The sequence below is a fragment of the Lissotriton vulgaris genome, chromosome 4_1 (genome assembly GCF_964263255.1).
Source record: "Lissotriton vulgaris chromosome 4_1, aLisVul1.2, whole genome shotgun sequence".
NCBI lineage: Eukaryota > Metazoa > Chordata > Amphibia > Caudata > Salamandridae > Lissotriton > Lissotriton vulgaris.
Window position 1 is genome coordinate 2016508636 of NC_141691.1, and position 144179 is coordinate 2016652814.

General features: G+C 47.2%; 1 protein-coding gene across 1 annotated transcript; it reads left to right on the forward strand.

Annotated features, from left to right (window-relative positions):
- Positions 1-25575: 25575 nt before the first annotated feature.
- LOC147724885 (forkhead box protein H1-like) lies at positions 25576-94886 on the forward strand. Its single transcript, XM_086967081.1, has 3 exons — positions 25576-25908; positions 69643-69747; positions 93525-94886. The coding sequence occupies exons 1-3, from the start codon at positions 25576-25578 to the stop codon at positions 94596-94598; spliced, it is 1512 nt and encodes a 503-aa protein (XP_086823207.1). The 3' UTR covers positions 94599-94886.
- The last annotated feature ends 49293 nt before the right edge of the window (positions 94887-144179 follow it).

A 144179-nucleotide genomic window follows, 5' to 3' on the forward strand; every position in this document is an offset into this window, starting at 1 on the left:
CAAAAGATGTTATATGCATGCAGTCATCCGCAGAAGATGTGATATACATGCAATCAGCATCAGTAGAGAGAATGTATCTCAGCTCAGGAAAAAAGACGATAACCCTACAATCACCTAAGCAGAGTTTATATACATGCAGTCAGCCCCAGAAGATGTTATATACATGCAGTCAGCCCCAGAAGATGTTATATATGCAGTGTGCACCAGTAGAGGCCTTGTACATTACGGTCATCTAAGGTAAAAATGTTACTGCTGCAATCACCCCCCAATCAGAGGTTAAATACAAGCAATCAGCCCTCAATGATGTTAAATACATGCAGTCTGCTTCAGCAGAGGTAGTGTGACCATCTCATTACAAATACTGTCTCCAATCTAGACCTTTACACCCACAAATCATTGTTTTTTGGTGTGCTGGTTTAATTTGTTCAATGAAAGCAAAACTACAACACCCAGAATGTAGTTCATGATAACAAAATAGGTTCAAGACTGGAGTTCATGTCCATTGTACCCTGGAAGGAGGGAGGTGTGCATCCCAGGCAAAGGCTGTGTGCCTTTGCTGTCCGCTCTGCACCAGAGTCCATGTGCCTGCATTCAACCTCCTAAAGACATTGCTGCAATCTGGCCCCTCGTTATTAATATGCCTGCGCTTCAACTGGAACTGAGTCAATATGGTTCCATGAGTGCTCAGCACTGGAGCTCACATGTCTGACCTCAGCCCCTGTGGAGCCTGGCCCTATTAATGTGAAATGTCCTCCGCTGAAATCCTATATCTACAGTCCGCGATAGACCACTTTATGTGCATCAGTCACCCCTCTCACGGGTAAGAAGGAAAAAGTCACCAAACATACCAGGCCACTATAGACTCTTTCACAAACCTTTTTTAAGGAAAATTGAGCAAAAGGGTGTTGTAGCCAGTTGAGCTGCGGCCATGTATAGCTGGAAAACCGGCACTGCAGCTTAGAGCACACGAATCGTCCAATATCCCATAACACCCTATGAATGGCAATTGCTCTGGATTTTTTTAAACAGAGTCAAGACTCTGCTATAAGTGTCCTCAAAATCCTCATTCAATGCAGATTCACCTGGAGGAGAACTAGGATTACAGGTAATTAAGAATTATTTTCCTACAGGAGATCTCCATTGATAATCATAAGCCCAGAACAGCAAGCCGATCTCCGCTAAGGGTGGTGAAGAGAAAAGGAAAGAAGTGATGATCCAGACAAAGAGGTTTCTCGGAGAGACCTTCTCTGCTTGAGCATCTTCCCTAGAATCCGGGTAAAGACAGGAATGACGTGTGAAACAAATTTTCATTAGCGTAATTGTAACCTTTTTTCAGACATCTTTTCTGTTCCTTCTAACAAATGATCAAAGGTAGCACCTGTCTCATAATATGAGCCTCTCTTTCTCATCTTGTGGCTCCTGAAACAAACAGCTAGATTCAACATAGTGCCGTTTTGCGAGTCCTTAATAGCGATTATTAAGGAATCGCTATTAAGGACTTGCAAAACGGGATTCATGTTGGAATCGCTAAATAAATTGCGATTCCTACACATTCCTTATTTGCGATTAGCAAATTGCTAATCGCAACTAAGGAATAACTCCCCATTCATTCGTATGGACCTAAAGACCCATAGGAATGAATGGGGAGTTATTCCTTATTTGCGATTAGCAGTTTGCTAATCGCAAATAAGGATGCGATTTCAAGGGTGCCAGGGGTGTCCAAAGGACACCCTGTAGCACCCTTGAAATGTAATCTACATTGGTGTTGCGCACATACACATCCAAAAGGACATGTGTGTGTGTAACATGCAACTTAGAAAAATGCATTTAAATGCATTTTTCTAAATTTTCGCAATTTACCATGAGGTTTGACCTCGCGGTAAATAGCGGCCCAAAATAGCGATTTCGCAATTTTTAAATGCTTCTTGAATTGCATTTAAGGAATCTCTAATTGAGATTCCTTAAATGCAATTATTCGCAAATATGCGATTTCTAAAAATGCGATTTTTGCATTTGGGATGATGAATCCCAAATGCAAAAATAGCGCTCGCAAAGGGCCTGATTCTCAGAATCTGGCCCTTTGCGAGCCGTTTTCGGCTTGATGAATCTGGCCGAAAGGGTTTATTAGGTTGGTTAGACAAAATGATTACATTCTTGTTAGTTTGAAATGTGTCTTCTTATTTTCTCATGATCTTTGCCTACGGACACCTATACGCTTGCTTTGCTTGAATCTATTTATTTCATTTGGGTTCTTGTATAGCGCAGGAATCGACCCAGAGGGTATCTCCGCGCTTATGGTCTTCCAAGATGCCAGATCAGAAACATAATCATAGGGAGGCCAGGATCTTATATGGCTACAAACAGATGAGTTTTTAAGGCTTTCTTAAAGGTCTGTATATTAGTAATTGTTCTTAAGGCAAGGGGCAAGTTGTTCCACAGAATGGGGCCCTTATAGGATAGGGCACTGCCCCCTTGTCTTGCCTTCTTGATCCGGGGGACTTGTAACAATGATAGGTTACTAGAACGTAATGAACGGATGGTGGTATATAGCTGAAATAGTTCAGCTAGATATTTTGGGCCGAGTCCCTGAAGGCATCTATGAATTATGCAGCACACTTTAAACTCGATTCGCTGGCGGATGGGCAACCAGTGGAGTTTATACAGGAGAGGGCGTGAAGAGGACCTAAGGGGGGCGTCCAGGATTAATCTGGCCGCAGTATTCTGGACTTAATATGCACACAAAGAATTGAGGGAGCGGCAATTCACCATGAAATCAAAAGGTTCACTGATGTGATTTCCAAAAATCGTCCTTTTATTAGATGATTTTCAACAGAGATGATGAAATTCAGATTGATAGAAAATCTTCATACGCATCAAAGTGCAACATAAACAGCCGACCCGTTTCGTCCACAGACGGACATCATCAGGGCTGTAATTGATAAATAATACATGTCAGATTTGAACAGTCAAAAAAACATAATACATCAAAAAAAGGGACAATGGGACACCTGCCTATATAACAATCTATTACACACAATTACATATTAAAACAAATTAATGACACAAAATATCTCTACATTCCCCGAACTCCTCAAAAATGATAACCACTAAATATAAGTAATCCTTATGCCTACCTCCTGTGAGAGCGAGTTTTTCAAAGAAGAAATCTTGACTTTCTATTCACAATATTCCAGTATAGTGCAACCTAGTTAAGAAATGTTTTCAAAAATGAACTTAATATACACATAATATTATTTATAACAGAGCATCAACGCCAAACATTTGAAGAATATATATAAAGTAATAGATATCTAATGAAACCTATTGAGATACAGGATAATGTACAGCGATAATCTTCAACCTGAATATAGTTCATAGGCCCCCTCCAAAATAGAAATGAACATATATGATCTTCACTGAATAACAACTCTTAAGAAATTTGACAACTAGTTCAATATGGCATCTCACCTGTATTTCATACTAAATTAGTATATTGCCTGAGCTCCCCTTGAAATGTATTTCCCTTCTTGTAGAAACAGTCCTTATTCTTATATCACTGTATAGGTACAAAAGAAAAAAAGGGGGGTATCTATTATTAGAACATAGCAAAACAATATTAGCTGAAGGAGGCATAATTTCAAATTCACTGCAGACACCGACCCCAGTATGATTATATGGGGGGGTGACTTCAACATCGTGTTGGACCCCACACTGGACCACTCTAGCACATTGCGATGACCCCAACCCAAATCGGACGCATACCTACACAGCATTATATCCAATAATGCCCTGGTGGATGCTTAGCGACACCAGCACAGACAGGGTCGGGGGCACCTGTTTTACCTGACACTTTCTCCCATCTGGATTACTGGCTGCTCTTTAGGTATGCGCTCACATGGACCGCTGAAGTGAACCACCTATCTAGGACCCTATGAGATCATATTCCTGTCATATTTGTATTAACATTCCCACTGGCGTAAAGGTTCCAGCTGACCATGCAGACCCCCTCCATGTATCCACCCACCTATGACACACCTATGACTCCTCAAGTGAACGCCCACGTGTATGCCTTCTTACACGCCCTTTTGCACGCCCATGTGCTCTTATCTCTCTCCTTCGCTTGCTCCGCCTTCTCTATGCAATGTAATGTATGTTTAAAGTATAAATATTGTACTCTGTGAATAAAGTTCAGATGACGATCCTTCCTGAACCTTAGTGGTGACGGAACCCGATTCTCCCTTAACTCGAGTTACTGAAATAAAGCCCTTTTGAATCGGACACCACGGACTCTGCCTCTCATTATATGCATGACCTTTCTGTTTAAGTATAGAAATTCCAACAGGGTAATATTTTATTTACCACATAATCTGGCGCCCGATTAGGGACCAGTCCCCTTCCCCACGCGCCGGTGATGTAGGTCCAGCCCTTGCCCCCTTCTACAGCCGTGACGGGTTTCAAAGTGTACACGACAGCGGGACTTCCTGCTTACTCCCTCAGGCCCACGGAGGAGACGGACTGCGACCAGGCATCCACACGAGGCGGTGAGGATTGCGGATCATCCCAACCAGAGCCCAAGCCGTGAGAGAGCAAGGTCCGAGGTATCCAGAGGCCCACCTGTTCGGAGGCGCATGCGCAGCACCGCAGTCACGCAGTATCGAGTTTCCGAGGCCTTCAAGTTCTGCTTCCCGGTGAGTACCGTTATTGGGAACGCATATAGTTCAAGACGGGTTCATTTATTTGAGCTCGGTAAAGACGTGTCTGGTCACACAGGCACGGTAAAGACGGGTCCATTTCGGTGGGCACGGTAAAGACGTGTCTCTTTATGAGACCGGTATGGTTGTACTGTATTTCAGTGCATAAAGGTTAACAGTTTTCAAGTTCGTGTTTTTCCTCATGTATCAGTTAGAATGTATCTGTTTTTGATGTTTTAGTGTTGTAGTGTGAATGGTTGTTTTCAGTCTATTTTTGTGTATATTGCATTTTTCGTTAAGTTCGTTCCAACATGCCACTGTTTTCGAAATTACGTCAGATAGGGACCAGGAAAGGGATACTTGAAGAGTCAGTTCCCGTCCCGCCTAGAGACACACCTGGTCATTTTATGTACCAGAAACACGGGCTAGATGCCATATTGTTTTTAGACTTGTGGGTAGATTACACGAAGGATTTAGAGGAGAAGTACAGATGGCCTGCTTCAGGAACATGGGATTCTGAATGCATTATGAAAGTAGAGGAAGCGCTATGGAAAAGGAAAGTAAGACCGTCCCAGAAAGATGCCATTGAGTTATGGCGTAAAGAAGCGCATAGGAGAACAGAGAAAGAATTCCACCAAGCAGAGAGAAGTAAACAAGCAGCGGAAAAAGCCAAAGAAAAAGAACTGCGGGAGGAGGGGGAACGGGTCAAGGCAGAACAGGCCGATAGAGAAAGAAATGCCCTCGTTGCAGGTATTTATCCTGTCCTCACAGAAGAACTAGCTAGAGTGGCCCCCTCAGATAAATCCCGAAGGTCGCATACGCCACCACCAGTACCCTTTAGAGTACGTAGACAGAAGCCGACAGCTTCTGAAGCTTTTATTTCCTCCTATCTGGAAGAGCCCGCACCGGACTATGTAAATGCAGAATTCCCTCCGCCCCCATCACAGGATCAGCTTCTACCGCTTCAACTTCCGCAGGCTTCCCTTCCACAGGCCATGAAAGACGACGTAGGGCAAGGGGCAGTGGGGGGGGGGGGGGGGGGCCACCGACGACGCCACAAACACCGCCAATGACACGAACACCATTAGGGCTAGGGCCACCACGAACGCCACAAATGACATCAACACCATTTAAGTATGTAGGTGTAACGATTCCACGTTGTATATATGACCCAGTACCAGGAGAGGGTGCAATGCTCGTGTTTTCACTGAGATTAAGACATGCCGTCGACTATTTGATCACATTACCAGGCATGAAGGACCACCTAGATAAAATATACGATTTCATTAGAACTGGTAAGGGACCCAAGAGTATAGAAGATGCCATGGAACAAAGAAAGGTGAATGTTAAGAACATGATTTTACGTTTTTTGATTAACTGATCAGGGAACAAGATCAACCAGACAGGGAGGTAAAGAAAGTTTTGACGGATTGGAGTGACAACATATCTGCCGGTCGGCATGATAGACAGGGACAGACAGAAAGTATGTACAAGAAAATACGAAAGGCGATTATAGAAATACACAAGGAAGAGTCTGACGGGCAGTATGAGTCATCAACGGAAGAGGTTGAGCCAGAAACGGAGGAAAAGGACAAAATAAATTACGTTGGCAAAGCGCGACAGTTTGACAGGCCCAAGTGTCTCGACTACCGTAAACAAGGACATTCTATAAAAGAAAGATATTCCCTTGAAAATCTATTCCAAGCTACTGAAAAAGCACTGAAATGACGGGTAGAGAGCGAGATACCACCCACCCCACACGAACAGGAATTAGTCCGGTCAGCCGTCCAATGGGTGTCTAATTCTAACATATATAACAGTGATGTAGTGGCCTAGACTTTCTTGAGCCTTCCACCGAACGAACAGCATTTGGCTGGTATTTACATGGTTCAACATTTGATAACGTTGTACGAGAATCAATATTCTGATCCCGGTCCATTGTATAAATTACTGGACGATATACTTCTAGAAAGATGGACAGACCTAGGTACTGAATTAATTAATGTCATTCTGGACCAACGACATAAGTACTTGACTTCTCTGACCACATGCATGATTCCCGCCCCACACCACGACAGAAAGAACTTACACAGACAGACAGAACCCCCTACGAGAGGTACATCCCGTCAAAAATACAGCGGGTGAGCTTCAATGTGTATATGTTTACACACCCTTGACGAAACTAGAAATACTGGAAATGAAAAAGATGTTGCCCTGCCATGATAAAGACCCGGGGGGGGTTTCACCGAGAATTAAAAGACATTCTCCGCATAGGGGATTACACGTACACTGACATTATAAAGTTATTGAAAGTACTGTTGCCTGCTGGTATTTATGAAAAACTTAAGGAAAAGGACTGGGAGGTGGGAGAGAAAAAGTTAAGTTGGGCAGAATTGGAAGCAGAGGATAAAGGACGACACCCTGGTGTAGGTCTTGGGGACAAAGCTAAAGCACTGCCTGAACTCCTAATACAGGTTCTGCCGAGACTATTGATTACTAAAAAGGAAGATTGGGATGCTATTTCAGCCTGTAAACAGAAACAAGACGAGGACACAAGTGATTTTTATTCTAGATTCGAGAAATGTTTTTCTATTAATAGTGGTCTTAAGCCAAGTAGTGAATCATATCCACATCTTTTTGTGAGCAAATTAGTAGAGAATTCCTTACCCCCGATCAAGAATAGAGTACTGAAGGTTGAGAGTACCTGGCAAGCAAATAGCCCTTCCCAAATGTTGCAAATGTTACAATATCACCAGAACAGAATTAGAGAGGAACAGGATCATGAAAAGAGACACATGAAAGATACGAAAATGAAAGTGCTGGTTGCACAATCGGTACCAGCTAATGCGAATAAAAAGGGCACGACACTTGTTAATGGGAACTGTAATTATTGCAAACAGCCAGGTCACTTTGTAAAAGATTGTGCCATCCTGAAACACAATATAGCTACAGGCAAGACAAAAGAGCGACCACATCCTCCTAGACAGAATAGCACCCCACAGAACACGCAACAGACAGTAGCGAATCTTCCACCCCCACCACCACCTGCCACACAACATGCCACACAACAGATGTACCAGTACACACAGTCGGACTATCCAGAATACCAACAGTTCTCATGAAACAGCCTAGAGAGGGAAGTTGGCTTGCCCCTTATTGAGGTTTCTGTAGATCAAAAGGGTCCCTATGTACATAGTCGTGTATTGGGAAAAGACAGAAAATTTCTGATTGACACAGGGGCGAGCAGAACTACCATCAGCCATGACGAGGTTCCAGGGGCACCCCTCTCAGGCTCACAGAATGTTTCCCTGGGATTTTCAGGAAAGCCTATTGTTAACGAAGTGTCGAAACCAGTTTCCCTAGGGGTCGGTCCATTGTCACGTACCCCAGACTTGTTACTTACTAAGTCATGTCCAGAAAATTTGCTTGGTATAAAGACATTGAAAGAACTAGGAGCAGTTATATGTTGTTCTCCGGAAGGAGTACGATTGTTTTTACGTGATTTTAAAGGACATTATGTGTTGAAAGATTTTGACCACAGACTCCAGAATGTACCACAGCACTTATGGGCACAAGGTCCGACTGACGTAGGTTACATGCACATTACACCACACCGTGTCACTCTCAAAACAGGAGTAGTACTGCCACGTATCCGACAATACAAGTTACCACCTGATGCTGTAGTAGCCTTACAGAAAATTGTTGACGAACTCATTGCACATGGGGTGGTAGTAGAGACTGACTCGAATGTATGTAATTCACCTGTCATCCCTATTCTTAAACGAACAGACCCTAATGCACCACCAGTCTACAGACTAGTGGTTGACCTTCGAGAACTGAACAAGTGTGTAGTTCCTCAATACCCAGTGGTCCCAGACATTTCTTCATTACTGACTGCAATTGATTCTGAGGCGACGTTCTTTACTGTAATTGACCTGAAGAACGCCTTTTTCAGTGTCCCAATTCATCCAGATAGCCAATACCTCTCCAGATTCAGTTTAAATGGACGCAGCTTTAAATTTACGAGAGCTCCCCAAGGTTTTACAGAGAGTCCTAGCATTTACAGCCAAGCATTAAAAAGGCAACTGGACAGTATTCACATGCCTGCTAACACTGCACTGCTCCAGTATGTAGACGACATCCTAATCACAGCACGATCAGAACCAGACTGCGAACATGCATCACTGACAGTTTTACACTTCTTGGCAGATAAGGGGCACAAAGTGTCCCCTTCGAAGTTGCAATTCTGTGCACAGCAAGTGGTGTACCTTGGACACTTGCTGTCCAAGAGGGGTAGACAGCTGACACAAGAACGTATTCAGTTAATTGCTAACCTTTCACAGCCCAAGACACAAAAGGAAGTACGGGCCTTCATTGGCCTCACTTCTTACTGCAGACAATGGATTCCCCAGTATGCCTATCTAGCCAAGCCACTCATACAGTTGACAACACAGGAGGCAGCGTCATTGACTGTCCTCCCTTGGACACAAGAACATACCCTGGCATTTGAAGAATTGAAAAGAGCCTTATGTCAAGCACCAGTTTTAGCGACTCCTTGTTACAGCAAACCTTTTACGCTTTTTGTCACTGAACGAGATGGAACAGCATTATCTGTTCTTACACAAGATCAAGCAGGAAAACACAAGCCTTGTGCTTACTTTTCTAGTACACTGGATCCAGTGGCCCAGGCTTTGCCTGCATGCCTGAAATCAGTTGCAGCAACAGCCCTAGCTATAAGACAGAGTGACTCTATAGTGTTAGGACACCCCCTGACAGTCCAGGTACCACATGCAGTGGAGGTTCTCTTGAATAGGACACAGACACAGCACTTGACTGTAGCGAGACTGACAGGATATGAACTGACGTTATTTCAGCCACACATAGAGATTAGACGATGCAATATTCTCAACCCTGCTACACTCTTGCCCTCAAGCACAGTAGACACTGCACCACATGACTGTGTAGAAGTAATAAATACAGTGACGAAACCAAGACAAGACCTGACAGACATTGCACTGCCAGACCCTGACCTGACACTCTATGTAGATGGTTCATGCATGAGAACAAGCATAGGAGAGCTAGTGGCCGCATATGCCGTGACCACTGATACTGAAGTCATAGAGACACAAAGAATAGACACACTGTCAGCACAAGCAGCAGAGCTCATCGCTCTGACACAAGCCTGCATATGAGCCAAGAACTTGAAAGTGAACATATATACAGACTCACAGTATGCTTTCGGGGTTGTTCATGACTTCGGAGTGTTATGGAGGGAGAGAGGTTTCCTGACCTCTCATGGGGCCAAAATTCAGCATGGTCCCCTTATTCAGGCTCTGTTAGAAGCAATACATTTGCCTACAGCCATAGCCATAGCCATTCTGAAATGCAAAGCACACACGAAAGTTACAGACACCATTTCCCAGGGTAACGACCTGGCAGATCGAACAGCTAAACTTACAGCCCAGACACCAACAGACACGACAAAGACAGAGGTACCATTACTGACAAACAGCATGACAGTCAGGGATCCTTCACAAGATGTACTCGACATACAGACACATGCCACTCCAGACGAAATAAAGAAGTGGACTGAACAAGGAGGGGTCCAGACTGACCAGGGTTGGATGACTAAGGGCAAAGCTACATGGTTTCTCCCAGACTCTATGGTACAAGTTATCATAAACACAGCACACAGTCCAGCACACTTAGGAGAAAAAGCAATGCTAGACAGTCTACAGAACATCTGGTTTAACAAGCACCTACGTGCAGCAGCGAAACAGAAAGTATGTACCTGTATGATCTGTTGCCAGTTCAATCCAGGCAAAGGCATTCCGGTGGAACAAGGTGGATTTCATTCTCCTGACCATCCTTTTGAAGTCCTCCAGATGGATTATATCCAGATGGACAGATGTAGAGGTTACAAGTACGTCCTAGTAGTTGTATGTGCACTATCTAGATGGACAGAAGCGTACCCAGTCCCAGATTATACTGCTGTGACCACCGCCAGGCAATTGGTACGAGAGTTTTTCCCACGGTACGGATTGCCCCGTGTCGTGTACTCAGACAACGGTCAGCCATTTTCCTCTGAGTTAATGAAACAAGTGTCCCTTCTGTTAGGATGCCAGTGGAAGTTTCATTGTGTACGACACCCAGAAGCAGCTGGACTTGTCGAGCTCCATAATCAGACACTTAAGACGAAATTAGCGAAAGTCTGTGCAGAAAAAGGCGTGGATTGGATGGTAGCCCTGCCGGTTGCCCTCTTTTACATGCGTATGGTAGCTCATTCCAGAACAGGCCTATCTCCTTACGAAGTGGTTTTTGGTAGACCACCGAATATGTGGGGTACGCCTATGCCTAAGAAAATAACTGATGTTGACAGTAATATGCTGACAGATTAACTGGCTTCCTTGATGTCTGCACTACTCTCTTGTCGTTCACAGGTTGCCGCCGCTTTCCCTGACAACACTCAAGTCAAGGAGCACACCATCGTCCCGGGGGATCATGTCTATATTCGGAACTTTGATCGATCAAGCCCCCTTGAGCCGCGCTGGAAAAAACGGTAACTAGTTCTGCTTACCACGAGGACTGCCGTCAAGGTCGAGGGACGCAAAGGCTGGCTTCACGCCCAGCACTGTAAGAAATTCTTTGGAGATTCCGGAACTTTGATCAAAACTAAAGACTGCCCCGATAGTACGGACTGTAAGCCCCCTTTGCTAGAAAAGACTCCGCAACAGGACTATAAGTCCAAATTACGAACTAGTAAGTCAGACAGCGTTTAATTGTTTAAGTCCACTAGGTGGTGAATCGGTTAGACAGGTTCCTGACATGTATAAGATCGTAGACCAGAATAGCAAAAAGAGCAAGATGAGAGAGAAATACTGCAAGATTTTACGCAGTAGATGTATAGTAACTCTGATTATTATGTTTCTTCTAAGTATAACGATTATATGTATCAGCTTGGCACTACATGTTTTCTTTCCTCCTATTGCCTCACATATACACTCTTCCTTTAATGACACCACAGAGCACACATTCAGTGATCTGCCACCCCATGAACTGTCATATCGACTAGCCCTGCGCAACAATACCTTTATTCGAATGCTGCACCATTCTCATCAGACCAGCAATGTAACAGATTGCTGGGTATGTGGCCGACTCCCACCCTATCAGAAAACGAAGGGAGTTCTGCCCTTTTTTCCTTTTCCGTTCTCGCACAATGGTTCGTGCGGAGCATGGTTTGCTTTAATGTCATCACTAGACAGAAAGTCCACAGTTTCCCAGGGCGATTGGATATGGGGAGATTTGAATAAAGTAATGAATGAGGCATGTTTTCCAGATGAAGACGGTCTTCCCCAAAGGAAAGGGACCAATCTAGAAAATGAAGTGTACGCACAAGGAAATGCTTCCCTTAACTTTATGATTCTGAATGTCCAGTCCGAGAAAAATACAGGTCCACCGTTCATATCAGTCCTACCAGTAAAAGGTGAATTGTGCGTTAGAAAGAAAGGATCAGTGCATTTAGGACACAGTGATTGTAATACTGTAGTCGAGTTCAATGATAAAGGAAAGTCTACTTTCAAAGCTTCCCGCCATTCCTATTTCATTTGCGGTCAGACAGCCTATGTACGTCTGCCCTTAGACTGGGGTGGGACATGTTATATAGCGTTCCTGCTGCCACCTGTCTTTCTAGCCCCATCCCATTATCATCGAGATTCACGACTAGTGCATGTTAGAAACAGGAGGGAGACCGATTCCCCAGTGATTGATCAGACTGAGACAGCTTGGGAGCAATATACAGATTTCAATAAAGGATTCTTTTTCTTCATAGGTCCCGTCCAAAACAGTAAACTAATACGCAGGTTAACAAGAACTCTAGAAACAGTTGTAAATGAGACTGCATCTGCCCTGGCGAACTTGACCGAGGAGCAGTCTGCCATGCGACTTGTTGTTCTTCAGAATCGTCTTGTTCTTGACGTCATCCTGGCAGATAGGGGCTGGGCTTGTAGGGTGATCGGTTCCAGTTGTTGCGTGTTTATTCCAAATAACGCGCCTTCCGTGTATGCAGCAATAACAAGACTCCACAAGATAGCTCACGAGATACATCAAAAAACAGGCACATGGACTTGGTCCGGTTGGCTCTGGAGTGTAATATCAGCATGGGGATGGAAAGTTTTGTCGTTCCTAGGAATGATACTGCTTATGATATTCGGTTGCTGTCTCTGTCTGCAATGTGGCCCGGCGATTTGCGGCTTGTGTGCCACTGCCTGTATTCCCCATCCACGTATACAAAAGAAAAAAGACGAACAAATGATGCTGTATGATCAGATATACGGTCTCATGAATATAGATGTGTCCTGAAGGGCACAGTAGGGGACAAGGAGGGAATGAGGAAATAGAAATTTTACGTGGCCAATGTGTCCCCTGCATGTACCCACGTTCACTCATGCACTTCCCCTCTTATGCCTGTAATAATAATGCCTCTGCATTTCCGTCCAACATTAGAATGTCAGTTACCAAACCTTCCATGAAAGAAACGTTAATTCTGCACTGAGGCCTATGTTGCCAATGTATTTGCATGGTGCACGTTTAAAAGTCGAGATGAACCCGTTTTGTGGCTCAGCCGAGCCAGGACCCGAATTCAGGCTCCATGCCTCCCAGACACTCTGAAAGCTGCAGCTTAGCTTAGCTATGTATCCCTGACCTCTCGCATACTTCCTGCTCAGCCGAGAGGTGCCCAGCCCGGCCTGCCAAGACAGTATTTTGCTTACAGTTATCTGCTTTGCTCCACAGAAACACATTCCTGCTTAGTGAAGAAGGTAAACATAACCCGCCTGCAGAAGATAGGGCCCAGCCTTTCTGTCTCCATTTAAGTGATTTACAGAGCTCACATCCATAGAAGGCCCATGGTCCCCACGCAATGCACGAAGAAATATATGCACACACTGGCTCTTAGTGATGAGCAACCTTTGCTCGAGCGACCTTTACTTCAGATAATACATCCTCCAAACTCAAGATATCAGATAATACCAGTCGTGCAGGTCGCCCTGACACTCAAGGCTTCTCTACTAGTACGAAAGTCAGTTTCCCCCCCCAGCTTCCCCCAGTTACACGTCAATTGCACGTCATGACCAAGTTACGCACACAAGTAGGGTAAAGCTACACACCATGACATCGTACTACACTGACCTATATAGCACCAAACTAACCACCTGCACTTCCAAGATACAACAATACATGGATGCAGTGCAACTTCTCTGGCTCAACGCTCACACCAGGAATTTCTAGACCTTCCCTTCACTAAGGAGGACATGTTGCGTGCTATACAGAACCTAGTTAGTGACAAGGCATCGGACCTAGATGGCCTGACTGCCTCCTTTTACAAAGAATGTCCCCCCTTGCTCATACTGCACTTAGAAAACATGTTTGAAGCATCTCTCTTAGTTGGTGGGCACCCCCATCAATGCGCAAGGCTGTTATTGTCACAATACTCAAATCTGACAAGCCAGCAAATTGACACTTACCGACCGCTCTGCATGATTTTTTTTGTAACTTGTTTTTACTGGATTTTTCCATAAAGTCATGCAAAAAGTACATGTTACACACAATGTGGATTACATGAACCAATCATTGACAGATAAAGATGAAAAATTAGCCACTCATATCAGCAATAGTTCCACAATCATTAACTAAGAAACAACAATACAGGCTCATGTAACAGAGATATATTGGTAATCCCGATCCACAGGACCTGGCGGCTGCCCGAACAATCACATGATTATTTGATACATTTCAGTCTGCTCTGCTTGATTAACGTCGATAACAAGATCCTCGCTAAATTATTGGCCAGGTGTCTGCTCATGATCCTACCTGACATCGCACGGCCCGATCAATCGGGGTTTGTGCCGGGCCGGTCCAGTGCACATAATTTATATACCCTTTTTTCTGTCATCCATAGTATAGACCAGGACCTCCCTGCACTCGCTGCCCTACTTGACGCCACTAAGGCATTTGACCCGCTGGAATGGCCATACCTTTTCTTTCTCGTAACCCGTTTAGGCTTAAGCCCCAAATATATTTGCCTTATCCAATTACTTTTTACATGTCTAACGGCCAGACTTCGCCTTAATGGCATGCTATCTGACCAGTTTCCTGTAACCAGAGGCACTTGCTAGGGCTGTACCCTATGGCAGATCCTATTTGCGATCGCAATAAGCCTATGGCGGCGCAATTACACCAACATCATGAGCATCGGGACTTGCATTTTACACTACGCACGGTTATCTTGAGATATGCAGACGATATTGCTTTATATATCCGTAATCCCCACACGAATCTAAATCCCATTATCCGGGAGATCATTTGGTGTAGTGGCCTCTCCGGCATTTGCATCAACTTGGCTAAATCCATATTATTTCCATTAACAGAATCCACCTCCGTAGTACCATCAGGGTTTCCACTTCGCTGGGCAAGGGAACCTGTGTGCTAGGAATTTGGCTCAGCAGAGACATTGAGGAATTGTGGTGGGAAAACTTTGGGAGGGCCACAACGTGGCTCGGAGAGAAAATCCCAACATGGAACAGACTCCCCTTCACCATAACAGGATGCTTGGCGATAGCCAAGATTGTAGCACTGCCCAAATTCCTATATCTTTAATAATGTGCCGGTGCCCCTCACTGCCTCCTTTTTCAAGCGTCTGCAATCCAATCTCATATTCCGCACGTGGGCTGGTAAGCCACCCCGCAGAGCATGGGAGATGCTGACCCTCCCATTTCACCAGGGAGGTCTGGGGTTGACCGACTTACACCTCTGTGCACTTTGCGCCCAAGCCCAGTACTTACACTATTGGCTATACCCAGTACAGGTTCAAGGTCACATAGCAGCAAAGGTGGAGACTACCTCTTCCTGGCCCTTACACACAGCCGCCTACCAGCGCTATAAGCATCCGGTGGGGATCGTTTACACGGTGGCGTGTGTGCCGGGTGTGGGAAGGCATGCGCAGACACGACATACGCTCTATGCCCCATCAGTGCTCTTAGCACTGTACCTGTTGCTCGCCACACCACAACACACATGCACTAGAGGGCGAGTACGACAGAGGCACCTGCTTACTTTCTCCGACCTATACCCCGGGGGACATTTTATCCCCCCTTTTGTCCCCATGGCTGAACTCAACACTACAGCGGCAGAAAGGGTGCCCTCTTATGCTGTGTTTGGCGCTGTTTGTGTTGATTTTACATCGCTGGACAAACACCTGGTGCTAAAAATCATCGCGATGTGAAGCACTCCACTGCTTGCAAAACTCCACGTAGCGCTGCAGAGTTTTTGGATCACTTCGCGCAGTTCCGCAAAGCGTAACTCCGCGAACTGCACCCAAGCCTAAATGCCACCTTTATCTCCTAGCTCCTTTATTCCCCCGTTTCCTGTCCAACCATTTTCTTCCAATATTCTCTAACCAAAATTATTTGCATGTAACATTTTAGGTAACAAAAAAGGACCTTGTGACTAATAATCAAAAACAAACAGACTGATATTTCCAAATTGAGCTGAATGAGACCATCTGACCTGACTCAAGCCGAGCACTGGGCCATCCTCTAACCAAGTCCACCTCACGGAAAACCCTCTGCCTTACCTCGGCGCCTAGTGTGGCCGTGGGGAGGCCTGGTCCCCACTGCCAGTCATCGCCGCAGGTCACCGCTCCTGGTCAAGTGTCAGTGACTCCCAGCCTTTGCACCAAGATCAAGCAAAGAAAACACTGCCTTACATTTCAGCTGAGTCTGTTGCTTGCAAACAATAATGATTTGTGAATCACATAAATCACCGAGACGAGGATCCCCAGACACTGGCAATGGAGGGAGGACAGGAACCATATACACTGCTACGCATATGGTATCTAGCATCGCTCACATTACTAACTTCTCCTCAAGAATATATGCAAGTGCCTGGCGGAGCCCCAAAGAATGAATAAAATGCCTTCAGGAGTAAGCGTGTCAGCTCAGCAAGCTGGCTTGAAAAGTTCACATCTTGGGTGTCAAGGTTCAGTGGGTCTAGTTTTGGATTCAGGCACATCCAATGAAAAAAAGCATTGCACTTTAAATGCCAGCGCTTCCCTACGAGCCTTTGTGTCTACTTCAGGGTGTCCGTGGATCCATGGGGAGGCTTTGAGGTGCCAGATGGGCTCGTCTCTCATCTTCTCCCGTACTTTGGCCTCTCTGCACCTAGAGGGCAGCTGAGGGTCCCTCGTTTCTCTCGAGGGGCCTTCAAGTCTCACCCTTTGAAAATGGTGAACTGGAAAAACTTCACCCCTAAGGTTGCATTCCTGGTGGCCATCTCCTCCTTCTCCAGCGAAGAAAGAAATATAGAGGTCAACATGAAGAGAAAGTGTGAGACAGAGAAAGGGAAGGAATAGAGAAAGGGTAATATGAATGGAAGAGATGGAGTGAGATGCAAAAAGAGAAGGGAGAAAGATGCAAAGATAAAGAAGAAGAAAGAAAAAAGGAAGTTGCGAAAATGAGACGGCGATTTAAAGTTAAAGAGAGAGAGAATGAGAGGAAAGCGAGAGTGTGTGTTGGGTGGGAGACAATCAAAGTCAAAGATTTGGTCATAGCGCCTACAACACACCGATAGGGGAAAATACACACCTTTCCACGTGCCGCCATCTTCTGCGCACACTGGATGTTTTCGAGAGTCCTCACCGGTTGCCCCCACGGCCTGCCCTGCCCCCGCCACCATGGACCCCAGGGCCTGCCCTGCCCCCGCCCCCCCCCCCCCCCCCCCCGCGGTCAGAGTCGTTGTCAGCCGATGGGCCTCTTCTGGCCCCTGAAGCCGTTTCCACTGCCCCATTATCAGCTCTTCTCGCCGCACCCTCTGGCTGTGCGGGGACAAAAGGGGCTGGGAGAGCCCCCTGCCCGCCCCCAGGGGTCAGCCACTTACCCTGATAGCGGGCACTTACTTGGCAATAGTATCTGCGTCCCCGCGAAGGGGAGGGGGCTCACCCGGATTTACAGAAACCAGGATTTAATGGCAGATAAGCGCGTGCAGCCTGCCCATTTCCGGTCCAATAGGACATAATGGCCCATACAGGACCCACGCTTTGGCGCATTTATTTTTATATAACGCGAACTAAAAACCATCCTTTTCACGTAAATCACACTACCCTCACTTGCCCCCCAGTCACACTCAGCGCTACGAGGCCTCCAGGTAGTCTGCGCTTAATAAAACCCATTTAATAATAATAACTCGACCCGAAGGCATTGGACAGCTTTCCATCAGCACCGGGTTCAACATGGACACATTTTTTTTATTTTTTTAACTTTTATTTTATTCATTTTAGGAGATTGAGTGATGTGCCCAGAATCACAAGATGTTGAGCCAACGAGACTCGAAATTAGGGGGAGATTTACAAGCCCCTTGGCCCCTTTTGCGGCATTTTTAACATGGGGAGGGGGGGGGGGGGAAATGACGCAAAAGTGGCGCATGGGACTTGTAAATACGAGTGTTAGTTTCCCAGCTCCAAAGGCTGCTGCTCTGGCCCTTACGCCACACCCACGTCTCACTAGGACCTACCGCACATGCCATCTCGATATGGGAGGAGACACATTTTTTTACGTTCGCATCCTGCCCTACTTGCTACGAAAACGTAGCCTCCCTGCCCATGAGAATGTGTAAACATGGTGGGGTTCTCCTGTAAAGCGCCCTAATGTCCTCGAGCGAAGTTGGCGCTGCATAACGCTGCAATATATTAAAAATAAAAGGCTAAACCACAATTACCAGTTTGTGAAGAGGCACATAGGCTGGAAAGCCAGAATTGGAGCACCTCACATCTACAATTGGGACAGTCGCAGAATTCCACTATATGGCTCTGTGACTTGTTTATTTATTTATCACTTGTAGTTTCACTAAAATATTAAAGGTCTGACTGAAAGTGCCATAAACAGCTTTTCGGCTAACAACGGGCAAACGCGTTCCTGAATTAAAGGGCGCGCTCCTTTAATTCTAGACACATCTTCAGCGCCTAGATATCCTCACGGGTAATTATCCGCTATCCAAGACCCGAGTGATTGATTGTAAATAGCCTCCCTTGAAGCTATGATTATGACTTGATGGCTAGAGTAGACATTAACTTTTCACTAAGTTCGCTCAGTCCCAGAGTCTTTCTTTTTTTTTTTCTTTTTATTTATCAAACCGCTTACTGCCAACCCCTGACGAGGCGATACATTTGGGAAGTGGGAACGGAATGCCGCATCCCATAGAGGTGAATTTCGTTTCCATTTTTTCCACAGCATAAGCCGTGGGCACACCTATCCTAACAGTGGGTGAAGCATGCATGGCTTAGAACTGCATTACAAATGCGAATACTCCCAAACTAGAAAGATAGCTCAGTGGGAGAATGTGCCAGTGGCGGAGAGGCGCGTACCATCTCCAGCCACGCTTACAACCAGGCGAGACATTCAGCAGATCCAGAACTGATGGACCAGCCAGGTTGCAGAAGCTCTCCACCTTTACCGACTGGACGACTTCCTGCCCCGGGCTCTCACGTGACCGACCAGATCACTATTATAATTAAGCCATAAAAAATACCATATTTGGGTGACCAGAAGGCTACTTCACAGGAGACACTTTTCCATTCCTGATCTTTGTTTTTCCATGCAACCATGACCCTGTTGGTCCTATTGGCTCAATGAAAATGAACAAATGCAAAGATGTGTCACGCTCGCAGGGAGTTATCTGGTCGCCCTACCCAGGCGTATTGTGCATAAGGGGGTGAAGCACTAGTGCGCGGATATTACCCGAATATGCCAGAAGATGATCATAAAAACAATAAATATATATATATTCATAGCAACAAACCTTCTGACCAGAATAATTTCAACGAAAGATTTCCCTTTATTGTCATTTTTAGGTCTCGCCTGTCGATGCGCATGCGCATCGAGCAAGCGAGACTATAGGGGCTCATCGACTCTTTATCTAACTTGCAAGGAATCGTGGCGATTCCTTGCAGTGCCCGTGACTTTTAAGGTCAATGCGCATGCGCATTGAGCTTATGCGCATGCGCATTGACCTTAAAAGCGCGTGCGCGTGCACGTCCGTCTCCTAACAACACACACACACCCTCTCCCCCGCTCCGCCCCCTCCCGCCGTGTCGCATTTCTCTTTCTCCTCCCCCTCCCCTCTCTCCCCTCCGTCTCGTTTCACACACACCCTCTCCCCCGCTCCGCCCCCTCCCCGCCAACACCGCCTCGCGAGCTCGTCATTCCAAACCCGCCCTCCCCCACCTCCCCCCTCCTCCTCTCCTCCCCTGCCTGCCGCTAGCCTTGCCTACTCTCTCGCACCCTCCCCCAGCTCCGCCCCCTCACTACTTGTTTTCTTTGCCCTTCCTTCCTCTTTCTCTTGCTACTTTCAGTGTTTAATACTCTGCCCCTTTCTTTTTCCCGCTAATCTTCTCCCTCTCCTCTTCCGTGTGCCCCATCTCGTTCCATTCCTCTTGTCCACCCTGGCGCTTTCCTCCGTCACCACCTGCCTTCTCTCTGTGTCCTTCTCCGCTTCCGTGTCTATTTGGAGAAGGACAGACGGAGATCCCACTAGCTCGCGGTACTCCATCCGAGGACGGCGGCCGAAACGGGCTCCAACATTTCCACCAATCATGTGTACCTTCTGGCTTCTGGTAACTCTCTGTTATTCCGTCTATGACAAGAAGTTGATACCGTTTGCTGCAGTTGTGTGATAAATGCTGAGACGGGCCAAGCTCCGGTTCTGCGTGTGTTTCTCTGCCTGTTTGTGAGCGCGAAAGAATTGAGATGGTTCTATGTTCCCTGGCTGCTCTTTTCCTAAGCACCTTGAATGTCGAAACCCGACCAGTTTCCCCATGGCCCGTTGCAAATGAGCAACCGGTATTGCATTTGTTACAGACTTATTTATTTTTTTTTTTTCCAATCATATTCCGGTTTTTGGTCGTGCCTGCCAGACATCGTAGCTTTCTGGTTGCAAAAGACTTATTGTTGGTTTGCTATGAAAATACATATCGGATTGAAGCCTGCCCGTTGGTTACCACTTGTTGGCATTCCTGTCACCCTCGTTTTTCAGCGTCTTTGTGTCCCAGCTTGTCATTTGTGTCTTTGTCCCTCTCATGAAGCCAAGTCTCTTTACCATCTCTTTTGATTGGATTTTTTGCCCCCACCCCAATTGCTTTTCAAGCACTATTTTTTTCTTTTTGGTTGAGCACTCCATGAGAGTGTACGTGTTTTCCACCTGTCTCCGTCATGTACCTCTATCCCTCTGCAGTCTTTGTAGTTATCTGTTACCTGTGTGCTTCTCCCTGCCCCGCCTCCATGTTTTTGCACACACTCTTGTGTCCTCCCCGTTGAGCTTTTGCTCGTGTGCTTCTCCCCCATCTACTCCACATTGCTTACTTGCCCCCTGCTTCTCTTTCCCACCACGGCTTTCTGTGTTTGTCACCCGGCCCTTCATGTTGCTTCCCCACCTTGCCCTCCTTTGTTGTCACTTGTTGCTTCTCTTGCCCACCCCCCATTGCTTCCCCTCACCTGCACTCTGTGTTGCCACACCAGCTCCCGCCACCTGCACTTCAAAAAATCACAAAACACTTGCATACGTATTTTCTTTTAACTTGTTGATCCAGCTCGGATCAGTAATAAAAAGAACAACGGAAAAAAAAACCTGAAACTATCTGCGTCATTTTGTAGGCATGCAAGTGTGCGGGCACAGCAACTAAATGATGCAACTGGTCACATCAAGGTATTTTTTTTTATTTAGCCATGCTGCACATTTCATGGTGCCGTTCAGCCTGGCTAAAATCCATTGACAAAGCCAATTGGTCTCCAAGGTTAGACCTATTAGCTTAGCGAATGCTTTGTATCTTGTGCTCTTAAAGGTAGAGTTGCCAGTGTATTATAGGCCATAGCTGCTGCCGATTACCAGGGCAGCCTTTCGTTCAAGTGGAGCATTATGTGATCACTACTTCTGGCCATAAATGCTAATCCATGCACTTTGTTCACAAAACACGTTTTCCCAACTCCTCTCGAGATTTCAGGCTTAGCCTCTGACAGTCATTGTCCCATGTTCCACCCTCTCCCCCACCCCAGCTCAAGAGTCCTCCTCTGGTTCATCCCACCTGTCATTCATCTACTGCCTTACATGCTTCTGCGTCGGAGGGCAACTATTTGGAATCATTTGAACAGGAATGCTTGGTTTTATCTACGTATCGTTTACATCAAAATGAGGTAAATTTGGTACCAGTTAGCCTCTCTGTTAAAAGTCTACCCTTTTTTGATGCGGTGTCTGTTAAAGTGCTGAAAACAACTGCACACCTCACCCTCACTCACCCTCAACCCCTCACCCTCACCCACCCCCAACCCCTCACCCCCTCACCCTCACTCACTCACCCTCACTCACCCTCACTCACCCTCACTCACCCTCACTCACCCTCACTCACCCTCACTCACTCACCCTCACTCACTCACCCTCACTCACTCACCCTCACTCACTCACCCTCACTCACTCACCCTCACTCACCCTCAACCCCAACCCCTCACTCACCCTCAACCCCAACCCCTCAATCACCCTCACTCACCCTCAACCCCTCAGCCTCACCCTCACCCACCCTCAAAAACTCACCCTCACTCACCCTCAACACCTCACCCTCACTCACCCTCAACCCCTCACCCCCTCACCCTCAACCTCGAACACTCCCCCTCAAACCTCACCCTCACTCACCCTCACTCACCCCCTCACCCTCACTCACCCTCACTCACCCTCACTCACCCTCACTCACCCTCACTCACCCTCAACCCCTCACCCTCAACCCCTCACTCACCCTCACTCACCCTCACCCTCAACACCTCAGCCTCACCCTCACTCACCCTCAACCCCTCACCCTCACTCACCCTCACTCACCCTCAACCTCATGCTAAAGATTTACAAAAAAACCCATAAACAATTCTAAAAGCACTAACTCTAATGCTGCGAGACCTATTGCATTTCTAATGCTTGTTTTGCTAGTCATGCTATTGAGTTTGTCTAACAATGCAGACAATGTTGCTGGACACGAACATCCAGTTAAACCTAAAAGGTCAAAGGTCAGTCCTTGGATCGCAGCACCTGCTTAGAGCCAGCCTGGCATGTGCTAAGCTCTCAAAATTATGTTTTGAGGAATGAGGGCAGGACATGCCCCCCCCCCCCCCCCAGGGTCTTAATCACATCGGTCACAACTGAGGTCTTCAGCAGTCTGCTCTAACACCGCCCGCCATTATTGGCTGTTAGCAAACAGCATTCTGGGACTCGTAGTTTTCTCTTCACAACTAGAAGTATGACATAAGAATCACAGCATGCTGCTGGGTAAGAAACGGGGCTTGTATAAGGTGCGACACCTGGCTTTGGGGCACCTCAGTTGACCAACCAAGACGACCTACGGGAATTTAAACATATACATGTCACCGCTATGTGACTATCTTGTGCCAGTAAGTAAGATATTACACACAGCAGTTACTTGAAGAAAGGTAACCACACACAATATAAAAAAGTGGTTTATACACCGATTTGGACCTGAATTTGTTTTTTTCTAAGCGCTTTATTTAATGGCTTTTACGTTATTGAATTACTTCGTGCTAGTGTGTCGACTTTGGAATCAGCCATCCATTTTAAATGCCGACATGAGGTTATTGTAAATGAGCATTGCAAAATGTGGTTCTGGAAGATGGTAATTTCAGGAAGGACAGTAAACTGCGGGAGGGGGGTATAATTACCGCCCCGCCCCCCTTCACTCCATCAGTCATCCCCGTCAGCCCCCCACTCGCCAGCCTCCCTCCACGCTGCAGTGTGACATTGCTCGAGAGCTATCGCCTTTTCCAGATAACACAGCGCCCATTTGTTCAGGATTCAGGGGTGACAGCTGCTGCCTCTGGGGGCCCAATCGCTGCATTTTCCTCCTGTGACTTGCCCGCCTTTACTGTATTTTACAAGCCACGGATCTGATCAGTCAATAAACACAGCATTTTTGTTTACTTCTGTTTGTTTTTTGTATGGCGTTTGCAGGGTTATTTGGTCCTCCGTGCCGCATAATTCGAGAAGCACAGGTAACGGAAAACCCCTGTAAAGTGGTTTGAGGCCTGTCATTATGACGTTGAAAGCAGTGTTGCACAGTGAACCGTGAAATATTGCCATGTTTCACGGTTCGCTGTGCTATACGGGATTTTATACAACTGCATTTTGAAAATGGAACATGCAACGTATGACATTTTGTATGTGGTGTGTAAGGGGTATAATTTTAATATTGCATCACTGCTGATAAACATGTCCAGCCAGCAGCATACTTACTCATTTTGTTTAGATAATACCTACGTGTTGGCAGGGGTTTCAGAGCACTGTAGGCTAATTCCATGTCAAGAGGTCGCTGCTGCCTGGTCCCCGACTTTCCTTTCACATCTCATTACACGCATATGTGAAGCTCTAATGGCTTTGAATAAAATACAAGTCCCAGAATGCACCGATGTGGCAAATAAAAGTAAGTTAGAAAACAAAAGTTTTCCCGCATTGGAACCCCTAATGATCCTGATTATTGTAGATCTATTCACAGGTTTCTTGGCCGCCCTCTCCATTTCTGCCAGGTTTCTATGCCTCCTCGCTGCCCCCACCCAGGGGTTCTTTCTTCCAGGGAGGGTTTCCAGGCGCCCCCACGCCGAGACTGACTCCTGATAAGAGGCAGAGTCCTTTCTACACAGAGAAGGTCGAGCTAATGCCAGCACAAACAAGATGGCGACCCCCTGCAGGGCACCCCTTCATGTCTTTGCACCCCCTTCCCAAATCCCTGGGTAAATCCCCCCCAGATCCCGGATTTGTGGTGTAATCTGCTGCCTGCACCCTTTGTTTGCCTTTATTTTCGTGTTGTTCCACCTCGACACAAACAGTGTGTGTTGTTTCCCTTGGTGTTTGCCCTGTCCACAGAGAGGCCTAGAGAGCATCTGTCTCCATCCCTGGCTGGGCTGCCCCACCCCCTGCCCCGACGCCCCCTCCTCCAATCAAGGCGCTTGATGCCCAGCGCTTAACCTGGCCATCACGGGGCGCTTTCCAGATCCAAAGGCGTTGTTTATCCAACAAGCCCCCACCCCTGCGTGCCACCAATCTATGATTCCAGTTGTGGGGTCATCAGCATAACAAAGCCCCGGGGAAGCTGCAGCATGAGGGGGCTTCCTTCAACATATCCCAACATCCTTAGCAAGCACGACCCAACCTTCGGAGAGGCCGGACCTGGAACAGGTCTGGAGCAGCCGGGACGACTGAGAGGCCAAGCATAGTAAGGGCCAGGCAACCCGGACTAGCAGCGGCTGAAGCCTAGCTTAAAACGCCAGCAGCAAAGGCGTAGAACTGGACTCAGCCGCAGCGCTATGAAGCGCCCCAGCAACATGGAGCAGCAGAGGCCTGGCTTCAGCAGCAAGGGCTCAGTCCGGGACTGAGCAGCAGCGTTTACCAGCATCCCTTCGACCCAGCAGGGGATTAGCACCCCGCACCACGTTGTGACCGCATACATTCAACCAAACAGTAGTGGCTAGCGCCATGAAGCCAGCAGCACCGGGACCTGCAGAGGCGCCGCACCCTGGATAAAGCAGTAGCAGAAGGTTAGCGCCATGAAGCCAGCAGCGCGGGGACCCGCAAAGACGTAACACCCTGGACCAATCAGTAATCCAGCGCCCTGCGGCAAATCGTGGCAGATGTATAGCGCCATGAAGCCATGAGAGGCCTAACGCCTTGGACCGAACAGTGACCTTGCACCCTGGAGCAAGCAGCGGCACCGGTCCCTGGCACCCTGGACGAATCGGGACTTTAGTTCCCTGGGCCCAGAACTCCACCCGGGGCACAGACCTGGCCCCCGGGCATCATGGGACCAGTAGCAGCCCAGGGCAGGGACTCCGGCGTGCCCAATGGGCCCTACCCCGGACACACTCTGCCCCCAGAGGCCGGGGGCTCCCCCCACACCGTGTGCAATGGAGTGGACCAGGCCCCAACAGAGGTCCTGGAGTCCGAGAAGGAGACTCCGGGGAGAGGGGGCTCCGGGGCGGAAGGGGACCCCGCCCGGGGGGAGCAGGCCCAGAAGGAGAAGGTCAAACGGAAGAAGAACTACCGGCGCCACGCCAAGCCCCCCTACTCCTACCTGGCCCTGATCGCGCTGGTGATCCGGAACTCCCCGGAGAAGAGGCTGACGCTGTCCCAGGTAAGATGCCCCCTCCACTGGGCTCACTGCATGCTAACACCACCAACCCCGCTTCCGGGGTCACACAGGCTGCCATGGCCAACTCTCACCCCTTCCAGGGCACTGTCATCAGGACACCGCTTTTCTTTACGAAACCCTTGTTTTCAGGCCAGCCTACACGGACTACAACTCCCAGAATCCTGTTGTGAAGCGAACGCCAAGTACTGGTAACAGTACCCTGGTGATAGTAGCGATGCGCCCCTCTCTTCCCAAGACACAGAGGGGCAGATTTACAAGCCCCTTGCGCCACTTTTGTATCACTTTCCCCACGTTAACAGTGACGCAAAAGTGGCGCAAGGGGCTTGCAAATCGGCCCCAGAGTTAATTGTGCAACAGGAATCAGTGTCCATACAGTCCACCCTCCTCCCTTGGGTCTCAGGGATCACAACGCAGTGCCTGCACCCAATCACAGCGCTCCGCTACCCAACACACCCCACTTTTTAACACGGCCATATCTTTTCCAAGACACCCTTTAATGGCACTTCTTTGGAAACAAGTCCGTGCCTCTAAGTACGGGGGAGTTGGTTCACACAGAGCCTCTGCCCCGCTCCCGCCAGGCCTCGGGGTTACCTCCTATCCCTTGAACGTGAACCCTATCTGACGAAGAATGCGCTCCTCTTTTCAGCGTCGCTCTTCACGTTAAGAGGCGGAGCTGGCAACGAACATTCTCGTACTGAACACGAGCGCGTTCTGCGTTTTGGGCCACTTGGGGTAACGCGATGTCAGTTCAAACTCTTACCTATAACTACTTTCCGCAATGCGAATGAAAAAACCCGGTTCCCAGTAGCACGGAAAGTAGAAGGTTGCGGGGCTGCAACACCCCCAGATATTGGGGAAGACTCCAAAAAAGATGTGACATAAAACCACATTTTCAGGCGTGTGTTTGTTCAAAGGGCTGCAGTAAAAGTGAAACAACTTTCTCAGAGTCAGCAGGCGGGGTGTTGTTTGGCTACCAGATCTGATTGAATGTGGACATTTTGTAACTTTGGCGGAGTGAGCCTTTGGCACAACAGATTGAAATGTGGAATAAGGCATTACATGTATTAAAACAGACAGAAGCCTTGCGAAGCATGCTGGGACCTGTAGTTTTCCTTTACTTGCGCCGAGTATAGATCCATCCATAGTGGCTCGCATGCGTGTTGCCTGTGACCGAACGTCACTCTCGTGACGTAGGACCAGCTCACACCTGTGCTGCCCGGCAACTGCTTGACAATGATAAAGCTAGTCCTTGCAACCCCTACAGAGTTCTAGATAACAAGCAAACCTAGAAGTGGGGGCTACATAACTGCCACCTTCGATGTGACACATTAAAACTGCCGACTTTGGTGCTGGAGACCAGGGTTCGAGCCTCGGCGTCGCGTCCACATCCTGTGATTCTTGGCAAATCACGTAACCTCCCCGTGCCTGCCTGAATGTGTAATTTAAATACGGTGCTCATGTAAAGCGCTCCAATACCTTCGGGTCGAGGTCGCACTATATAAATATGCTAAACAAGTTTTAAAACAATCAGTCGGGCTTTCAGTCAACGCTACTTTGCATTCTGGGACTAGTAGTTTCACTGTCACTCATAAGCTAAGTTTACTTTCCTGGGCGGCCCGTTTGTATTGAATGGTCGAGCTGGGCTTTCAAGTCCGAGAATCCTGTTGGGTAAAAGCCAAAAGGGGCAGGGGGTGTCGCGTGAGATCATGACAACGCATGACATGGCAGCTCTGGCGAACGGCGATCCGCCTGCACATGTGTGATCCTCTGCTCATTTGCTCGCTTGAATTTCCAGGGACCCCAGCTTTCCCCTTCCTCTTCAGTCTTAATTGAATACATTCGCCCCCCCCCCCCCCGCCTTTTCACTAGGAAGCAGTGTCTGTCCCAACTACTTGTACGCGAGAGGAGGTTTAATGGATTGTAGCTCAAAATATGAAAGCGCGTTTGAAGCACATCCTGGAAAGGTTCTTGACCCACCCTCGATTGTCACAAACCTGTCTTCAGTGCCCATAGGACGGTGTCTGGAGCCCGCCCCAGCCCCTCCATCACATGCCACATACATGTCTTCGGTGCCCATAGGACGGTGTCTGGAGCCAGCCCCCTCCATCACATGCCACAGACATGTCCTCAGTGCCCTTAGGACGGTGTCTGGAGCCAGCCCCTCCATCACATGCCACAGACATGTCTTTAGTGCCCATAGGACGGTGTCTGGAGCCGGCCCCAGCCCCTCCATCACATGCCACAGACATGTCTTTAGTGCCCATAGGACGGTGTCTGGAGCCGGCCCCAGCCCCTCCATCACATGCCACAGACATGTCCTCAGTGCCCTTAGGACGGTGTCTGGAGCCAGCCCCTCCATCACATGCCACAGACATGTCTTCAGTGCCCATAGGACGGTGTCTAAAGCCTGCCCCAGCCCCTCCATCACATGCCACAAACATGTCCTCAGTGCCCATAGGACGGTGTCTGGAGCCAGCCCCTCCATCACATGCCACATACATGTCCTCTGTGCCCATAGGACGGTGTCTGGAGTCGGCCCCAGCCCGTCCATCACATGATACAGACATGTCTTCAGTGCCCATAGGACGGTGTCTGGGGCCGGCCCCAGCTCTTCCATCCCATGCCACAGACATGTCCTCAGTGCCCATAGGACGGTGTCTGGAGCCCGCCCCAGCCCCTCCATCACAAGCCACAGACATGTCTTCGGTGCCCATAGGACGGTGTGTAAAGCCCGCCCCAGCCCCTCCATCACATGCCACAAACATGTCCTCAGTGCCCATAGGACGGTGTCTGGAGCCAGCCCCTCCATCACATGCCACATACATGTCCTCTGTGCCCATAGGACGGTGTCTGGAGTCGGCCCCAGCCCGTCCATCACATGCTACAGACATGCCCTCAGTGCCCATAGGACGGTGTCTGGAGCCAGCCCGTCCATCACATGCTACAGACATGTCCTCAGTGCCCATAGGACGGTGTCTGGAGCCCGCCCCAGCCCCTCCATCACATGCCACAGACATGTCTTTAGTGCCCATAGGACGGTGTCTGGAGCCGGCCCCAGCCCCTCCATCACATGCCACAGACATGTCCTCAGTGCCCTTAGGACGGTGTCTGGAGCCAGCCCCTCCATCACATGCCACAGACATGTCTTTAGTGCCCATAGGACGGTGTCTGGAGCCGGCCCCAGCCCCTCCATCACATGCCACAGACATGTCTTTAGTGCCCATAGGACGGTGTCTGGAGCCGGCCCCAGCCCCTCCATCACATGCCACAGACATGTCTTCAGTGCCCATAGGACGGTGTCTAAAGCCCGCCCCAGCCCCTCCATCACATGCCACAAACATGTCCTCAGTGCCCATAGGACGGTGTCTGGAGCCAGCCCCTCCATCACATGCCACATACATGTCCTCTGTGCCCATAGGACGGTGTCTGGAGTCGGCCCCAGCCCGTCCATCACATGATACAGACATGTCTTCAGTGCCCATAGGACGGTGTCTGGGGCCGGCCCCAGCTCTTCCATCCCATGCCACAGACATGTCCTCAGTGCCCATAGGACGGTGTCTGGAGCCCGCCCCAGCCCCTCCATCACAAGCCACAGACATGTCTTCGGTGCCCATAGGACGGTGTGTAAAGCCCGCTCCAGCCCCTCCATCACATGCCACAAACATGTCCTCAGTGCCCATAGGACGGTGTCTGGAGCCAGCCCCTCCATCACATGCCACATACATGTCCTCTGTGCCCATAGGACGGTGTCTGGAGTCGGCCCCAGCCCGTCCATCACATGCTACAGACATGCCCTCAGTGCCCATAGGACGGTGTCTGGAGCCAGCCCGTCCATCACATGCTACAGACATGTCCTCAGTGCCCATAGGACGGTGTCTGGAGCCCGCCCCAGCCCCTCCATCACATGCCACAGACATGTCTTCGGTGCCCATAGGACGGTGTCTGGAGCCAGCCCCCTCCATCACATGCCACAGACATGTCCTCAGTGCCCTTAGGACGGTGTCCGGCCCCAGCCCCTCCATCACATGCCACAGACATGTCTTTAGTGCCCATAGGACGGTGTCTGGAGCCGGCCCCAGCCCCTCCATCACATGCCACAGACATGTCTTCAGTGCCCATAGGACGGTGTCTAAAGCCCGCCCCAGCCCCTCCATCACATGCCACAAACATGTCCTCAGTGCCCATAGGACGGTGTCTGGAGCCAGCCCCTCCATCACATGCCACATACATGTCCTCTGTGCCCATAGGACGGTGTCTGGAGTCGGCCCCAGCCCGTCCATCACATGATACAGACATGTCTTCAGTGCCCATAGGACGGTGTCTGGGGCCGGCCCCAGCTCTTCCATCCCATGCCACAGACATGTCCTCAGTGCCCATAGGACGGTGTCTGGAGCCCGCCCCAGCCCCTCCATCAGAAGCCACAGACATGTCTTCGGTGCCCATAGGACGGTGTGTAAAGCCCGCCCCAGCCCCTCCATCACATGCCACAAACATGTCCTCAGTGCCCATAGGACGGTGTCTGGAGCCAGCCCCTCCATCACATGCCACATACATGTCCTCTGTGCCCATAGGACGGTGTCTGGAGTCGGCCCCAGCCCGTCCATCACATGCTACAGACATGCCCTCAGTGCCCATAGGACGGTGTCTGGAGCCAGCCCGTCCATCACATGCTACAGACATGTCCTCAGTGCCCATAGGACGGTGTCTGGAGCCAGCCCGTCCATCACATGCTACAGACATGTCCTCAGTGCCCATAGGACGGTGTCTGGAGCCAGCCCGTCCATCACATGCCACAGACATGTCCTCTGTGCCCATAGGACGGTGTCTGGAGCCGGCCCCAGCCCCTCCACCACATGCCACAGACATATCTTCAGTGCCCTTAGGACGGTGTCTGGAGCCAGCCCCTCCATCACATGCCACATACATGTCCTCTGTGCCCATAGGACGGTGTCTGGAGTCGGCCCCAGCCCGTCCATCACATGATACAGACATGTCCTCAGTGCCCATAGGACGGTGTCTGGAGCCAGCCCGTCCATCACATGCCACAGACATGTCCTCTGTGCCCATAGGACGGTGTCTGGAGCCGGCCCCAGCCCCTCCACCACATGCCACAGACATGTCTTCAGTGCCCATAGGACGGTGTCTGGAGCCGGCCCCCTCCATTACATGCCACAGACATGTCCTCTGTGCCCATAGGACGGTGTCTGGAGCCGGCCCCAGCCCCTTCACCACATGCCACAGACATGTCCTCAGTGCCCATAGGACGGTGTCTGGAGCCGGACCCAGCCCCTCTGTCACATGCCACAGACATGTCCTCAGTGCCCATAGGACGGTGTCTGGAGCCAGCCCCTCCATCACATGCCACAGACATGTCCTCTGTGCCCTTAGGACGGTGTCTGGAGCCGGCCCCAGCCCCTCCACCACATGCCACAGACATGTCTTCAGTGCCCATAGGACGGTGTCTGGAGCCGGCCCCCTCCATCACATGCCACAGACATGTCCTCAGTGCCCATAGGACGGTGTCTGGAGCCAGCCCCAGCCCCTCCACCACATGCCACAGACATGTCTTCAGTGCCCATAGGACGGTGTCTGGAGCCGGCCCCCTCCATCACATGCTACAGACATGTCCTCTGTGCCCATAGGACGGTGTCTGGAGCCAGCCCCAGCCCCTCCACCACATGCCACAGACATGTCCTCAGTGCCCATAGGACGGTGTCTGGAGCCGGCCCCCTCCATCACATGCCACAGACATGTCCTCAGTGCCCATAGGACGGTGTCTGGAGCCAGCCCCAGCCCCTCCACCACATGCCACAGACATGTCTTCAGTGCCCATAGGACGGTGTCTGGAGCCGGCCCCCTCCATCACATGCCACAGACATGTCCTCTGTGCCCATAGGACGGTGTCTGGAGCCGGCCCCAGCCCCTCCACCACATGCCACAGACATGTCCTCAGTGCCCATAGGACGGTGTCTGGAGCCGGCCCCAGCCCCTCTGTCACATGCCACAGACATGTCCTCCGTGCCCATAGGACGGTGTCTGGAGCCAGCCCCTCCATCACATGCCACAGACATGTCCTCTGTGCCCTTAGGACGGTGTCTGGAGCCGGCCCCAGCCCCTCCATCTCATCCCACTGGCTCTGTCTTTGTCTCTGAAGTACAAGGTGAGCGGCGCCCATTGTGGTGCAGTATACCCCCCCCCCCCCCCCCCCACCCACCTCTAATGAGCGGCTACTAATGCCCGCCCTCCCTCCCTCCACCTGCTGCGGGCAGCAGTATCCAGGTTTGGTAATTGCTGTGTGGAATTGGGGTTGGAGGGATGGTCAGGAAGGGTAAATGGCCTCGGGGTGGCCATTACTTATTTGCGATTTTAAGGCCCCTCCCTGACCCCACCTCGAGGTTTGGCCCACAGTAATATTCTGTTTTTGAAAGCGCGCCATGTGGGATGTTCCAATTGCAGACCCTGGGCGAATGGAATGCGGAGCTGGCGGCACGTTAAAATCAGCCGCAGGCGCATTAACACATTGCCGTAATCTACACCACCCAACAGGACCAGCTCTAGGGCGGTGCGATGCGTGACACCGCACCAGGCGCTGACTTGGGGCGGGGGTCACCAAAAGACACTGTTGCACACGACGACACCAAAGTTAAAGCCTGCCCTGCCACCGACTTACCTCATGTTCTTCCAACGGTAATTGTAGCGCTTACTACCGTCAAGGAGTCATTGTAACAACATCCATTACACATTCACACCACCTTGCAGTAGATGGCGCTCTAACATAAGGAATAGTATAGTTTACTATTCCAACACCACCTCTGCTGTTGGTAGGCTGGAGTTGGAATAGTAAATTATACATTCCTAATGTTACGGCGCCATCTAGTGCAAGTCGATGTAATGGCATTGCGTGGTAACCATGCGGTCGTTGTAACAGCCACGTTGTGAAGACACCCGATGTAATGACTCTCCTATTAGTCATATCCCACATACACGCCCACATTGGCAACTGAGTCCTTCGTGTGTTGCTTTATCACATAAATAAATAAAAGAGGTGGGATGTTTGTAGGCACAAGGAATCTCGTGCAAACTTTAGCACACTATAAAAAGCAGACATTTGTTGGGAAAAACAATTAGAATCAGTTTAATGTAACTTAGTTAAAAAATGCTTTAGCTCAGAAATAAAAGAAACCTTCAGATGATATGTTGCCTATCTTGTACCAACGGTCTGCAAAAAACTTTTGGGCATAAATAGCTCCTTCCTGAGGATCAGTATGGCTTTTTAGACAAAGTATATGAAGTAAAACCCAGACTTTGTTTTCCTTTTTAGGTCTCTGCTAGCGTAGGCTGCGCTTGCGCAGTCTCGCTGGTGAGATTTTATTACGTCTCGGCTAGCGTAGGCTGCTCTTGCGAGTTTTTATGTTTCTAGTAGTTGGGCTTAATCCGCCCCTCTTCTCCATTGGCTGGCATCCTAAACGGCGGCCAGCCATTGGAGAAGAGATTTGTTTGTCAATTTACGCCCCGTCCTTTTCAGATTGAGGGGCGTGTTTTTTTTCGTTTCTTTCTCTCCTCCTCCAGCCAATGGAGAAGAGGGGAGAAAGAAAAACATGCCCCCCAGTCTGAAAAGGGCGGGGCTTAGAGCAAATGGCGAGTGCTTGTTACTTATCGCTTCTGAGACAGCCTGAGACTGTGCGACCATCGAGCGCGCTGTATTTATTTTGATAAGCCTGCTTTAAGGTATTCTTTATGATAATTATTCATACTTCTGGCGGCAGAGGAATGTGACTCAAAGCACATACAAGACCACGCAATTGCAGCTTTAACACACATTCAGCCGGTTTCACAGAGAGCGGAACGGCTTTGTGTGTTTTAGGATTCTAAAAAATGTCGCGATAAACTCTGTCCAGCCGCATCGTTTTATTTCAAAGTACTTTATAATGTAAGCCGGTTTTGCACGGTAGCGAAGCTTCCCGATTTCAAAATGGAGGCAGCCTTGAAGCCCCGCCTGACCTCGCGCCTGACAATGGCGTAATGAATTTAAATTGGACGTCCCAGTCATTAGGACGAGGTCTCCAGCCTCGGTGACCTCAGGCTGCAGTGGGAGCCCAGTCATGGCAGTTTTTGTTGCCAACGTGTCCTTTCTTTCCTACACTCCAATCTAAATAATGCGGCTTCGTCTCTGATTCTCTTCCTTTGTGGATACACTGAAGGTTGTTGTAGTAGAGTGCAGAGGGCCGTTTTTTTTTTACAAGGAGTCATAAAATTCAATGTCTAAAATGTGGGAAATCGTTTTTCAGGCTAAATGCATCCTAGCATACAAACGTAGGAGCAAATGGTCTCTAAGACAAAATAACGCCAGTCATTGGTGAGGTAAGGTGCCAATGTCAATTCTTCTGCCTCAGGCTTTTCAGTCCTGTGAGCAAAATGAAAGACAGAGTAATTGCCCGAATTGGTAGCCTCAGCCTAAGGAGTAAAAATATGTTTGGGTGCAGACATAATCGAGAATGAAGGCTTGATTTCAACATACGAGAACACTTCATAGGCTCCTAGCCTCTGTTCCCTGGTTGTGCTAGTTTTTCTTGCCTCTGTTCCCTGGTTGTGCTAGTTTTTCTTGCCTCTGTTCCCTGGTTGTGCTAGTTTTTCTTGCCTCTGTTCCCTGGTTGTGCTTGCTTTTCTTGTCTCTGTTCCCTGGTTGTTTTAGTTGCCTCTGTTCCCTGGTTGTGCTCGCTTTTCTTGCCTCTGCCTCCTGGTTGTGCTAGTTTTTCTTGCCTCTGTTCCCTGGTTCTGCTGGCTTTTCTTGCCTCTGTTCCCTTGTTGTACTCGTTTTTCTTGCCCCTGTTACCTGGTTGTACTCGTTTTTTAGGTCTCGCCTGTCGATGCGCATGCGCATCGAGCAAGCGAGACTATGGGGGCTTATCCACTCTTTATCCAACTTGCAAGGAATCGTGGCGATTCCTTGCAGTGCCCGTGACTTTTAAGCTCAATGCGCATGCGCATTGAGCTTAAAAGCGTGTGCACATCAGTTCCCTCAGCAGCACTCCAGGCCCCTGCTGCTTTCACACCTCCCCGCTCCGCCCCCTCCCCTGCCCGCCGTGTCGCATTTCTCCTCCCCCCTCCCCTTATCTGCCTTCCCTCCGTCTGTTCCCTCTCCCCGCTCCACCCCCTCCCCTGCCCCCTCCCCTTCTCTCTCTTCCCTCCGTCTTGCTTCTCCAGCACACCCGGCCTCACTTCTCCTCCCCCTAATTACACTTCTTTCACTGCCGCCAGGCTGCTGTCACTTAATCTCCCCACTGCCCCACCCCCATTAGTGTCCTAACTACACTTCCAAGTCTCGCTACCTCGCCGCCTCCTCTCTATCCCTCTCTCTCCGTTCTTTTCCCATCTCTCCGTCCTCCCCTCTCCTTTTCTCAATATTCTTCTTTTCATACTTGTTTTTGCAGTAATCTGGTACATCTTTTGATTTTCGGCACTATCTCGACTCGTGTAGCTCGTGTTCCTCTGCCCATTTGTGCTTCCAGTATATTCCGTCATAGCCTACTCTCCTGTTCGAGCTTGCTTTAGGAAATTCCTGTCGCTTCCACACGGATCACAAGATGTTTTATCCAGGTTAGAGCTGTGCTGGAGACCTTCGCTCACAGCAGATTGCGGTTACCAGACCCTCGCCTCGACTGCAAGATGTCTCTGCAGAAGAGAAATGTAACTGCGAACATGAGTCTGTCTGTTGCAGACAGTCCTGCAAGATACCACCAGGCTGGATTACTTGCCATCATAGTCCATTCCTAGGGACACAGTTACTCTGTTTACTAACTTCTCCCTTTTATTCCGCGATGTAAAGCTTTGAAACTCTCCATAGTTTCCTTCAATAGATAACTGTACACACAACTGTGGAAGCTATGGGTGTCGTCAGCTCGCAGTGCTCGCCAGAGTATCTCATTCCGGTATTTTCAGATAACAGAGCTTCCCCGTCGCTGGGCAGTCTGAGCAAGAAGCTCTCTGCGGTTCGGGCATGCAGATGTATATTGCCACATACATTGAGGTCCGATGCTGCCATGCTCCTTCTAGGTGTCTCTGGTACAGGATCCGCTCCTGACTGCGGGGATGCTTTTCAGTGCCTCGAAGTATACTTTGAACAGTGGCCTTCATGCAGGTTATTGTGCTCCGACTCCCCCTGGCTCCTATCCAGGCAGAGAAGCAGACAGGCCCACCTTCAGCCAATTCTACTACTTGGTGATAGCACGCACAGTGGCCTGCTGGCTGTTGTTGCCCCTTATCTTGAAGTGTCCCTGTTGTCTTTGTACTGTTGCAGCAAAGAGTACACGCAACCAGAAGATGCAGTCTAACCCGCCCCCATAATCTCTGTCTCCTACTGCGAAAACTCTCTAAGGAAGAGTTTTTTTTCATTACCTTTTGCTTACATAAAAGCCTGTTTGGCTCAGACACTTCGTGCAGTTAATTACATCATCAGCACCAATGTCAATTTGTTCTGTCGGGATTCCTAATTTAAAAAAAGTTGAAATGACGCAGCGTCTTTCCTCAAAAATAATTTGGAGCTAGCACTTGCAGGTGGGGGTAAAATGTTAGCACTCCGCAGCTTACAATAAACAGTGCGTCCTGCTTCTCCGCTAAACTCCCTCACCCTCACTCACCCTCACTCACCCTCACCCTCACTCACCCTCACTCACCCTCACCCTCACTCACCCTCACTCACCCTCACTCACCCTCACTCACCCTCACTCACCCTCACTCACCCTCACTCACCCTCACTCACCCTCACTCACCCTCACTCACCCTCACTCACCCTCACTCACCCTCACCCTCACTCACCCTCACTCACCCTCAACCCCTCATCCTCACTCACCCTCACTCACCCTCAACCCCTCACCCTCAGTCACCGTCACCCTCACTCACCCTCAACCCCTCACCCTCAACCCCTCACTCACCCTCACTCACCCTCACTCACCCTCACTCACCCTCACTCGCCCTCACTCGCCCTCACTCGCCCTCACTCGCCCTCACTCGCCCTCACTCGCCCTCACTCGCCCTCACTCGCCCTCACTCGCCCTCACTCGCCCTCACTCGCCCTCACTCGCCCTCACTCACCCTCACTCACCCTCACCCTCACTCACCCTCACTCACCCTCACTCACCCTCACCCTCAACCCCTCACCCTCACTCACCCTCACCCTCACTCACCCTCAACCCCTCACCCTCACTCACCCTCAACCCCTCGCTCACCCTCAACCCCTCGCTCACTCTCACTCTCACTCACCCTCAACCCCTCAGCCTCACCCTCACTCACCCTCACTCACCCTCAACCCCTCACCCTTGACCCCTCACCCTTGACCCCTCACCCCCTCACCCTCACTCACCCTCACTCACCCTCACTCACCCTCACTCACACTCGACCCCTCACCCTCACCCTCACTCACCCTCACTCACCCTCACTCACCCTCACTCACCCTCACTCACCCTCGCTCACCCTCGCTCACCCTCGCTCACCCTCGCTCACCCTCACTCACCCTCACTCACCCTCACTCACCCTCACTCACCCTCACTCACCCTCACTCACCCTCACTCACCCTCACTCACCCTCACTCACCCTCACTCACCCTCACTCACCCTCAACCCCACTCACCCTCAACCCCACTCACCCTCAACCCCACTCACCCTCAACCCCTCACCCTCAGTCACCCTCACCCTCAGTCACCCTCACCCTCAGTCACCCTCACCCTCACTCACCCTCAACCCCTCACCCTCAACCCCTCACCCTCAATCCCTCACCCTCAACCCCTCACCCTCAACCCCTCACCCTCAACCCCTCACCCTCAATCCCTCACCCTCACCCTCACTCACCCTCAATCCCTCACCCACCCTCACCCTCACCCTCAACCCCTCACCCACCCTCACTCACCCTCACTCACCCTCACTCACCCTCACTCACCCTCACTCACCCTCACTCGCCCTCACTCGCCCTCACTCGCCCTCACTCGCCCTCACTCGCCCTCACTCGCCCTCACTCGCCCTCACTCGCCCTCACTCGCCCTCACTCGCCCTCACTCGCCCTCACTCGCCCTCACTCGCCCTCACTCGCCCTCACTCGCCCTCACTCACCCTCACCCTCACTCTCACCCTCACTCACCCTCACTCACCCTCACTCACCCTCACTCACCCTCACTCACCCTCACTCACCCTCACTCACCCTCACTCACCCTCACTCACCCTCACTCACCCTCACTCACCCTCACTCACCCTCACTCACCCTCACTCACCCTCACTCACCCTCACTCACTCACCCTCACTCACTCACCCTCACTCACTCACCCTCACTCACTCACCCTCACCCTCACTCACCCTCACCCTCACTCTCACTCACCCTCACTCACCCTCACTCACCCTCACTCACCCACCCTCACTCACCCTCACTCACCCTCACCCACCCTCACTCACCCTCACCCTCACCCTCACTCACCCTCACTCACCCTCACCCTCACTCACCCTCACTCACCCTCAACCCCTCACCCTCACTCACCCTCTCACCCTCACTCACCCTCAACCCCTCACCCTCACCCTCACTCACCCTCAACCCCTCACCCTCACCCTCACTCACCCCTCACCCTCACCCTCACCCTCACTCACCGTCAACCCCTCACCCTCACCCTCACTCACCCTCAACCCCTCACCCTCACTCACCCTCAACCCCTCACCCTCACCCTCACTCACCCTCAACCCCTCACCCTCACCCTCACTCACCCTCAACCCCTCACCCTCAACCCCTCACCCTCAACCCCTCACCCTCAACCCCTCACCCTCAACCCCTCACCCTCAATCACCCTCAACCCCTCACCCTCACCCTCACTCACCCTCACTCACCCTCAACCCCTCACCCTCACTCACCCTCACTCACCCTCACTCACCCTCACTCACCCTCACTCACCCTCAACCCCTCACCCTCACTCACCCTCAACCCCTCACCCTCCCTCACCCTCACTCACCCTCACCCTCAACCCCTCACCCTCCCTCACCCTCACTCACCCTCACCCTCACTCACCCTCACCCTCACTCACCCTCACTCACCCTCACCCTCACTCACTCACCCTCACTCACCCTCACTCACCCTCACTCACCCTCACTCACCCTCACTCGCCCTCACTCGCCCTCACTCGCCCTCACTCGCCCTCACTCGCCCTCACTCGCCCTCACTCGCCCTCACTCGCCCTCACTCGCCCTCACTCGCCCTCACTCACTCACCCTCACTCACTCACCCTCACTCACTCACCCTCACTCACTCACTCACCCTCACTCACTCACTCACTCACCCTCACTCACTCACTCACCCTCACTCACTCACTCACTCACCCTCACTCACTCACCCTCACTCACTCACCCTCACTCACTCACTCACCCTCACTCACTCACCCTCACTCACTCACCCTCACTCACTCACCCTCACTCACTCACTCACCCTCACTCACTCACTCACTCACCCTCACTCACCCTCACTCACCCTCACTCCCCCTCACTCCCCCTCACTCCCCCTCACTCCACCCACCCTCCCTCAACCCCTCACCCTCAACCCCTCACCCTCACTCACCCTCAACCCCTCACCCTCAACCCCTCACCCTCACTCACCCTCAACCCCTCACCCTCACTCACCCTCAACCCCTCACCCTCACTCACCCTCAACCCCTCACCCTCACTCACCCTCAACCCCTCACCCTCACTCACCCTCAACCCCTCACTCACCCTCAACCCCTCACTCACCCTCAACCCCTCACTCACCCTCAACCCCTCAGCCTCACCCTCAACCCCTCACTCACCCTCAACCCCTCAGCCTCACCCTCACTCACCCTCACTCACCCTCAACCCCTCAGCCTCACCCTCACCCTCACTCACCCTCAACCCCTCACCCTCACTCACCCTCAACCCCTCACCCTCACTCACCCTCAACCCCTCACCCTCACTCACCCTCAACCCCTCACCCTCACTCACCCTCAACCCCTCACCCTCACTCACCCTCAACCCCTCACCCTCACTCACCCTCAACCCCTCACCCTCACTCACCCTCAACCCCTCACCCTCACTCACCCTCAACCCCTCACCCTCACTCACCCTCGACCCCTCACCCTCGACCCCTCCCCCTCACCCTCACTCACCCTCACTCACCCTCAACCCCTCACCCTCAACCCCTCACCCTCACAACACATATTGTGTTACAATAGGTGTCACATTTGCGAAAGATAAAACTATTGGCATTGTAAATAACAAAGCTATTAATTCGCTATTTTCAAAATAAGCACATAAATAAATGTGTCCTTTACAATACCAATAGCTCAAACTTTCCTAATGCGAGACCTATTGCATTGCTGTGCTTCTCTCCCCTGCTGCACTCTCCTGCTCTCTAGGGATGTGGCCTAACGACCAGAGCTGCCATCTAAGTCACGTAAATACAAAACATGTTGCATTCCAAATGCTATAGGTGTCACATTCGCGAAAGTTATAACTATTGGCATTGTAAATGACAAAGCCATCAATTTAGCAATTTTAAAAACCAACAAATAAATAAAATATGTCATTTACAAGACCAATAACTCCAACTTTTCTAATGCGAGACCTATTGCATTTCCAATGCTTGTCTTGCCCCTGTTACCTGATTGAGCTCGTTTTTCTTGCCTCTGTTCCATGGTTGTGCTCGCTTTTCTTGCCTCTGTTCCCTGATTGTGCACGTGAAAGAATATAATCATGTAAAACAGTTGATTGGTCTTAGCTGGAGACAGTTCTGACAATACAAAGTGCTTGTACGTCAATTCGAGATATAAAACAAATAACAAAACTAGGTATAGAATATCAGCACTTCACTTCAATTACTTTAGGGCTAGCGTGTATGGGGCGTTCTGTGTGTGTGTGACTGTGTTGTGTGTGCAAATGCAATAGGTCTCACATTTGCGAGAGATTAAGCTATTACTCTCTACTACTCTCTAATGCTTACCTATTGCCTTTGTAAATGACAATACCATATATTTATCGGTATAAAATTTACAATAAATGGAAAAAAATGACATTTGTAATGCCAATAGCTCTAACTTTAACAAAGACGAGACCATTGCATTGTAAATGCTTGTTGACGTTGTAGCTTTAATTCTGCTCTGTGTTCTGCCTTTCACTGTGGCTTCTGGCTCCTCAGAAGGCATTGTGACATTAGAACTCCACTGTAACAAATTATTACACTTGAGCAGCAACTTCATTTGTTATTACAGGTGAGTAGATGAGTCACATGTAATAAGGAAATTAGAGAACCATTTTTATACAGGGATTGCAGGATCCCATGTATTATAATTAGGGCTTCTGGTTTCATGATATATAATCTATTACCTACTGGCGGTCGCCAGTAGGTAGTTATAGTTAGGATTGTTTTCCATAGGAAATCCTCAACATTCTATTTGGAATAACTTTGGCCCTGGTGGATGAGTCTTTGCGAATTTCTCAAAGAAGATGGCTAGGTCCGCTGCGCTCCTTCCCTGAAAGTTTGGGGGGGATTGGTCAAGTGGGGGCTGAGATATAAGGGGGGTCCCAAAACGTGTTTTCTCCATGTTATTTTCCATAGGACCTTTAGACTCGGCTACAGTTCGAACGGGTGAATGAATTTATAAGAAATTTGCCAAAACTGTAGAGTCTTGTTCGCAGATTACGCTTTTTTTGGAATGGTGTAAATCCGTTCAGTAGTTGTTGAGAAAATTAAAGTTAAAGCCAATTATATATCTATAGGCGCGCACGCGTGCGCGCACTCAAGCGGCTGCGCGTGAGCGGAATTTTTTTTTGCTGCGTGACGTCTGTTAACGTTCGATTCGAAGGAAATCAGGAAGTTTTGTCCGCCATTTTGTCACTGCGAGTAAATATATTGTTCATTTCAAAGCGTTGAAACATGGAAAGGGGAGAAGGTAGAGATTGTCTTGCTGCGTAGCTTTTCTCGGGGTGTGCAGTAAGGCCCTTAAATGCAAAAAGATATAATTTTTCCCCGAAAAAAAAATACGGGGTGCGCGCACCCGGTCGCGCACACCTATTTACAAGAGTGTGAAAATGAAGGTAAATCAGAAGTTTGAGTGCTTAGATATAAGGTGGCTCTGAAAAGAGCCCTTGTGTTAATTGAGTGTTTTCTGCATTTATAAGTAAGTACCGATGCAGAGTCTGATGTTGCAGAGGAAGATTCTGTTTCCCTCATTCGTGAAATGAACACCGTCTCTCCTATAGACGTCTTGCATGTGGTATCGCAAGTTGTTGTGGTAAATAGAACCCATGCTATAATCTCTGAGGAACGCAGAAACAGATTTATTTACATGTCTCCTTGCTTTCTCAAACTGTGCACAATGGTGATTGGACCAATTCCATTTCTGTCTTTGGCATATATTGGAATATACCAAGGCAGATCGAGGAAAAAGTGTCATCAATTGTCGAAAGGTGTCTTTTAGAAGCATTTCCAGACCTACCCCAGTGATTGTGCCTAGATCGTTCCCACCACAGTGCACAATTATAAGGTCTGGTTCTGGGAGATGCATAAAAGTTTTCACCAATGGAATCAATTGGTGACATTTCAATCCTCTTTTGGAAATCCATGTTATGTGTACATTTGGTAAGCTGAGGTTGCAAATTCGTCTGCTTACTGCATATTTTTCACTCCAGTGAATATAACTGTGTCCTATTAGCCAGACCTTCATTTTCAAGGGATTTGTAGTTGTCCTCCGATCGGTTCTGGAAGTGGAATGGTAGTTAGAAGTTGAAATTCTAAAAAAAGAAAAAGGAAGAGGCTGGGTGTGGTTTAAATAATAAAAATGATTGGTTGATTGTAACAAGTGGAGATTGAACAGGTTAATGTTTATGTTAAACGAAAAGTACTATTGGGTGTGAAAAAACAAGACATGTAACAGAGTTGTGGATTGGAAGGTGTTTCTGGAGGGAAAACAGTGTTCTTAGTTTGCTGTAGAACGTTGAGACATGAACTTTTGACCTCTGCCTTCAGCAAGGTGCAGAATGAGGTGTAACCATGGAAACAGCCGGAGATGGCAGTTGGTGATGGGTTCACTCTTTGGTACCTCTGCATCTGAGTCTGTTCTCTGGTGGCTGGCGGACAACTGTTTGTTATTGTGGAGATGAAAGGGTGATAAGGAGAGAAATACGACATAGCGTCTGGCCTGTGGGAGCAGTGATTAACTCTGAGTAAAGCGGAACTGTGTCGGTGCTTAGTAACAGTGAAAAAAAATGTTAACAGTGGTATAACTGTCTTTACGGTGCGCGACCTACTAAGAAAGAGTTCACGGGCCGTAATTGGCTTGCAGGTTCTAGTATCAGTAAGTGAGGTCGAGAAAAGAAAACATTCAGGACTTTATTTATGAAGGCCTTGCGCCACCGGTGCGTTACTTTTTCCCATTTTAAAAAATGAGGCACTGGCGGCGGAAGGTCTTCATAAATAAGGTCCTCAGTGTCTACAGTTAAGGTTATGTGGAACCCATGAATAGTTTTTCAATATGAAATCATTTCAGTTGAGATTATGGATTAAAAGAGAAACCGTGAATATTTGAAATGTTTATTTAGAAATGTACTGTTTTAAAGGCAAATTATTATGTAATATGAGTACAGAAATTGCAAAAAACACAGTAATTGGTATTGTCAGTAGTACATGGAATACAAACGCTATAGTTGAAGAAAAATGAATATAGTTGGAAAAAAACATTGTACACTCTTATAAGGAAGTATATTATATTTTAATAAATGGAAGAAGGTGTCTGGCCTTTCAGTTTAGGAACGATATATGAAAATGCAAGTGGTTATACATCATTACTTTATGAATCAGCTGTCTAACAACACGAAATCATAATGTCCACTGTTAGTAAAGCAAATAGGTCTGTTCTTCAAAAGAAAATATGGGAAATAACGTGAAGAATATAGAAAACCAAAAGGAAATGAGGACGTCAATGGCTTGTTTGAGAGTTATTGAAGCATTGTTTAGGCAAAATAGGTAGCTTCTGCTTGTAACAGGAAATCAGTTTTATCATTTGAAATTATGTCAGCTATCCAATGGAAAAGAGTAAAGCAGTACTGATGATCTGTTATAATCGGAGCCTCTTTTACCATCAGAGGGCAGCTCGGTGGGTTTTCGATGTAGCTCGCTGTTAGGAAAGAGTTAACCGTCCATTGTGTAGGCAAAGTATGCAGCAAGTGCCTCTAACATGAAATCATTGTTATCATCGGAAAACATGTCAGCCATCCAATTGAGAAGATGAAAGGAGCATTCATGATCTGTCATTATTGGGGCGTCTTTTACCATCATAGGGCAGCTCGGTGGGTTTTCGATGTAGCTCTCTGTTAGGAAATCTTGCGCCGATGCGAATATATTCCAATGACCCAGAACTCCTTGTATCGCTGCAAAGGCCATAAACCCTCCGTTGTAACAAAGCTGTTCATGATCAAGTAACGGATTCATGAGGTGATTGTAATTCGGTTCAGGAGGTACCAAATTGCAGAGACATAAATCCAGGGCCCACGTGAAATCACAGCTCAGGCAATGAAATACAGGCTGCACACAGGTGAAATACGAATATCGAAATGATAATCGATATGAAGTATTCAAAGTTGAGAGTGGTAAGGTGCCGTAGTATAGAAGCATTCTCTGTCGAAATAGTTCTAAGTGGCCCGGCTCGTTTGCGAAGGCAGGAGGACATCCATTTTGAATTTCCCAAGATGGTACAGGAAACGGCGCAGCACTGCCGGTTGTATAGCAACTCCACAGAATTAGGTCGCCGGCTATGCAGTGGAGAGGAGCAGAATGACTTGATAAATTTTCTAGGAGTCTAGTCACTTATATATTGCTTAGTGGTTATTAAAAAAGTAGCTTTTTTTAACTGGAGGATGCGTTAAAAAATAAGGGAGTGATTTGAGGGAGTTGTAAAGCAGGGTCAATTTTTTTTACATCAATGCTGTTTTCTGTGAATGTTAGCTTAGTGAAAGATATGTGTGTGAGCAGATGCAACGTTCAGTTTTAAATGTGACAATGGCGCTCTTGTTCATGTCTTCCGATTCAAGGTCGGTATTCGCTGCCAAATACAAAGATTAAGAAACGCATGCGTGGGGTACATAGTGTGCATTCTTAAAGGAAAGCAAATGAAGGGTTATTTTTACCGCGTTAGCATTGTCGTTTAAAAAGTTATAGTGATTTCTATTATATGTGAAGAAAGTGTTACTGATGAAGACTGAAAATAAATCCTTATAAATGATACGGACTGGTGTATTTTAGAAAAGGTGTGTAACATTACATGAATTGTGGAAAAAAAATAATGTAATTGAAAGTGTATGGTTTGAAAATGAAAAGTAGAGGTTTATAGTTCATGTTTTGAAAGCAGTTCTAGAGGGTCAGATGAAAGTGTATGGTTTGAAAATGAAAAGTAGAGGTTTATAGTTCACGTTTTAAAAGCAGTTCTAGAGGGTCAGATGCATGATAGATTTATAAAAAATAGAACATGTTTTTAAATAGTATTTTGGAAAAAATATGTGTCTTTATGTACTATTTACATTATGTGCCTGTTGCGTATTCTTTGAGTTTTAGTAATCCTGTGTCTTATAAGTTTTCTAGGGGCGGTTTGAGGTTGATGGTGGGTTTGGGCAGGGAGGGTAGGTTGGGGGTTTGTAATAGGGGGTTTGGCTTGGGTGGAGAGCGGAGTTTAGTGAAAAGTGAGGGGGGCGAGGAGTTACGGTGTTTGGTAATGGAGCAGAGTCCGAGGACGCCACATTTGTGTTATGGGCTGCCACGGAAATATGTATTTATTCTCAGAGGTTTATTATATTAAGGATATATATTAGCATGGTGGCTCTTGCCGTTTTGTTGTTTTGTGTATGTTTATAATGCTGGCTCTGTAGTTTTTGTTTATGGACCTTATTGCGACACACAGGGGATTTACGTTGCACAGTTGGCGATCAGAGACTTAGGAAATAAAACTTTATAATTGTAAGGGCTGTAAGCGATAGAAATCGCCCGTTCTCGGTGTAAAAAATATCACCGCTATTGGTGGTATTTTCTACGGTGTTAGTACTCGAAGGAGACTAGTAACATATATGTGTAATAAAATTATGTAATAGGCTCAGCATTTTACATTATCTTGGAGAGCAAAAGTTGATTTTACATAGCAATAAGACTCTTATAATTAAGGGACGGAGTGTATATAGTGCTATTTAGTACTCTGCTATGTGATTGATGTCGAATATTTCATAAGAGGAGGCTTTAAAAGATTTACGATAAACTGGTTTTCTAGGGAAGTGGGTGGAGTGTTCCGTGTAAATTGCAGAATAGAAACTAGTAAGAACCAATTGGAAGTGTTGTTTTAAAGTCACATGACTGCACATGCGTGTCTCGACGCCTGTACGCGATAGGTGGGTGCGCGCACCCGGTCGCGCACTATAAGAAAGCGGCGAGGAAATATCAGCTAATATGCTCTTCAAGCTTGTTTTGGTACAAAGAGTTAGTTCTGAAAAGAACTTTTTTTTTTTTTTTTTTTTTTTTTTTTTTGGAAACAAGTGTTATGATGCTTTTTATTTCTTAAAGTTGCGACGACATTTTTCAGTATGTCATACTATCCAAATAAAGTGAAGAAATTTAACTTTTCTTGGAGCATTTATGACTCAATTATTTGTTTAATTAGAGTAAAGCTTTGCTCTCCGTATACAAGAAGTTCTCCACAGTTCGTGCATTTCATGTGCACGTTCGCCAGATATGGTCTCAAGTCCATCTCAGCACTCGATGGAGATACAGGTCGTCCACCGGAAGATGTGCTGATTACTTCTGATGGTAATAGCGTGGCCTCCGTTTTTCTTGTGAAAGGTGGTCGCTCATTTTCATCAGATTCGGAAGATGAATGCGGAACGGTAGCCATTGTATCGAAGTCTTCGGGAAGATGTTCGACGTTGTTGTCTCTTGAGAGTAGAAAAGAAAGTGATGGTAGTGGGTGGAGTGCTGCGTGTAAATTGCAGAATAGAAACTACCAAGAACCAATTAGAAGTGTTGTTTAGAAGTCACATGACTTCATATGCAAGTGTCAGGTCCTGTACGCGATAGGAGGGTGCGCGCACCCGGTCTCGCACTAAAATAAAGCGGCGAAAAAATATCTCATAATATGCTCCTGGAGCACGTTTTGGTAGAAAGAGTTAGTTCTGAAAAGAACTTTTTTTTTTTTTTTTTTGGGGAAAGAAGTGTTATAATGCTTTCGATTTCTTAAAGTTGCTACTACATTTTTCAGTATGTAATAGTTTGAAAATGAAGTGAAGAAATTTATCTTTTCTTGGGGCATTTGTGACTGTCAATTTTGAGTTTAATAAGAACGAGGCTCTGCTCTCCATATAAAAGAATTTCTCCACACTTGTTGCATTTCATATGCACCTTCGCAAGATATGGTCTCAAGTCCATTTCAGCACTCGATGGAGATACAGGTCGTACACCAGAAGATGTGCTGGCCACCTCTGATGGTAATAGCGTGGCCAGGGCTCTTGTCGATGCTTTTGCATAATGCTCAGGATGCCTTTGTTTAACATGCCGCTGCATGGTGTGTGCAGAAAAGGAATATTTTTTTATTTGGATTTCCCCTTGAGAGCTCCGAATTGCATATCGTGCAGGTTACTTTTGGCGCATTCACTTTCTTTTGATCTTCAGGATAAGTGAAAAATTGCCAAAATTAAAGATTCCTTTTTTCTTCTTAACGGTGGTTGCTCATTTCCTTCAGATTCGGAAGATGAATCTGGTAGGGAAGCCATTTCAGCAAAGACTTCCGGAAGATGCTCGACGTTGTTGTCTCTTGAGAGTAGAAAAGATTGTGAGGAAAGTGGGTGGAGTTCTTCGTGTATATTCCAGAACAGAAACTACTAATAACCAATTGGAAGTTTTGTTTTCAAGTCACGTGACTTTACATGCGCTTCTCAGGACGTGTAGGCGGTGACACTATGTAGTTACGAACGTGATTACATACTTAGGAACTAGCATTCAAAAAAACTATGAAATTCACTGAAAAAACCATAGGTTTTACACACGTTATAGTTAGGATGTAGCATTTGAAAAACCTATGAAATTCACTGAAAAAACCATAGGTTTGACACCAGTTATAGTTAGCTGGTAATTTTACTGACATAAAACCAATGAAATTCCACGTTATAGTTAGTTGGACTCACTATAACTTGCGCGTGCAATGCACTGCTGATGACATTACATATTACATCACTCATGACATGGTCAGTGACATCACTTATGACACCATCCAGTGAATGTGTGTCTTTCTAAAAAATAAATATGTTTTATATATGTATATGTAAAGGTCGAGGAAAGAATAAATGTTTAAATTATTGTCTTAATGAATGTTTTTTTCAAAAAGAAATGATTGGATAACTGGCTTATTAAGTGTACCTTAGTGAATAAATATATTAGCGAGTAATGTTTAAATATTTAAATATATGTATCAGTGTTTCACTTTGTGAATAACTGGCTGCATGGGTTGATGAGTACCTACATGTGTAGGTATTTGGGTTCTTAGATGTTTTTTTAGTATCAGTATGAGTGTTTCTATGGTTTCATGGGGGTATTACTAATCACATAGATGCATGAATGACTAACTCTCTCTTTGTATGTGTTTAGAAGACACCATATGTGCAGGACTGTATGGGTGGTTGAGTGTGTATAGTTTTACATGCAAATAAATGGATGTTCAATAGTTTATTTGCATGTGTGAGTATGTGTGTGAGTAACTTTTGGATGATTGTCGGTGTGTAACAGAATGTATAGGTGTATCACTACATATGATGAGTGAGTATATGTATGAGTGACTATATAGAACTGTTGGTGAATGAGAGAATGTGTATATAGATGGTGGAATTACTGAATTGGTTGTTGTAACTGGTATGGGTATGTCCATTTTTTTGAAAATGTTAATTTCTATTTTCCAATATGTGTTTTAAGGGTTACATTACACTTAAAGGAGGTCTGTCATCAGTGATGTCATAAGTGATGTCACTGACCATGTCATGAGTGATGTAATATGTAATGTCATCAGCAGTGCATTACACGCGCAAGTTATAGTGAGTCCAACTAACTATAACGTGGAATTTCATTGGTTTTATGTCAGTAAAATTTCCAGCTAACTATAACTGGTGTCAAACCTATGTTTTTTTCAGTGAATATATATATATATATATATATATATATATATATATATATATATATATATATATATATATATATATATATTTTTTTATTTTTTTTATTTCTGTTTTATATTTTTTTTTTGGGCCATGGTATTGGCATTCATTCATATTTATTTTAAGAATAAACGGAGTTGTAATATGGTATATTTCCACATTTATTTAACTTGCAGATGCTCACTCTTACATGGATGCCTATCACGTTTTAGCAAATTAAGCAGCCACATATAACAAAACACCACACCCACAGGTGCACATTAGCTTTGTACTACAAATATATATTAATATATGCCTGTATTTAAGGAAATCTCATCCTGTTTTGTTTTTAACTCCCCAAACTGTCTATCTGCTCTGTTTTTACCAGGAATTCATAAGACAGCATGGAAGGTACGTCACAAAAAGTATTTCAGTTTTTAAAAATAAATAAACACAGGAAACTCATTGTTTTCTGTCTGTATTTATCTGTAAAAGTCAGAAAAAAATGGACAATGCATTATGCCGTAACCAGCAACCGCATCAGGTCATGACTAAAACGGGGGTACTGTGGTTCCTGAAGGTACTATGGTGAGGAGAGATGATAGGGAAATCGCCAGGGCAGCTTCTGTTATGTTATATTAATGAAATTTATAAAGCGCGTAGCTGCCCTAGAAATGGGGCGTCCCAGCGCTTAACCAGAAATAGCATTGCAGGCTGGAGAAAAGTGAGAGGCACCTGCTAGACCGGGAAAAGACCGATTTTTATGGCTCTTCTAAAAGCCGCATGATTCTGGAAACCCCTGATGATCACAGTTAAGGAGTTCCAGAGGGCTAATGCCAGTTCTTTAAAAGACCGTCCCCCTGCTCTAGCTCTTTGGACTCGAGGAGCACAAGAGGGTGCAATTCCAAGGAACGCAACATGCAGCGCAGTGTATATGGTGGAGCAGGTCATATATAATATGGGGTGCTTGGTGGACGATAAATTCTGTTGACAAAATGCATAGGGTCTTGAAATGAATTCTCTTGACCACCGGCAACCAGTGTAATTTGGGGATGAGTTTTGAAACTGGCGAGACTTGGGGAGCGCAAAGAGAGTGCATGCTGCTGCATTTTGTACCCTCTGCAAACGCTGAATCCCAGATATGTTTGCACCTAGAGATAAGGAGTTGCATCGGTCTAATCTGGACAACAGTGTGTCTTGCATTATGATCCGACGTGTTTGTGAGCCCATGCCACCGCTTTAGTTTGGACTTCAAAGGTCAATGTGCTGTCAACCCATATGCCCAGGTTTACCACCTCCTCAGACGGGGGGCGCGGACCCCATTATGTTTGGCCACCACTGGCCTGTCATAGATGTTTGTCCCTTCCTAACAACAACATTTTGGTCTTGCTAGCATTGAGCTTTAGACAGTTGGCTGACATCCAATCCGCTGTAGCCAGCATATCATCCTGAAATGTAATTAATTTGTGATAGGATTTGTTAAAAAAGGAAATAACCAGCTGAGTGTCATCAGCATAAGATACTAATGACAGTCCTCCACCACCACAATAGTTTTGATGTAAATATTAAAGAGCACGGGACTCCGTGCCTATCGCTGTGGAACACCATGATGGACCGCGAACTTCCGTGAGAAGTAAGGGGGTGCAGTAACCTGAAATGATCTGCCATCCAAAAATGATGCGATCCAGGCAAATGCAGCACCACTAACACATATCTCCTGCAAGCAACGTAGCAGGATCTCATGAGATACCGTGTCAACCGTGGTGCGAAGATCGAGAAGAATTAAGGCTAGAGACTTTGCTCATTGAACAAGTTCTGTAGATTTTCTGTAACTGTCAATAAGGCGGATTCAGTGCTATAGAGTGATCTAAAACCATTCTGAGAGGTGTCCGATATCTCATCAGACGATATAAATTTCGGCTTGGTGGAATTGACATAAGATTCAGTAGCTTTAGCCAAAAACGGGAGAGGAGAAATGGGATGGTAATTTTCTAGGTTGGATACACCCCAAGAAGGTTTCTTCAGCAGTGGCGCAACTTTGGCATGCTTCCATGTGCCCGGTACTGTTGCCATAGCCAAGGATAGATTAATCAGTTCACCATATGTCGGAAGGATATGTTTCTGAAATTTACAGATTTGATCAGGTTTCATAGGGTCCACTGGGGAACCAGATTTAAGTTTATTGCATAAGATCTCCATCTCTGACTGGGATAGTAAAGGAAAATAGAGCAATGAGGGAGCCATGGGGCTAATCCCTTCCTTACAGTTCACAATGTCCTTCGACCTGTCATTGTCCTTTGCTTTACCACTCATTGTTGAATGTTTTTAATATTTTCTACCTTGTTAATGAAATAGATAGCCAACTCGTTGCACTGGGTATTTGAAGTGACTGGAGGTTTATCTCCTGAGTTGGACTTCTTCAAGTCTTTAAGAAGAGAGCAGATTGTCTTTGAGGGGTTATTACTATCCATGATTTTAGAGGCAAAATAATCAGCCCTAGACTTCCATAATAGCCTGGGATAGGCTTTAATGGTTGCACAGTACTGTCTTTTTGCCTCTGGGTCATTATAGGGGCATGTATTCAATATGGCTTTATGGTGATTGCTCAGATATATAATCGAAAGGTTTGAGAGGTTATGATGGCTAGCGGGTCTGAGTTACTACGACCCCCCAAGTACCCTGGACTCCAGAGCTTTCACTTAAGAAGAAGCTAATCCCCAGGTATGCTCTGATATGTTGGTTTATGTCAAAGACGTAATGCAGACCTCCATTCAGTTCAAATCCTGTGAAAGGAGGGAACAAGCAGAGATGTTAGAGAATTGTCACTTGTAACTGCTTTTTTTCCTACCCCAGGTGAGAGCGACAATTGTTTCTATAATGTGTTTGGAACTTCCAACATAATGGGGGTTCCTGATTTCAGGGGCTGTTGCTTGGCAAGTTTCACCAGAAAGATATCATGGTACATGCCATATTTCAAAAATGGCAAACAGTCCCATGCACATCTAGAATCATAGGCTCAGGAGAATTCAAGTTGTTTTAGGTTCTGCTGATTCAGTGCCATAATGACCACAGGCATGTTTACTGTGAGAATCCTCTCTTCCCATTAGGGCATGAGGGGATGGAGCGGTTCACCGGCACACCCATGATTGATCCAGAGTACAAAAGAAGAGGTCCGACGGACAGCAGAGACATAGACTTAAAGATGGGGTCTGGCGACTGTAGAGAAGAGGACGTCTACATGGGGTCTGACAGACATTCATTTCAGTTTTTAGGTGGATAGGTGTTATCTGTGCCCGAGAAGAGGACTGCCTAGCTGCTCCACTTTGTTCTTGCCTCCCCAAGTGGAATACCGACATACTGGCTGCTTCAGTCTTCATGGACATGGAGCCCTCTTTTGTAGAAAGGTAGTGAGTGATGTCGGCACTAACCCGACATGCCCATCCACAACACCTCAATAGACCACTCCACCTGTGATTCTATCAATCTTGCAAAAGAGTTCTTCTTCCAAGGTGGTGGTCAGGCAACATCTCTAAGCAAAGCTCCTGGCTCCATAGCACGTCAGGACCCCATAGCTAGTTTCATGGTTATCAACCACTGAACTGTTCCTGAGCTGGGCATCCCCACTTTAGAGGGAGGGTATGAGGAAACTGAGCTTGTCCCACAATATTGCTCTGCACATGACCACTTTACTGTTGTCCTTGGTTGAGTCTTACCAGTTTGTGGACTGTGGTATAGAGTTCATGCTACACCGTTCCATGCTTAATACAGTGACTTACTGACACTACACCAATCCATGCCTAAATACAGCAATAAAAAAGGTAGTGCTTGCAACAGCCTCAAGCATCTCACCATAGCTCAGAGGTCTTCAAACTTTTTTAGGTTGAGCCCCCCCTGCTGAATTTTTTTAGATGTTGGGCCCCCCCACCACCTGACAGAAATTTCTGGAATCTGGTACACTACATGATCGACTGCCACGCGCATATTACGGGCCATATCCGGCAAATAATGTTCAACACAATAAGAGTGTTTAGTAAACTGCAGGTTTGTGAGCGGGTGTGGTGAAATGACAGAGGCGTATTACACAGCTCAAAACATAATTTTCCAAGATAAAATGTGCGCACATTCTTTTTACTAGGATGCTTTGTTTTACACAGGACAAAGATTAATAATAACACCACCAACATGAATGTGACGGGTGTGCCGGTGTTTAGCCACATTTAGACTATCAATCTGTGGGTGGATCCATCATCTATCCTTCCATCCATCATTTCACTCATCCATCCCTCTATCCACCCTTTTACTCATCCATCCACCATCCATCCATCCTTTCACCCAATCCATCCTTTCACTAATCCATCCACTCGTCCATCCATCCATCCAACCATTTACCCAAGCTATCCTTTAACTCATCCATCCACTCTTCCACCCATCCATTCACTCATCCATCCAACCATTTACCCGTTCACCCATCCAGCCATCCTTTCACTTACTCATCCATCCACCCAGTCACTCATCCGTCCACCCATTCAACCTTTCACTCATCCATCCATCCTTTCTTCCTGCTCTCCACCCTCCCTTTCACTCATCCATGAATTCTTTGACTTGTCCATCTTTATGTTCTTCTTTTCACCCATCCATGCACACATTTGCCCATCCATTCTGCCAATCATTCATCCATGTTTTCACTCATCCATCCTCCCTTTTTCTCTCCATTCCCCTTTCACTTAGCCACCCATCCACCCACTCATCCATTTACTCATTCACTCATGAATCCACCCATTGACCACTCATCCACCCTTTCACTCTTCCATCCTTTTGTCCATCTACCCTCCTCTCACTCACCCATCCTTACATTCACCCTTTCACTCATCCATCGATCTATTCATTCATTCACCCTTTTACTTATCAATACATCAATCCATCCATCATTTCTCTCATCCATCCACCCATTGACTCGTCCATCATCCATCCTTTCATTGATCCATCCACCATTTGACTGAACCATCCACCCTTTTACCCATACATCTACCCTTCCACCCATACATACATCTATTTATCCTCATCCATCCTTCCACTTGTGCATCCATCCATCCTTTCTCTCATTATCCATCCACCCTTTCACTCATCTATCCATCCTTTCACTCATCCATCCACCATTTCACCCATACATCCACCATTTCACCCATACATCCACCATTTCACCCATACATCCACCATTCCACCCACCATTCCACCCATACATCCACCATTCCACCCATACATCTATTTATTTACCCTTTCTCTCATCCATCCTTCCACTCATTCACTCATCTATTTATCCTTTCTCTCAACCTTCCATTCAGCCCTTCACTCATCCATTCATACTTTCACTAATCCACACAGCCATTCACTCATTCCTTCACTTATTCACTCACCCCCTTTTCACATTAATTATGAGCTAAGCCTTTGTCTGCAGAGTTGCAGACAGAAGAGGCCCATCAAGAACTTAGCCCCTGCTGTATTTCCTAAAGCAAGGGGTGGGGGGAGGGTTCACTATGCCCCTGTACAAAGGGAATCTGAAAACTTGGAAATCCTGAGTCATGCATGATGCACAGAGCCAGGACCTCAGGTGACCGTGACAAGGTGTTGTTTCCAAGGCTTTATGCGGGATGAAAAAACTGGGGGTCTCTCCAAGGGGCCTGTCTGATGTAATTAAGGGCGTGTCCTAAAACACTGAAGCTAAAAATATGTACTGAGCATAATGTGCAGCGACTGGCATTTTGCTGTTTCTATCATTGCATCGAGGAGTATTGTGCTTATCAGTAGGTCCCTCTCAGTGAGTCTGAGAGTCAGAGTGCACGCTGCCTGCTGCCTGCACAGGAGGCAATAGTTTATCAATATACATTACCGCCGCCAGCGGGACGGTACTCGTCCCATGACCTCAGGCCTCATGACCTCAGGCCTTCTGAGTCACCGTGGCGAACCTGTGCAGCACTATAGGAGCAGAGCTGCAGTACTGGCATCTGACTTCACGGCACCGGGCTCAGCTGAGCTGCCACAAGAAGTAATTAGTCATCATTATTAAGTAAACACCTGAAACACTAACGGTATGTTTTAAAGGTATTAGTAAACACTTCTATGCTATATGTGATTTTAGACTACTTTTACAGCCTGCACATGACACACACTGGTGCAAGTACTGCAAGTACCGGACCCCGGACAGGGAGGCCGCTCAGCTACTTATGAATTATTACGGCTCACAATCTTTTTGAGATAATACTGCCAGACTGTGAACTACCCCTGGCCCCCTGTCCCCAGATGCCTCATTGTGTCGTATGTTAATGGCCTAGAATACCCACGTAACTTATTCTCTGCCTCAGGTTAATAATAAATTACGGGCGGCGCTGCGCGCCCTTCTGTAATCAGCTAATTCATTTTTTATTAAACTGCTGTTTTTTAAATATATTAGTCTGTGGCCGGGTTGTGACCCCTGGGCTATGTGTGTACCCTTACATTTTTGGTGCATTACAGCTGTTTTAAGGTCTTCTTAAAGTCTCTCGATGCTAAATGGGTGTGATTTCTGATATGTAAAAAGTGTTACTCATCGTTTTTGAAATGTCACTCATTATTACTTTGAAATTATAAAAATGTCACACATAGCAATCTGTAACCTTGGCAGCTATGGCAGTGGGAGGCAAGGGGTCTCTGCTAAAACAGAAAGCGTGTCTGTTTGTTTGCTTTCGTCTTTAGCAGAGGAGACTCCTTGCCTGCACTGCAGCTGAAGCTATCAGCTCCGCGAATTAACCCCCTCCTGGGAGAGTTAACAGGACAAAAGAACGGGCACCTCCTGCCCCATCGATCTCCCCTCGCACCCCCCTCCAGCCATACCAGAGTTCTACAAACAAAGGTAAGATTGGAGTGGAATGCGCGCCCCCCCCTGGGATGGTGTCGGGCCCCCCCCAGGGGGGCGCGCCCCACAGATTGAAGAACTCTGCCATAGCTTAATCCAAAAAATCCAAGGCAAGCCTCGAAGGAATACAAGCTGGTCTCCCAGCTCCGATTCTATCATCTTGGGCAGGGCGTATATATGGATTTTATGCTATAGAAACCTGCAGCTCTCCACCATCTAGTACGTGTCATGAAAATTAGCAAAGACCTCATGCATATAGATCAGATGACTACTCAGTATCTGAAAATATATTGGTATCGATCTACTGCTAAAGTCTACTGACTTGGAGAGAGATTGATGATCTGGAAGATCCTAATAGGAGAGACAAACTTAGAATGTTTGGCCTGCCTTTGGGGTGGAAGATGGCAAGAACAACTGAAAGCTTGGATCGATGCACCCCCCACATCAAAAGAATGTTCAGGAAACCATCAGACAAATAAATTCAGGAACGTTTCCCAGATATGTGATCTTTAAGTCATTGCGATGTCAGAGTGGAACACATTTTATCTGGTATGAGGAAAACATAGAAAAATGTTGTCTGGTAAAGTGCAAAAAAATACATTTTGTTGACTCGCGTGCAGGGACCAGTTCAAGGTGAAAGGGCTCTCTGGCCCTTCGGAATAAGTTGAAGGGTTTCAATTTCCTGTTTTATTTAGTGGATCCCTCCAGATTAGGGTTGTGCACAGGTGGGGGGGGGAGTTTGCAGGGAAATCTAGTGTTTCATGAGCGCCCAGCATTTTAGACTTTTTTTTACCAGCGTTCCAGAATCTGAGAAGGCCACTTGACTAAGGAATGTGTGTGCCTTGAGTTGATGAGCTGTTGATGATGTCTCTGGTTTCATATTCTTTGTAACCCACATGTAAGAATTCACCCTTTTGGTAATGCTGGACTGCTTCCACATTAGTTATTTACGAAGCAGTTTTTCCTGATGTGCCAGTTGGCATGTATGCCTTCTTGAGATATACATAGAGGGAGTTTTTGATTTTATTTATTCATTTATTATTATTTATTTTGAAAGTTTTATATAGTGCGAACAAGATCCTTGCAGATATCAGAGCGCTTTACAAATACATGGGATAAGAAAACAAGTGAGTGATTAACAAAGGTTTTTGTGCACATAGGAGCAGAAGGTTATCAGTGGAGAGCAAAGTAGGGTAAGGTAACAGGGTACATAGTAGATCAGTCCAGACATGTAGTAAAAGGATAGATGATGGATCTCAAGAGTTCCATAACTTATATTCAGGTGAATTTAGACATGATGATTGCTTTTACTTCTTTTCTGAAAGATGCCGTGGAGGAGATAAGTCTGGTTTCTGGAGGGAGGGCATTCCAGATCCTGGGTGCCATCCCTGAGAAGGAGCGTTTATAGGTTTTTTCCTTGTGGAATCTTTGTGGTTTCAGAAGAAGATTTTGTGTGCTTATTGTGGCTCTTGAACCACCAGTTTCTGAGCGAGGTAGCAGGGCGAGTTGTTGTGTATAGCCTTGTGTGTCATGCAAGCGATTTTCAGATGGATTCTAGCTTCATAAGGCAGCCAGTTCAGGGATTTTAGGTCAGGAGAAATTAATTTGTTATCGGCTTATAATTGTGGGTTTTCTGAGTTGATTTAGCTTGTTTACATGTTATAACTGATTTTACCAAATTTACGGATTTATTTATGCTGTAATTTCGTTCTCCAGTCATGATATGGCTGTTTCGTATTGGAGCAATTTATTGTATTGAACTTATAATGGGTGAGGAAGCTGATTTTTAGCGGGACCTCTAGAAGTAGAGGGAAGAGGGCAGATTTTTAAAATGTAGGGATTATGGCTTTTCTATCCTTTCGGATTTTCTTCAATCGGTAGTTCGATACACTTATAAGCTTCAGGTTTGTACTTGTACGTGTGCATTAGCAACTTTGCATTTACTTTACCACGAAAATTGAGCCAGTCCTCTGTGATGAAGGGTTCCCCTGTCTAAAAAAAGAGAAAAACACTCTAAATAGATCTTAGCCATATCTGTCACACTAGGAAGTCACTTGTTGCATTTTATTATTTAATGAGAGAGTACTTCAAATGTTCTCTCCCTCAACACCAAAGGTTTCAATTCAATATGCTTAATTTTTTTTATTTACAAAAAATCATAAAATCAGTAACAATAAAATCAAGTATCTGTCATGTATATTTCATATATAATAAAACATGTTTACAAATACAATTATCTAATCAGACTGCTAATCTTATACAGTTGTCCTAAAAACATTTATAATTAAAATGTATATCATAGTTTTTCTGCCCCCAATTACATTCCTTAAAAAAATCCTGCTATAAACCTGGTAAAACCCTAATTGTTTAAAAATTACAAAAACAATGATGCTTGGCGACATTGTCTAAAACCAAATATCTTTAAAATTTACCTCTTTCTTTGTACTGAGTAGAATTTTTTTTAAAAAGTACCACATGTATTGTGGACTGCACTGACATGTCATCACATGGATATTTACTTTTCGTTTTTGACCAGTCATCCATTGCAGGAGAAGATATTAATCGGGTCAGGACAAATCTATCCTGTATAGTGTATACCTTCCCAAAAATGTTTTCCTACTTTTCTTTTCTTATTTTTTTTAGGTATGGCTGCATATCGTATGTAGTCAGTATCTATTGATTAAAATGGACTGTTGGCCTACCTATTTCTGCAGAAAATGTGATTGCCTTTAAAAGAGTCATACGCTCTTTAAAATCCTTTTCTAGTAAGAGTGTAGAGCTTGGGTCCTCCTAGTGTTCCGGATGTCTTAAATCGTGCATAAAATAATTTATATATTTGAGCCATGGTATCAAGCTTAATACAGTCTCTTATGAATTCCCTGTTAAAGTTGTTTTTCATGTTGGTCCATGTTCTGTGCCATAGAAGAACTGGTTGTATTTTATTAAATCAGTTACATAGGGTAACCCCAACTCTTTGTGGCATATATATGTTGGAGAACTACCTGGGACGACTAGAACAAATCTTAGGAAGGCATTCTCCACCATCTGTGGGGGCTGGATATCAGTATAGCCGCATAAAGCCACCGCGTATATGGTGGTGGTAATGCATTTTGCCCTATATATCCTTAGAAATTCCTCAGGATGTCTTTTTCCTAGTTTTCTTGCAACTTTTGCTACAGCAGTTGTAGATTTCAGGAATAAAAGCTTCCTGGATTTACCTGCCTGGGACCATGGTCCCTGTGATCGAAAAGGATGCCTAAATATGGGCATGTCTTTGTGGGTTCTATCTTTTTATTGTCTATGTATATGTCTCTGCACTTAGTGCTCCCTCTAACACACTTCATAATAAATGTCTTTGAAATGTTTACTCTGAGACCCAACTTCTGCATATATACGGTGAAATAGGTTAACAACCATTGGAGCCCCAATTGTGTGAGTGACATCGAGAGTGCGTCATAAGGTTGGAGGAGGGCCAGTATAGGGCGGCTGGCAATTTGTGGCAAGTCCTGGCAGTGATCCACCAATGCTTGTCCCAATCCATTGGTGGAAAGCGCAAATAAGAAAGGTGCCAGGATACAACCCTGTCTTACCCCCTTCTCTACTGCAAATGAAGCTTTACATTTGCCTTTTACTTCATATCGTACCTGTAAAGAAGTTCAAAGGTGGGTTTTAAGTAGAATAAGTATTTATTGTAGAATATGATCCCATCCACAGGATACACAGTCACCAGTAGCAAGGTCCAAGCTTAACTGCCTGGATACTCTAAACTCAACAAACTCAGAACCTGTACAGAGCATTCTAATGCATGTGGCAACCTGGCAACAAGCTGCATCAGCAGGATGCCACACATCTCCCTTCCTATAACAAATAGCAATAAAACAGAGAAAAACATTATTTTACAAAATCATTAAAATGAGTAGGTACACGTGTAATCCTTGAAGATTTTCTCACGAAGACAGGACCAATGCCAGCCCGATGAGATGAGGTACCTGTTGAAGATTTCTTCGTGATGGCAGGACGATGAGATGAGGTACCTGTAGATGAAGAACTTGACACAGGAGGCTCAGAGTTATCAACAAAGTCTTTCTTGATCACAACAACCCTGTTCAAGTTCCAAATGCGATGATCAGCATGGCATTACCTAAAACCTTGATAACTTGAATAGGTTTCAAAAATGCAGATAATGTCTTGTTCTTCTTACATGGATTTTTTATGAGAACCCAATCACCCACATGCACTACAGTTTGCTTTACAGAATTTCTCAAATCATGAATCCTCTTCCTAGCTTGCAGTTTTCTTTCTTGACCTACCTTCCACTCATCATTTCCAGTTGATACTTTTAGATGTAAATCATTTACCCAAGGTGGAGCAACTAAAGTGTTGGCACACCTAGACCTGAAGGGTGTTTTACCTGTTGTGGCATGTGGTGATAACCTGTAAAGTTTAAGCTTTTTAAAAACATCTAATCTCCAATCTGAGCCTGCAGATTTAGACATTCTGATTGTCTCTTTGAGCACACGGTTAAACCTCTCCACAGTGCCATTCGTCTCTGGGTGGTACAAAGAAGATTTTTTATGTTTTATACCATGTTTAGACAAAAATAATTCCATCTCCCTAGAGACAAGTTGACTCACATTGTCTGTCAAAATGATGTTGGGAATACCCTCCCTAGCAAAAAGTTTTTCTAAAAAAACTATTACATGCTTGGATTCTATGCCACGAGTGATGGCAATCTCTGGCCATCTAGAAAAGAAATCTATCAAAACCAGAACATACCATTCAGACCCTGCTGAGTATATAGGCCCAAGAATGTCCAAGCCAACTTCTTCCCAAGGCCTGTTCAGAAGTGTCCTGATAACCATGGGCTGGATTTTGGGTTTTGCCACCTTCTCACTCAAAGCACACTCCATGCAATCCCTAATTTTCCTCTCAACTTCCAAATCCATGCTGGGCCACCAGTACGACATCCTCAAATTCTCCTTTGTCTTTGAAATGCCCATATGTCCACTATGAGCCAGTGCAATGAGCTCACTCCTAATAGATATCGGAGGAACCAACCTAGTGCCTCTGACAAGTAAGCCGTCGTGTTCAGACAATTGATCTTTAACATGCCAAAACTTCTCCAAAATATCACCATCTTTTGGCTTGACCTTCCAACCAACCTTAATCAATTTCAAAATTTCCATAAGACTCGAAACTTCCTGTGAAGCTTCCAACCATTTACATATATCAATGACACTCTCACCAACTACACAAACCATCTCATCTTCACCTTCACAATCATCCTCCAGATTTAAATCCTCCTGAGAAACAAGGCGAGTGGAGTTTCAAAATGAGATAATAAGAGAAAACCTTGTCCTTGTTGAGATCCTTTCGTCTTTTGTTGAGAAATCCCATCCCGTCGCCAATGTAAAGAAGTTCAAAGGTGGGTTTTAAGTAGAATAAGTATTTATTGTAGAATAGGATCCCATCCACAGGATACACATTCACCAGTAGCAAGGTCCAAGCTTAACTGCCTGGATACTCTAAACTCAGAACCTGTACAGAGCATTCTAATGCATGTGGCAACCTGGCAACAAGCTGCATCAGCAGGATGCCACAGTACCCTAGCTCTTATGTTTGCATATATTTGTCTCAAAATATGTAGGAGTGAGACTTCCACACCCACATTGGCCAGTATGGTCCATAATTCATCATGTTCTACGCAATTAAATGCTGCATTTAGGTCAACGAAGGCCAGTTATAGTCTACTCTGTTTGGCTACTACAAACTTTCAGATTAACAAATTTAGGTTTAATCCCTGCTTGGCCACACCCAGGCCAGCCTGCAAATGAAACTGCAACTCTGATAAAGTTATTGTCCGCGTACCAATCCTGATGTCTGTTAAGTACTATGCGCCCCACCACCTTGTTCAGAGAATGAAGGAGTAATATTGGTCGATAACAGGGTTCTGTCGATCTTCTTTCTTGAAGATCGGTGAAGATCGGTACCAGGAGTGATTCTGAACATGTTGTAGTCAACCCTGAAGAGCAACAAGGGTCAGGAATGGTGCCCATAGCAAATTGGCTTTAAATAGATCCATGGCACACCGTCCGGCCAGGTGCTTTACCTCCCTTGCTAGACTTAATTGCAGTGTTTACCTCCTCTAAAGTGACGTGGCGATCTATTGTGTACACACTTAGAGCAGTTGATCCCTGGGCTGGCTGAGTTTCAACAAAATCTAGCTGGGCTTGTGTGGATTTGTACATGTGTGAGTAGTGTTACACCAATTTGTCTTCTCCAATGGCGATTTCCATAGTGCGGGTATCCTCGGGTACCAGGAAGGAAGCATTGACCGCTCGCCAAAGGGCAGCGCTATCTCTGGCCAATGTAGCTTCATGTAGGGCTGCCCATGCTCCCCACCCCCCTCCCTTCCACCATGCGCTCTTTCAAGGCCTGTCTGTATTCCCATTTTCACTCTTTTATCTCACCACTATTTCTTGGTGTTTTTTGTAGAGCATGCTTCAGCTTCGTGCATGCTTTCGTGCATCTAGCATTAAACCATCATTTGGGTCTCTTATGCTCCTTTTTTTTTTCCATTGTTATGTCCTCCTTAATTCCTCTAGTGATAAGTGCATAGGCTTCTAAACCTTACGGATGAGCGGTCAGTGGCCTCATCAAGACCGGCTATAAAGGCTGATTGAGGTTTACACACTATATTCTTAGTGAATTCTACTGGGTCCACCTTCGACCACCGAAGGACACACCCACTGATTTTATTCAACGCTATATCTTGCACCATGTGTGTGGACTTGCCCATAGTCTTTATCGCCTTTCTTGGCAGTTGAATGGCTACGCTCAGGGGGCAGCGGTCACTTGAAGCATTCTTGTGTTTTAAAGCCTTTAAGTCAAGTTGGATGTCTATTTGAGACTCTTATGTAATCGATAATTGATTTCACACATCTCTCATTAAACATAAAATCAAAAGGCACCGAGGGAGTACATAAATCGTTAGTCAAGCATAAATCGAACCTAAACAGGATCTCATTTAAACAATCCCCATAGTTTGACTGCGAGAGGTGGGTGTAGTTCTTGTTGTCATCGGATAGTGTGCCACAATCCCCCCCTCCTCCCCCCCTTTAAATGCGTTGTGTTGTATTTACTTTATTCGATGGAAAATTCATCATAAAAGTACACAGTTTATACAGTACATTTAAAAAAAAAAAAGAGAGATGGGGCACAACACTCGTATATTTACAAACCTCCTCATATACTACTCAGTTTAAATGATCTAAAATCAAGCTCAAAGCTAGTTACATAAAAACCTTAAAAAACACTCATGCTATAATGCTGTCCGTCGGTTAGGTTAAATGAGCGGAACGCTTGGCCCTCCTGGTGCGGGTCTGCCATGCACTACCCAGAAATTTGGCTACCCCACACACCACAGCAGTAGAAGATGTGTCAGTACGGAGGACCCGGAGGGCCATTTTGTGACATCTAAGGCCCAGCCCCATGCGTAGCGGTTTTAACCATATTTTCCTAGCAACCCTATAAGCCGGGCAGGCAAACAAAAAATGCGCTACTGACTCATTAGGGGCTGCACAGCCGGGGCATGATTTAGGGAGAGCACCTTTACTTTTCCACCCAGAAGAAAAGTCCTTCACCGGCAAAGTCCCGTGCCTGAATTTGAGGTAGAGTGCTCTGTCCAAGGGTTTCTCTATAAAGTCATGGAAGGGTTCCAATTTTTCTTATCCATTTGATCTCCAGAAATCGCTGGGAGAGGGGCCCCCCTTCACTCCTGCGTATTGTCGTCTCCTGTACCCAGTCCCAATAGAGTTTCTTAATCGCTGCCTTAGGGGGCGGAGCTTGGCTCAACCATGATTCGCTTAGGCCCGTTGCACCACCAGCTGTCTCAGGTTGCACAGCCACTTGATTTTGTTACCTGTGCTGAGCAAGATAAGTTCATCTAGAGCTGTAGCATAATTGTGTAGCTCCTGGGTCCTTCTTAGTCGCACCCAAAAAAGTAGTGGGCGCAAACGTACTTTATCTTTAAGGATGCGCCTACCCAGGTCTAGCCGCAGCGGGATTAGCGGGGTGGAGACTGGGAGGGCCACCAGATCTCGCATGAATTTATTTTCCGATGTGGCTAGCTCCGTTATGTTTAAATGCACACAACCCACTAATAAAGTCTCCACCCCAAAGAACTAATGTGTCTTTTACGGATTGATTTAATACATCAAGATCCATACTCCTTTTCCTCAAGACCCGAAAATGTGGACCGGCAGGGCATTATTATAAAAATAAATCATGACTGTACAGTGATGTTTGTTTCAATGATAATGCGTTGGTAGTGGGCATCGGAGATTGCCAGGGTTATCCTATTCATGTTCATATAGTTTGATACATACATGGTTAGCCCTCCGAGTCTCTCATGTACCGATGGTACTGCTGCAGTATAATAAGTCTTATACCCACTAATGTGCCCAGGGTCCTCTGCCCAGGTCTCCTGCAAACAAAGAATATTACTCTTGTAGACTCTGGCGTGTACAGCACCCAGCTCATCTCTGCAGACTCGGGTGTGTACAGCACCCAGTTCCTCTCTGTCAACGTGTGTGTGTGTGTGTGTGTGTGTACAGCACCCACCTCCTCTCTGCAGACTCGGGTGTCTGCACCACCCAGCTCATCCCTTGTAGACTCGAGCGTGTACAGCACCCAGCTCATGCGTAGACTCGGGTGTGTACAGCACCCAGCTCCCCTCTGTAGACTCGGGTGTCTGCACCACCCAGCTCATCCCTTGTAGACTCGAGCGTGTACAGCACCCCGCCCCCCTCTGTAGACTCGGGTGCTTCTTCCCCCGGTGACGCTGTGGGTTTTCCATCCAGCCCAGAGGTAGCAGAGGGGGTTGCGCCTTGCTGCGGAGTCCAGAGGATGAAAGTTGCCGCCTCGCTCCACATCCTCCCCGCGCTTGAAGCGTCCCTTTAATCCCCTCTAGCTGGGCGCTGCGGGGGGCGGCGGCTCAGGCCCGAGGTACATCTTCTAAGAGTCTTAGCGGGATTGGATCCTGGGCCGGCCATTGTGTCAAGGATCACACGGCTCGACTTAAGTCCGCCGTACAAAGGTGGTGATAAGGGAGTGAGCTCAGATCTGACAGGCGAGATTACAGGCTCCGGAGACGGCGGTATCAGCTGCAGAAGCTCCCCGCGGGGTCCCGGTCACAGAGAGGGGCTGACGAGACAGCCAGGGGTCAAGAAAGGGAGGCCCATGGAACGGAATGTGAGAGCTGCGCAGAGCGGTGTGTGTGTGAGTGCTGAAGAGCACAAGCAGAGCAGAGAGAGCCGCCGAGCTAGACGAGACCGTGACCGGCACAGAGCCCAGGAAAGTAAAGTCAGTAACCGAGGGAGAAGCGGGGGCAGCGTGACGGAGGCTCATGGCAGAGGGGCGGGAGAGAGACCCTCTAACACTAACGTGACAGCAAAGAGAGGGGGGCTGCCGCGTGATACTGGAGGGGCAGGGGGGCGGGGAGTAGACTTAACCTACGCATGGACATGAACCCTGGAGGCTGGGGGGGTGCAGCACCCCAAAAATACGGTTCGGGGTTCAGAAAATGCTAGAACAACAAAAATCACTACATTTTTGCTTTTATCTTGCCACATTTGCTGGGCTTCGAGGGCACAGGCCATGCGCTGTGACAAATTGCTGCTTATGTTTTTGACACGGGGATTGGTGTTTACTTTCCTTTCTCTCACTTGCAAAGTGAGAGGGTTTTGTAGTCACCCATGGGACAGTCTTGCTGGGGAACGGGAAGAGTGAGGGAATTTTCTAACTCACAACACAGTTTAAATACCTGTAAATTAACCTCTACTATCCGATCAAAATATCACCAGGAAAGCTCAAATGTTGCAAATGTGTGTAATTCTGTAGTGTCATGTAAACAAAGAGTTAATGGGATCCAAACCAACAGCTAATTTAGCGATGCACAGATGATAAACATTGTCTGGAACTCCGCACGTGATCTGCCGTGTGTGCCTTACTTGGTTCCAGAAGTAAAGCTGCACGTCGGCGCAAATGTCGTGGCAAAGGACAGTGCGTGTGAAGGACAGTGCGCTACCACACCATGCTGCAGTGCTGTAGTGATCTATTTGCGGAGGCTATGACAAGTGCACCATCAGCTACATACCACACCCTTACTACTCTCCCGATGATTGGGTGTGACCCATTTGCTACACATGTTATTTGTTGCTTCTCCAAATTTTCACAGTCCTCATGAGTTCAGTGATGCACTATTGATGGCAGCACCCCCACTCTGAAAATGGATTCAGCCCCACTTACACAAAGTCCTCAGAAGGCCTCCCTCACTCTGTCGCCGTCTCAGAGTCGGTGCTCAAGGGTTTCTGCCAGGTAAGCAGGCCTTTGACCCTCCCCAGAGTGTGATGAGGAGACCCCGGATTCTCTTGTATCTCACAGATATTCATTGGCCCTTGACTGACTGGGACGGCCCTTGAATGGTAGGGGATCCTCTCTACCGCAGGGGCCGGTGTTGCGGACCTGGCCTTGGCTCCTTTGGAGCACATATTCCAGAGACACGACTGTCTATCAATCGACTCTCGTACGGTCTGTGTACAGTGAGCTCTGCCCAGCACCGGCCAGCATGACTGGTAGGGCAGGGTGGGGACATGGGGGTTGCGCAATGGAGTATATATATGTAGGTGTGTGTATGTGTGTGTGTGTGTATATATATATATATATATATATATATATATATATATATATATATTATATCTCCATCCATCCGGTCCTGTATCTCTGCTCTCCTCGTGGGGCAGGAAGAATAGCCAGGCTCCCCAGACCAATCCCAACACTGCAATGCAGCGTTGTGATTGGGTTTGAGCGTCTTGGTACGATGCTCCACCAGGGCTTGCGGGTCTGGGCATGTTGTCCACACTGGCTGTAATGCAGCGTGCATGGAAAACAGGGAAGTGCGCATGACTGTTTTGGGCGGCCCGAGAAGGCCAACCAAACAGTCACTGTGCACTTAGGAGTGGGCAAAGCACTTATCCACTGCTCTGAGAACAGAGCAGCCCCGCCCACCCACCTGCAAAGGAAACCTAAAATGATACCTCAAAGTTATTATCATTTTATATTTACTTCACTTTACACTGCTCAAAAGCAGTGGGGCGATGCTCCTTCTCCATAGCGGAGGAGCCGCCACTGTCTCTACCGCCGAATGAGGTGTCTGCTCTGTGGAGCTCTCTTTGTGTCTCTACATTGCACTGTCTCTCTGAGGGAGCACCCATGTCTCTGTGGAGCACTAGCAGTCTGCACATCAGGGTGTCTCCATCATCATTGCCTTGGAACATTCTGAATTTAAGCTAATGTCTGTTCAGTTCGCTGATGTCTTTGCCCTCTGAGCCAGGTGAAGGAAGCCTAGCTGTTGGCTTTATTGGGGTGAGAGTTTTTCTGAAGGACGTTCTATAGGCCTAACGACTCTCAGGTTTCACTGGAAAAATAGCCGTCAATGAAGGTGCCTTCAACTATGGTTCTATTGACCAGAGGCATGGGATGTACGGTCTGAATCAAAGTCATCGACGATGAGGCCATTGACTGAGTTGAGCAAAACCAAAAGGGGTGATGGACAGAGTGTTGTACAATGCAAGCACTCATCCCCAGTCAACTGATCTGGGTTTAATCCATCATCATTCTTTAGCTCACTCCGCCACCTCAGTTCAGACATGGCCATAGGCAAATCAGCCTGACCCTGTGCTTCATGGGAACAGTCCAGCCCGAACTGCCAAGCCATGTCTTCCCTGGACCGGAAACAAGCATCCTGGGACCGGTTTCTGGCTAATTAGCCGTCATCAGCCAGGCTAGTTTGAATCCAGTGACAAAGTGAGCAAGGGACGCACGTCTGGGTATACCCTGCCAACTTAGGGCAGGGTATGCCCAGGATGCTTGTTTCTGGTCCAGGGAAGACATGGCTTGGTAGTTTGGGCTGGACTGTTTCCATGAGGCACAAGGTCAATACTGATTTGCATATAACTGTGTCTGAACTTGTGTTGCACATGAGCTAAGGAACAGGCACAGCCAACCAGATGGAAAGAGGTTAGGAATCTGGTTACCTTGTTAGATGGTGCTAGGGGGACCCCAAGTGTCAAAAAAGAACACCAAAAATGTAGTCAAGTGCTGGAACGAGGAAAAAGCCAGAGCTCTGAGGATTCCCTTTCTGTCACCATGACTTGGGGAGAAAATCAGCACAGCTCTGCCTCGGTGGGAAGCTTGGGCTCTGAGCCCCTTCACCACATGGTTGTTTCGGTGTTGCTTGAGCATATGGGACCCTGCCCAAGTACAACTGACTTCCAAATAGCCCCACCCTGATGATGGGGACTATTCGACCATGTGAATCTATGAAAGATCCAAGGTTGGAGAGTTGGGGTGTTTCTATTGTTTATAGTCACTCGGGGACGGTTTAAAATGTGTTGTGTTTTTTAAAAATCATTTTCTAACTATATCCCACTGTTAATGTGGTTCATTGCACCTCATTTGAGGTAGTGTAGCCCATTGAAAACATCTTTCTTTGGTCATTCCACTCTGAAAGTTCCGACTCCTACCCTGGTGTCGGTGTCAAAAGGCCGTTTTGATATGAGTACAATGTTTCCATGAAACCCCACAGTGTAACATAGACTGGCCCATTGTGCAAGTAACCTTGTCACCTACTGTCCACATTTCGCTGGTGTGGTGGACGTGGTTTCCAGCACCATTTTACAACCAGCATCTTGGTCTTGTTAATATGTTACTAAGGGGGTCTTTTAGACCCCGCAGAGAGGCTGTGACCTTCCCTTCCTTGGTGGCGTACTGTCCACTGTATTTCGAGTTCCCTGTGGGGTAGACCGGGATCTGTGCGCCTCCACTGAACCTGCCCTTATGTCGGCGTTGCTGAAGAGACTGCAGCTTTGAGCGTCCACCATGTTTTAGGCTGCCAAACAAGAACATGCTTTGTTTTTTTAAGAACACATTTCCAAAGCAGGAGTTTGTACTTGAATACCAAAAAAAAGAATGGGCCCACACCAGTTTTTGTCCATGCATGTGGTGGTTGCTGAGTGATTCTTTTACTTTGGGATGCCATGTAAAACATAAATCAGGGGCACAGAAATCTAAGATCTAATCTGAGGGTGGCCATCTATGTGACCGGACAGTCCGGTGGGTCTGGGGCCAGCAGAGGCTTTACCTCTGTAAATGGTAAGCGACTCTAACCGGAGCGGGAGAACCATGAGTTTGGCAGGGCCGGAGCATTGCTGACTTAGGACAGGGCTCCAGTTGAGACCACTCTAAAGGGCACTATGAGTCTGTTAATGCCACTGCATCGAAGTAGAGCCCGCTCGTCGGGTGTTAGGTAGTCTTCTGGCTGGTACGGTTACAGAATGGCCGCTAGGTTTATTCTGAACACTTGTGTTCTACACACTGTGGTCTTTCCCTCCCTGCTTGTATCACCAGGTTACATTGTTGCAGAACTGATGGAAGGAGTGAACTCTTGACTTTAAAATTGAGGCTAACACACAAACACCACCACCTGTCAGCCTTGCAGACGCCTCCATGCTCTGCTCACCCAGGTTTGTAGTCACCGGTCAGCCTTCTAAAGTGTGTTTTTTATATATTTTTGTTTTCCAGATACTGAAAGAGATCAGCACCCTCTTCCCTTTATTTAAAGGAGACTACCAGGGTTGGAAAGACTCCATCAGGCACAACTTATCCTCCAACGACTGCTTCCGAAAGGTAAGACTGGTAGACTTGACCTCGGCGTGGACAATCTGAGGTGAAGACAGAAGCCACGTGCAGCCAATACCTACTGTCCTGACTGGTAGAGGTGGGGGTTGTGTCTGTGGAGTTTGGTAATAGTAAAATCTATGGAATATTCATAGCGCCATGGCTTTTCACCTTCAAAGTGTAGTAAATACCAGAAGTATCAGGATCCCAAATGAATAGAGTTTTATGAGCCTAAAAACGTCTGATCGGAATGGATCAGTTAGGATATGTCTTTGATTGCTTCTTGCAACCAGATCTGAGATACGGTCCCACAGGGTACAATGCTAGTTTATCGGTGCAATGCAAATTAGAAGATGAGCATCTTGGTGCAATGGCGCCTGCTTGGTGTAAGTGAGCTTGTAATGGGCATCTTGCATGCCAGGCGTGTTTTATTTGTGGTGGTACCAGAATATATTGTAGGAGCGAGGTATGCCAATGTGCAGTTGTAGGTAGTACGGATTACTATGCAACAGGCCTCTTCTAGGGAGGCGTGCCTTCACATTATATTCACTGTCCTGTAAATTATGTGATGGTGGGACATGTTCTGTAGATGGTAGGCGATGTGTACAGGGTGGCTGGATTTTGTATGATTTTAAAGGATTGTGTGTGTGATCTCTCTATATCCATATCTATATCTATCTATATGTATGTGTGTGTGTGTGTGTGTGTGTGTGTGTATATATATATATATATATATATATATATATATATATATATATATATACATACATACATATCACTGCTCCAAACTGCACCTTACTTTGCACTCCCTGGGCGGGTGCCCGAACGCGGCGGTGCATGCCACGAAATAAATTGCGCTACCAATTCCGTTAGTTCCAAATAGGAACTCAGGAAGCTTGCATCGAAATCATTTATTTCAGCGAGGTATGAATAACATAACATAATAATTCATACCTCGCTGAAATAAATGATTTCGATGCAAGCTTCCTGAGTGCCTGTATTCCTGTTGGAACTAACGGAATTGGTAGCGCAATATATACATATACATATATATACACGTTTTGGTCATTTTTAGTGCACAAAAGGCAGCCCCTGTTTCAGGGTGGAAGGTAATTCAGCAGTTATGGCGTAATTTCTGTGAATAACAGATTTCATTCAATTGGGTGGAGTGGGGTATTTCTTTTGCTCGATTTAACTGGTATCCAAGCGTAACCTTGCTTACATTTAGAAAAGACCAATGAGGCATAGCAGGTAAGATTAATAGTCTTTATTCAGTAAATGCCCTGACACTGGGATGCGTGTCCTCTCGGTACAAGAAATACACCTCAACTGTCCTCCCAACCACCGTCCAGCTCTAGAACCTTGGGCATGTGCTTGCGGCCAAGAAGACAGCGCAAGGCATGTACAACATAACACGAGGCATGTACAACATATCACATCTCCTTTTTATCAACAGAAAAAAGTGCAATGCAATAGAGTGGGTGGATGAGAAGTAAGGAAGGAGTAGTGGGGAAGAGGCTGGGAGAGAGGAATGAGGAAAAAAACAGAGGAGAAAATGAGCTGGTGGACCATACAATAACCATGTGTAATACAGGCTATAATTATGACTGAAGGCCAAAGGATACAAATGGAAACAAGCATTTACAATGCAATGGTCTCATCTTTGTTAAAGTTAGAGCTATTGGCATTGCTCATGACACAGAGAGCCACACACACACACACACACACACAGACACACACACACACACACACACACACACAGCCACACATACACAGCCACACACACACAGCCACACACACACACACAGAGCCACACACACACACACAGAGCCACACACACACACACACACACACAGAGCCATACACACAGAGCCATACACACAGAGCCATACACACAGAGCCATACACACAGAGCCATACACACAGAGCCACACACAGAGAGCCACACACACACACACACAGACTGAACATAACTCACTGTTGGAGCATTCTTGCCGGTGGGACAGAGGTTTAATAACATCCCGAGGTCCGGTTATACACAAACACATTTTGGATATACAAACAGCCGCAGTGCGGGGGCTAAAGTGTTGCCACTCGGCCTCGGTCTAAGGGGAACGTAGCCCTCTTTCCAAAATTTGTGGGCGCGTGGGTCCGTCAACCTCCTGACTAGTGTACCCTGTTTGCTATGTTCAATTGACCTTAAAATAAAATATGATTTTGCCACATAAAAGAGATTAGGTGAAACGGAGATCTCACGAAATAAGGCTCTTCCTTCAGCCCCTCATCTGCCAGAAACTAATTATAACCACATATACCAAGTTATCACAAGCGGGACGTTTCAGGTTAGATCGCCTCTCAGTTCCTATCCAGACCCACAACTACCTCGACCAAACCGCACCAGGAAAACGCGCCCAACAATAAAACAAGGACCAACTCCAAATATGAACCCCCAGCTTCACCGAGCCCCCACCCACCCAGCCAGAGAATCCCTTTCACAACAGCAAGAGGCTACTTACCGGATTATACAAAGAATTACTGGAGAAGCTTCTACCGGGACACTGGCTCGAGAAGGCGCCCCCGGTACTGCTTACTTGCTCCCTGAACTCGGCGGCTGCAGCAGGGGAGCCTCTCCGGCGGGCAGCCCCGGCGTCGTGTCCGCACCCGCGCTCGCACAGTCCTCGGAGCTGCTGAATCCTGCTCGTCGCGGTCTCTGAAACTTCTGCGTGCGCAGCGGCGGTGGCAAACACCCTTCCCAGGCCACAGGAGAGCAGCTGCAGGTGATGTGGCTCATTCTTTTTTTCTTTGTACAGAATCCGTGTTAAGGCCGATTCCAGCACTGCATGTAAAAGCGACAATGGCACTGCCACCATTCAATAACCAGTGTATTTCCAATGCCTCCAACCCCTTCCGAATCCCCCTACATTTCTTTTATAAATGCAGCTCCCTTGCCCCCAAAGCCAGCAAAGCGAGCTCTGGCAGGAAAGCGGACCACGCCATGAACACCACCATGTTTCTCCGAGGTGAAGCACAAACTGCCTCGAAGAAACGCCCTGTCATTTTCGGATTCGGGCGTGTTTTTCTTTCTCTCCTCTTCCTATTGGCTGGAATGTAAAATTCCAGCCAATGGGAAGAGGAGAGAAAGAAACTAAAAAACACAGCCCCTAATCCCAAAAAGACGCGGCTTAAATGGACAGACGCCCCTCTCCTCCAATGGCTGGCCTCCGTTTAGGAAGCCAGACAATGGAGAAGAGGGGCGGGTTCAAGCCCCACTCTGAACATAAGATGTCGCCGGCGAGACTGCGCAAGCGCAGCCTACGCAGGCCGAGACCTAAAAAGGGGAGGTTATTCACACACAAAATCTCACAACCTTGCGGGTAATCTGTCTTTTGTACAGTGTCTGCTCACAACTGGTTCCCTTGGTGCTACTTCCCTCCCGTGGGGATCATTGTGAAAGGAACATCCTTGTTCAGCATTCACATCGTCTTTGTTTTGTATATTATTTTCTGTACTGGTGACGGGGTCACTTAGTGTCTCATATTCAGTCTCCTTACTGAGAGAATTACCACTTTTCTCATTCTGAACAACATCACCACTCGGAACAACCATTCTACTTGAAGATCGGCCTATAGTTTCATCAAGGTCCCAATCCCCACTGGTGTCATTATCCAAAAGCCAATCCTATTTAAGGGAGGTAGTGTGCCTGTGATACTCAGAACCAGTTTGCTGTTGAACCAACATCTCTTCTTCTCTGCACAAGGATAAGGACAAAAAATGCTAAATTTTTCCGTCACTTAAGAGAGCCAAATTGCAGACATTTTTCTTAACTACAAATGGTTGTGAAAAGTGACTCTGTCCCTTTTTGACAAAACCACTTTTTTTTACTCTAACTTTGTCATCTATGCGAATTCTAACCGGTTTACAACCATGTCTGGAATCGTAATACTTCTTGCTAGTAAATTGAGTGTAACAATTTTTCCTTAACCCCTTCTGTGGACCAAGCTACACTTTTATATGCTAACCACCCTACATTATCTTTGGTGATCAGGGTTCTACCCCTTAATAATACAAAGGGGCTCGAGCCTGTTGACTCAGATGGTGTAACTCAGAAAGCCCATAGGTTGTGCATCAATTCTTTCCTCCAAGAAAGGTCATTGTGGTAGGCAAGTTGGATAATGCCTTTTAAGACTCAGGTAAATCTCTTAACTGCACCATTACCAGCCGGGTGGTACAGAGAGGTGGCTTTATGAGTGAAATCATTATCCATCATGAATCTCTTGAAATCATCAGAGGCAAATTGGGGACCATTGTCAGTCACAATACCCTTGGGTAAACTTTCTTCAAAAATAATGATGGTCTTGGTATCAGTTTTATGTACAACCTCTACTTCAGGCCATTTGAAAAAGTGATCAACTAGAACAATGAAAAACAACTATTCACCGTTCTCCCAAATGGGGCCACAAATGTCCATACCTAATCTAGTCCAAGGCATGCTGGGGCTGGAAAGGGGTTGTAAAGGTGGTCTAAAAGTGCATTGGCATTCGTCAGAATTCTCACAAGCTGAGCAACTTCTTACTTTTCTTCTATTTCAAGATCTAATCCTGGTCACCAGTAGGAATTTTTGACTCTACTTTTAGTTTTTCAAATGCCTAAATGTCCTCTGTGGCAAATTTCGAGGAGTTTAGACCAAAGGCAAGCAGGGGGTATGACTTTTCCATTTCTTAGGATGAGGCCTCCTTCACATGACAATTCCTGTCTTAACTCTCAGAAAGTACGTAAGTGAGTGGGAATGATTTTTTTAATGGGCCAACCATCTTTTAAATACCCGAGGTAGATTCGCCCTCATCAGGCAGAGGCAAATGACTTACGGTCAGCATCAGTGTTTTTGACACCTGGAACTTATTGCAACTCATAATTGAAATCCATCATTTTGACAGATATACTTGCAAGGCGAGGTGAAGCACTTTGTAGTCCCTTGGTGGTGAGGACCTTGACAAGAGGCTTATGAATACTTCTAAGCGTGACACGGTACCCCCATATGTATTGCCTGAAATATTCCAAGTCCCATGCACATGCCAGAGCCTCATGATCTATCACCTTTCTTCAGTGGGTTTAATAGAGCGAGAGGCAAATGCAATGGTTCTTTTGTTTCCCATCTCATTGGTTGACTAAGAACCGCTCCAAGACCTCTACCACTGGCATCTGTGGTAACAATTCTATGTAAGGAAGGATTAAACCCCTGTAAAGGTGGTGCATCGCAAATGTCGTTCTTAATCCTAGTAAAGGCTTCTTCACAAGCAATAGACCAATCAGACTTATTCTTTTGTTTTATAAGTTGTCTTAAAATGAAAGTTTTAGTGAAGAAATGTTGCACAAATTAGCAAAAAACTCCAGGAGACCTAAGCAGGCTCTAGCGTCATTTTTATTTTTGGGGGAGGGAACTTCTCTTATGGCAGACAGCAGTTCTCTTATTGTTTTGATGCCCTTCCCACAAATCTTGTGTCCTAAATATGTGACGCTGGTCTCAGCAAATTTTTATTTATGAATATCAGCAGCAAGACCATTGTTTTCGAGGATAAATAGAACTTTGGCTAGTTTGGCATCATGTTCAACACTGTTAGCGCCCATGACCATAATGTCACCTTGAAAAATTAAAAGATTGGGTTAATCTTTAAAAAGTATCTGCATTAATCTTTGCAACATAGCCGCGGTGGAGGCCAACTGAAAAAGTACTCTTTTCAATCTAAAGCAACCAAATAGTGTCACAAATGTGGTGAGGCACCTACTGTCGGGTTGTAGTGCGACCTGATGATATGCTGTAGTGAGATCGATAGTGGAAAACCACTTGATGCCATTAGTGTGTGACATCTAAATGATTTTTGGTGTTTTTACTGTGATCGTGGAGGTCCACACATAAGCGAAGTTTGATATTAGGTTTTTTTAACAATGACTAAGGGTGCGACCCATTCTGCTGATTCAACAGGTTCAATTATGCCATATGTCTCTAATTTGCAATGCTCAGCTTCAACTTCACTTTAATGGACAAATAATATTCCTGGACTTACAAATACATAGAACCTCATTTTTTTGTTGTTGTTGAATTTTGTGATGGAAAACTTTAAATTTTCTAATGGTATCTGAGAACTCTGGGATACTTTTTAACAATGATGTTCTTGTATTCATCCTCAGATTGTCAGGATAGCACAGGATCTGGGCTATTAGGATCCAAAATGATGCCCAATTTTCCTTGGTCCATTCAACCAAGTACTGAAGGACCAACAACAATTAACCCAACATTTGTCTGTCTTTGAATTGAAAGCACAGTTCCCTGTATCCTGAAACATCCATGGGTTAAACTGTGAACATCTTGGGAGAGATGTCAGGATTTACTAAATGTTTTCCTATGACGGGTTCAAATTTTCCTACCCAAACATTTTTATTAATAATGGTCTACGGTGAACCAGAGTCTGCTACTATGGAGATCTCAATATCCCCGATATTTAAATCACACATTGGTTTCTTACTTTTACCATTCACATTTAGCATGTGTTTATCAACTTGTAAAACAAATAGGTTCACGTCACCCTCATCAGAAGAATATATATCATCATAGTCTTCTGGTACAGCAAATGTCATGTTTGCATTTCTTTTTGGTTTACTTTGACACATTTTTTTTAAAATGTCCTGTAATACCACATTAAGAACACTTTTGTTTAAGTGCAGGGCATTTCTTATCAATTGCTAGGTGAAACTTGCTACCACACCTAAAACATTTCCCGTCTTTTGCCAATTTAGTTTTGGGACAAAAATCCTTCTTCAGAGAATTCGTATCCTAATTTGATTTTTGTGTCACGAGTTTCTGACTCTAGTGACCGTTGGCTGTTCCTCAACACAGGTTTTTTTTTTCTTCCAACAAGACTGCTTTGGCACATCTTCCTGTCAACTCTGCACCTTTGACAATGTCAATGACTTCTTGAAGAGATGATTCACCTTTTACCCACAATTTCACTTGGATGTTGTGATTTGCAGCCCGCATCACGGATAAATTCATCATGTAGTGTGCCAAAACGGCACGATAATGCAAATTTTAAGAGTGCAGCAACGAAATCCTCAACAGATTCTTCAGTTCCTTGTTTGCGATGAAAACTTTTAATCTATTAACAGATGCACACACTGTAAGTTTTAGGTATTTAGACACATCTTCAAGTGCTTTGGTGTATACATCACTTTAATCTGCCGGTCTGGGTTTCTTGTTGATATGATTGTAAATTTTCATTACTTGTGCTCCTAAACACTAAAGTAATATTTTCGTCTTCCTTTCTGGAGTAAGATCGTCATTGTCGAAGGTAGAAATGTACTTCTCAAAATATTCACATCATTCTTCCCACTCGAGAGAGGGATTACCCTACGTGGGAATAAAAGGTTGTGAATGGGAGAGGTTCCAAATATTACCTGAAGTCATAGCGGAGAGAGAAAAGATGAGTGAAGAGGAAGTGAAGGAATGAAGAGAATGAAATAAATGTTCCACGGTAGCTGTAGAGCTCTAAGATAAAAATGAGGATAAGGCAGGACTGCCTGAGCTTAAAAACTGATAAGCTGTGTGTATCAGCGAGTCATGATGTACCAAGCGAGTTACAAATGATGATGAAGCAAACATTAAAAAAAATCAAAACTGTGTGTATCGGCGAATAGGATTAAAACTGTACGCTTAGCATCGAACACCTGCTTGTGTAAAAATTGAATGATTTCCTGATGGCACACAGAAGGGCAGTATAATATGTAACCCTTCATAAAATGGCACAGAAGATGAAATTGCTGACGGTCTAAGTAAGTTGAAATTTGAAGTACTTACAATAAAATTTGTAGGAATGAATAATACTAAGTAAATGCACTTGGAAGTGTGTGCATCACTGAAGGAAAACCCACAAATGTTGATAACATAGGGCCTCATTTATGAAAGCCTTGCGCCACCGATGCGTCATTTTTTCCCATGTTAAAAGTGACGCACCGGCGGCGCAAGGCCTTCATAAATAAGGCCCATAGTGTGTTACATACACAGTGTAATGTACAATTGGCAAATATGTTGGTAACACAAAGTGTTACAAATAATTGGAAATTCCAGGAAATAACTGGATAGGCTTTAAAGTGTGTGCATCACTGATGAGGAGAAATGTGCTAGTCGGTAACAGTGTTACATTAAATGGCCGCCACGCATTTGACACATTGCCCAATCGCTGCTGGAGCAAAGTCACCGAAGACCAGCTAACCACCACCCTCGCCCAGACCCCACCCACCGACCCAGACACCGTCGCCCACAACTTCAGACAGTGAATCAACGACTGTGCCAACACCCTCGCCCCACTCAAGAAACCCTCCCACAGCCACACCAGCAAGAAAGCCACCTGATTCACCGAAGACCTCCAGGCCTCCAAACACACATGCCAAAAACTGGAGAAGAACCAGCTCCACGAACAAACACCAGACAGCTATGCAGCCCTCAAGAACGCCACCCGCAAACACCATCACCTCATCAGATCCGCCAAGAGGGCCTCATTCAAAGACCGCCTAGATAACCACGCACACCACAGCAAAGAGCTCTTCAACATTGTGAAGGAACTATCCAACCCCAGCTCCAACACCGCCATTTCACCTTTGCAAGACCTGTGCGACTCGCTGGCCACCTTCTTCCACCGCAAAATCACCAACATCCATGACCACTTCAAACTCACGAGCGCCCCGACAACCACTGAGACTTCCGCCCGCATGATCACCACCCGCACCAACCGCCTGCTCTCCTGGACCAACATCAATGACGAGGACACCAGCAAAATCATAAACACCATCCACTCCGGATCACCGCTACGCCCTTGCCCATGCCACATCTTCAACAAAGCCAGCACAGCCATCGCACCCCATCTCCGGAAAGTAATCAACATCTCTTTCGAGACCGCAACCTTCTCGGAAAGCTGGAAGCACGCCGAGATCAACGCCTTACTCAAGAAACTCAAGGCGGACCCCAAGGACCTCAAGAACTTCCGGCCCATCTCCCTTCTCCCGTACCCGGTGAACGTCATCGAGAAAACTGTCCACAAACAACTGACCGTTACCTTGACAAACAACTGACCCGCTACCTTGAGGAGAACAGCATCCTGGGCCTGTCCCAGTCCGGGTTCAGCAGCAACCACAGCACCAAAACCACCCTCATCGCCGCCACTGACGACATCCAGACCCTGCTAGACAACGGAGAAACAGCGGCCCTCATCCTCCTGGACCTGTCAGCCGCCTTCGACGCAGTCTGCCACCGCACACTACGAACACGCCCACACGACGCCGGGATCCAAGAGAAGGCCCTGGACTGGACCACATCCTTCCTCTCTGGCAGCACACAGAGTGTTCGCCTCCTTCCCCCCGCCCCCCTTCCGCTCCAATGCCACCAAGATCATCTGCGGCTTACCCCAGGAGTCATCCCTCAGCCCAATGCTGTTCAACATCTACATGGAACCTCTCGCACATGTCGCCCTACAGCACGACCTCAACATCATCTCTTACGCCGATGACACCCAGCTGATCCTCTCCCTCACCAAAGACCCTCACACCGCCAAAACCAACATCCACGAAGGAATGAAGGTCGTTCCCGAATGAATGAGGAACAGCCGTCTGAAGCTGAACTTAATATGGAGGTCCTCATCCTCCGCTCAACCCCTCAGCCTGAGACGACTCCTGATGGCCGACCTCCCTGGTAGCAGCACCAACACCCACCGACTACACACGCAACCTAGGGGTCATCCTCGACTCCACCCTCTCCATGACTAAGCAGGTCAACGCCGTCTCCTCCTCCTGCTTCAACACCCTCTGCATGCTCTGCAGGATCTACAAGTGTATCCCCACCCAAACAAGATGAACGGTCACCCAGGCCCCCATCAGCAGCAGGTTGGACTACGGAAACGCCCTCTATGCAGGAACTTCAGCCACACTCCTGAGACCGCTGCAACGCATCCAGAACGCCTCTGCACGTCTAATCCTCGACATCCCCTGCCGCAGCCACCTCACACAACACCTGAGAGACCTGCACTGGCTCCCCCTCAACAAGAGGATAACCTTCAAGCTCCTCACCCATGCACACAAAGCACTCCAAAACACCGCACCAGCATACCTCAACAGACGACTCATCGTCTACACTCCCACCCCCCAGCTCTGCTCCACCGGCCTCGCACTCGCCGCAGTCCCCTGCATTCAAAGAACAACTGCCGGTGGCAGATCTTTCTCCCACCTCGCTGCCAAGACCTGGAATACCCTGCCCACCCACCTATGGCAGACCCAAGACCTGATGACCTTCAGAAGACTCCTCAAGACATGGTTCTTCGAGCAGTAGCAGCACCCCCCTGCCCCCAGCGCCTTGGAACCCTCACGGGTAAGTAGCACGCTTTACATAATGATATGATTTGATTGATTGATCTAGAATGGCTAACGCGTACGTACGTTCCAGTGACGTCACACGGTAATTCTAGATGCGCCGTCAAGCTGACAAGAGAAGTCTGAGCGGAGGCGCCAATGAAGCCTAGTGTCAAGCAAGCGCACCAAGTGCAGCAACCACCTATAAGCCTATGTGTTGCTGGCAAAAGAAGGCAAAGTACGGTGTAGGAACAGCAGGCTTAGGACCAACAGCGCTGAGGCAGGGCAGCAAATCATTCGGATCTCTCCGCATATTAGAAGAAGCTGGAGTCTCTTGAGACCCGGAGGCAATTGCTGCACCAGCAGCACAACAATCTGGAATCAGTGCAGGAAACACCCCCCCACAGGAGCAATAACTAGGCAGGCAGCAGTTCATAAGTGGCACAGCAGGTTTGCCGTAGTGTCGGGGCAGGTCGTTGTCAAATTTGTAAAGACGAATGAGGCGTAGCAGGTAAGCTAAATAGTCTTCATTGGGAGGAAGGGGTGACTGGGGGGGGGGGATTAAAGCAGACCAATTAAACTTGAATGTGGAAAAGGCCACTTTATTTGGAACAGGTGCGCATCACAATTTATTAAACCTCGGCAAAAGCCTTCCAAAACTAAACCTCACTAAATAAATAACCTTAACCCCGCCCCCACCCCCTCCCCATAACTTTCATGACCCCTCCCCACCCATACAATACAACATTTCAAAACATTACATCATCATTATAAAACATTACATCATCATTATAAAACATTACATCATCATATCCACCCCATAACTTATAAATACCAGGCCCTCCGATAACCAAATCACATGCCTGCCCCTTCACATCTGTCAAACCCCCCAAAACGTGTAATCAGAAAACCAATGACCAACCAATCCTTTCCTTGCTGATAACCCAACCTGACCATTAATAAACCAAAATCTGCCACAAACTGCCCTGAAACAACTAGACCCCGCCACCCAGGAAGGTGGGGGGGGAGCAACACTACCCCCCCCTTTCTGCCCCCCCCAGTAGGAAAAAAGGGAGCGCCCAACAATCATTCACCACTGCACATTCAAAGATCTAGCTAAGGCCTTTCTCAATTCCAACAAATACAGGTCCATTCCTACCCTAGATAAATGGACTCCGTCATCCCTGAAAAATTCCACGGACTCAAAACGTATCTCTCTATGAGACACCCTTCCAAAACCCAATGGACAGCAAAATCTGGAAACCTTGGCGTTCACCTTCTTCCTCGCCCTGTCAATCACTCTAGGATTCACCGCTCCTCTCCAAATCCTACGCGGGACCAATTCTGTCCATAAAACATGACAACCAAACCATCGTTCTTTAATGACAGCTAAATCCTTCTTAATCGCCCACAACAATACCACTCCTTCAGTTGCGCAAAGATCGTTCTCACCCAAGTGAATAACCAATATATCCGGGCAACAAATCCCAACCACTCCTTTATTGAGACATGGAATAAGTTCCCTCCAAAGCATCCCCCCTTTTCCTTTCCAAATAATGTTAAACATTTTATCATTGAAACCTAACATTTCTCCAAAATAGCTTTGAGCCGCCTGAACCCGGGCCCATTTGATGAACGAATGCCCCACAATCCAGACTGTCACCACTCGAGACCGGGGCCCAGCTACCGAACCTGTAAAGGAAAAAACAGTGAATACTCAAGGCAAAGAGGATGACGCATGCGCCTCCCCCGCGTTGCCCCGCACATATCATTTAAAGCACTGAGAAGACCAGCGTTCCAACCGCATGATGTCCTTCTGAGACCACCCTCTATTGAATGCTTCTGTCGCAGCGCCAATCCTAAAAGAATGCGTTCCATAGTGATCCCCTCCAAGCCAATCTTCTGTAAAGCTTTATGCAACACCATGCGAAATTGATAATCTGTAACAGGCGCCTTATTAATGTGCTGAAAAACAAGATCACAATGCAGACCCCCAGAAAGCGTGCGTCAACGGCGAGCCAAACGCAATGGACAAGTAATTTGTGGTGAACGAGCCTCCAACCACACCCCTTTCCCCACCTTCTTCTGATCAGTCTTAGAGCTAGCAAGCCACACATGCACACCCTCTTCCGAGCAAAAAACACCCCTCCAGTAAACCCCTCCCTTAGATTTAGAACCCAGCGACTCCGAAACTCGGAAGGCCCCAAAAAACATGAAAGCCATCAACATGGCAAACAAACAAGTCTCAAAGTCATCTCTGTAAACAGAAGGCAAAATCTCTAACAGCCGGGCCAGCGTCTGCCATGATAAAGGGGCACAAAGCATTTTTGCACCTCCCCGCTCCCTGGTCCAACCTTCAAGCATTCTCTTACCAATCTCACCAGCCGAAGGAGAATAACCCCAAAAAAGCTTACCCATGAAGGAAATTCCTGTCAACTTCCCTGCAATAGTCACCCTAGACAAACCCTTATCCATAAGATCCCAGATGAACTGAATCACATCCTCCGAACGACGCCAATTCTCCTCTCGCCTGCATGCGCCTGATTCCGAGAACTCTTTCCATGCAAGAGAATATGCAGCTCGCGTGGACACAGACAAAGAACCTACCACCAGCTGTAATACCCGACGTTGCCTACGTGCCACAGATGTATTGGCATTGGGGTCGGTGATCTGTCCGCCTCCCTGGCCAGTCCACGGATTCTCCCCCACTGTGAACGAGACAAAGCATCCGCTATGTCGTTGTCCACACCAGGTATGTGCAAGGCTCGAAAAGTAATGTCATGTTTCAAACAGCCAAGTACAAAAACTCTCAGTAGTTTCAATATCTGCTCATCCCTGGCTGACTGTCGATTAACAATCTCCACCACAGCCATGTTATCCACACGAAACAGAACATTTTTATGAGCCAGCTCCTCTCCCCAAAGTGTCAATGCCACTAGTAACGGAAACAGCTCCAGAAATGTGATGCTCCTTCCACCATTCAACCATTCTCTGGCCATTTCTCTGCACACCATCTCCCATTCCAATACAAACTAAAGCCCTCGCTGCCCGCAGCATCCGAGAACATTTGCACATCCCATTGAAAATCCACATCTCTGACCAGTGGCACACCATTGAATGAAGTGAGGAAAAAGGACCACATTCGTAAATCCTCCTTGACACCTGCTGATAAGTGTACACGATGGTGAGGCAAATGCTGACCAGCCAGAGCCCTGCCCAACCTTCGACAAAAAGTCCTCCCTGCTCTCACCACCCTGCACGCAAAATTGAGGTGTCCCAATAACACTTGAATCTCCTTCACCGTCCCTTTCTGTTTGGATAACATAACTCCCAACAATTCCAGCATCTTTACTTTTTTGTCAGCTGGCAAACGAGCCCGCATTGCCACTGAATCAATTTCAATGCCCAGAAATGAAAGGACTGTAGCAGGACCCATCGTTTTCTCTGGAGCTAAAGGCACACCCAGCTCTTCCATGAGCCCATGGAAAGTGTCCAGAGCTGTCTGGCACTCCGCGGAGCCTGGGGAACCAACAAAAAAGAAATCATCTAAGTAGTGCGTCACAAGTGTATGGCCTGAAAGGTGCGTAAAATGCCACTGCAAGAAAGTACTGAAGCATTCAAAAAGAGCACATGACATGGAGCAACCCATCGGTAATGTTTTGTCCACGTACCATTTTTTCTCAAAATGGATGCCCAGAAGACATCAGCCATCTGGATGAACTGGAAGCAACCGAAATGCAGACTTAATATCGCATTTAGCCATCTCTGCAGTTGTGCCCGCGATCACTACAAGTGACATGGCCACGTCAACTGAGGAATATGAAACCGAAGCAGCCTCCTCATCGATTAAATCATTCACTGAGGACCCCTCCGGCCATGACAAATGCTGAATAAGCCTGAACTGCCCTTGCTCTTTCTTAGGCGCTACGCCAATAGGTGAAATTATCAAGTTGTGGATCGGCCAGTCATTAAAAAGGGCCTGCCATCCGACCTTCACGCACTTCTTTGCTCAGCTTTTCCCACACTACTGCACTATGCTCATAGGCTGATTTCAAATTTTCCGCCCAACGCCTCTGCCTTGGCCCCATATAACCTAGATGAAAACCAAATTGAAAACCTTCCAATAGCCTCCTCTTAATTCCAGCATCCTCATAGTCCTGCAAAGCCCGTTGTAATTGTTGCAGCTTAACCGGCGTATGAGCCCTTTGGCCCAGAACCCTGCGCACCTCTACCTCCCCGACCCCCTTGCAACTGCTGTGAATGTCCTGAAGCACCTGCACCTGTCTGATTCCCCTGTTGATTACCTGGAGGTTTAGGCCCCCAACATTTAACAACGGGGTGTTGCCTACCGCAGCCAGAGCATTCATGTCTAAATTTGCAGTATTCCCTAGTGCACAACCCCTGATTGAAGTCCCAGCAAGTACCATTTCCTGATTGTGTAGCTGAATTGCTCCCCACCCCGGGTGGGCTTAGCCTGAAAGGGCCGATAAATTAAAGGTAAATCATTGGCTGTAAATATGGCTTTACCCGCTGCAGCTGCCCCCAACGTATGCTGCCACAAATCCGTATCTAACTCCCCCCACTTAGCCTCTGAATCCCATGCCATCCTGGCCCTAAATTCCTCATCATATTGGGCCCATGCATACCCGCCTCCCGTAAGCTGCGCTTTTCTAATCTCATCCATATATTTGAATATCGAACCGCTGCGCTCTAGAAATTTCTCGCAGTAAACACTTGCGTATATTAAAAAAGCCAACGTCCAATTCTCTATAGTCAATGGAACTTTAGGGCGTTTCGATAATTCATACTCCTCCTCCTTAGAACCTTCTTTAGACCTGACCTCACGGTGGAGAAGCTTCAATATCTCTACATACTCACCCTTCCAGATGTGCTCCTTCGTTGCCAACATTAAATGAGCTCCCAAAGGTTTAGTGACTCCCATATAGGGAAGTTTTTTAATTTTCAACTCCTTACTGTCAAGTGACTCTTTAAGTCCCCCCGCAGCCTCAGTGTTTGTACTGCTTTCAACCTTACCTCCCGCCGACCCAAGAATGTCATCCGTGCCCACACCTGTGTCTTTTACGTACTTTCCTTTCAGCAATCTCCCTTCAACAACCCCCCCAAACTCCACTGCCGTCCCCACAGATACCATTTTAGGCTTGGCCTGTGTAACTGCCTTCTCACCTGGCTCCAAAGACACTGCCCTCGCAGACTCCACCCGTGGCGCTGAAAAATCCAACATATTCCTTCCTCGAGGAGCCCTGACTGACGGGCCGCGCTCTCGTCTCTCCCTTGACGGCCTGCCACTGACGGAACCTGAAAAACATTATGTGACAAATGAGAGGGCTCCTCCCCCCCCCCTCCCCCCCCCCCACCATCTCGCAATTCACCCTCCTCAGGACTCTCCTCGACATAATCCAGCAATACGGGCTCCATCTCTGGGAGCCCCTCAGTCTGAAAAGCAACACCTCAGGTCTTACCCAACCCGTCATCAGCAACATTACACTTAAACTGATAAGAATGTCCTCCTGGAGGGGGAGCAGACTGTACCCGCCTGTACCTCCCCATGTGCTGCCTCTGTAGCTCCATAGCCGACGGTAAGGTAGACCACCTAGACCTGCTATTCGTTGGGGCCAGCGAGGTCGCGCCAGACCTCCGTGTGCTGACCGCGATGGGCTCCCTCAGTGGTACGGAAAGTGCCGCGCTAGGCTCTTTCCTCACCTTACCTCGGTGAAACTGGGCTGAACCACTCCCTACTGAGTCCGGACTGCCGCGCCAAACCACATCCTGAAAAGAAAAAGTTTGGACTGGTGTGCTGGGGTCCCTAATAAAAGCATCCGTCCCAGTACCTGGCCGTTGAGAAACTACTGAACCAACTGACCTCCCTTGTAACCTGTCCAAAGACAACACCCTGCCTGCACTCCTCCCAGGTGGACCCCTCACAGGTGAATCACCCACCACTTCTTCCTCATCACTCCAATTCAAACCTGCTGATGCCACCACCGAAGACGAATTCTTGCCCAAAACTGTCTCAGCCAAACCCAGCTGCTCACCCTCCCTCTGTCCACCACACCTATCCATACACAAGCTCCCAAAGTGCCCCCAACCAGAAGACCTAACCCCCAAAGCACTACCAAGCACACCCTCTGACCAATAAGGAACCATGTCCGAAGACCCACCCACAGTAACATCCCCTACCTGCTCCAAATCCCTACCAAACCGAGGAAATGCACAAGGAACAAAATGTCCAACACCCCCAACAGGTACCTTCGACCAAGCCTCAGATGACATAGCAACAACTGACCTCCCAGCCCCAGTCTCACCCTTTGCTGGCAACCCCCTCCCTTACCTGAGCCCATTCCCCCTCCCCCCTCGAACTTCCAACCACTGACATAACTTCCTCATGGTCTGACGGTGGCCCGGAAAACAATAAAGGGCTACCCAAAAAACCTCCCTCAGTGCCTTCAACCATTTCCAGCCCAGCACCATCATCAGCATATTGACAAAAAGAAGATTCACCCACATCAAATCTACTGGCGTCCGAAATACCCACAGCAGACCGCCCCCCCCCCCCCAGCCAGACGCTCCACATTCACTAGCCCAGGCGCCTCCGGAGAAAAATAAAGAACGTCCCTGCCCACTTCCCAGCCTCCCCTCCCCTCACCCAATGCAATAGAGCCTCTACGAGGCACACGCGGAAGAGCGCCGGCTCCCGACTCCTCCCGCTGCTCAAGCGCCGTAAGAGAAGCGGAGCGCTTCTTAGACTTCCTTTTGCCTCCCCGACCTACTGCGGCCGCAAGGGCAGCCTCAAAACCGCCGGCATGCTCAAGGAAACGGGCGCCTTTAGACGGGCGCCCGGCTGGGGACAAAACTACTGCGGCCCCCACTATGGAACCAGGAGGGTCGCGCAACTCCGCAGGAGCATCGCCCCCCCTCACCAGCACTTTACCATTCGGGGCCTGCTTCCTTGTACGGGAACGGCACGCTCACATACCCCTTGTGCTCGATGCTTTCGAGGGGAGGAACAAGCCGCCACAGCTGCAGCAACGCCCGCAGAGGCATGGCGCGAAGGACGAGCCAGGCCCCCTCCAATTACAAGATCCATTCTGCCAGCTTCCGACAGAAGACGCAGAGCCTCAAGTACACGATGATCCTCGATAACCACAGTGAATTATAGTAAAGAAATACGCCAAATCTAATATTAATTAACGCTAAATGCAATACTAATATCACCACAAGACAAATATTACTAGCTAACCTCCCAGCCACCAGGTCACCAAACCTAAAATGGTGGCTGGGAGGTGGTGACAAGGGACTATATAAGTTGGGCTACAAACTCCTACTAGGAAGTAGCCCAAAAATAACTTCTAGAAAGTTCTGCATAACAAACCTTCCCCCCCCCCCCCCACAGCCCTCCCAAATCGCTGGGGGGGGGGGCGGGGGGGGGGGGACCTCTATTCGGTCAGCAGCCCCCCCACCCCCCAAGCCCCCCTTCAGTAAATGCCTTGACAACGGGATGCTTGTCCTCTCGGTACAAGAAATACGCCTCAACTGTCCTCCCGAGTCCCAACCGCCGCTCATGCCTCTATTCCAGAACGGATGGATGTCCTAGAACCTTGTGCAAGTGCTCACGGCCAAGGAGACAGCGCCCGGCATGTGCAACATTACACGAGGCATGTACAACATAACAATAGTGACAAATCCCACTGAAGTGCTGCACCCTTACCCTTTGCTTAGAAAACCTCTTCTAACAGCTAAGCGAAGCCTGGGCATTCTATTCGAAAGCAGGGTCCCTTTTTTGCTGTACCTTGCAGGGAAAAGCCTCAACATCTCTAAGTTCTAGAGGCAGAATATATTTTTGATGGACCAAAATGTATTTTACTATATCCCAACCTTCCTAAATATATAAATACTTCTAGGATTTTACAAGAGAGCATTTCTCAACCCTCTGTTCATTTAGTTGAACAATCTTCTGGTTTCACTTCCATTGACCTTGTTAACAGTTCTTCGAGACAACCAAATAGGAAACCCCTCATTTGCTACAGATGCGGATCCAGGAACCATCTTGGCAATTCTCCCACGTGTCCTGCCTCTGGCAAAAAGTGCTCCTCCTGCAAGAAAATTGGTCATTTTCCTTCTGTCTGCAGGGGTCGTAAGAGATTCACTAGAGTCAATAATATCGAGATCCAGGAAAATATAGAGTCTTGTTCTTCCAGACTCAATGATGTCATGTTATCGATTGAATGTGATTCTCTTGAATTTACCAAAATTAAGAGTCCTTTGTGTGAATTGCTAGTCGGTACGATCACCATCCAGGTTAAAGCTGATTCTGGTTCTCCCATCACCATTTTGTCTGACCTCACGTTTTATGCAAATTGGCCTAAAGTTGTTCTTTCAAAATCCGATCTCCATCTCAAAGCATTTGGCGAAAAAGACATTGATATGTTGGGCTTCTTTTATTCCAACATTGCTTGTCTAGGAAGATACACTTTCACCAAAGTTTATGTTGCCCTTAAGGGCAGGGATGTCGTAGGCTGGTTTGACTTAGCCAGAATGGGCTTGATCCTCAAGCCTGGTTCTGACCAACCCATTGCCTTAGGTGACATCCCTCATGACTATTATACCAGTCATGATTCTGGGAACTTTGACTTTTCTGATCTTTCCTTTCCCATTGTTAAAATTGACTCCTTGCTGAGTTCTTTCCCAAACTTATTTCAAAACAAGGTTGGCACTGTGATTGGTTTTAAACATGAAATTCGGCTCAAACCCAATGCTCAACCAGTTGTCCACAAGGTTCGCCCTCTTCCCTTGAGCGCTGAAGACGAACTCAAAAGTGTTCTTAAAAATCTTTGTGACGAAGGAATCATTGCCCCCTGCGATTCTTCTGAATGGGTTTCCCCCATTGTCCTAGTTCGCAAGAAGACTGGAGAGGTTAGGCTGTGTGCCGATTTACGCTCCCTAAATAATAATATCATTGTTGATTGTCACCCCCTCCCCAAAATTCACGATCTATTGGCTAATCTGGGTGGGGCTAAATACTTCTCCCTCCTTGACCCTAGGTCTGCTTATCACCAAATTCCCTTGTCCCTCAGGTCTCAAGAGTTAACAACATTAGTCACCCCCTTTGGTGCTTTCAAGTACCTTAGGCTTCCCTTTGGCTTGGCCTCTGCAGCCAGCATTTTCCAAAAACTAATGGACAACCTCTTTCAAGATATCCCTGGCGTACAAGCCTACCAAGACGACATCTTGGTCTACGCCAATGACTCTTTTCAGCACAATCAAACTCTTAATACCGTGTTACAAGTCCTAGAAAAAGCTGGCATGACTGTTAGACATGATAAGTGCAAATTTGGTGTCCAAGAGCTGGATTACTTGGGTCACTCCCTTTCTCCCAATGGCATTAAACCCAAGTTTTCTTTAATTAAAGCCATTCGTGACGCTGAACCTCCCAAGGATCGTGATGCACTTCGCTCCTTCCTTGGCTTATCTGAATATTACGCCAGGTTCGTTCATGGTTACGCTCAAATTGTTGAACCTTTAAGAACACTCTTAAGAAAAGGTGTAAAATTTGTTTGGTCCCAAGACTTGCAAAGAGTTTTCGAGCAAGTCAAAAAGATCATCGAAGATTCACCTGCTTTGAACCCCTTTTGTGACGGCTCTATGTGCTTTATCACTGTAGACGCCAGTCTTACTGGTTTGGGCGCTGTTCTGGGTCAGTGGGTTGAGGGCAAAGAACACACGGTTGCCTTCGCTTCCAGAACCCTTCTTCCCGCTGAAACCAGGTACAGCACAATTGAAAGAGAAGCCCTGGCTTGCGTCTGGGCTATTCAAAAGTTTAAATCCTACATTTGGGGTCGCGAGTTCGAAATTTACACAGACCACAAGCCACTCATGCATATGCTCTCTGACAGTGCCTCCAATAGAGCTTCCGCTAGACTTGTTCGTCTCCTTTCTAAGCTTCACGAATTTCACTTTGTCATCAAACACATTTCCGGAGGTAAAAGTTTCAGGGCCGATTGCCTCTCTAGAATGTCTCTAACTGATGATTCAATTGTTAATGATGATGTTGAGTGCGTTGTTGCCACCATTGATGCAGTTGCCGAATGTCAACCCATTTCTGAAGCAGAATGGAATACAGCTTATGCCAATGATCCTGTTCTCTGTAAAGTTAAGAATTTTATTGTTAACAAATGGCCCGAACGTAGAACCTTATCCACTGATCTTAAAGGTTTTGCTAATGTTTCGGAAGAACTTTCTTTGGTCAATGATATGGTTATGCGCAATGATCTATTTGTTCCCCCTCAATCTGTTCGTGATAATATCATTCGCTCTGCTCATCAGGGTCACCTCGGCATCTTTAAGACCTGTCAGCGCATCAAACAATTTTACTGGTGGCCTTCTATGGACTCTCACATTAGAAAGATGATTGACAATTGCACCCAGTGCATCCTTTCTGATAAACATTGGAAGACCCTTTCCACACCTTTATGTCCTGTCTCTCTACCGGCTGGCCCGTGGGACAAAGTAGCCTTGGACTTTTCTGGTCCCTATGATATTTTACCCTCTGAACACAAGATTCTCATACTCCTGGTTGATTATTATTCCAAATGGCTTTATTTTTCTTTTTGCAATTCTGCTTCTACTGACAATGCCATTAATTTCTTGCAGTCTGTTTTTGACATTGAAGGTTTTCCCAAATCCATCGTTACTGACAATGGAACTCATTTTGTCTCCCAAAAGATGTGTTCTTTTCTCAAACGTAACGATATTTTTCATCACAAAGTTGCCTTGTACTCCCCCTCTTCAAATGGCCTTGTTGAGAGATGCAATCGCATTATCAAGGAGGGTGTCCAAACCGCCATTTCTTCTCGGCTCGACCCTCTACCCTTCGTTCATTACAAAGTGTGGGCCTAAAATACTTCTCCACATTCGACCACCGGGGTCTCACCCTTTAGCTTACTTAGAAAAAGAAGAGTTCATTCCGTTCTTAATCCCAGTTGGCTGCATAAGAATGTTGGTTTATCTGATTCTTCTTTTTCTGTTCAAGATCGTGTGTCTGCCAAACAATTGTCTATGAAATCTCGTTTTGATCAAGGTAAACATTCTGTTGATCAGCCATTACAAAAAGGAGATATGGTTCTTATCAAAAATCCCAAAAGAGTTTCTAAGGGCATGTCCAAATTTTCTTCTCCAAATTTGGTCACACAAGTTAGTAAAACCTCAGCCCTTCTTGATGACAGTGGATGGTGGAACAAACGAGTTCTTGTCAAGATCTCTCCACTTCAAGCCAATGTCATCAAGGAACATGCCACTTCAGATTCTGAGCATTGTGATTGGTTTGACTTTCTTTACCCCCAACCACATTCCTACAAACCTGTTTCTGCAACCTCCACGTCCACCACGGACACCGCTCCTTCTCCCTCATCCCTTACTCCTGATGCTCTCCCCACCATCTCCGCTTTGCCACCCTCCTCTGCCCCCGAGGAGTTTTCCCTTCCACACGTTTCGTCTTCTCATGAAACTTCTGAAGTGGCAACGAAAAGGGCATTTCGTTTGAAACAGCTATCCTGCAGGTTGAGAGATTATGTTTTAGAATAACGTTGCTTAACCCAGCACTTGCTTTAGTTTATTGCTTAACCCTGCACTTGCTTAAGTTTATTTTACATTGCTTAACCCAGCATTTGCTTAAGTTTATTTTTGCCTTTTCTCTTGTTTGCTTTTGTTTGTTTGCATTGTTTCCCTTCTTAGTGGGAAAGATGTTATATTGAGAGCTTTCTCTCCTTTCCTTGCCTCCTCGTGCTTGCTAGCACGAGTGTTCTCTCTCATGATTCTGGAACCCAGTTCTCCAGTCGTGAGGATTCCTTGCACGTCAGATCGGACGTTGGCTTCCTCACGACTGGATGGCTCTGGCAGTGGGTGCTTTAATTCCTGGAAATAAGCTTCAATAAACGCAAAGCTTCAACCTACGCAAGTTTCCTGCCTTCTTATTTAACAATATATTAAATGTACTGATTCTTAAATGTAACATTTCCCTGTTTTAAAAAGACACAGTATTGGCCAACTGAACCAAAATAAAAAAGTAATTGAAAAAACATGTACCTGGTGACGTGTAACATGACCATCTCAAAAGACGAGCAGTTTACAAGTTAGTGTGCTGCCTTAACCCTGGCATGCACCCTTGTGGCACTCAACCTTAACTCCCACTTCCTCCATGTACTGTTTCCAACATCAAACATCTCGTGCACAAAGGCAACCACATTACATCATGTGTGATATCACAGAGTACATCTGTTAATAACACACATGGACGTCAAATGTATATTTATAGCATTACAGCACAGACGAATTTGTGATGTTGCACATTATGTAATTGTATTTAGGAATTGTCTTGAAGGCCAGGCCCTGCTGACTGGATGGGGAGACCTCCGTGCTGCAGGCAGCCAGCAGCCATCTCTGCTCTGTATTCTGATGGCAGCACTACAGGGTCATCCTCTGTCCCTTCCTGAAACTTTCTCTTAAGTGCTCCTGCGTTGAATGATGTAGGTTTGGAAAGGTTGGGGGGAAATCAATGTAAGACGTTCATTTGTTTGCTCTGCGCCCAGTCACTTAGATTCTCATCTTTCCTATTTACAGGGCCCATAGTCCTTAAAACTTACACTGTCTTCAAGTAGCTTGAATCTCCTCCCTCCCCCCACCAAGAAGGGGGAGGAGGTCCCTTTCTAAAGGTACCTACCAAAGGATGGCTCAGATCACCCTGCCACCCATGTCCGGCCTAGCTCAGCCAGAGCCCTGTACAGTTGGCCCATGGGCAGTACCAACAAGCGCCTACTAACACTTTTGCGATCTGGTCGGATCTCTGCTGAAGCTGAATAATTCACTCTTTTCTTATCTTTGTCATAAAAAGTTCACCAATCGTAGCTGTGAATTTCCCCTAAAGTGGCCAACCAGTGCAGAAGAAACCCAGTTCTCTCCTCCCAGTCCTGCGCGGGCAACAATCGCCAACAGTAGGCATTCTAGAATGCTTCCTTTTTTTGACGTCAGCTGGGGTTTTGGTACCAATTGTGACATCATTCACCAGGAGACTCCGTTGCGCCCAATGCTTCTCTCACCTTTCCTTCAGTGGGAGATATGTGTCGCGTCTTCAAAGGCCTACAGCTCGCATTAAATGTGTAAAACCTTACACCCCCGGCATTCATCTTCTACCCTGACCCTACAACTAAATATTCACACATCCTCTCCTACTGTTTGCAGGAATGTTCTAAGAAGCAAATCAGTCTTCCATTAAGACACACAGGTCTCTACATTGGGTTGCAGCATCAACCTTTCTATAGGAGAACTGATTCATGTTTTGTGTACTTTTCCTCCCTCTTTAATTGCCTGTCTTTGGTCTCTTCCAGGTGCTGAAGGATCCAGGGAAACCCCAGTTGAAGGGGAACTTCTGGGCTGTGGATGTCTCCCGTATCCCGCTGGAAGCCCTCAAGCTGCAGAACACCGCCATTGCCCGCCAGGGCTGCACCATCCTAGTCGATGACCTTGCACCCTACATCCTCCATGGGGAGAGGTACAACTTGGAAGGACTGATTCAACAACATGAAGCTCCGCCCGGCCTGCCCCCTTGTTCGGTTGAAAATGACCACCCGCCTGTCACTGTTGGGAAGACCAATAACTCCTTCATGATCGATTCCCTGCTGCAGGGCTTGGAAGGCATGAGTATTCCAGGGAAATCTCCTGCATCTGAGAGCAGCCCCCAGTCGACGGATTCGCAGCAGTATACGCCCACCGGTAATGGCTTCAGCACCAATGATCGTGTCTGGATCCCTACCCAGTACCTTTACTCGCCGTCTCTTTCCTGGCGGCCATCTTGCAGCCTTGGCTATACCTACAGCACACCGGTGGACCCCAGAACTTTCTCATCCTCATCCAGCCTGTCCACCATCTCCTCCATTAGCTCAGTTTCCGATGACGAGAAGGAGTCCAGAAGCATTAGGCAGCAAATGCAGCCTCGCAAGAGGCCCACAAAGCGCCCCCGGGTGGAGAACGGGGTCAGCAGCAGCTCCAGATCCGACTCGGAGGACACAGATGACCAAGCACCATCACAGTCTCCCAAAAGTGCCCCCCTTATGCCATGGGAGCTGCCAACTTCTTACACAAAGTGTGTGCCACCCAACGCTGTTGCCCCACCAAGCCCTCACCCTTTCTTTCAGTTCTCCAGCCTGCCTGGCTTACCTCATTACTCCTACAAGCCAGCTGCGTACTGGGGGGTAATGCCTGCACATCGAAGCGCTGGCCAGCAGAGCCATCGACCCCCTGCGCCAATGGATTTGGACAGCATGCTGCAGGCAGTACCACCCAACAAGAGTGTCTTCGATGTCTGGACAAGCCACCCAGGAGACGTACTCCTCTTGCCACCATTTTTCGGCCTTCCCCCATTCCCCAACGGCCCAGATCTTGCAGGGCCACGGCCATTTTGATAAACTGTGAGAGCCTCACAGAATTTGCAGGGTCTTAGCCATATGATCAGTCCTCTCCAATCAAATGGCTCACATTTTGGTCAATGGCCCCCCATCGGCACGGATCTGATCACGTCCATCAATTTCATCGGCTCTGTGGGTCAGCAAAATGGTGTGAAATAGAACTCGTCGTAATGGGGGCATCACTTCAATGTGCATGGGCTTGAATGACCACTGAAGCCAAATGTGTCAATTGGCCTTTTTAAAGAGTCAGGCTGACAAAACTCTTCCAGGTAGGCTAGGGTTCCAAATGCAGCAAAGCCTCACCCTCCCTAGTTGTACAAGCCCATAGTGGGCAGGTTTTTTGATGCTTCATGAAAACTGTGTTCTGTCCCCAACCAGGGTTGTTTGTAAAGTGTTTTCTGCACATCTGTATAGATCATGATTTGCTGCTATTGGACGTTTCATGACTTTGAAAAGTTTATTGGATCGCTTTTTGGATCAAAAATTGCTCTCGGGGTCCTTTTGATACATATTGGCTCTATATGTAAATATGGCTCTTACAGAGAGGTTTTAAATAAATGTATTGCTGCTTCCCTTGGACTGTCTGCAGTGAGAGCAGGCATCGTTTTAAGAGACCACTTGGAGAACATGTTTTGCAGATTAGTTCATAGACCATTTTGGATTTTTGTGATGAAAGCAGCAGAGAGTGGACAATGTGCTCTTGTCTCCTTCTTGAGCGACCTTGGAAATGGTTTGTGTTTTTCCAAACCCTTATACATATTTGAGCGTTGTATGTTTGGCGGCAAGCTTGTATTTCTGGTGTTAGGTTTATTAACTAGCGCAGGAAAGTGCATTTTTCAACGCCGGATTAAAATATGTCATTTTTTTTATTGTTTTCATTCATCCTAAAAATACTTGAAATAACCAATGATGTTTTTACAGCAGCCACTAGCAAACTGTTTATGAAGAATGTCTGTTTTCATGAAACCCGCCAGAAATGTTAACGTATGTTCAAACTCTAGCCAACACATTCCTATGGCTGTGAACGTATATCGGGGCTTCTAGGAGCTAGAGATGTCCTGTTGGAAAACGAGAGCCGACGAGCGCTGGCGCCCAGAGGATCGCATCAATTGTTCCTTTTCTAGACGTATTTTTATACTCTAAGCCATTGCATTTTATAAACCGTATTTTTTCAAATGTTTTAATATGCTGTGATCTTTTCAGAGAGCCCAAAGCGTTTTATATAATTTGTATCCGCACAGGTACATGGTTTGATGGAACTAACTTTTTTTTCATGGACATAATATATCTCTGTTCCTCCCCCTCTGCCTTCACCTATCCCCTTCCCCCACCTCCACCCCTTCCTGCCTGCCAGTGGCTGTCTGGGTAGTTGTAGTTGGGACTATATTTCTATTGGAAATTACTTTTGGTTTGCTAATAAGTTTGGCATCGTTTGACGAATCTTCTTAAAAAGTTTCCAAAGAAGTGTTTGTACCCTGGGTGATCAATTGAGGGTTAAGAAAATGGGGGCGGTGTCCCAAAATTCAGTTTCCGCAACCAAATTCCATAGATATTTGTAAAAGCGCTACAACCAAAACAGCTAAGCAGAATTACAGTAGGTGCAGAAAGCATGCTTTATGTGATTTGGTGAAAATCTGTCAGTTTTCAAAAATTGAGGTTGAAAAACTTTGAATATCTATCTATATATTTGGACATCTGTTACTGTAGCGACACTTCCTTTAGCCATCTAGTGTTGGGATTGGGTGTGTGCAACTTGTTTTTGTTCCAAGCAGTCTTTCGCGTCACAAGGTATAGGACCTGCTCCTATGACTGGTAATGGGCATCGGCTCCATTGTAAGATTGTTTTTCTCCATCAGACGTTTTACGGATCAAGCTCTATATTGACACCTCATGGTGTTCAGACTTCTTTGACGGGTCCTCCTCAGTTGGCTAGAAAAAGCCTTCAGCTCCAAGAAGATTCTCAAATATAGGCGTAATCCGAGACTTTCACACTAAAAAAATGCAGGGCCAGGAGAATTGATGATACCCCTGACTTCTTCAATCAGTGGTGGTCCATCCACAGCCCAGATTCAATGGTTAATCTCTGAAGCCAGCTCAGAGTCTGATTCGAAGATGGAGCAGATGAATCGAGGCTCGGCAGGTCTTGAAGTATTTGACAGTGAATACTGCCTCCCACCTTCTGTTTGCATACTGTCACTCTGCAAAGGGCGAGCACCTCCCCAAGCAGGGGGATGGGGCAGGCTCTGAGCCCAGAGACCCATCAACATGGTCCCTCACTGCCTGCAGATCACTCTTGGCACCGACAAAGGGACTCGAAGACGATTATGCTCCCTCCACTGAAGATGTCTTAAAAGCCTTGACCACCCTTGGCCGTGACAACTCCGTCGATGCCTGCACTGATTCAGCAATGAAACTCCATTCAGATCCTATATGGAACCTCAATTGGCCCTGAAGCCCAGCTTGGTGCCAAGACGCCAGAAGAGTCCTTCAACGTAGAGTCTTTCTCGGTCAAGCACCGCCCATCACTGAAGAGTTCCAAGGATTTGGTATATCTGATACTCCAGGTGCCCTACACCAAAAGAGGCACTGTATATCCATCCACAGCCTGGGAAGATCTCTGACAGGTAATCACCTTCGAAGAAACAGGAAACTCCCTTTCAAGGTGAAGTTTGCCTTGGAGACAGACCTCCTCCCAATCGTAAAACATCAGGCCAGCAGCACAAGCCCACTTGTCCCACTGTCCCTCCTCATCAACCTTCTCCTCCTCCTCCATCCCTGTTACCGCCACCATGTGTGCCACCTGCACCACCTTCCCAAGAGGGTTCTCCACATTCATCTTATGGAGGGGACATCCCCCTATGAGGCCCCTTAAGTCCTTGACAATACGGGAGACTGTAGGATGATGATGATGATAATGTCAATTCCCTGGAGGACACATATCCTGGTCTATATCCTACCAATCCCTCCCCTCCTGACGATGCTACCTGTATTGCAAGGTAATGCATAGAGCTTCCATCTTCCACAAAGTTGATCTACATACTGTCCAGGAAGATTTCCTGGTTGAGACACTGCCCACCATGCAGTGCACCCTGTTGCTTCATGCCCATGCTCAAGTGCATACTCAAAACTGCATCGGACACTCTTAAGGCACACGTCAGAGCTAGGATCATCACACAAAGGGCTGGTAAAAAATATAAAGCTTTTCCTCCCCCAACTTGTGTGGACAGCACCATCAAATTCTTTGGGGAACTGGTGGCACTCCACCCCACTAGAGAAAACAAGAATATTGATGCAACAGGCAAGAGGGTCGTGGCGCAATGGAGGATTGCAAATGTAATCGGCTTGCTCTCTCACTATGACCAAGCCTACGGGATCCACATGGAGGAACGTCTCCACCCCCCTGACCAATACAGGCAGCATGGCCATGATCTGGTCCCAGAGGGGAAGATTATTTCAAACACCACCATCCTCTGCACCCTTGACGCAGCAGGTACTGCGACTTGAGGGATCAACGTGAGCATCCTTATTAGGTGCCACGCTTGGCGTCTCTGCCACAGTTGGATCAGGTTCTGAAAAAGATTAAAAAAAGATACTAAGACAGTCATTGTAATGGGTGCTCTCCAGAAACCCTCTCCCTGTGGCTCCTTTCCCATCTCTTAGTAGAGGAGCGGGGGGTACTAAAACCACCCCAACAGGTCCACTTACTAGCAATAGCTAATATGAGGTTACTCTAGGAGGGACTACAGGGGTAACACTAGGGCGGCAGGCAAAGGTGTTGCATCTGGCGGGGCTGCCCCAGCAAAGCAGTAACTCTTTTTCTTTCCCCTATCGCATTACACCTGTCGGGGACATAACTGGGGATTCTCCTGCAGTTTGAAAGAATCGCCTCTGACCAGTGAGTCCTCTCCATCCTACAACAGGGCTACTGCCTAGAGCTCCCTGCATCCCCACCAAACATCTGACCCCGCAAACACACCCTCTCTGCAGAACATCAGTGCCTCCAAGAAGACATACAGGTGCTCATTCTCAAAGGAACAACAGAAACTGTGTCAACCCACCAGCCTGGCAAGGCAATGTACTCCCTCTACTTCCTCATACCCAAAATAGGAAGAACTCTGAGTCCCATACTCGACCTGAGGCCACTCAACAAATACATCCGGTCTGAACATTTCCATATGGTCGCTATACATGATGTCATCCCTCTGCTGCAATAAGCTAACTTCATGACCGCTGTCGATCTGAAGGACATGGAAATGCTTCCTCATACCCATCTAACCTGCTCACCGCCGCTCTCTGTGGTTTGTGGTAAGTGGCCAGCATTATTAACTCAAGGTGCTGCCCTTTAGGGTTATTATGGCCCCAGGGTATTTACACAATGCCTTGTCCTGGTAGTCACACATCTCAGAAGGAACAACATCCACATTGCACTCTTGATTTGCCAGTCATCCAATTAAGGGACAATCAGACAACATTGTCTTTCCCACACTCAGACAACCGCAGACCCTCAAAACAATCTAGGCTTCACTATCAACACAGTCAAGTTTCCCCTTCAGCCCCTCCAGGTCCAGCCTTTCCTGGGCGCTGTTCTCAACACAGTCACCAGGATCGCTGAACCTAGCCAAGCACAGGTATGAGCTGTCCAACTGTTACTGCCTCTTTGTCAGCCCGATTACCATTTATTGGTCAGAACAGACCGGTGCCTTTTTGGCATGGTGCCCTCTTGTCCACATCAATTACTTAGAGCAGCTGCCCACCCAGCTACAACTCGAGACCTTCTGGACTGACAACATAAAACTCACATGTTACCTTCAATAAAAGGTAGGCATACACTCCCAGCAGCAATGGGACACTTGGCGTTGGGCACTTCACCACCAGATTCATCCCCTAGCAAATTACCTTCCAGTCCTACTCCTGTCCTTCTTTCTTTGGGGGTTTTCTGATGTTATTTACAACTGCTCAAAATGATGAAGCTTCGCCTCCAGGTTTCCACACACACAGTACATTGGAAATGCTCTTTGGATGAACTGGTCAGGGATATTTGCCTACACTTTTGTGCCTCTCACACTTCTTCCACACCTGGTACAAAAGCTTTGTCAAATATTATTCCCCCACTTATCTTGGTGGCTCCCATGTGAGCCAGACAACCCTGGTTCTCGACCCTTCTAGACTTGTCAGTAGTTCACCATAAAACTGGCCAATAGGCCAGACGTATTCACACAGAACCAAGGCGCCATCAGACATCCGAACCCCAGGCAGTTCAATCTCGAGATCTGGCTCCTGAGGTTCTAGAACTCTGTTACCTTAATCTGCCAGCAGAATGTATATCCCTAAAGGGCACTGAAGACCCACCACTAGGGCCTGCTTTGGGGGAAGTGGAAAAGGTTTGCCAACTGCTTCCTTTCAAATCAAATAGATCCACTGAAACCGGCGGTCCAAGGCATAGTTTGCTACTTTGTTCAACTTCAGACATCGGGCCTTGCCTCCACTTCCAAACGAAGCCCTCATCTGTCTGCAGTCACTGCTTACTTGCAAAATAAAGAGCGTTATCCTTGTTCAGAGTCCCCATCATCAAAACTTTCATAGGTCTCAAATGTGTTATCCCACCCAAGGTACCTCCGATCCCGGCCTGCAACCTCAATATAGTACATACTCGACTCATGGACCCTCCTTTTAAACCGCTCCCCTCTGCAGTTATTGTCTTGGAATGTTGCCTTTTTGGTTGCTCCCATGTCTTTTAAGGTGTGTGACCGAACTCCAAGCTCTTGCCCTGGAGGAACTCTTCTTCCATGTTCATATGACAGTTGTCCTTAGGACCACCCCAAAGTTTCTACCTAAGCGGGTATGGGTATCCACCTTCCATTTTAATCAAACCATTGAACTACTGGGTTTCTTCCCACAGCCAGACTCTGCGGCAGAGAGGGCCATACAGACTGTAGATGTCAAGTGTGTTCTCATGTACTTGGCAAAACCAAACCCTTTCATAAAACTCAGTAACTTTTAGTCGCTTACACCAGACCACACAAAGGACATGCCCTGTCCAAAGGGGGCATAGCCAGATGGCTTGTCAAGCCTATTCATACTTACAACACCAAGGACAAAAAGCAAATGACTGCCCAGATTGCACTCCACTTACAAGGAGGCTTCTATGGCCTCCCATGCCAATATCCCCATAAGTGGCATATGTAAAGCAGCTACATGGTCTACTTCATAAATATTTACTAGACACTACTGTGTGGACGTGTTAGCAAGAAAACAAGCAAAGGTTGGCCATGCTGTGCTACAAACCTTTCCAGTCCTCTGCAACATCCTCTGGCTAACCACAACATAGGAGAGTATTGCTTTGCAGTCTATGCAGAGCCTGCATATCAACAGCTACACATGTCACACACAGAATGTTACTTTTCCTCTAAGCATTTGTTCATGGCACGAAAGCTGTAGATTCACATGCTCTCATCTTCCTCCCTGGAAGCCTCTGGTTGTTGAATGTTATTTTCTTTTTTTTTTACCTTTTCCATGGTCATTCACTGTTCCTTTTCTATGCTCTTTTATCTTCCTCACCCAGCATGCAGAAAACAATCTCCAATTCCAAATCTTTATTTCGATCACATGATCATAAAAGATGTACAAAATTTACCACATCAGTTACATTTTTTAAATATCAATATGTCATTAGCATAAAATACATTGAAGATTAAAAAGAAGATGATAATAAAAAAGGGTGGCAGTGAATCAAGGGGTAAGAATTTTCAAGAGTCTCCAACCATCTTTATCAATCGGGTTCGGACATACCACATTGCAGTTAGAAATTTTGCCAAGGCAAACACAAATGGCGGGGATAAATCAGTCTTTAAAACTCTATATACGGGTAAGAATGTTCTAAATCCCAGGTTTTTAAGGAGGGGGACGAGCCAGAATTTCCTGCTTTTCTGGTAGGCTCGAAGAAGAAAACCACGTGCACATCGTTCTCCTTTGTGTGGGCACATGCAGGGCACGTCTCTGTGGGAGACCGACAGGACCATGCTTTGGTAAAAGACCCTAAAGGAAGGGTCCCATACCTCCATTGCAGGAATAGTTTTCTTGTTAGGACCAGAGTCATGCCATCCAAAACGCTTTCAAGGTTGTATGAATCTTTAGTTTTAATGAAACAGTGTGGCAGGGATCCCTCTCTGGCGCTATCCAGGGCTCGGAGAAGCGTTTTATCATAATATGCTCTAGACAGCGCTTTCCTCGGAGTCCTGATACTTGCGCTTTCCGGGTCTGACCATAGTTCTGGTAATCCAAGGATCTCGCAGGTTCTCTTGATGTAATTTAACCAAGGCGTCTTGGTGGCGTTGGGCAAGAATAAACATTCCTGTAACTCAGTTCTGTAGGTGGTAAGATCTTGACTGCTCCAAAGAAGACGCCAAAATGTTAATGGTTTAAGCCCTAGTTCCTCCGTAATGGGCCTCAGACCCAGGTCCAGTCTCAGGGGCAGGAGTGGAGTACTTGGGGGAAGAGCTGTCAGCTGCCTAAGGAATTTGTTTTCTGTGATCAGCAAGTTGGACGATGGAATGTGGCCCCACAACTCTCCCCCGTAGGTGACTCCCCCCGCGCCTGGGCTTTATAAATTTGGACCTGAGTGGGCGATAAGATGACTTGCTCACAATTCTCATAATACCACCCGCCTCTGGACCAATTTCATGTTTGCTTTTGTCTGGTGTGCCCCCCACGTGAGGTTTTGATTTAGGGTTATCCCCAAATACTCTATTGTGTAAACCCTTTCCAAACGCACTGTGCCAAGCAAGGGATTAGGGCGCTTGAAGGACATGGGATTTAGGATCATGAATTTCGTTTTCTGCGGGTTGATTTCGAGTCCCCTTTCTGTGTAGAATTCCAGGAAGCCATCCAACACCCGCTGTATGCCCATCGGAGATTTGGACAGCAGCAGGGTGTCGTCCGCAAACATAATTGCGGGCACCCTGCTGCCGGTCAGTTTTGGGGCGTCAGTGTTGGCAATCCCTGTCAGGTGCGCGATTACCCCGTTCACAAAGAGGCAGAACAGGGTCGGTGCGAGCACACAACCCTGTCTTACCCCTCTGCGAATGGGGAATCTTTCAGTTAAATTACCGCTTCTCCCGCACCTGACGCGTGCGAAGTTGTTTTGATGTAGTTTCATCAGGATTGCGAGGATGTCTTTCAGGACGCCTAACTCCTCCATTACCTTCCACAATTTTGATCTTGGCACCAGATCGAAGGCGGCACGTAGATCCACGAAAACCGTGTACAAGGTGCCGCCCTCGATCAGTGCAGTCCGCCAATAGATAAGATTTAATCTGAATATTTGATCGATTGTAGACACCCCCCTCCTGAAACCTGCCTGGTATGGGCTCAGGGTATTTGTTTCCTCCAGCCAGTTCTGCAACCGGTCCAATATTAGCCTACCGAAAAGCTTCTGTGATACATCGATGAGGCTTATTGGGCGATAGTTGGCTGGGAGCAGAGGGGATCCCTTTTTGAATATTGGGACCACCTCTGCACCCAGCCAAGTATCCGGGACCTCCATTCCCTTAAGGACCGCATTAAATATCAACAGGAGACAGGGGCCCATATCTCTGGCTCCTGCTTGAAGAGGTCACCTGGCACCCCATCGAGCCCCGGGGCTTTGCCTGCTGTCAACCCTGCAATAGCTGCCCAAACTTCTTTTTCAGTAAAGGGTTCACCCTCCGGGTCGCTCGGTATAATGCGGTGGGGGTATTCAGGGCCTCGTCCTCTATTACATATAAGGACTGGAAGTGATTTTGCCATATTCTCGGGGCAATGTTGGGTTCAGTTGCCGAGGGGAGATCTTCTGAAAACAATCTAACAATGAAGCCGATGCCCATATGCAACACCAGTCATAGGAAGAATCACTATACCTCGTGGCTTGAATTATTTTTTCAAAGAAAAGCAAGTTGCACATGGCGAGCCCAACAGCAGATCGCAAGAGTATACAGATCATGTGAATCACCAACATTACATCTCACAAGCAGATGCTTATAGGCAGGGCCACTGGAATTATCCAATTCTGTGGTCGCATAATTATAGATTTGCCCCATCATCTGCTGCATAATCCGCAGATTTGAGGAAAAGAATTGTTTCTAGCTCAAACAGTTCAAAAGTTAATAAAAAGTCAGTGACACGTGCTGCAACACTGTGGAAGGCTCTTTGCAAAAAGGTGGCTTGTCACTTTTCTGTTGCTTATTGCTAAATATTGGTACTAAACTAATAGTAATAAGCTGCAACCATTGGCCAGACAAAGTTAACAAGTAAAAAAATGTCAAAATAAAGACATAATACTATTGTAAAATGTGCAGCATAATTTCCTTTTCTTGCCCCATAAATGAATAAAATATGCAGCTTAATTCCAGTGGTAATGTTTATAGCATAAGTAAAAAAGTGTGTGTGTAGATCTATACTGTGCACTGGTCACACTTGCACTAAGCAACACATTTTTTATTTTTAAAGCGCTTGGATACTTTCAGCTGTGATTAATCGCACACTACAATTTCACATAACCTAACATAATATAGGTATGGTAAGGTCAGACTTTCCACATGAAAGGCATTTTTTGTTTTTTAATTTAGGCAGCGTTTCAGAAATCTGCATAAAACTAAACAAAAATTAATCTACTTCGGCTTCTTCATGGAAAATGTTGTGCTGATCCGTCAAGCAGGTGCCATGAAAAAAGAGGGTAGAGGTTGTTCCAAAACTGCAATTTCCATTGGGAAAGTTTATTGTCCGATACAGAAAAAACAGGTGAATTGAATTGCACCAGATTTGGACCAAAGGTAGAACTGCATTCAGTATTCAGAAAGCTGTAAATCCGTTCAGCCGTTTTTGAGAAATTAGTGCATAAAGAGACGCTCGGGTTTGGTTCCGCGACACTACTTTTTCTTTGTTTTAAATAGTCTCTTCTGATTGGCTGCAGGAGTTTTCAAGTCCGTTGGCCATTTTGGTACCGCCAATCCGGAAAGAGAAGCCCAGTAGCGAAACAATGAGCTGGCTGCAACATGAAAGAAATGCTGCAGCTATGATTATAGGACTCAGTTCCCAAGTCCTGAGGGGAAAAAAAAAGTAAAAAGGGGCACGTAAGGGGGGCTGGTGAGCACACCCTAATCCCCAGGCCTATATGGGGGTCAAGGAACCCTCCCTGGGGTTAAAATGAAAGAAATATATATGTTCGGTGAAGGAACCACAGTATGCAACAAGGCCCTCTTATGTGATAGCGCGGTTTCAACCTAGTACCCCTATACCAAAACATTTGAACAATGGTTCGAAATGCCTGATCTATGACCAGAACCCACGGACAAGTGACACTGTCGTTTGTGGTGGGCTGTACGCAGGTTGCCCATGGGGCTTGGCTCTGGTTGCCTGTGGCGGTTGGGCTCAGGATCTGACAGGAGGTCAAACCCTGTGGGCCAAGCCCCTGCTGCACATGGCTAAATGCCATGACATGTTTTTCGCACATGTCGCCTGTACTTTTTGGGTGCAGCGCCAACCTCCGACTTGGATCTACTGACGGCTATGCTCAGTGGCAGATTCCTGGCAGGAATACCCTCCCCCAGCGAGTTTCACAATAACATTTACATAGTCTGGGAGTGCCCCCTCGCAAATGGTGTAGTTGGGACAGGCTGTTGCCCCTCAAAATTAAAAATCTTTCAGCTCATGACCCGTGCATGGACTCTAAAGTGAAGTATTTGTACAACATTTGGTTCTTGTGTTGCAACTGTTTTAATTATACAAATCTGGACATAAAAGCACGCGAGCACTGCACCATCTTGCACTATTTTTGATTTGCTATATGTATTCCATACACTTCACTCCTTCAATATATTTCTGTTAATGTATATTACAATTGAGGTTCCCTGCCATGTTCATCATATACTTGATTGTGTTTGATTCAGATTATCTTTTGTCGAATAAGTGGAACTGATTACTAGTACGAAAGACATGTAAATGTGTTGTACTTGTAAAGCGCACGGCTGCCCCAGTGACGGGGCGTCCTGGCGCTGTACTCATACCTCTGTGGAACCCTTCCTGGATTTCCTTGTCAAATGTCTACTCCTGGGCACCCCCAAGGAGACAGGCATCCAAGCACTGCTGGGGTGGTTGTGCAGTATTGCCCAGAGTCACAGAGTGGGACCCATGATTAGACTAGGCACCTGAGGCGAGAATGATCAGGTCTGGGGAGATTGAGTCCAAGAGCCGCTGAGGCGGGAATTGAACCCTGGTCCCGGGCCAGACCTCTGCATCAGGGTCTGGCGCTCTAACCATTGAGCCACACTTCTCCACTTTATAATATGCAGACGACTGTTGGTCAACAAGGCACAAAGTCCTGCTGAATATGGATACAGAAAAGGGCAGGCACTTACAGTGGAAGGGGTGTGGCCACTTGACAACATTCTATGACCTCATCTGTTGTGCTCTGATTGTGCCCTCCTGTCACCCCAAGATTGCTTTCAAACTGCTATCACTTACCCTTAGGCCTGGAAAGCCAGTATTACACATGCAAAGTTGTGCAGCACAATGTGTGGGTTGAAGTGCCTTCCAATCAATCACAACTTGTAAAGTGCAGCTAATCACCAGTGAGAGTATTCAGGCACTGAGGATCTTGAACAACAGTCCTTTCCTGAATTCCAGTAGCTAAGGTTATGCCCAGAGCTTGAGCGGGAGGTTATTTCAAGACTTTGCTACAAGGAGGGACAAGGACCTATGCTGCAGCTTTGCCCTATGCCAGGTGGTGTGAGTGAGGTGAAAGGAGGGGGAGTAAAGTTGTCTGTCGGGTTGGTGGGAGTGGTTGAGGCATGCTGGTCCTTGATTGTGCAGGGCTCTGTATGTGTGGATCAGTGTAATGCAGTGGCATCCATGCTGAATCGGGTCCCTTGTGGAGCTTCCTGAGATGAGGGGTGATGTGGGTCTGCTTGGGGAGGTCGAGGATGAGTCTCGCTGCTGAGTTATGTATGGTCTGTTGTCTCTACAGGAGGTGTGGGTTGATTACTGCCTAGAGTGCATTGCTGTAGTGCAGCGGGCTGGTGATAATGGCTTGGGTGACGGTTTGTCTTGTGTTGACAGGGAGACATTTTAGGATCTTGCAGGGCATGTGAAGAGTCAGAAAGCAGGCGGAGGGGACTGATTTGATGTGTGTGTTTCATACTGACCTGGGGAACTGGGTTCGAGTCTCGGCAATGACGCTAAACATCCTGTGATTCTGGGCAAATCACTTAATCTCCCCGTGCCTAACAAAAATGAATGTGTGTCCTTATGTAACGTAACTGGTGCTATGTAAAGCGCTCTGATAACCTAATCGGTTCAAGTTCGCGCTATATAAAACTCTAAAAAAAAACCATGATGCCAAGGTTGCTGGCATAGTCTTTTGGTGTGGGTGAGGGCCCTAGTTTAGATGGCCACTAGGAGTCGTTCCACAGAGAGGTGTTGTCCCCAAAGATTAGGACTTCTGTGTTGAGTATTAGGCAGTTGTGTCTCATCCAATCTGCGATGCTCATCAAACACGTGTGGAAGTTGGCCCTTTAGAGAACAGTGTCACAACGACTGCAGACTTAAAAACACCCTGCACTTGGAGAGGTGAAAGGAAGCTTCAGAAACAGAGCACAATATTATCCTGACATTAGCTTCATCGCAGCCTAGAGGTGTCTTTTCAAAAGAGGTTTGCATTTGGAAAACAAAAAATTCCACTTTTTTCCCACTGGATTGGTGTAGGCAAAAAACAGAAAGCCCTGCCAACGTGAGTGGTAACTTTATTCCAGGCAGACTAAAAATGGGTTTGGGAAGGGCCTGCTTATGCAGCTGTGTCAGTTGTTTGGCAGCACACCTACAGCACTCTAAAATTACCCTGTAAATGTGCACAATTTAAAACCTCTTTTTTTCCCATGGTGCCTCTGAAGTTTTCTAATCTTGCATTCTCTTTTTCAACTGAACGGCTGAACCCCAGACATCCCCCATACCCGCTCCATGTGGCAAACTGGAGACCCTTTAATTACATTAGTTGCTTTACCTTTTGCTTGTTTATTTAGATCCAAAAGATTGAGGGCTGATGGATTCCCTTAAATAAGACACGACACATAGTGGCCTGTTCTCAAAGGCATTTTTGAGAACATAAAGTAGTCCTCTTGTTCTTTTACATTCTCATTCATACCTTTGTGAATTGGCTCAAGACCTCACAAATGGGAATGTTCGCGGAAAGCAACAGAGATATTATGAATCGGAGAGTGAAGGAAGGGTGCTCTGAGACCGCAGTAATCTGATGTGAGCTGTTTAAACAGTTTTTTAGGGATTGTGCACTTGTTTTTTTTGGCTAGAAGAGTAAATAAAGTTTTGTATCAACAGTATTGTTAAAGGGCAAAGTTTAAGCCCTTACCTGCTGAACTCCCTAAGTGTGGATTGACCTGGTCTGTTTCCGAGAAGATTCTGAATTGAGGAGCAACTTCCAACTTCCTGGCCAGCGAAGATTGCCTGTGGTCGCGGAGACCTAATGTAGGCTGCCATTGGATACTACATGTGTGCACTAATTGGTGGTTGCATCTGATGTTTCAATTTGATTAGGTTTAGTGTTCTCATTGGTTGTATATTCGAGGCTACTAATTGGTTGCTGGGTCAATGATTCTATTGATGTAGGGCTTAGGGCTAGTGATCTGATTGGTGGATAGGTTTCAGGTTTAGGCAGAGATCACAAGCGCAATTGCCCATTTGAAACGGGTCAGGAGAAGGGCCAGACATATTGCCCGAATTTATATGCACCAGCACCCACCCTACACCAGCCACATCCATAGAGTCGATTTACAAAAGGGGGTGGTGATGAACAGAGTGTCTGAATTGAGCAGACCACTCTTACCCAGTCCAAAGATCAGGGCTTGATCCATCACCGTTATTTATCTCACTGCCCCATCCCAGCTCAGAACATGGCTATATGCAAATCAGTCTGTCCCTGGCCCAGTGCATCATGGGAACAGGGCAGACTAAACTACCAAGCCAATTCTTTACCAGAAAGGAGACAAGCTACCGGGGACCGGTTTCTGGCATTTCAGCCTCTTCGGCCCGGCTTGCTTGAATCCTGATGGAGCAGTGAGAAAGGGACTCATGTCTGAGTATACCCTGCCACACCTATAGTGGCCAAAATCGATTTACAAAAGGGGGTGGTGATGAACAGAGTGTCTGAATTGAGCAGACCACTCTTACCCAGTCCAAAGATCAGGGCTTGATCCATCACCGTTATTTATCTCACTGCCCCATCCCAGCTCAGAACATGGCTATATGCAAATCAGTCTGTCCCTGGCCCAGTGCATCATGGGAACAGGGCAGACTAAACTACCAAGCCAATTCTTTACCAGAAAGGAGACAAGCTACCGGGGACCGGTTTCTGGCATTTCAGCCTCTTCGGCCCGGCTTGCTTGAATCCTGATGGAGCAGTGAGAAAGGGACTCATGTCTGAGTATACCCTGCCACACCTATAGTGGCCAAAATCGATTTACAAAAGGGGGTGGTGATGAACAGAGTGTCTGAATTGAGCAGACCACTCTTACCCAGTCCAAAGATCAGGGCTTGATCCATCACCGTTATTTATCTCACTGCCCCATCCCAGCTCAGAACATGGCTATATGCAAATCAGTCTGTCCCTGGCCCAGTGCATCATGGGAACAGGGCAGACTAAACTACCAAGCCAATTCTTTACCAGAAAGGAGACAAGCTACCGGGGACCGGTTTCTGGCATTTCAGCCTCTTCGGCCCGGCTTGCTTGAATCCTGATGGAGCAGTGAGAAAGGGACTCATGTCTGAGTATACCCTGCCACACCTATAGTGGCCAAAATCGATTTACAAAAGGGGGTGGTGATGAACAGAGTGTCTGAATTGAGCAGACCACTCTTACCCAGTCCAAAGATCAGGGCTTGATCCATCACCGTTATTTATCTCACTGCCCCATCCCAGCTCAGAACATGGCTATATGCAAATCAGTCTGTCCCTGGCCCAGTGCATCATGGGAACAGGGCAGACTAAACTACCAAGCCAATTCTTTACCAGAAAGGAGACAAGCTACCGGGGACCGGTTTCTGGCATTTCAGCCTCTTCGGCCCGGCTTGCTTGAATCCTGATGGAGCAGTGAGAAAGGGACTCATGTCTGAGTATACCCTGCCACACCTATAGTGGCCAAAATCGTTTTACAAAAGGGGGTGGTGATGAACAGAGTGTCTGAATTGAGCAGACCACTCTTACCCAGTCCAAAGATCAGGGCTTGATCCATCACCGTTATTTATCTCACTGCCCCATCCCAGCTCAGAACATGGCTATATGCAAATCAGTCTGTCCCTGGCCCAGTGCATCATGGGAACAGGGCAGACTAAACTACCAAGCCAATTCTTTACCAGAAAGGAGACAAGCTACCGGGGACCGGTTTCTGGCATTTCAGCCTCTTCGGCCCGGCTTGCTTGAATCCCTGGCCCAGTGCATCATGGGAACAGGAACAGACTAATTTGCATACAGCCAGGTTCTGAAACTGGGATGGTGCAGTGAGCTAAAAAACGGTGTTGGATCTAGCCCTGATCTCTTGACTGGGTGAGAGTATTCTGTTTAATTCAGAGACTCTGTCCCTCACCAACCTTTGTTGTAAATATTTTTGTCCACCCTAAGCGTGGAAGGGTATACTCAGATGTGAGTCCCTTGCTCATTGCACCATCAGGATTCAAGCAAGCCGGGCCGAAGAGGCTGAAATGCCAGAAACCGGTCCCCGGTAGCTTGTTTCCTTCCCAGTGTAAGAATTGGCTTTTGTAGTTTGGTTTGCCCTGTTCCCATCACGCACTGGGACAGGAACAGACTAATTTGCATACAGCCAGGTTCTGAAACTGGGATGGTGCAGTGAGCTAAAAAACGGTGTTGGATCTAGCCCTGATCTCTTGACTGGGTGAGAGTATTCTGTTTAATTCAGAGACTCTGTCCCTCACCAACCTTTGTTGTAAATATTTTTGTCCACCCTAAGCGTGGAAGGGTATACTCAGATGTGAGTCCCTTGCTCATTGCACCATCAGGATTCAAGCAAGCCGGGCCGAAGAGGCTGAAATGCCAGAAACCGGTCCCCGGTAGCTTGTTTCCTTCCCAGTGTAAGAATTGGCTTTTGTAGTTTGGTTTGCCCTGTTCCCATCACGCACTGGGACAGGAACAGACTAATTTGCATACAGCCAGGTTCTGAAACTGGGATGGTGCAGTGAGCTAAAAAACGGTGTTGGATCTAGCCCTGATCTCTTGACTGGGTGAGAGTATTCTGTTTAATTCAGAGACTCTGTCCCTCACCAACCTTTGTTGTAAATATTTTTGTCCACCCTAAGCGTGGAAGGGTATACTCAGATGTGAGTCCCTTGCTCATTGCACCATCAGGATTCAAGCAAGCCGGGCCGAAGAGGCTGAAATGCCAGAAACCGGTCCCCGGTAGCTTGTTTCCTTCCCAGTGTAAGAATTGGCTTTTGTAGTTTGGTTTGCCCTGTTCCCATCACGCACTGGGACAGGAACAGACTAATTTGCATACAGCCAGGTTCTGAAACTGGGATGGTGCAGTGAGCTAAAAAACGGTGTTGGATCTAGCCCTGATCTCTTGACTGGGTGAGAGTATTCTGTTTAATTCAGAGACTCTGTCCCTCACCAACCTTTGTTGTAAATACATCCATAGAGTAGCACATTCACAGCACATATACTCTACTCATTTACTACAAACTAACCCTATACAAAATTCAATGTCTCAGCACCCACTTCAAAACTCAAGAAATCAAACCTATAAACCCTTCTAGCCCATCTACTGTACATTTCCACCATTACCTACAAACAGTACACAACTCTATCCTATACCACAAACCAATCCACTCATCACTAACACAACCGAAATCCACAACATATTTAACCATATCCCATCCAGACACACACTCCCTGCTCTAACTACTCTGAACAGACCCCTTTTTGTCACTAACAAACCTATACTCAGCCTTCCATCCTTTCTCAACCAACACCCTCCTCTTCTTTCTACCATAATAACACAAACCTTACACACCACTGCACCACACACATTACCTCTTGCAGCAAACAGTTCTAAGACAAACACTCTTAACTCTACTTCATCCCCTCCTACACACAACATACACTCTACTCACAAACATATCACCACCCCCTTTACCGAACAAATTTCCTTGACAAACAATACTATACAAACAAATCAATCTCATAAAACAAATACATCAGCACCTCATTTCACTACTCCTCAAAAACAAAACATCCCGCACACCAGAACTACAAAATCTCTCAAGCGCAACACTTCGTAAGTCTTAATACTTGCCATTACGAACACACCTGCCTTTCAAAGTACACAAATGAACAAACTCAAATGCCGAGCTTTCTTCCTTCTACCACAACTAACACATATATGGCAACACAGCAACTCTTAACCACCTCTTATCCATTGTATAATTTAGAACCTTACTACATGGCCCCTATGCTGCACCTATACCCCTAACTCATACAAATTCCGCCCTAAACAGATGCAAACAAAATAGGCAATGTACCACACCTCATAACTTCGTTTCTCCATGTCTACTGCACAACAAGGTTACACCACAAAACAACACAACAACTCACTCTCAAACACCGTCTCCACCACCTACACGCGCAGACCCATCAAAATGCCAGGAACACGATCCAGAATAGATTCACGATTGCTATCCTCCTATACCTAATACCAACTCTAGGGACACACCTGCTACAAGCCCACAAAATACTGCTCACTCTTCTACAAAACAAAGTCACACTATCGCCAAAGCACATGCTCTAAAATGTGTACTAATAAATGCTAAATCGCTCTCTAAAAACAAACATCACATCCACAACCTTCTACCTGATGCAAAACCAGACTTACTATTCATAACTGAATCATGGTTGGGAGATGATATTGCTCCAGTTCTGCATGAAGCCGTTCCTTTAGGCTATCAAACGATCACCGAAAATCATTTATGCAAAATGGAGGTGGCCTAGCTGTTGTCTTCAGGCAAACACTACATATCACTAAAGTTGTCGACTTCTCCATAAAAGATTGTAAACTCTTTTCACCAGATTCAATCCTACACCGTCTTCCTCCTGTAACTTCCTGCTCCTTTAAAAACCTCCACATAGCAATGCAACATTCCCAGACATACTTCCAGACACAGTTTCAAAACTAATGACTACATTCCAACCCATGCATTCTGGGTGACCTTAACATTTGGTTTGATAAACCCAATATGCCCCATCCAAAAACAGTCATTGCTGGCCTAGACACACTGAACCTGCATCAGATTGTTCACAAATCCACACATCGCTGGACATATCCTAAATGTCATTTTTGCTAATACTGAACTAGTTACCTTTCAAACAATAACTCCGGTCACATGGTCAGTCTAACATTTGCTTGCTTCCCAACATAAACCAACATTAAGCGACTCATCTAAACCACCTTAAATACATCCACCTGGCGACCGTAGAACAAACTCAATTTGGAACACTTAGAAACACAACTAACATCCAGGTCAGATCTAGAAACATTAAATTCTGGTAAAAATTATGAGGGGCTGCAGGAAGCTTTTAATATCCTGATACCACTAAAAAACCCAACAAAAGAACAAAAGATAACAAGCACCATGGAGAAATAAAGAGATAAAACAGCTGCAACGTGCCTGGCTCAGAACAAACGCCTATCAAGACGAACTTCGCTTACAGAAAATTAACAGATTATACAAGTCAGCTATCAAAAAAGTGAAGAAAAGATACTATTCAGACAGAATTCAAAGTGATAAATGTGCTACTAAAGAAATCTATAAAATTGTCAATGATTATTGTAAACCAAATAGCCTAGAAGGAATCATCCGTTGCTAAAGATTTCACTGACAAACTGGCAAATCAATACAAGGGCAAAGCAAACACATTGGATCCGTACTTAAGACAAGCACCAGCACTGACCCTTTTGCCAAACAACAATCCAAGAATACTCTTAACATACGAGTTACTAACCTTCTGTAACGATGTGTCTGGTAGAGACGATTCTAGCCGCAAATTCCTCAATGTAGAATTATCTCCAGGCGTAAGACTAGATCCAGAAAATGCGTTCGGGGAGCCATATTTTCTCCACTTTCCGGCATGCGCGTTTGGAAGTCTGGAGCTCGTCGGGGAACCAGGTGGCTCTCTTGCTGGCGTGGCTGTTGGAGGGTTTCTTGAGCGGGGCGAGGGTGTTGGCGCAGTCATTGATCCACTGTCTGAGGATGCGGGCTGAGGCCTCTGGGTTGGTGGGGTTGGTGGGTGGGTTCTGGTCGAGGGTGGTGATCAGCTGGTCTTCGGTGACTTTGCTCCAGCAGCGGCGAGGCAGCTGTTTGGTGCGGTGGTGCGTGGTTGGTTTCTTGAAGTTGAAATGAATGCAGCCGTGGTCAGTCCAGTGGAGTTCGGTGGTGTGGTCGAAGGCGACGTGGGTGCCTGTGGAGAAGACGGGGTCCAGCGTGTGGCCAGCGGCGTGGGTGCGGTGCCGAGTTGTTTGAGGCTGAGGTTGGCGATCAGGGTGGAGGGCAGAAAAGTATGTGAAAAATGTCACAGCAGACGAAGAGACCTGCAGTCACAGTCCATAAACAGTGAAGGACAACAAGGCCAGAAGAGTAACGACAAGTATCCCCAGACAACCCTAGCAAGGGGAGGCGCATCCCCTTTAAGAGCTATGGGCAGAGGCGCAGCCAAGAGACCACAACTCGGAGGACTACAGAGGAGTAGAATTTTAAGCAATGAAAAGGGGAAGAGCGTGAGTAGGCCCCACAGTGGAAGACCAGGGTGTGGGGACGCAGAAGGACCCAGCAACACACCAACTAATCACCAGAAAGGAAGGAGTGGATCAAACAAACAGAATGAAGCGTCCCATTAGGGAGGAAGTGAAGGAGGGCACTCGCAGAAGGCAAAACCACTCAGAGGCAGGCGAGTACAGAAGACCAAGCTGGAGGTCTTTGCAGACCGGGGAGGAAGGGCGGGTTGTGAAGGAATCTGCGGCTAGAATAGTCTCTACCAGATACATTGTTACCGAAGGTAAGTTACTCGTACATCTGATAGAGACTACTAGCCACAGATTCCTTAACATGGAATAGATACCCTAGCCATACCCAGAAGGAGGAGGAGGGCCTGCGAGAGAGCCTCCCAGTAGGGAAAAACACAGGGCCCCAGCAGGGGATGTGTAATGGGGGAAAAGAAGGGCGGCCCAGCCCCCACCAAGCAGAAGGAAGCAAGGACGAGACGAAGGGAGGACAGGACACCCAAAGCCCAGCCAAGGTGCCAGGGACATCTGCCAGAAAGCCCAGGAGGGACAGACAACGGCAGAGGAGTAGCAAGGAAGAAAGATCACCCCAAGGTTCCAAGGAGAAGAGGTAGAAATGGAGGCAAAGCCCCCCACAGGAAAACACATACACAGTGAAGGGGACAGTTGAACTGGCCACAGCCTCGAGCCAGCAGACCAAGCAGAAACGGCTCCACAGTGAAGAAAGGCAGGCATGAGAAGAAGGACGTTGCCTCACAAGGCTCCAGCAGAACAAGAGGCCGGAGCACAAGGGCCTACGCCAAGGCCCCCGGCTGTGGACCAGAAAGAGCAGGTGGGTGCAGCCGGCAGCTGGCAAGTACCATGAAACAGAGTGCCCAGAGCAAGCCGAGTACAAGAAGAAGGCAAAGGCCAGGGATATCCAGAACAACCGCTTAAAGGAGACCGTCCCGCACATAAACCATCCCACGAAAAGAAGTGGGACCAACCAGAATAGAAGACGAGAAATACGTAGGACGGACAAGCCTTCAGCCAGAACATAGGCAAATACCAGGAATCCCATCCCCCATGGAACACCAGCCTGAGGACCAGGCCGAAACGCCAGACAAAAAAGGGTGTGGAAACACAACAGCACATGCCGCAGACGGCATGCCAAAGCTGGTCCAGCGATGCAGCAGATACTGAGAATGACAGAACCTGGAGCAACACAAGCTACGCCCATACAAGGTCAAAGAAACAGCACCAGCGGTATACAGCCATGCCAGGAAAGGAGAGGAACCCGTAAATGCAATCGCACCCTCGCAGCGTAGGACAGACTATACACCAACTACAAGTACTCCACTTAGGGTATGACACGTCCAAAAGAAAACATGGGAACCACTCTTAGGGAAAAAAATTCTGCATCGGAGAACAAGAACATAAGACCTGTGGTAGGAACCACAGACGGCTAAGCAATCGGCCAAAAAATGCACACTAGCCAAAAGGGCTCAACCAGCAGCCAACGGAAGAGAGCCAGACGGCACGTCAAACCTCACAGAACATACAAATGGCCACTCAAAACACCAGATTCCAGGAAGCAGGTGGGATAACGCCTCCCATCAAGCCCCGAGGATCAAAAAGCCAGCCTAGGGAGGGGGAGGAGGGTGGAACCCCACAAAGAGATGCTGAATGGCAGAGTCCGCATGAGTATTGAACAAAAGGACCCCATCAAAGGGCAGGTCAACCAGACGCTCCCTAATATTCTCAGGGAAAACAGCATCAACCAGCCAAGCATGGCAACGGAAAGCCACAGAACTGGCCATAGCCTGGCCGAGAGCATCAGCAACATCCAAGGCCACACAGAGAATAAACGTGGCCAGCTCTCGACCAGCCAACACATGGTGTCGTGGATCAGTGCGGGCACCCTCATTTTTTTTTTTAAAGATCTTTTTATTGATTTCAAACCCAAACAATAGACACAAGGATGGCTGATCATATCTTCAGAAAGCATGGCATTCCAAGATAGTTGAAAAATTATGCGACACTTGATTTTACAGTCAAGGTAGGCTAACTGACAAAAAACGGACCCAATTGTCCCGGATTCCCCTGTCGTCATTGGTGATCATAACAGTATCAGGATAACTATGTAAAATCGTACATCTATACCATAATGCCACATGCATCGGATCCATTCACATTCCCACCCTCAACTCACCCTCCCCGTACCCACCCCCCCGCCGGCGCGTCATCTCTAAGGCTGAGTGTAACAGAATGGCAAGTCTTATCTATGGTGTCCATACATGTTATCATATTTACAGCATTATCAAATATTATGACTATTACAGAAGTGGAGAAACACCTCCCGCGCTTTTCTCATTGTCGTCTGGGCAATTATTCTACAGGTCCTCATCCCCAGTTCGAGCACTCATCTCTGAATCAGAATCTATATCCGCCGCCTTCAGCTCTTTGACTAGGGCCTTCCATGCTCACGCAGCCTCGAACGCCTTGTCGTTGTGGGATCTGTGGGCCTGCTGTAGGCAAACTGTGCTCTCGCTGTCTGCCCACATAAGTAGTGCAGCCTTCCATCTGAAGTAGCTGGGCCCAAGAACTTACTCGTCAATTTTGTTTTTCTAGTATGTGGAAACCAATGTAACAAAGAGCTCCCCTTATCCAGAGTAAGCTGTCGCTCCGTTATACTACAGAGTAAAGTAATTATATCCTCCCAGTTGTAGACAATCCCACAGCATGTGCATTAGGTTCGCGTCCCTCAACTTACATTGGGGTCATTGTGCTGTATCTACATGGAAATTTTGGTGGATTTTTGCTGGTGTAAGATATGCTCTGTGCAGAATAAAAAATTGGACCAATTAGAATCTGGCATTTCTAGTGCCCTTCCATGCCCTTTTAAGTATGTGCGACCAGGTCGAGTCGGGTATCTCTCTATCCATATCCGCCACCCACTGATCGCGTAGCCTCTGCAGCGGTGTCAGCCCCTCTTCAAGCATGCTTTCATATAAGCAGGTGACCGCTTTATAAGTGCCCGCTGCCATCACTACGTATTGACATGCCTCACTTACCGGTGGCTCTAAAAGGCCGGTGCCCCAGTGTTTTTGATGGCAGCAATTAGAGCCGCATGTAATAAGAAATGGCCCAGCGGAAGTCCAAAACTCTCCTGCAGAGCGTTATAGGGCAATATTACGCCATCTACAAACAAGTCTCCTTCCACCTGTAACCCCAATTTCTCCCACTCCGCAAGGGCAGACCAAACTCCACCATGTGGTAGGGCCGTACACATGCCCAGTGGTATCTCTGGGTATCGTTTCCAACAATGTCTCAGAGCGCATTCCTCAACCGATAGCCCATCAGCCCGTAGTTTTTGTTGTAGAACCACAAACGACAGTACATGTTGCTGCACATCTGGTTCGAAGTCTCGCTCCAGCTCTCACAATTCCTGGGTAAGGCCCTGGAACTGTGCAGCCAGATAGTATAACTCAAAATCGGGGACTGCGAGTCCCCCCTCAGCTCTTGGGCGCATCAAAGTATCCAATGCCCCCCAACGCCTCCCCGTCCCCCAGACAAAGCTACCCACCACAGAGCGGAGCTGCCGAAATAATGCGACGGGTATTCATATAAGCAAGGTTCGGAAAAAATATAGCAGCCGAGGAAGCGCCACCATCTTCAACAGTGCCACTCGGCCCGCCACCGACAATGGCAAAGTTCCCCAGAACTGCATGCTGCCCTTAAGTCCCCTTATTGCTCTGCCTATATTACCTTCAAGCAAATCGTCCTGGGTATGGTAGACATGCGCCCTAAATAGGGGAGGCACCTGGGCTCCCACACCACTTCAGGCAGAAGTGCAGGCGGGTCGCACGCTGGGATTACTGGAAAGACGCAAGTCTTTGCCCAGTTGACTCGTAGACCAGATATTATATCCCTGAATCGGCGGAGTAGGGCACGCGCCCCCTCCGAAGCCCCTCCCACATCCCTCAAGAACAGCAAGAGGTCTTCCGCATACAGCGAGATATAATATGTCCAGCCACGAAGCCTCAGGCCTAGGAACACCTGCCCCAGTCTAGCCCGTGTCGCCAGTGGCTCTATGGCAAGGGCAAATAGTAACGGGGAAAGTGGGCAGCCCTGCCTAGTGTCACGCCCCACTGGGTATGAGGAGGAGATGACCCTACCAACCCTCACCCTAGCGCTCGCCGAGGAGTATAACATTTCAGTCCAATGGACATACCCTTCTTCAAGCCCAAAGGCTCTCATGACTGAAAACAAATAAGGCCACTCCAAACTATCGAATGCTTTTGCAATGTCCACCGAGAGGACTATTGCCTGACTATCCTCGCCATGGTCCCCGCCCAATATGCGTAACAGCCTGTTTATACTGCCAGCAGTGTTGCGAGTAGGGATGAAGCCAGCCTGATCAGGATGAACCAAACGCGTCATAAGGGAAAGGAGTCGAGTAGCCAGCACACGACTCAGAATCTTATAGTCCGTGGTGAGCATAGATAACGGCCGATACGCGGACGGGTCCGTAGGGGTTTTTCCCGGTTTAAGGAGAGGGATGATGATGGCCTCTCTAGTTGAGGTCGGCAGTACTCCCAGCTGTTAGGCCTCTCTGTTCACCGTCAGTAACCTAGGGGCCAGGACATCAATATAAGCTGAGTAAAACTCAATGGGTAGCCCATCAATACCCGGAGTTTTGTTGCGCGCCAACCGTTTAATGGCGCATCGGATTTCAGCAATCGTGATATCTTGGCTGAGGGAATCCGCCTGTTCCGCATCCACGGTAGACAGCTCCAAGTCCTCCAAGAACGCCTGTATGTCCGTTTCCCCGGCTTGCAAATAGCTAGCATATAGGTCAGCATAAAAGGAACAAAATCGGGCATTTATCTGATGTTGTGTGTGTTCAATCGCCCCGATGAGGAGGTCAGCGACAAAATGGGAATGCATCTAGGGATGGGGTTGGCCAACCATGCCAGCAAGGTGCCCACCTTATCACTTTCAGCATGCGCACGGGCCAGATTAGCTCTGTGGTCAAAGCACCTCAAGCGCTCCACAACCGCTGCCACCGCTTCCTTCAAGGTCTGAACCGTGTCCCGCGTCTCAGAGTTAGTGGAGTGGGCTCGCTCGGCCTCCCTAAGGGCTTTCTCTGCAGCCTCAATTTCTTGCATTAGCAAATTCTGCACTCCTACCCATTTAGCAATACAAAACCCACGAATCACCACCTTGAAGGTGTCCCATTCCAAGGCAGCTGTTGTAGCGATGCCTTCATTCTCAACAAAGTATTGCTCAATTCCCATTCCCAGCTCGGCGCGGAAGGCCGGACCTTCCAGCAACTCTGGGCGTAATCTCCAGGTCGGGAAAGTAGGGTGCTCCATAGGCCAACAGAAGCTCACCAGCAGTGGATTGTGATCCGAGAAGGTGCGTGATAAGTATTCGCTACCAGCTACCATAGTGGCCAGACCAGGATTACACAAAACCGTGTCGAGCCGCACATGTAAATCGTGTAAAGCCGAGAAATAAGAGTAATCCCGTTCAACAGGGTGTTGCGCTCGGCAGACATCCACAAAACCCCAGTGATCTTGCCATTGGGCTCTGATCTTTGCTAATTTATGAATTGGGGCTGTAGGTAATGGACGGTGGGATCTATCCATGGCCACATCCGCGATGGAGTTAAAATCCCCACCTATCAATACTGGGTTTGTGAAATAAACCGCCAGGGCATCAGACAAGTGCACAAAGAAGGGTGCCTGCTCTACATTAGGGGCATAAACACTGCAGAGGGTTACCTCCCGCCCGTGAAGACGTCCCCTAACAGCAACATAGCGGCCCTCAGAGTCTATCAGTTGATCAGTCATCTGAAAGGGGACCCCGGCCTGAACCCAAATCAACACCCCTTGCGCGAAAGCTGAATAAGTGGTGGTGTAACAAAGCTGCCCTCGCCATCTACGCTGCAGCGCCAACCCCTCTGCACTAGTCAAGTGTGTCTCCTGCAGAAATGCTATCTGCGCGCCCCTGCAAACTAAGTAGAAATTAACTTTATATCTGCGCTGCATGCAGTGCAATCCCCTCACATTCCAAGTCACACATTTTACATCAGGTAATGGAGCCATAGTACAGATGCAAAAAACACAGGAACTCTCTGTTCCCCCCTAGATGCGCCGGCGAGTGCCATCCCCCATTCAAGACATCCCCCTCCCCAACAATCCCGTCCCACCTTCAACATCGCACCCCCCCCCCACAAGAACAGGCACGAACGTAGTGAATCCCATCCAAACCAGCTCAACAATTGCCTCAAAGTGCTAAGACTGACTAACTGGGGACCATCCGGTGGGGGTTGGATAGAGCCTAGCAAGTAGACAGAGACACATCCTTCCCAGTTCCCCCATACATAATTCCATGCTCCTCAACTACCCGAGCCGGGCCATTAAAAAGCCCGGCCCTGGGTCCCGTCGTTCTGTATATCTAGGTAGCATCCTAGGAAGTCCACAACAATATCCACCTTTCCACATTCAGTCGCAACCGCCCCCCCACACCCACATATAATACAGATTCTACTCATCCAGCAGTCCATCCGCCATTCCCGGTGTGACCAGCAGCAAATGCACACTATCTGACGCCAAATAGTCCGCCTCCGATCGGTCCTTGTCATTCTCCAGATCCGAGCCTCTTGGCGAAGTCATCAGCAAATCTTCAGATATCGCTGACACCGCTTCTAATGCTCCTCTGCGCTCCAACTCTGTTTGTAAAGTCGACGGTTTCCGCAATCCCTGTCGCCGCCGCCTTATTCGCTGTGACCTACGGAGCGGAGATTCTCTAGCAAGTTCTCGTGCTTCCCATTCTAGACCATCCTTGCCAGCTCGATAAGATTCCAGCCATGTCCATGCATCCTTCGGTGTGTCCTGGAAGTAGGTTTTCCCATCCAGAATTATGCGCAGTTTGGCCGGGAATAACAGGGAGAATAGGATCCCCTCTGCTCGCAGTTCTTTCTTGACTGACTGGAAGGACGCATGGCGCCGCTGAGTTTCGAAGGAATAATCTGGGAACAGAGTGACCGTACTATTTCCAAGTCTCTATCCCTAAAGTGCAACAGGCGTGCCACCATGGGCCGGGGGGGAGGGGCGCCCATGCTGTGGAGGCCTCGCAGGGACTCGGTGCGCACGTTCAAGAGTGTAGAAGGCAGACAAGAACCACCATTCTCAACCAGTCTTCCAAGTAGCGCACCAAGTCTGATCCCTCTGTTTTTTCAGGCAAACCCACCACTCGAATGTTGTTCCACCTGTTTCTCCCTTCTGCATCCTCAGCATGCTTCTCCAGCGCTGCAATCCGGTCCAGGGCGCTTGTAATCGTGGCAGCCAGTGCGGTCTGTGAAGACGCAACCTTTTGGACTGCTTCCTCCACGTGCTTTAACCTGTCCGACAACTTCGAGTGATCCGTCCGCAGAAGGCTAAGACCCGTCGCCACCTGTGCAATGTCCTGCTGCAGGGCAGTGCGAGAGTCCGCAATGGCAGATAGGATCTTATCAAGTTGTCGTTGCAGCCCAGGTTCTTGTGACAGTTCGCATGTGTCCTGTTTAGCTTGGAGGGGGGTACTCGGTGTCAGAGGGTTGGTGATCTTCCTCCTTCTTCCCTCGGGGCTTACCCATATTGACGGTTACCAGAACTCACTCGAAGGGCTTACAGCGCTGGACCACACAGTAATTATCAGGTGGTTATGAAGGCCAGTCCCCAGGCAAGAAGTCTCAACTAGAGTATCTATCAGCTGCTCTTCTCTTCCTCCGCTGAAACCGCCCCTATCAATGCCACTAGCTAGCACCTCCAGGCCACTGCGTCTTCTGCGTGGGCTTCGTTAAGGCAAAAGCAGCAGGAATGCTCAATCCAATGTTCTCCTGAGCATAAGATTCGCGCCTCTCTCACCAACTCAAATGCGGCGACACGTGGCTTCTAATCAAATCCCCATTGTTGCAGTGGCTCCAGGTCCAGGGCGCCGCAGACCCGTCCAAGTACGCCGTCACAGCCCCTAGCGATTTTTTCTCATCCTCAAACGCGATCCGAGCATAGGTCCTCACAGTGGGTGTGTGCTCAGTCCCTCCTGGAAAACGGGCCTCCCCTCCGTCGACACTTCAGGCCACCCAGTACGTCCCCACCTTCGCAGGGCACGCTCCCAAGTTCCTCCTGGCCAGGCTACGCCAGTGGCAGTGGCGTTCACCTTTCTCTGGAGGTCGGCAAGAGGCCCAGGTCGCCAGCCTCGGTCCCCGCACCGGTTCGCGGACAGCAGCGCCCCAGGGCCACCCGGCCACCTGGCCACCTCCGCGGCCCGCATCCTCAGCAGCCACCGCCCTCCACTCACCAGCACAGGGCCAAACAGCTCACGTCCCTCAGGTTGCTCTCGGGCCCCAACCGCCGCCTCAACGTCCTCCGATGTGTTGGACTGTTCCCAAGGAGGGGCTAGGACTTCCACACCCTCAGTTTGAGCTCTCGTGCCCTCTGCGGCTCTGATCGCAGCCACGGCTGGCCCGAAGCGCCAGCCGACGCAGGCCGCTTCCTCGCCACAATCGCCGATCTCGTTCCGCCACCAATACCGCTCCACGTCCAGGGGCGATCCACTCCTTGGCACAGCTCAAGGCAGCATGTTGCAGCTCAAGTTGCACAACCCTGGGGCCCCCCGCTAGCCTTGCCCTTTTCTTCTTGCCGTCTGTGTCACTCCACTCCTAGAGGCGATCCGCCCTGCAGCACAGCCCAAGATGGCTGTCCGCGGCTCCAGTAGTGCAGCCCAGGAGCCTCCCGTTAGTTCGGCGCCGCCATTTTGAGGACTACGTCAGTGATCAACGCAGCCCAGGAAGCCTTTCAGAAATCCCGGGTTTCGCCGTCTTGCGAGGCGGAAACACTCTGGGTCAGCTCCCCTGCCACTTTCCTGTCCCCAGTTGCTGCATGGGGGGTCGAGGGACCAATATTTCAGGATAAGTGCGGGGTTCCCTAGCGGAGCTCAGCCCTCACGCTGCCATCTGCATCAGCATCCAAGCCACGCCCCCCAGCACGGGCACCCTCATTGGAGACATGAGAAAGAAGGGACTCCACAGAATTCCACAGGTAGCCCTAGCCAACACACAAAGAGTGTTGAGCGCCCACAAAGCAAAGCAAAGCAAAGCAGCATTGGATGAAGCGAAGATGTTACACCCCATTAATCCCCATTAATCCAACCACCGGGCCTCCCGAGATGGAGGTAACAACACCACAGGTAAGGATGGAAAACCAGTCCGCAGAAGAGAGCCCTGAGTAGAAGGATGGAAGGAAAGGCAGACTGGTTCACCCATGGCAGGACGCCCCTGAAAGAGAGTTATGGAGCGAAGCTTCGAAAGGAAGGAACAGCTCCAGTCCACCGGAGCCCTGGTGGAGAACTTCCAAGTGGTTATCCGTAGGGAAAGGCGTGACAGGGTCCCCCATTCGCAAAATGCCAGAGGACGTGGAAATAGCGCGAACAAAGGCAACACTGGCGTCCGTAGGGTGCCGCGGGGGAGAAAGCAACTCCTCCGTAGGCAACGGCTATAAACTGAGCCGATCGTCCCCAAGTCCAGCTAGAGGGGGAAGGGGCCAGCCCCTGAATGGTGGGGGATCCTTGGACGAGTGGGGAACCTGAGGGACCCCCGGGGAAGGCAGAGAAGCCGGTGGAGGAGCCAACCGTGAACTGCGGAAAAAAGGTTCAGAGGATTGAGGCTGCGGGGACGGCGAGGAGCCCTCCCTGGAAGACGCCAGCGAAAAGGCAACGGTGCCGCGTCCTGTCTATGGAGAGGAAGGCTCCTCTGGAGAGGAGTCAAGGACCCGACACCATCACAGTGCCGTGGAGTCCGCCACAGGCGCTGGCTCGACATCGATCGGCGCCGGAGTGGACATTAACGGCACCGAGTCGACCTCCACCACCACGTGCTCCCTAGGAGAATGGGGCAGGGTAGGAACCGGTTCGGCTAAGGAACTGCATCGAAAAAAAGCCGGCTCGACCTTGCACGGGGCAGCCGCCTGCGTGGAGGGCCGAGAGGGACTCTGGAAAGCACCCCAGACACCGGCCACCGCCAGGGCCGCGGAGGAAAGCCTTTGGTGCCGAAATGGCGCTGGCTCGGCCCTTGGCAAAGCAGCAGCCCGCTCAGAGGGCTGAAATGAACTCAGGGACAAGCCCTGAATCCAGGCAATCTCCTGCGATGCCACAGGGAACCCAGAAGGGATTTGGGGCAAGGCAGGGACTCCGTGGGTCAAAGACGGGAGCCCTGCAGGACCGCGCCCTGATGACACCACTCTCCTACAATCTGAAGCCGTACCTAGGCAAGGGATCTGCAGGCATCTCAGGAGGTAGAGGAGGGCCCAAAGAAGCCTGCAGAGCCGCAGTGTAGGCTTTCATCTGGGCCCTAGTCACCCCGTCGCCAGGAAACGGCGGGTAGGGTGGTGACTGGCGGGGGGCACTTCCTGAGGGGAACCCGCGTCCTTCGCCGAACGAGGACAAGGTCTCAGAGACAAGCTGCAGGACCTACCAGTGAGGGCGATGCAGTCACTTGGTACCGCCTTCCGAGGTAGGGGACGGATATTGGGACGACACCTACCTGGACAAGCGGGCCAACAGCAATTTCATCCAGCACTCGCAGTCCGTAAAGTCATCATGCTTGCCCAAATACCACATGCATGTAGGGTGATGGTCCTTTCGCCAACATCTGGCGTGCACAATCGTACACGAGGTCAGGACATGATCCAGATCCATGTTGCATGCAGAAAAAAGGAAAACTGACATCAGCACGCCAGGGTGGGGATTGTTATCTCACTGATGTCATGCCCGCGGACGACTTCAGGGGGAGTCACTTGGTACCGTCTTTCGGCGAGCAGAGATGCTGTGGCAAAGAACATTTATCGGATCCAGTCTTATGCCTGGGGATAATTCTACGTTACGGAATCTGTGGCTAGTAGTCTCTATCAGATGCAGCCTCTCCATTCCCTCCAACACATTTCACACAATGAATTTATGGACCTGGTCAAAGCAAGCAGGCCTGTCTGCAGCCATTGCGGGCCTGTGTCCACCGCAAGACTTCAAGACAATTCTTCTAACAACCACTGCTGCCACTCCAGTAAGGAAAATCATCAACAACTCCTTAACTACCTGAATATTTCCAGAAGAACTCAAAAAGTCATACATACGCCCACTACTGAAGTAAATAAACTTTTACTCGCAGAACCCTGACCACTACAGATTGATTACAAATGGACCTTTCCTGAGCAAACTGATAGAAAGATCAGCATTCGGCCAGATGTCACAATTCATTGAAGATAATGCCATACTTTCACAGGTTTCCGTCCAGGAAGAGGCACAGAATATGCCCTCCATGCCATCTGGGATGACCTGAAGAACACAGTTAACTGCAATGGGGTTGCTGCGTTCCTTCTCTTGGACCTCTCGACTGCCTTTGCATCAGAGTGTCATGGTCAACAGTGTGAAAGACTCTAAGAAGCTGGCAGAGGGGACTGCTCTAGACTAGATTGCATCCTACCTTCGCAACAGAACTAAGGTCATCCATACCCCATCTTTCTCATCCAAATTGTACTTCGCAAAAGCAGGGGTCCCTTGTTGCAGGATTCTGCTCATGCACAGAACTATGCACAGGAAACCAGGACCTTGGTGTATTGTGGTACCAAAATACCCACCTCAGTCCCTAGAACCCCAATCTGATTACCAATAGTGTCTCATTCGTTCTCCATTCTACAGCAAAGCTACCAATGATTAGACAACCTAGTACATGCGACTCAGTAAACTCTCAGGAATAGTGGGAAACAAGAACACTTTTGCTCGAACACTCATACTAGTCCACAAGGTGAGTGATCAGAGACACAATATAGTTTAAAATGTTTAGTTTAATTAATGTGCTTTAAGATGCAGTACACGTGCCAATATTAGCAGAAAAATGCATAAGAATAAAACCATCAGCATTGTTACAAGTCCATAAAGTACAAAAGGGAAATCATATTATAATGACAAAGGAAATAGGTCTGTAGCACATTTTACCACCCTCCCCGTGCTGTGAGCTAGTCTATTATATTATAGAAGACCTCTAAGCTATCAGGGGGACCCCATACCTCCAATATCAGATGCTGTGAATCACATCCCAGGATAAGCACAGCTCTTCTTAGTTGGAAAGGTTTTCTCCAAATGCCTTCTCATGCATGTAATGCCATATTAAAAAGCACCTGAGTTTCAGTTGGGCAGCTGTGCCTCCTGTTATGTCTATGGGAGTGACCAACTTGAATCAACAGCATAAATTGTTATTCAACCTTGAACACGCTGTGCAGACAGAGAGCACAGTGTACAGCTAGATATGTGAAATGCAGACAGTTCTCATGTGAAGAAGCACAAGCAGAATATTTACGAGAACAAAGCCATATAGTGTTGCGTGCAAAAGTGGCAAAATAGTGTCTAAGCACATATTTCACTTATGCTAACTTAGCAATGTCTGCAACCACCCCATATCTTCACTACACCCTCCCCTTGGTCAGGCCAACGGACAGTGGACTTAACAGAACACATAGTTTAAGTCAGACTGAGCAAGAATTAAGAGCATCCAAATAGATGGGAATGAAATTAGTGAGAAAAGGAAAATTAAAAAAAATTAAAAAGTGGTGGCAGATAGCCAGCCAAAAAAAATGTTTATTAAAAGTATACAGCAGATGATGGAAGTCAGCCAAGTCAATCCATCAGTGTGTATGCACAATACGTTGCAACAGCCCACAAGAGGAAGTCATTGTTATTGTCAGAAAAGAGAGTTGCCATTCAATCCAGCAAAGAGAATGCACATACATGTTCCTCAACAATGAGAGCTTCTAGCACCATCAGGGGACAACTTGCGTGTTCTTCAAGAAAACTTTGTTGTAGGAAATGAAATGAAAATGAAATGAAAATTAGATTTGTAGAGTGCGGCAGTTGCCCTGAGGCATCCAGGCGCTAGAGCTAGAAAACGGACCTGACCTCTGAGGTTACTAATTGTTAAACAGGAGAGTTTTAAGCTGTTTCCTGAAGCTGGTATCATGTGCAGCTGCACAGACATCCCATTCAACCAAGACGCCAAGCACAGTTGCGCAGGCCATAATTCCAACACCGAAACATTCCAGCTCATGCGCCACTAGAGGACTCATTAGCATATCGTAATCCGGGGCAGGAGACACCGTGTTGGAGAGGCAAAGATCCAGTGCCCATTCAAAGGAGCATTCTAGGCAGTGGAAGACCGGTTGCACGCAAGATAGGTTGCACACAAGATAAGTATGCATAATGAAAAGACAATCCATAAGCCACACTTAGAGTGGCCAGGGGCAGAGTACCAAAGCATTCAAGCATTCGACTATGAAGCTGCCGCAGCTGTTCTTGGCTGTTTTGGACCACAGAGAGAGCAGCCCCCGCGAAGCACGCAAATCAACAGCAGTACCCCAGCAGCCAAGGCAGGTATAAGTGGAAAGCCGCCAAAGATGCTGGGAAAAATAGAAAGATAAAATTTTGGTATCACACCAAATATAGTTTGGAATGAGGTCACAGGGCCAGAGCCCACAAGTTTAAAAAAATGGGCCAAGCCTGTAGTAGTAGAAGCATTGAAAATGATATGGATCAAGGCACCGAAATGAAGTAGGAGGTCAGTATTAGGAAGCGATTGCACCTCTGTGCGGGTGTTAGCCACATGAAGGACGAATGTTTCATGGGCAGATGTGAGCGTAACTTCTTTTTGGGACAATAATGCTCTCATTCTGCTCAACTTATTGAACTCTGCCTTCAAGGTTGGAATGGTAGGCCAACTCGAGATGTTGATGCTCCCGTGTGGGGGAGGAAAAACATTTTTACAGCAAATCACACGATGTGAGACTGTTACAATGTAAGGGATGCCAGCAAGCATGCCGCAGCAATCTTCATTATTTAAAAGCAAATAGCTACTATTTGCAAGCACTGTAAACGTAGATGTGATAGCTGGTACTGGATTATCCTTTAACACACATGTCAAATTTGTGCCGTTAAGTTACAAGCGCCATGCAGCTGTATATTTTTACACACAAGAGAATGATCAGGTGAGGAATCACATGATTTCCCAGTTAAGTACACCTCCATGTCATCCCGTAGGCATCTGTATGTGAATGGTAATGACCACATCTCGTGTAGGAATGCGCTACCCAGGGGTTCATATCAGCCCAAGGGATAATGTTTCATGCATGAACTAAATTTAAACAAGGAAAATAGCAGAGTTATCGCCCCACAGATGAGCCATACTGCTGAATTAGTTTCAGCTACTGAAAATTGCAAAGGATCTTATTTTTCTATGTGTAACAGAGTGTATGGTGCATCCTTCATGGACATAAACTGTTGTCTATCGGTCAAGTTAAAAGGAAAAAAATAACGATGATGTGTTCATATAATGCCAAGGAACCTTACCCATCTTTAAAGTTTGCAAAGTCTAAGCAAACTGCATGATTGAACGCAATTGATTTTGACCATGGTACAAAACAGACACTTCATCATGAACAATATCCACAACAGATGAATATATTGTCTAATGTGTAAATGCGGGAGGACAGGGTGTTAATGCTATTAATTATCAACGACAGCAAGCACTTTTTCTAAATTAGCTTGGTCTATTGCATTTAGACGCGAAGCAGCTTCAATTTGGGACAGCCTCCAGATTTCATTGTAGGTTGCATAAAGAAACCTTTTTGATCTCGGACCTGCAGGCTCTTTTATAAAATCTCTCAAATCAATGTCATCTGTTAACAAAGACAAATGGTGTTTTACTGACGTTAGGGTGGAGTGTTTTAACCAATTTTGACATAATTTCCCTACCGAGTAAGTAGTAACCGAATAGGAACTAGAAAAACACAGATCAGGTCTGTCCTGTGTATGTCCAGGGGCCTTACCTAGAAAAAGTTGTTGGCAAGAATCAGAACTTGTTTGCCAAACCAGCCAACCTAGGGGATCCAGAATAGAAATATTAAAAGAATCATTCGAAAATAATATTTGTAAATCTTCAATTGCCAAAATCGTACGATGGTCCCAGTTCTCATAAGCAGACAGTGCAGGAATTTTAGGCACATTCATTTGTTTTGAAGTGGCTAAACCGATACAGGTTGTGTTATAAAACGAACTGTTTAAAAACAGGATTTGAGTTTGGATAAGGCACAGCGATGTATGGCCTCAGTGCCTTGTACCTGCCAGGATCTAGAACCCCAAACCTATTTAAGATCTACTGTATCTTTCCATAGCGCACAGCCACCCACTGCTAATTGATCAATGGAAGATTTGGAATACACTAATTTAGTGTGGGTGAGCATGACCTTAGAAATGGACGTAGTCTTTAATTTAAAATAAAATGAGTCCGGATTGGACTTATTAAAATCAGTGAAATATACACATTTTTTCAAAAGTTTGTGAACTGCCTTCAATGGGAACTGGGCAATGTTCCCATTGTGTGTAATTAACAACCTTTCTAAATGTATTAGTTTTATGCAGGTAATGTGGCCACAATGCTAGTAGCAAAACAAATCAGCATAATTTGCAGAATTTAAATACAAATCCTCAGCGTCAAAAGCAGCATAATACTTTAAATCAGAAAATAAAGACTGAACGGCTTGTACATCCCAATCGTCAGAGCGTATGTTATGTTTCACTACATCCCCCATAGAAACACGAAGTACATTTGGGACATTAATCACCTCGGTGGGGCCAAGATTTTGGAACTTTACTGCATCCCAACCTATTCCATCCACAACTGGCCAGGCAGAGATGTTGACAAAAGTCTGGTCTCTTTTCATGATGTGAGAAGAAGAGTGCGGTGCCAAAGTTCCATCAATCACTTATACAGCAGAGCGTTCAGTAAGGTAGTGATCATTAATTAGAAGGAAGAATTATGTCACAAATCCAATTGACATGAACAAAAAAATGGCGATGAGCACTAACCAGATGTATGTCTGAGGCAGAACCAAATAATTCAGTTTAAACCAGGTGACACAAACAGAAAATTTTGAAGGGGGACACGATGACGTAGAGTTAGTGTCAAAAGAAAAACGTGACTGGTTAAGGGTATTAGCTGGTAAACCAGGCAATGACTCTGTAGTGGGATACGCATATTCAGTGACTTCATGTAGACTTGAAGCCAGCGGATTCAGCAAAGGATTAGTAACAGAGGTCATCTCTATGGCAGGGTCAGGCCGGATGTTGTTTGTCATGGCAAAACTGGATTCCTCTATATTGCTGGACAGGAAGCAGCTGGTGTCATATTATGAAGAATCGGCCAGTCGTTGTAGTTTGACATTGTCCACCGAAAAATATCTGTTGTCTTTGCGACCAGGAAGTGGTTTAAAATGATTGTATGAGTACACTTCGTAAAAAGCACTGGGACACGTGCACAATAAGAGGGACCAAACTCTTTCTTGTTCTCTACCTTCTCACGGACCAGGTCTCCGACTTAGGGTAGCCAGCCTGCTACCAGAATCTGTAGTGCAGCTTCAGTGGCGGAGGGTAAATGTTCCTTTGCAAGACTGTCACGAGCCTCTTGTAGTTTCTGTAATACATCAGCATGATTATCTATGTCAAAGGATGCGGCTGTCGCCGCCATGTCTAGAGCATCAAGGTCTGAAACAAACATTTTCATGCCAAAGAGCATTTTGTATGGGGTCCGTCCACCCAGAGATCTTCTAGGGAGATTATTTAGTGCACGTTTTGTATTTTGTGGGTATTTATTAAGCGCAGCCTATCGCTCCGGAAGGAGCATCTTGGCGCTGAGCGAGCGTGTATGAGATTGGATGATAAAGGATCTAGATGGCTGCCATCACATAGGTATCGGATTACTGATAGACCCAAGTCTTCAGTTGTTTCCTGAAAAGACTTGCAGCAAGGACTGTGAAAGTTTTTCCACCCCTGGTTTTATATTTATACCTTGGGATCTTAGTGAGGTTGGTCCCTGAAGATCTCGAGCGAGGTATTTAGGACCTATGTTTTTCAGGGCTTTAAAAACTGTTAGTAAGAGTTTGAAAAGGATTCTCTTATGCAGAGGCAACCAGTGGAGACAATTTAATGCTGCTGAGGCTGAAGATTTCCTGGGAAGTTTTAACACTAATCTTGCAGCAGCGTGCTGTACACTTTGCAACTTCTTCAGAGTGTACTTTTTCACTCCGGCCATCAGCCCATTGCAATAATCGAGTCGGGAGAGTATTAATGCAACCATGACCGATTTCCTAGAAGCAATGGGGAGGAAGTCAAATTTTTTTTTTAGAGATTTGATGAGTCCGAAACAGCAACCAGCCGTAATCCTGACGTGATCGTCAAAGGAGAGGGTTGCGTCAAATTGCACGCCCAGGTTGCGAGCAGAAGTCACTGCACTAGGCGGGGCCTCTGAATCTTTGGGCCACCAATCCTTAGGGCAAAAGAGTAAATCTTTCCCTAATGGTATGATTTCAGTTTTCCCGCTGTTGCACTTCAAGTGGTTTGTATTCAGCCACTGAAATACCTCCGTGAGACAATTCTGAAACCGCAGCTCTGTATCCGTGCAGTTTTTGTCGATAGAGATGATGAGTTGGGTGTCGTCAGCATATAAGGTGACAAGGATCCCATAAGACTCTATCACAGCCAGGAGGGGTGCCATATAGATATTGAAAAGTAATGGGCTTAATATGGACCCCTGCGGTACTCCCGATGTAATGGTTTTTTCGCTGGATAGGTAGGGACCCAAAGACACAGATTGGGACCTATTGGTCAGGAAAGATTTTACCCATGCCAAAGCTGTGTCTGTCACGCCAATCTCACGCATCCTATCAATCAGGATGACATGAGAGATTGTATCGAACGCTGCTGTAAGATCAAGCAGGATGAGGACGGCTTTCCTTCCCTCATCCTGCAGGAACTTGATGGAATCGGAGAGTTCTATCAGGGCCGTTTCGGTAGAGTGGCTGGGGCGAAAGCCAGATTGCTGTGGGTGCAGAATGTTATGGTTCTCCACAAATGCTTTTAGCTCCCAGTACATTATCTGTTCCGTGATCTTTCCTAGAACAGGCAGGAGTGAGATGGGGCGCATGTTCGTCAGATCCGTAGGGATTTATTCTGCTTTTTCATCAGGGGTTTCACGATGGCCTTTTTCCATTCGTTAGGCACTACCCCTGAGTCTAAGGAAGCATTTATGATAGCTTTGATGTTAGGATTAACTACCTCAATTAAATGATGCAGTATGCGAGGGGACAGGAGTCAGTTGGTGCTCCTGATTTGCAGGCCAGAATCGCCTTGCGGGTCTGTTGGAGGGAGACAGATTGGAAACCGCAAAGGGAATGATGGTGATCGCCTACCTGTTTCTGGGGTCCAAGAGTGGGAATGGTCAGGGGGGGGGGCGGGAAATCCTTTTGAATGATTGCAATTTTTTCCCCAAAGAAATCTGCAATTTGGTTGCACAGAGTTTCAGAGGGGGGGATTTCGGGCTGAAGAGCTTTGGGGTGAATCAAGGATTTGACGATAGAGAAAAACGTTTTTTGCTTCTGATGGGCGTCGTTGATAGCTTTTGTGTAATACTCCTTTTTGGCGGACTTTATGCTTGAGAGGTATAATTTCCTCTGCTGAACATAGAGGGCTCTTGAAGCCTCATCATATGTTTTCCTCCACTTCCTTTCTATGCTATACAAATGGGTGAACCAGTTCCTGCCAGTACCTAAAACTCTAGCTGTCAAGGATTGCTTTAAGTCACGGTTCATTCGCTCCACAACTGAGTTGCACTCAGGCCTGTATGGAGACGAACCTTTTACTTGCACCCCCAAAGACCTCATGGCATAGAGGCGAACGTGGAACCCTGGTCAGAATGGAAGGTGCCACATGCAAAAATTCCCACAGAGACACGCAAATCCCTGATGACAGTTGGTGCGTCAGCACTGCGTTGTGGCTAGACCCAAAGAAAACGTGTGCATGAATCAACTGCAACTAAGATAAACGTATACGCAGTATCTGAAGAAAATGGACCGCTGTGATCTAAATAAACACAACTGAATGGTTTATTAGCAATGTACAGCTGTGTTTGTGGCGGGCGTGCAGCAGTGGAAGGTTTAATCTGCTGACAAATGTCACATGAAAGCACATAATTACGCGTTTGTTTATACAACCCACGCCACCAGTAACGTTGCTGTAAGATAGAAACAGTCGCCGAAACGCCAGCATGTGCCTAGGCGATGCCTTCGTGTGTGGCTGTTATCAATGAAAGTCTGTGGTCTGCATTGGGAATCAACCTGTCACCAACGTCATTAATTCTCACATTGGGAACTTTATCAGGATTTAAATGATAAGAGTATTTAAGGAAATCCCTGTGGGTAATTGCCTCCCTTCTCTGTAGCACTTATAGCTGCCAAGATGTCATCATCAATTTTACTCCAAGATCTTGTAACTGCTGCAACTGAATATGTGGCTACTGCTGTTTTAGCTGCTTCGTCACCCAAACTATTGCCAACCGCGTGTACTCCTACGTGCTGGTGGCCAAAAGTATGAATCACTTGTGTGAGAGGCAGATGTTTTTTAAGATCTGCGACTCGAACCCAAAGCATTTTATGCTTAATTGCTTTGCCTTTGGAATCACGTTAGTCATTCTGAGACCAAAAGTGTTAGCACCGGAGCACGCAGCTCTGCTAATTGGGCGGTACAGTCCCCTAGAGCCTGCGTGTGCACAAAACTGGACTTGAATTCACCATTCACAATGGTACCAGCCACTATAGTGCATGCTGCTGAATAAGAATGTTTTGATCTTGTCGCCGGTTGTGCTGAACGTCGGTGTATATGATACAATGGTACTCGTCAAGAGGGCGCATTGACACAGAAGCAGGATGAACAATTTCGTATTGTAAGAACTCCGGAGTTTGCTAAATGTGACATCAGGAGATGTCCACGAAGTTGCCCATTGTATCCAACGAGGGTGCAAGGCGTTTGAGTTAGGTACTCTGGCTTTCGTTACTGCTTCAAGAGCAGGATATGGTGTTACAACCAACATGCATTTCCCCTGCGCCAGTGCACGTTCTTTCAGGATCGCCATCTTGACCGCTGTCAAGACTTTTTCAACAGTTAAAAAATGTATTTGACTTGTAAGCAATAGGTACTGTGTCTCCTTCATTAAAGGTCAAGTAAGTGAAACCCGCTGCGCCTGGCACAATTCGTATCACCAGGTTTGTGTGGTTATCATGTGTCAACATGTATTTAGATTCAAGAAGATCAGACTGCAAATATAGCTGAATGTTCCGGAAGCCAGCAGGTTATAGCTGAATGTTCCGAAAGCCAGCAGGTTTTTGTAAAGTTGGGTTGTATCTAGGCCTGGGCGGAACTTGTGGAATTTAGGTAATTTCGCGTTCCACGGAGAACGCGGAATTGCCCAAAAAATCCGTGGCTTCGTGGAATTCTTTGCTTGTTTGCACATTCAAAACACGTGTTTGCGAGATATTTCTCCCCGAGCACGCAAACAGCGTTAGCGAACAGGTAAAAAGCATTGCGAACACGCAGAACAAGCAATTTGCGGAGATTTTTACCGTTTCGCAGAGCTTTGTGTAGGGCGACTACGCCAATTCCGCCCACCCCTAGTTGTATCAAGGCATACAGCGGCTTGATACGCTGGGCATATTTGGGAATGTAAGTTCGAACAAAGTTTAAATATCCCAGCAAAGATTGCAAATTTTCAGAGTTGTAGAAGAACGCAAACGTGCGCATTTCTCCAACAAGTGAGGCGCCAAACACTGTATACTGCAATGTGCGATTTTGCAAAGTTAAATTTGTAACCATAGTCTGCAAACAAAATTAAGATGCGGTCCACGCAGCAAAGATACGGCCATCATTTGTCATCCGTGAGATAACTATCATCAACGTACGAGTACGTATTAGGGTCTATGTTGTCTAACAAAGAGACAACACGTGCAGCGAAAACGACCGGGCTGTTTTTGTAGCCCATGGCTAATCTTTTAAATTGTTTTTGTTTACCGCCGGAGGTAACTGCTGCCCATTGACTACTTATGGAGGACAGAGTATCACTAAGGCTCCCGGTTTTCCGTTTAAACTGATTTCTACACATTAATACAGACAGAAAAATATTTTATTCCGTCTGTATTTATAAATAGAAATGGAAAAATACGACCAAATCGGTGCTCCAGCCAAGTGGGTGCCTCGCCACGCCGCTCTTCCTGATTTCAGTGTGTGCCAACCCACAATAATACCTGCTGGGCCATTAATCTTTTGATATGCGAGGGAAATTCCTTCCTATGAGGGTCTTGTATTGACCTCTGACCTGCCCTCCATAGCCTTTTGTTTTACGGTTTGCTCTTTAAGGGGGCTGGGGATGCGCTAAGTGGCTAATGTAAGGCCAGTAGAAACGAGTTGATTGCAGGATAGATTGTGAGTATCGGTAGGGTGACAAAGCATTCAAAAACTCTTTCAATCCTTTCTCTTACCTGTGGCTTCAGTTATTATTATTATTTTTTTTAATTGCTTATTAGAAGCGTGTGGTAATAATAAGTAATTAACCTAATTGTCAATGAGTCACTTTGAGAAACAAAAATAAATCTTTTGAATGTGACCCAAAAAGGGCTAAATGACCGGCAGCATAAACACAGTAGGGAAACATTCGGATCCTACACGCAATAAAACGAAACTTTTCACCCTGACTTTGGTTGGCATGAAGAAACACAACAAGAAAACAAAAGCAGAATGTAAACATTTATACGAGGTGCAGCTTGCCAGAGACAGCCAGGGCACATCTGTAAACTCTTTTCAAAGTTAAATCGGGTTTTTTCCATCGTGGCAGTTGCACTGCGTGATATGGCGCACTAATGCACCGAAAACGTCTTCAACAAACAGAACTTTGGGGCATATTACCAACAAATAGCGATATTTATCGCTAAGTAGGGTTAGCGGCTATATTTTTATCGCCGTGCATCACCGGTTTTTATCGCTGAGATAACTTGCTATTACCAAGGTTTATCTCAAAAGCGATAAAAATCCAGGCGATAGCAGCAAAATGCGTGAATATCGCTGTGAATACAGCGATATTCACGCATTAACGACGAAAAGCTCTTAGCCATTTTATCCACCTCCCATTGGATAACATGGCTAAGAACTGTGCGCTGGGGATGCTCAGATGTGGGTCCCAGGCACTCCACACCACTGGAGTCAAGCTAGCCGGGCTGATGAGAGGTGTTACCTCGAAACCGGTCCGGTCCTCGGATGCTTGATTCCGTTCTGGGAAGGACATGGCTTTTGTAGTTCGGACTGGACTGTTCCCATGGGGCACAGGGTCAGAGCTGATTTGCATATCGCCATTGTCTAACCCAGGGTGGTGTGGAGTGCAAAAAAACGATGGATTTGGGCCCAGATCTTTGGACTGGGGTGAATGTGTGACATTGATCCACATTCTGTCCATCACCTGTTTTGTTTGCAATTGCCGTCATAAGTGCGCTGGGGATGCTCAGACGTGGGTCCCAGGCACTCCACACCACTGGAGTCAAGCTAGCCGGGCTGATGAGAGGTGTTACCTCGAAACCGGTCCGGTCCTCGGATGCTTGATTCCGTTCTGGGAAGGACATGGCTTTTGTAGTTCGGACTGGACTGTTCCCATGGGGCACAGGGTCAGAGCTGATTTGCATATCGCCATTGTCTAACCCAGGGTGGTGTGGAGTGCAAAAAAACTATGGATTTGGGCCCAGATCTTTGGACTGGGGTGAATGTGTGACATTGATCCACATTCTGTCCATCACCTGTTTTGTTTGCAATTGCCGCCATAAGTGCACTGGGGATGCTCAGACGTGGGTCCCAGGCACTCCACACCACTGGAGTCAAGCTAGCCGGGCTGATGAGAGGTGTTACCTCGAAACCGGTCCGGTCCTCGGATGCTTGATTCCGTTCTGGGAAGGACATGGCTTTTGTAGTTCGGACTGGACTGTTCCCATGGGGCACAGGGTCAGAGCTGATTTGCATATCGCCATTGTCTAACCCAGGGTGGTGTGGAGTGCAAAAAAAACGATGGATTTGGGCCCAGATCTTTGGACTGGGGTGAATGTGTGACATTGATCCACATTCTGTCCATCACCTGTTTTGTTTGTAAGAACTGATCTGGGCAGGTGTTAGTATTTGGAGATATTTGCGCTTAGCGCAAATATTTCCAAAACTACGCCTGCCTTGCTAATAAACGATTAATAAGCGACATTAGCGACTGCTGTCAGTCGCTAACGGGTTGGGTATGCCCACTTTGCATGTCATTAGCGATAAATATCGCTGACATGCAAAGCGGGCCCCAAACCGCTCGCTATCGCCTACAAGCTGTTGCTAACTGCTGGTAGCGACAGCTTGTTAATAGGGCGATAGGATTATCGCCGCTTAGCGGCCAAAAACGGCTGCTAACGCAGCAATATTCGCCTATCGCCCTCCTTGGTAATATGCCCCTTTGTCTTCTAAATTCAGTAAAAGGTTCAATGCTACTAGGCATTAAAAAGTAAATAAGGCAACTGGTACATGTCTAAGGTCCAGACTCTTCAATGCAGACTGTGTGTCCCTTCTGGAAAATGTTTTTTGCATTAGCAAAGGAATTAGAAAATAAAAGTGATTCAAAAGATGCCAACTAATGTGGGTGTTGTTCAATATTTCAGGCTTCAGAAGTGTGAGGGAAATAGAGCCTGGCAGGGCTAATGCAGGGCCTTAATTTCTGAGGAGTGCAACTTTATTCCCACACCGGGCTGATGATTTATTCTCAGTATTGCCTTATCCACATGGGAGATCATTGCGAAAGGCGGAGATGGGACAAAGGTGTTGGCATGACACTTTAAAGATCAGTGGTCAGTGGTCAGAAATAAGAACCCGCCACCTGAAAGGAGGTTGTTTGCTCTCTCAGCTGTGGACAGCAACTTGCACCACATAGCATGCTGCAGAGAGGATCATGGAACTGGCAAGAAGAGCAACGAGGCACCCAATAAATCAAAATTATCATGGAAGCTGTCTGCTCTTTTATACCCTCTTTGGCCAGGTCACTAACAGTGCCCAGGTGCACTCGTCTACATTCTAAATGTGTTTACATCTAATTATCTTGGCTAGTGACAAAGGGGCACATTATCAAGGGGGGCGATAGGCAATTATCTCCGATTTAGCGGCCGTTTTCAGCTGCTAAGCGGCGATAATTCTATCGCCCTATTAGCAAGCTGTCGCTAACTGATGTTAGCGACAGCTTTTAGGTGATAGCGAGCGGTTTGGGGCCCGCTTTGCATGTCAGCGATGTTTATCGCTAATGACATGCAAAGTGGGCGTACCCAACCAGTTAGCGACTGAAAGCAGTCGCTAACGTCGCTATCGCCTATTAGCAAGGCAGGCGTAGCGTTGGAAATTTTAACGCTAAGCGCGAATATCTCCAAATACTAACACCTGCCCAGACCAGTTCTTAGCCATGTTATCCAATGGGAGGTGGATAAAATGGCTAAGAGCATTTCGGCGCTAATGCATGAATATCGCTGTATTTTCAGCAATATTAACGTGTTTCACCGCTATTGCTGGATATTTTAGCACAATGGAGAAAAACGTTGCTAATAGCATGTTTTCTCCGCTAACATATCCAGCAATAGGCAGCGATAAAAAAATTGTCGCTAAGCCTATTTAGTGATAAATATCGCTACTTGTTGGTAATATGCCCCATAGTGTTTTCAATATTGTAACACAGCAGCAGCTCACAAATGTATTGTATTCACTTAATTTGGTATATATATATATATATATATATATATATATATATATATATATATATATATATATATATATATATATATAGCTAAACCTATAATAACCATGTGCACTATCTATTTAAATAAACATAGAAAAATACTAGCTCCAGAGTCTTATCTTGATTGCCCCAAAAATAAATGTGGATATATACAGATAAAATGACAACAACAAAAAATATGGATAAATACAGACGGAAATGTTAAAAAATAAATACCATAAAATCGGGAGCCCTAATTATGACAAAAAAAGCCATTGGAAATATCAAGTGTAGTTTTAAATCTTTTTCGTACAAGACTTTCTACAAGGGCAGAACTATGGGTATTCTGAACCGCACAGGTTCGACAATGAGAGTTCAAATGTCGGTAATCCAAAACTAGGCGGTACGACCCATCGGGTTTGGTTACCGTCAAAAGAGGGTTATTCATTGGTGACACACATGTCTCAATCACTCCTTGATACTCTAATTGATCTAGAATTTCAGAAACAGAAGCTTTTGCCTCCCGCCGGAGGGGATATTGGGGTTGTGGCTGTGGCATAGACCGCAATGGTATCTCTTGCGGGGGATAGTTTATCCCAGCCCACCTGAGTACGGTACAGAGCCGGTGCTAGCACCAAAGCCCACTCTTTCGCAAAAGCCATTGCTTGCTCCTTGGAAACTGTGTGCGAAAAACTAGGGAGGATAACATCCTCCCCCCTCGGAGCGGCTAAAACAAAAGACAGGGGCCAATCTGCCTCAGCTATGAAGATGTCGTAAGAAGAATTTCCCACAAAATCCCTTTAACAACACGTTGTATATCACCTTCAATCAGAAATACTGTCATATAATCTGTCAGGGGGAGCCACTCAGGTGTCTGCAGTTTCAACTGTGATGAAAATGTTAGTTGCTGTCGCCTTCAGAAATGGACGCAGTGCTTGCCGCAATATTGTAACCACCGCTGCGCTGTCTAGCAGTGTTACTTCCCATGCTAGGTTCCAAAGTTGCGTTCTCACCGTATGTGGCATATCTCACTGTTAAAGCAGCAACTTTCTTTTTCTGAAACGGAGGCCCCTGATGAGGTAAAATTGTCCTGCTTTCCTTTACTGTCAGCTTGACGAAGTTACTCGCGTCCTTGCGGGGCACCTCAACCTCTGCTGCAATCCTGGCGATCACCTCCACCGGCTTGTGAGCCTGATATTTCCTATGAAGAATGAGTAGAACGCTGATCAGGGACCTGAAACCTGTCAGGAGACCTAATTCTCGCGCGGTCGTGCAAATCATAAGTGCGCTCAGAAGACTCGGGTACCGGTGACGCAGCATGTGACTCTTGTTTCTGTTGTTGCTTCCCCTGTTTTTTATTTTTCCAATTTTTTTTTTAGGAAAAATAGAACAGTCGTCTTTATCAGACTTCGCCGTCTGAGTTTTTGTTGTGCCGGTGTTTTAGCAAAAGGCTTAAAACCGAGACGATTGCGTGCAATGGTCTTATAAGCATCCGTAAAAGGGTACAGTCTTTTGTTTATTGTTGTAAAGAAAGCATTGATGAAATCGGTAGTAAAAGGGTGGACGCAGTGATGTTATCTTGACACTTGCAAAGTATTTTGGGCATTGGAGTCCGTGAAAGAACTGAAGGTTACTATGCCTTTAGAACGGTTACACATGAGTCCTTCCTTACTGTTTAAAGCCGCATGAAATTTAAAAGCCTGAAGCAACTGCTCGTCTCATTAATGCATGTTGGACTTGGCCCTTCTGGCAGGTTCACCCCTAAAACTTTTGCTTTTAATGGTGACTTGGTGCTAGTGATTTTTGGTTTCTGCGCACTTTACCACTGTGTCCCAGGGTAAAGGTTGGCCTGCCCTCCCATAGGAATGCATGGGGAATGTATGTGTCCATGTTAGTTCCTGATGCGTGGGGAGTGCAGGTGCGAGTTTGGTATGTGCAAACTAGTGTGATTAAATGCTGCGCGATGATGTGTGCGGCGTGATTGTGTCTAGTGTGAAAGTGCCACTTCTAGAAGTTGGCCTGCCTGTGTAAATTATGTGAATTGGCTGTCTGGCTTATGATTGGCTGGAGCTGGCTGGTGTGCCAGGCTCCATGAGTCAAGATGGGTCTGCCCCGGTGGTGAATGGGAGATCTGCATGAGTGATGTGAGGGAGGGGTGCACCTGGAACCTGAATAGGGCTGGGCTTTCCCCCACACAATGCGAGGGGCTGAGCAAAACAAAGTGCTCAGGAACCAGTTGCATCTGGTTCGCCCCTTGCCTGCACCTTTAGACAAAGGGATAAAGGGATAAAGGGATTTAGTGTATAAAAAGGGGCTTTAACCTCTTGAAAAATGTTCTTCTCCTGTTCCTATTTTGAGGGTGGAGGGAGCTACTGCTGCTGGGCGCCAGGAGGACCGCCACTGGGACTGCCACCCTGCCTGGAGGGCCCTTTGAGCTGGCCCCTGGGCCCAGCCTTGCCCACCTGCCTACCTCCCTAAGGACCTTTTTGCCTGGACATTTAACTTTGTTCCTTGCAGTGCTTTGGAGCACTTTTTTTGTCCCACTAGCACTTGGGGAGCGCTTTGCTGTTATTTCCTTTATCCCCCAGTGCTTGGGAGCGCTCTCTTTGCATTGCTTGTCGGAGCGGGTGCCTACCCCGCTCATCTGCCGTTTTTGCCCCCCTGGCAGGTGCCCACCCCGCTAGGGACGTTATATTTAATTATTGAGGGAGCCTACCCCTAGTTGTAGCCCCAAGATCACCGCCGCAGCACCGGGGTCGGGAGCAAGCAGAGGGAGCAGCCGCTGACATCACCCGGGAGCCGCGCTGCCATTGGTGGAGGCTGCGGGAGGCTCGCCGGGTGACTCGCACTGTGATTGCCCCCCAAGCAGGAAGCAGACGGGAGCCTACCCCGTGCTCCTGCGCCAGAGAAGGAATGCTGGCATCTTGCCACCCGCCGCCCCCGGGGCTCCCAAGAGCGAGGGAGAGCCCCGGAGAGCCCCGGAGAGCGAAGGAGGATTGCGGGGAGAGAGAGCCCCGAGGAGCGGGAGCTCTCGTGAAGCAGTCAGTGAGTGCGGGCATTGTTTTGTACTGAGCTCCCCAGGGTCTGGGTCAGTTGCTGGTCTTGAGACCCCCGAGCAGGACTCCAACGTAGCGGGGGCATTGTTCATTTCGAGTCCCCAGAGGAGGGACTCCAACGAAGGTGCCATCTTCGATCAGAGCCCATGAGGCTCAGAGGGCGCAGTGTGATTTCAACCCCACGAGGGCTCCGGGGGCATTTTGTTCATTTAGAGCTTGCGAGGCTCCGAGGGCATAGTTACTTCTGGAGTACCCCGAGAGGGACTCCAACATTTTCAGGGGCATTTTCAGAGGGTAGAGCGGCCCCGGTTGGCAGAGGGCCGCTCCCCCATTGGGGCAGAAGTGTTCTGTCAAGCCCACGAGGTGCCCACGTTGTTTTTGGGTCACAGAGCCTGCAAGGCTCCCACATCTTTTTGGCGCTATTCTTCATTTCAGGGCCCCACAGGACAGCCAGGAGGCACGCTGGTGCCAGGCTCAGGTCTTACAGCTGCCCAGCACTTAGTGGGCAGCTGCTTCGTTTAGGCTTGCCCCTTTGCGCAATCTTCCTCTTGCTGCCTGCGCAGCCTGGCCTAACATTGCTGGACATAGGGCGTCTCAGCCCCGGAGAAGCCAGTTGGCCTGGGGGACAGTTTTGGTGTTGTGCCCTTGCGTGGGGTACATGTTTTTGGCCCTATGTGATCTTTGCGCAATTGTGATTACCCGCCTAATGTCCTTGCTGCATCATGTGTAATGTTTTATACCTCTGAATGTATTGTGGTGCTTAGGAGGTTGTTTTTCCTAGTATAAGGTTATGCTAGTGAGTTTATAATTCCCTGTGTGATATTTTCCTAAGGTGGTTAGGGTTGCATAGGTGGTACTTACCTCTTACCAGTGGTTACTGGTTGTGTACTCAATTTTCTATTTTGTGCCACAGTTATTATTGTTCTATGTTCTATAAAGTGCTATTTCTAACAAGTATTTTAGTTCTAAAAGTGCTTATTCCTGACAGTGGTCCATGTGGCCCTGTCCTGTACATATACCCCTCTAAATTCTGCCTGTACCTCTGGCACATTGTAAAGTGTGTGTTTTTATCTAATGTGTTTGGTATAATACAAAGGCTATTTGTATACATAAATGTTGTAAATAAATAATCCAAAGTGTAGACCAGGTGGTAGTTCCAAGTAGTTCCTTTATTAGTTTTAGTTATAGTTGTAGAAGATGAAGGTAGGATGGTAAATAAGATAGAAGTATAGTTGTACAGCCCCACCAGGAGCAGTCTTCCTCTGCTCAGCCTCTCATCCTCCAACTGACGCTCTCCACCAGTCCACACACCAACATTCCATGACATCATACATCATTCTCCTGCCATGCAGGCTGAACAGAGAGAGCATTGATGTGAAGAAAGAAGAGGGGAATTAACCATTACAACATATCCTCTCTCTTCACAACAAAAGGCAATAGAAGAATAAGAAGTAAAGAAACAGAAGGAATATAAAGTGATTGCAATAATGGAATGCAATAATGCGATGATATAAAATGAAACATAGTGCTGTAGTTCCATGATTCCGAATTGGGTTCGATAGTTCGGGAAACCCGATTTATAAAGATTGTCGGAAATGGACGATCTTGGTGTCAGCAGACCGCAAATGACGAGTCTAACGTGTCTGAGTGTTTTCGTATGAATCGATATAGGAGAACACTCTGCATTTGAGGATTTAGTTTGAACCCTCGGGTTCCATTTTGTATGTGGCAGCCATCTTGTATGGTTGCCCTAACATAGGCCCTATGATTGTGGCCGAACGAGTCCTTGACACGTACGCCTTAGCTGACTTCTGGTTGACCTTGCCGAACTGACTCCTCGCCTGGGGCAAATCCTGCTGAGCCAGTTCCTTGTTCAGCAGCTGCACTGATAAAGATCAAAGAACAGGACGTGGTCCGATTTTATGGCCCACCGTTCCCACTCCTCTATCTCCTTTCCATCTGTTTCTGCCTTTCCTTTACGACAT

Bases quoted from the DNA above. Each gene is read 5' to 3' on its own strand.
- LOC147724885 (XM_086967081.1), top strand. From the start codon at position 25,576: ATGGGACCAGTAGCAGCCCAGGGCAGGGACTCCGGCGTGCCCAATGGG. The intron at 25,909-69,642 runs GTAAGATGCCCC...TTTGTTTTCCAG, and splicing joins AGAGGCTGACGCTGTCCCAG to ATACTGAAAGAGATCAGCAC. The intron at 69,748-93,524 runs GTAAGACTGGTA...GGTCTCTTCCAG, and splicing joins CCAACGACTGCTTCCGAAAG to GTGCTGAAGGATCCAGGGAA.